This window comes from Hemicordylus capensis, chromosome 4, assembly GCF_027244095.1.
Source record: "Hemicordylus capensis ecotype Gifberg chromosome 4, rHemCap1.1.pri, whole genome shotgun sequence".
Lineage (NCBI taxonomy): Eukaryota > Metazoa > Chordata > Lepidosauria > Squamata > Cordylidae > Hemicordylus > Hemicordylus capensis.
The window spans coordinates 130,591,787-130,735,965 of record NC_069660.1 but is presented as its reverse complement, the minus strand read 5'-3'; the positions used below and the strand labels follow the sequence as shown (position 1 = coordinate 130,735,965).

Sequence of the window (144,179 nt, the reverse complement as noted above, 5' to 3'; positions counted from 1 at the left end):
CTGTTTTAATGCTGGTAGTGTCATCATCATGGGAAGTGTTGAGAGTCTGATGTTGCATTCCTGTTTGCTATGACTGTTGTGAGGCAGCTGGGTGAGGTTTTAGGCAGTTAAGTCTGGTGGCTATGTCAGCATCTCTAACCTGAATGCTTGAATCACATTATGGCCTGTCTCATCCCCTTTGTTTGACTCAGAGGAACGTAACAATAACTGTTATTAAGCCTTTTATTGCAGAAGCACCTAAGCCCCAAATCCTTTTGCACTAGATATTTTACAAATAAAAACCAATTAGACAGTCCCTGCCCTGCAGAACTTCCACAGCGATATTTTATTTCTGTTACAAGCATGGACTTTCCTGGCATTCCAATTGTCTGAGAATTCCTAATGATTAGTCTATAGTTTAGAGCCTGGCCAGCTCCAGAAGAATTCACAGGGTCTTCATCAATTCACCCTCCATAGCTGCCCTCCTACTTGACTGAGTCCCAAGGGAGTTGCTCTGCTGCCAACACACAAAGGCTATGGGCGGGAGGTGATCTTAGGGATCAGCAACAGTGGGTCCTTCTGAGGGCCCCAGGTTCTTGGCACGTGCCCAAGTATGCTGACTCCTAACACTAGTTCTGGTGTCAGAACTTTTCTCTGTTCTCCTTCTTTTGAGGTCCCTTGGGCCCCCTGTACACTGCCCCTGGGTGACCTCACCAAACCCCATAACCAGAGGCGTAACTAGGGAAAACGGCGCCCGGGGCAAGCACTGAAATTGCGCCCCCCCGCACCCCCCCCCGCCTACATCTGACTGACACACATGTTTCAGAAAACTTTATCCTCTTTATTTATTATTGATTTGGTGTCCTGTGTCTCCCCCCTCCCTGCTGTGCAGACCAAAAAAGCAGAAAGACTGCTATGCAGCATGTATTGTTGCTGCTACTAGAACATAAGAACAGCCCTGCTGCAACTGGTATTTAGGGGCATCTGGCCTCCGAGGCTGGAGGTGGCCCACAGCCACCAGACTAGTAGCCATTGATAGACCTGCTCTCCATGAATTTACCAGTTTAATAGGCTCTTGAGTTGCAATACTGGGAAAGATCCTTTAGCAGGTAGCAGCACTTGGAAAGCAGCTGCCAGTCAGAGCAGATAATAGTGGGTTAGACAGAGCAATGGCTTGACTCAGGAGAAGGCAGCAGCTTCCAAATTTACAGCCATAGGAATCTGTTCCAACACAGATGGTTCTCCTAGATTTCAGCAGCATCACAGTAGCTGAAGTTTAACGTTGTGTATAGCTTTCATTTAGCGATTCTTGCTAAATGAAAGCTATGCACAACATTAAATCACAGCTACTTGGCTGGGCAAATCACCTAGCACCTAGTGCTTAAAAGCTGTAACTTCTGTTAGATTGCTTTGAATTGTTAGCCATGTTGGATAAAGGCAGGATATAAAGTATTTCAACTATGATAATCACTTATTAGGTAAATGACCCAGCCACTCAGCAAGGGGCAACTCTGAGGGAAGTACTGATGTTCTAGCTCACAGATCACAGTTAAAGCAACATTGTTTATGAAGTCTTTGGCAATAGTGGATTGGTGTCCCAGAGAGAATAAGCAGCCCAAGGGACAACCCTCATAAGGAAGAGTTTCCTACATGAAGCAAATTCTCTTCTGGAATATGTGTGAGGGTTGTTAAACCTCACAAAATTTCAGTTTAGTTTAATTTACTTGTTTTTAACTGTTCAGTTTTAAACTATGCATGTTTTACTTTGGTTGTGAACTACTTTGACACACGAGTTACAGGCAATATAGAAATACAATTCTCTGGCCAGCAACCATAAATAAACTGAACTGAACTACAATCAGTAAATTACTTCTGCAGACAGAAAGAAGTTTTCCTCAGACATGCATGGTTGATTTGAAAATATTCAGTTGCAGGTATCTGACTAGCACTCTAAAACAGATATGAAAGTTTTCTTAAAGCCACTATTCCTTTTACAAACTACATACAGATAATCATTACCTGATATTATAAAGGGGCTGTGTCTGATGTACTACAATGTTGCACTTTGGACTGCTGTAGTAGAAGTGTCTAACTATGCAGCTTTTATAAACTGCAAGAAGATAAATGAATTGGTATTCACATACTATTACAAAGTAGTATTCAGTCATCAAATATAATTCAGAATATGCAATACATGTTGGCTAGAATGCCATGCAAAAACAAGAAAAAATAATTAAGATAATAAGCAAATCTGATACTGGGTTCAGAACTACAGTTTGTTAGTTTTAGGAAGGCTGTCTTTTAATAATGATATTCCACAACCCACGAGTGGAAGGCAACATAGCTCTTATAAGTAGCAATACACCAGTCATGTGTTCTGATTTTCATAAAATAGATTTGACAGTGCAAAATCTGAAGACTGAGATTCCTTGCAGTCACACATTTTTAATCAGACACACATATTGCCCAAGTTTTAAAAAGCTTATTTACCAGCAAACACAAGACAAAAAAGATTCATACAGTAGCTCAGATATAAAAGATCCTTATTTCTGTTCATTTGGCTAAAAGTTCTTCTACACAATATTAACAACACTGCATGGCACAAAACATCTATGAGCTAATGCCATCAAGGCAAGCTACAGTTTTTCAACTGCTATGTTGATAACCAGGTTTATCATTATAGTGTTTCCTAGTAGCTACAGTCAATAGCCACAGAATAGCTCAAACTGGCAAGTGGATTTCTCTCCCTCCCCAGAATAGTTTTTCAAGACATGTCACAGCACACAGCCTGAACAAATGCATACATTAATTCTTGCTTCATTTGACACACACTGTTTGGAAACAATTCCCCCATTGTTTAAATAACAGCACTGGACTTCAACTAGAGCTAAAAACAAGTGTAATATTATTAAAAAGCTTCCTACTGGTACTTGATGGTATACAGGGTGATAGAACAGCAGTACTTTCTTTGGGGCCAAATCAATGCAGACAGCAAGGGCCTGGGCACACAAAAAATGTGTAGTTTCCAATTTCTGCTTCCTACCTACAAAAAAAGCTGACATGCATTTAGGGTATTTCAAGCTATTCTCTTTTCCAGACATAAAACAACATAGCTACAGCAAGCACACATCTCCTTACAATGCTAGGCATTTGGGGCAAATCGGTTACAGAAACATTAACACTAGAGCCAAATGTATGCAGTAACCTTTCAATGAGAAGCAGTTGGCAGCAGTATACTGTATAAAAACTGATTCAAGAAATGAAATGGCGCCCCCCCCCGGCCCCCACATACCTGTGAGGGCACGGCGGTGCCCCCCAGGTGGCAGATCGCCGGCGGTGGCGGCGATTCGGCGGTGGGTCGCCCGCCGAGTGCGGCGGGCGTGCGGTGGCAATTTTGGCAGTGGTGGGCGGCGGGTCGCCCGCGGCCTGCCAAGTACAGTGATGGCTGGTGGCTGGCGTGGCAGCGATGGACCCGGCTGTAGCGTGGCCCAAGCGGCGCCAAGGAGTGCAGGCAGAGCGACGCCGAGCCTGCCTCCTGGCCCGGCGCCGCTTCCCAACTGCGCAGGTATGTCGCAGGAAGGTGGAAGCATACCAGCAGGGATTCAAACCAGCAACCTCTGGCTTGCTAGTCAAGTCCAGGGGCGGAGCGACTATTGGGCCAACGGGTTCAAAGAACCCGAGCTGCGCCCAATCAGGGGCCACGCCTGGCAAACACAGCGCCAACCCCAGACTAGCTCTATTCAGGAGCCAGACCACACACCCCACATCTGACATCAGATGCGGGGGCAGGGCGGGCGGGCGGGGCTGCCGCCGCCGCACACAGGCCACTGGTGGTCAGGCTCCTCTCCTGGTCAAGTCAATCCCTGCTGCGCCTCCTCTCGAGCAGCATGAGATAATGTAGCCCTCCATGGACTACAGCTGTTCTTCACTCTTGATAATCAAGAAAGCCCCTGGGTCATCTGCACAATGGGGGAGGGGTCTACACCAGGTGCTTCCTGTAGAGCGGTGACCTCAGGAAATAATGCATAGTGTTTCTGGGTAGGAGGCAATGGGTCTACAGGAGGCCGGATTTGCCATTCTGCCAGCATAAGGTACCTGAACATTCTGGTCCAAATCTGATGGTTGTGGCACGTCTGCTGGAGAGAAGTCATAATAGCCCGCTTAGCTGGAGTGGGAATGACTTGCAAGCTTTGGAGGTCACTAATAGCGCAGGAAGAGCGGGCAGTAAGACCTAAGCTGCTAGAGCAGGCAAAAGAGGAGGCCTTCTAAGAAGGATCCCCCAAGTGAATCCTCACATGGACCAGGTCCATACTGGAGGAGCAGAAGGAGAGACTGGAAAATGCCAAAAAGGAAACTACAATGAAAATGAAAGGAAACGCTAGCTGAATCAGCCAAATTTAAAAATGAAAAATACTATTTGAAAAATGTTGCTGAAAAGTAAACTAGCTAAAAACTAGCAAGTAATTAGTGAGGAGAAAAATTCTCAGCTTGCAAGCCTTGAGCAGACAGGGCCAGAACTGGGGATGGGTGCCCTCTGGTGAGAGGAACAAGGATACAATTATTTCTGGCCCATCTCGAGTATGCTCAGTGGCTGATCCCATCACTGATGAGTCCAGCACAGGGGGGAAACACCAAAATCACCCCTCCTCCCATTACATGAGCAGAACTGATTAGGAGCATTATCACACCTCCCATCATTTCACAAGCAGAAGCATTCTCATGCAGCTTTCACTCTGGATGCTACCCCATACATCCAAGACTGGCAATCATACCTATGATTATTAATAATAATAATAATAATAATAATAATAATAATGAGGTGCCATCATGAGAAACAGAAACCAAATCAAACAAGGGCCACAACTTTAACTATATAGTAGTTATAAAGTTGTGGCCCTTGTTTGACCCAACCCCAACCGCCTTGGGGTTGTTTTTAATGAAAGGCAGTATATGAATTCAACAATAAAATAAAATAACAATAACAATAACAATAATAATAACAACAATAATAATAATAACAGCACGTGCCGCCTTTGTAAAGAAGCAGATGAAACAGTGGACCACCTAATCAGCTGTTGTAAAAAGATCGCACAGACTGACTACAAACAAAGGCATGACAAGGTAGCAGGGATGATACACTGGAACATCTGCAAAAAATACAAGCTACCTGTAGCCAAAAACTGGTGGGACCATACAATTGAAAAAGTTGTCGAAAACGAAGATGTGAAAATACTATGGGACTTCCAACTACAAACAGACAAACATCTGCCACACAATACACCAGATATAACTGTAGTCGAGAAGAAAGAAAAACAAGTTAAAATAATTGACATAGCAATACCAGGGGATAGCAGAACAGAAGAAAAAGAAATGAAAAAAAATCACAAAATACAAAGATCTACAAATTGAAATTGAAAGGCTGTGGCAGAAAAAGACCAAAATAATCCTAGTGGTAATTGGCGCCCTGGGTGCAATCCCAAAAGACCTTGAAGAGCACCTCAACACCATAGGGGCCACAGAAATCACCATCAGCCAATTACAAAAAGCAGCTTTACTAGGAACAGCCTATATTTTGCGACGATATCTATAATAACCAACAATATTGATGATAAAATTCTGGCATCCCAGGTCCTTGGGAAGGACTCGATGTCTGGATAAAACAAACCAGTCAATAACACCTGTCTGACTGTGTAAACAAGAAATAATAATAATAATAATAATAATAATAATAATAATAATAATAATATATAATAACTACACAATAATCTGCAACAACGAAACTCCAGAAGAAGTCAAATACGTGCCTGTCTTACCCAATCTCTGAATGATCATCTCCGGACCTTAGAAACCACCTCCCCAACAATTATCCTTCTGTCTCCTCATCACCATATATACTCAGTATGTTCAAGGATGCCTGCCTATGTCACCACTGCCAAGCCAGATAGTTCTGAAAGGTTGTTCCAGGGAAATCTTCATCCCCCTAGTATCTCAGGATGCTCAATTGCTCCTCCTTTCTGTTGCTTCTTTCCCCACACTATCCTGCCAGCTGTGAGCAAAGTGGTCAAGTCCCTAGTTAAATAACATCATACCCAGCATCAATGTTAGTTCCTTCTGTATCGAAGCATCATGAGTGAGCCTTCTGTATCAAAAGCTAGGCTAGACAGGGCTGGAGCTGTAATTGGGCTCACGGGTTAAATAACCTGTGCCTCCTGCCTCCAGGGCTGTCTGACTCACTTTTGGGACCATCCCTGCTCCCCTCCATTGCAGTGAAGTTGGGAAAATATCACTTAACCAGTGTCAAATTTAGCTGCCACCAGTATCCAGAATGCAGTGCAGGATGGAGGCACCCGATCCAGCATCCTGCAAGGAGACTGCCCTGCCACCCACTGCTCAGTTGGTCTCCGTTGGTCTCTATGCGGGATGCCAGGTTGGGTGCCTTCATTCTGCACAGCATTCTGGATACAACCAGTGGCTAAGTTTGCCTCCGGTTAAGTGATATTTTCCCACCCTCACCACCTCCTATGGGACAGCACTTACTGGCTGCTAGTGCTGCTGAGAGAGGGAACACACCATCGCTGCCAGCAGTGGGAGCTGCTGGATCTTGGGAGTGGGTGGGCGCTAGGCAGGGCAAGTGAAAGGCGGGGCCAGAAGTAGGAAGAGGCAGAGCCAATTGTGGGTGGCATTGGAGCCAGTTGTGGGTCCTGCTGGAGGCAGAGCCAGGACTAGGCAAGTGCATATGTAATAACTAGCAAAGCTAACTAATTTTTGCTTTCTCCCCTTCCTCCACCTGGAAAAAAAACACACATTGTGGCTGGTCATGTTGGGAGTTGTACTCCAAAAACATCTGGGGATCCAAGTTTGAGAACCACTGCCATACGATATCTGGGGACCTGGGTCACTTTAATGCAGGCAATTAAATCAAATAACTTCTCTCTTTTTTGGAGGTTGGTTGGGGATTATTCCTCTTTCTCTCCATCTGTTCAGGACAATTATATATCCCCAAAAGCTTGGGAAGAACATTTTGGATGTCTTTTTAGTGACGAGTCAGCAACAAATAATTTTGCTCTGTTAGAGGGGGAGATTCCAAGTTGGTCACTGGTTGGTCTCAGAGGTGATGGATTTAATTAAACAACTTAAGCGAGGAAAAGTGCCAGGTCCAGATGCTGTTTCCCTAGAAATTATTAAGAATAACGCAGAGTGGTGGGCCCCTATCTTAGCATCCTTATTTACTGCTATTGACACTACCGCGATAATTCCCCGTGATTGGGGCCTTGCCATCATTATTCCCATCTTTAAAAAAGGAAATAAAGCCAACCCTGTAAATCATCATCCCATAAGCCTTCTAAGTGTTGTTAGCAAGAGATATGCTAGACACCTCTATTGGAAATTAAAAGATTGGCTGGAGGGAGAGGGTGAATTGGCTGATGAGCAGGCTGGTTTCAGGGAGGGTCATTCTATGATTGACCATTGTTATATTTTGCAACATTTTATCAAGAAATACACCTCTCAGAGACCAGCTTTGCTATATGCGGCCCTTATCAATCTTAAGGCCGCTTTTGATTCTATTTCTTGAGGGAAGGTCTGGACCAAACTTTACAATTCATTGACAGATCGGCAGCTTCTTTTTCTTGTTCAACCTATATACCGACACTTCGCTTAGAGTCTGCCTTAGCCCTCAAGGCTCTCTGTCAGCCTCTGTTCCAGTCCTGAAGGGTGTGAAACAAGAGTATATGTTAGCTCCCTTGCTTTTCAATTTTTACATAAATGGGATTGTTACTAGATTGGATAACCCAAAGTATCATCCTCCAGAATTGGTAAACAAGCATATTCCCATCCTTTTATATGCTGACAATGCGGTTTTATTATCAAGGTTACCAATAGGGCTTAAGAGGGCTTTAATTTTTTTTAATGTTTATTTTTATTATTATTATTATTATTATTTTGCAGAGTTCTGCTTGGAGGATAAGTTAGAAATCAACTATGGCAAAACTAAGGTAATGGTCTTTGCTAAAAGACCTAAGAATTTTACTTGGTGCATTAATGATAACATCATCAAACAGGTATCTGTATTTAAATATTTAGGAGTTGGTATGTGTGCTAGGGGTACAGGAAATCACACAGGGACATGGTTACTTGTAACGCATATAAGAGCGCTGCTGCCCTTTTGAAATTCTATTTCACCAGGGGAGGCCAATTTATTCCAGCCTCAATTAAGTTATTTAAGGCCAAATCTTTGGCCCAGATTCTCTATGGAGCCCAATTAGGTCTTCATCCTAATATCACTACTTTAGAGAGAATACAGTCAGAATTCCTGAGGACTATTTTCCAGGTACCATGCTGTGTTTCTAATGTGGCTTTAGGCTTAGAGGCCAGCTTGATGAGTGTTTTTGCTAAATTTTGGCTAGCTATGCTAACTTATTGGCTTAAGTCTTGCACTCCTGACATGATACTTGTTGATGACTTTCATTCCTCTCGGAAAAGTGCAATTCAATCCAAGCTCTCTTTACTAGGATCTTTGTCCATGCGGCTTCAATCTATGGTGCTGGAGATGGCCAAGTCAATACTTAACAGTGTATACTTGACATTGAGTGTCAAGTGGACTTCGCTACAGCCCCCTTATTGCCCTTAAATGAGCATGTTAGATACCTTGTAACCCTTGCAGCCTCTCTCTTCCACTTGCAGCTCCCTCACGACTGTAAAGTGTTTTCTTTGGCATGATTCAACACCTTGCCTTCTGCTCTAGTTGAGGGTAGATATAAAAAACTTGCATGACATCTACACCTCTGTCTTTGTGATGCTAATCAGGTAGAAATGTTAGAGCATGTGATTCTTTGTTGTGAACTATATAATAATGTCAGGTTGGCCTTTCTTACACCTTTGTTGAGCATGCCAGGCAAGTCTGCTCCTTACCAAATGGTTGAATTTCTGTTATCTGGTTTTAGTCCTCATATTACTCATCAGGTTGCTAAATTCTTTGCAGCAGCATTAAAAATAAGACAGGCCACAGTCAAAATATCTGCTAATTGCTAACTCCAAATAAGAATTACTGTTTGTAAGTTTGTTTTTATCTTTCCTTTTTAAATCCTTAAAAAAAATTCATATACTGTACTGCAATGTATTAGTTAATGTTTTATGCTGGTTTAAGACAGCAATAAAAGATTTGATCTGATATCTGGGGACCCAGATTTGAGAACCACTGTCATAAGCAAAAAGAAGCCTGTAAACACTAGATTTGTTAGCGTAATGTATGATATGAGGAACAAAATGAAAACCATAAGCCACATGTGACATTCTTCTCTGAATGAGAACATTGTAGGAGGCTGAGCCACATCCATCAGTTCCTTAGAAACCACCAAGGAAAAACCTTTAAGCCATGCCATTAACATGTTACCATTTGCTATGGGGTCAGCAAGCAGCACAAGGAAAATGATAACCAGAGCAGCCAACTTTTAATTTAAAACAGTCAAGATATTGTTGGAGAATATTGGACTAGGGAGACCCAAGTTCAAATCCCCATTCAACTATGAAATTCACTGGGTGACAGAGGGACAGTCATTTTTCTTTCAGACTAGCCTACCTCACAGGGCTTTTGTGAGGATAAAGATTTTTTAAAAAAATGCACATCAGGGCTCCTTGGATGTAGAGTGGGATAGAAATGTAATAAGTAAATATCTCATCAACAGGCTCTGCTTGCCTGATTACGTACATATTATGACCAAAAAAAACACCCCACCCCGGAAATGCAGGTTTATCCAATATGCGCACCATCTCCTCTAATCAACTGTTAAAGGAACAAAAGCAGACACAACACCCCAAGGGAAAGGGGGGAGCACAAGCCTCCTCCTCACTCCTCTTCTTATTCTGCACTTGTGAGCACCACTCCGTGCCTGCCTTGGGCACCTGCTTCTCACCAGCCACTCAGCTCCAGCCCGCCCAATGGTGCAGCTAGATTTTTGCAGTGTTTCTGGACCCCAATATACGAGCTTTATTTAAAAAAGGAAGAAGCAGCTATGTTGTTTGTAGCAGGAACATAGCTAGGGAGGAATAGCCCACCATTTGACAACAAACAAAAAGCTGATTATTGTTTAAGAGGCTCTTTAATATTAAAACTGGGGAGCGAGTTCTTATGCCAATGTTGTCCATCAAGGGCTCAGAGCCTGGAGCCCACCATAGCCACATAAACTGCAGGTCATGGAGCGGTAGAGTCTTGAGAGACAGAGAGGACACATATGTGTTGCCCTCAACTTATGGCTAGGTAAGTGACATGGTGGCTGCAGGTGGAGATCTTTAGGGGGCACTGCCCCCACTTTGCCCCCACTGAGGAGCCCCCCTAGCCACCAGGATAAGGAGCACACCACCCTGGGGGAGGGGGCTGCCCATCCGAACATGAGCCTCCTATGCTCTCGCTATGCTACTGAGGCTAGAAATCAAATTGGTCCAATAACGGTATACATAAATAATTAACCTTCTTCCCTCTGGTCTTCCATTGTCCCACCTCAGTCCCCAGTGGGCCTCTGCTGCTGAAATTATTCCCCTCTCACATGGCTCTGACCATGTACTGCCCCTCCTTAAACCCCTAAAAGCACAGCCTCCTCACCCAGACCATTAATGTTGTTTCCTGTTCCTTCCTGGCTCCCTCCTTCCAGGCAGCAAAGCACAAGAGGAAGCAAGGTGGCTAAGCCTCTGTCAGGGCAAAGATCCTCATTGCTGCTGCTGCTGCTGCTGCTCTCACTAAAGAATACAGTGCTAAAGGCAACACCACAGCTTCATATTCCAAAAAGTAACTCCAAGATGAATGGCTGCCATCCCTGTTGCTGCCCTAATGAGCAGCTGATTGATCCTTAGTGACTATCCCAAAGTCTTTGATAGAACCATAATTTCAAGCCCATGATTGAGCCCAAATAAAAAGATATATGTGCTGTAACATAACGTGTGAAATGTCGAGGAACCCGCACAGAGAGCCCCACAGCATGTCAGTGCACTCCTCTTACCTGTGTATGGCTCTCTGTTCTAGGCACAAAAGGACAGTACTGCATCATGTTCCTTTTCATTTGTGTGGTATTTAAATTACTTGTATTGACTTTAAAAGCATAATCACTCTCTCATTTCCACTCATCTGGCTACTCTTCTTTCTCTCCATGTCTCTCAGTGTCCTCATCATTTCTCTAGTACAGATTTGTTCCATAAACCCAAACTTAGATCCCTAATTCTCCAACTGTGTCCTTTCCCCCTCAAGGCTTCAGACAGTAGGACAGGAGGCTATTGTGGGTAACTTGGAATACAGAAAGAATACACTCTCATCAGGAATGGTGGGTGCCCCCACACACAGATTCAGAGAGTGGCATAACTCGTACAAATAATTACCAGACCCAGAACTGTCAGCAGCCCTGTTGCCCTTTGCTGCTCCTTGTCACGAGGAGTCTTTACTTCCTTACATCTGCCTGTTCCTTTCATTGTTGTAACTGAACTCCTGTTAATAACTCTTGGCAGTTTTAAAAGAATAGTTACATACCACTTTTCAACCAAAAAGTTATCAAAGCTGTCTACGCATTTTCTTCTGCATGATCCCCACTGCACATCTGAGGTCATCTGAGGTCATCTGAGGAGGTCCGTCTCCAGTTACCACCGGTTCGTCTGGTGGCGACTCAGAGGCAGGCCTTCTCTGTAGCTGCTCCTGGACTGTGGAATGCACTCTCGGCAGAAATCCATAATTTGAGTTACTGTCTTTCAGGAGAGCCCTTAAAACCTATCTGTTTGGCCTGGCCTTCCAGGGTTTTTAAATTACTGTAAGTAATTACTGTAAATTACTGTTTTAAATTGTTTTAAATGATTGCCCTGGTTTTCCAGGGGTTTTTTTTAGCTGTTTAAATGTTTTGAGCTATTTTTATAGTTTTAATTTCAATTGTTAACTGGTTTTAATTGTTTTTATCCTGTTGTAAACCACCCTGAGCCCTTTTGGAAGGGCGATATATAAAATGAATACGTACATACATACATAATACATACATAGTGGGTGGGGATAAGATGGTTCCCTGTCTCAAAAGACCTTCGTTTGGGGCGGTATACAAATGTTAAATCAATCAATCAATAGAAACACACCAGCAACAGCTATTGGAGGGATGCTGTGATGGTGTTAGATAGGCACCCTTGCTCTTCCCCAGCTTACTATAAAGAGAAACGCCACCCTAGAAGATGCCTCTGCCTAGTTAGCAGACACACTCAGACTGAGCTCCCTTTTCTACTCTGCTCTTCTTTCCTCATGTGTGAGTCAGAGAGAAAGGCCTGGGTCTTTTATTTTGTTTTATGTATACTACTGAGGCAATGTTTCTGGCCTGATTAGGGGACAATAAGGCTGTTTCTGTACTTGGACCTGAAGCGAGACAGATGTCTCCGATTAATCCAGAAGCAGAAATGTGTGTGTGTAAGTGCATGAGAGTGGACTAAGCCGTACTGAAATAAATAAGGGATGGCTACCTTAAGTCCCATTCATCTGAGTGGAACTTAGTCATGACCAGGGGTTTAGCAAGATTGGAGAGGGCCCTGGGACAAAAAGTGAAGTTGGGCCCCTGCTTTCCCACTTCCCCACTTTCATCTTGAGACAGGTAGGAGGGAGGGCGCTGTGGGGCCCCTCTTCCTCGGGGGCCAGGGACATTTGTCTTGTCTCCCCCCACTTTGTTCAAATATAGATGTTCCACTGGTTATGGCAAACGTAGTCTGGATCCTACCCAGTGAATGTAAGTGTGTATAGCTGAGGTGAAAGTAGAGAAAGGGTGTCAACCAGTGTCTGATTACGAAAAAGAAAGCAAGACGTAGGCAGCTCTGAAGTTGTGCCAGCTTAGATCATTCTGAATGCTAGAGGAGAGAATACTCTCTTAGCGCAACACTTGTCCTGCAAATGCGATAAGTTATGCACGCAGAGACCAAGTATGAAATAGAGAAACTGAACTCCGTGCAGCTTTTATGAAACAATAAGGTAGCTGCTTTCGGTGTTGTTGTTTTTCTTAGATAGTGTCTCCCAGAAACTTCATCTCCTTGTATAATGGTTCAGGAACAATATCACCATCCCTCAGAATGTTTTGGTTTTGGTTTTTAAGGATAAAATCCTAGATCCAGTGCAAGATCTTGGTGGGAGCAGATAGGTCAGGATTGATTGAGTCAGGATAGACTTCTGTTGACTAGGGGCATCCCTCTATATTCTATTGTACAATGATAAGCACACTTGGAAGTCTGCTCCACTGAAATCAGTAGGATTCTACATGAACGTCCACAACACAGCTGCCATAAGGAAAACTGTCTCTATATGGCAAGCTGTTTGTATGCAGCAGCTCATTATGTGGATTGTGTGATTTTCCTGTATGCTTCTTCAGCTGCACGTCTGTTTTCAGCAATAGAAAGACTAATGCCAAACTAGTTGCCCAAGTGCAACTTGTGTACTAAACCCTGTGGAAGGAGCTCTCATGATATATACATAATCAACCACATTGGTAGATCAGATGAAATCATATGAACACAAATGGGTAGAACTTGTTTATTAGTTCTTGGTGGCATTCTTTCAGCCTAGAACAAAGTTTCCTATAGCACGCATAGTAGAGAAAAGGTAGAGGGATATACTTTCCAACCCAGAAACTTGACTAAAATATCTGTGGTTTGTTTTTTTCAAAAGATTTTGTGATGTTTTTATTAGTAATATAAGTAAAAACAGAAAAGGTTACATCTCTGAGATCATACATGATTACAAACAAGAACATATCCATCTTAAAATTCTCCTCTATATGCAAGATACAAATAGTAATTGTGTGTGTGTGTGTGTGTGTGTGTGTAATTATAGAGTAAGAAATGTTAACATGGGCCTCAGTCTAACCATCATAAAATTTCAGGCATCTAAACCAATTAAGCATCCAGCAATTAAACAATATGAAGAGGGGGGAGAGCCAAAACGAACCAAAAAAAAAATCTATGAATGAATATTATAATTGAATGAATATTATAATTGATTCAGGCACAGAGCAAAACATCCACAGTGTTCCGCAGTAAGGGTCCCATCCCATACCCACAAGCTCAGAGAAAATATTAATAAACATATTATTATTATTAATATAATAGCAATAAAAATTTGTAATTAGTCAAAGAAAAGTTCAAACCCAACAAAAAATAAAACCTTCATAAATAAGTTCACTGAAATCCATGAGATCAATAACTATAATTTCCCTACATAAATTTCATCCTTCTTTTAATTCAAAACCTGTATAAAAATTATCCAGAAGCTTTCTTGAAATAAGGTCCCCAAAGTGAAACTTGACTAAAATATCTGGATGGAAATACACAGACAAAGAAGGCTTGAGAAACTTCTAGAAGAGCTAGAAAACACTGCAGAGTTTGGTGGTGTTCAGGGGTGTAGCTGGTGGTGGTCTCCTGTGTGCTTGGAACATGACACTGTGCCCCCAGGAACCTCTGCCTGCTTCATCTCCTTCCCCATTCATCATCATTCTCCTACTCCTCTCACCACTGCTGCCCCCATGACGGAGAGATGCCAAGCATCTCATCCCCTTTCTCATGGCTCTAGGTGCCTGCCGGGAGTTCCCAACAGGCTCTTGGAGCCACAAGTGAGGAGATGGGACATGGCACAGGATGGGACATGCATGATGCATGGTGTCCCCTGCTCGCCCTGAATCAGCCGGGACCATAATGGGGGTGGCAGCAGCAAGAGGAGGAAGCAGGCAGCCTGGCAAGGCAAGGCAGCGGGTGGCACGGACAGCCTAGTGCCAGCCCATACAGACAGGCAGTGAGGGCCGGTGATGGTGACACATGCCACCATGGACCTGCTATGCCCCTGGTGGTGATGGTGCAATTCCAACCCAGCTAACCCCAAGACATATAAGGGACAGAATAAGAGGAACTGATCTTCTGAAGATGGATTGGAAAATACTTTTAATTAAAAACACCTACCCTAGAACATTAACAGTTGCAGTTTTTGCTGAGTTGATTAAAAAATGTACTGGTAATGTGAAAAGTGTTCATTTTTGACTCAGCTTACTGATTTGAATCATCAGTACCCAGAGATACCTGCCTAGTGACCAGTCTAGTAATAATAGAAAGCCTGAGCCAGGAAAGAACGTAACTTTTTCCTATACCCGGGCAACGCTCCCTAACCATATGACCATCCCTCCTACCTGATAACAACAGTAATTATCTGTGTGCTTATCACTGAGAGACAAATAGCCTAAGTAGCAAAATAATTTCACCTTCACATATTAAAACACTAAATAAAATTTGATATAAATACCACTTGCACTTTGGTGTTAGGATCTGCTGGACCACAGACCCAATGAGAGGTAGAGGGATATCCTTCTACCCAGATATCTGTCAGGCTCTCATTATTGCCTTCCACTTTACACTGAGCCAAGGGGTTGAGGTGGCCTCAGAGTTTCTCGCCGGGGGAGCTTTTCAGGCATATGGGTAGCACTTGTTACATTCACTAGGGATGTGCACGAACCTGTTTGGAGGCCCTTTTACAGGCTTGAACACCGGTGGTGGGGGTGTTTTGAACTTTGATGCCGGTGGGGGTGCTGCTTTAAGGGTGGAGGAGGGTGCACTTACTCCTCCCACTGCTTTTCCCCTGCCGGCACTCATTGCTGGTAAAAACCTTCAGGGTGGCAGCGTACCTCCTTGCTGCCCCTTCCCCCTCCTCAGCCAGAAGTGGTCAGTACCAGGTGTGTGTGCATCTGTTATGTGTGCGCCCACATGCATGCGACGGGTGCATGTGCACCCGGTATTTCTGGCCAAGGAGGAGGAAGGGGCAGCAGGGAGGTACGCTGCCGTCCCGAAGGTTTTTACCAGCAATGAGCGTCAGTGGGGGGAAGCAGCAGGAGGAGTGAGTGCACCCTCCCCCGCCAGCATCTAACTGCCCCACCGTGATTCTGTGCACATCTCTAACATTCACCAGCCCCATCCCAGCCTAGCTACTCCCACTGCTCAGCAGAGCCCCAGGACTCCTTCCACTCCAAACCTCCTTCAGAACCAGCCCCTCATGAGTGGCCAGTCCTTCCTTATATAGCCCCTGACAGGTGGAGCAAGTCTCATGAGATCCCATCACAAGATCTCGCGAGGGCTGCTCCCGATCCTGCGAGGCCTCATAATCTTTTGACAGTGCGACCATACCTCCCTGCTCGGGCCGGTGACAGTGCTTCCATGTGAGCATTTTGGTGTCTATTTCCTCCCCCACCCGATCGGGACAGCCTTGCAAGCCACAGATGAGGGAAGCCCTGCCCTGGAGCTCAATGTACTTCCCTATGGTGATCAGCTCTGCCTCAGGGATTTCCCAAAATATCCTATCTAAAAAGGAGGAGTAGCAGAATACTGTGGTGGGATGGAGACCATTGGAACTCAAAATCTCCTGAGGGATAGCCAAAGGCTGACCTCTAGATGCACCCTACCTGTGGGGGCTCCAATAGCATGGAACCCAAGACTCCTTGGAAGGACTCCTAGCCCATCAATAAACCCTCCATCACCCCAAAGACATCAGAAGTAGCAGCAATAATTGGCCGAAGCCAAAGTTCAGGTACCTGTTGGGCAGCCCAAGACCACCCACCCCTTCCATCTGGCCTAAAGGAGGAGCAAGCATGCTCCATACATGCTGTGGATCTGGGCCCTGAGCAGATATAGGAATAGGCAGGGTCACTTTAAGGACTTTCAGTCCCTGGCTGCTGGAAGAACACCTCCATGAGGAAACTCCTCACTTAGGTTTGTGGATCAAGCTCCAAGCACCTCCGGTTCCCCTGTTAGCCTTAGCCTCAGGACTGAATCCCACGATTGTGCCAGCCAGTTGTGACCATCTTCAACTCTCGGGGGTGGGATAAATGGATACAGGGTTGTCATGAAGAAAACTCTTCAGTATCTTACTGGTGACTAAGCTGTATCTTACAGATAACTTCTTGCTGTGGCTTGTTGGTAATGCATTTTAATTATCACCTTGGCAGAGGCAACTGACAAGCATGGCAGGGTGAACTGTAGTGATACTTGTTCCTTCGTATCTCATGTGTTGCAAAATGCAGTACATAGCATTGCATGCCATGGTCTCCATCTACTTCAAAGATATGGGTGTAACTGCTAACTCATGAAATAGAAAACAGAAGGCAAATCACAGTATCTACCTAGTATTTATAGGTGACTTACCATACGTAGTCGCAGCAGAGCAAAACCCCATACATATACAAACAAGATATCTGTGACATAACTTTGAGATGGCATGGAAATGCAATGGATGTGAAAAGTAATATGCAGAAGTATAAGATTAGACAGCTGAAATATATCTCAGGAGTTCATCCAATTTAGTCCTTTGCAGAGAGGATAGACTAGGTGCCCCAACCATACCTTAGCCACCTCTTATATATACTTATTCACTCTACGCATTCCCTTTAGACATTGTTCCACTGCCCCACCTAACCAAAGAACAACTGTTTCAATATACTTAATATATCTCAAACAGATGCCAGCTCATTATATTCATTATAATACCTACCCAGTGCTGGAAATGTATATCGAAATGTTCTCTATTACTCATGTTCATTTGATTAGCCTCTCACAGCTCCACAGGCTTCTCAGTTCTCTGCTGTTCATTTCCACATACTCATCTTTTCACGTCTCACAGGGCTGGTTCACATAATCAAAATGATCTCCAGTAAATGTGAAATCCCATGTTTGTTTGGTGCACACACTTCCAATTTCCAGTCATGTGAACCCAGAAATTTTCAGTGTTGTCTGGTTGGCAATGTGCCAACCTGGCATTTAACTGACATTGACAAGGGAGTTCAAATCCTAGATTAATGACGTAAGTTAAATGCCAAGTTGGTGCATTGCCAACTGGACTTCACTGAAAATTTCCAGTTTGCATGACTGGAAATTGGGATCACACGTGTTGTGTGAATTTAGGATTTAATGTTTAATGGACATTGTTCTGATCATGTGAACCAGCCCACAATATCCACACACGCATCTTAGTTTGTGGTTGCTTGCTCTGATCAGTTCAGGTGTCATGCTTGCACCTGGCAAACATTTTGCATAATATGTTTCTGCTTTCTGGCTATAGTTCCCCCACTACCACCACCATTTCTAAATGTGAGTGCTTTAAGCAGGTAGTTTTCAAGGCAGATGTGAGAAGGTTAGATTAAAGTGTGGGCCAATTCACGTGGGCAAACCTTTGGAATTAGCAATGTGGATTGTACAGCACCAGTTAGACATTTTTAAACATGCAAAGAGATGTGGAAAGCAGAAGGGGACTGATGTCAGAGGAAGTGGAATGATGTTTCTTGATGTCATAAAGTAAAGTTGTGCACCTGCATATTCACACAGCTTTGTTGTAGTTCCTCTTTCCTCTTTTCCGTAGAGAAAAGGGATATTTCTTCCAGGAGAAAAATCATGAAAAATCATGCATACAACAAAAATAGCAGATCACTTTCTCTTTTCTCTCAGATTCCTGATGATAGCTCTACACTCAGGCAGGAAGGGAGGCTTATAAATCTGTAACATTATGCAGAGAGATGTTTACAGGTATTTTACCAATCCTATAGAACTGTGGACTCATAATAATTATTTGGAAGGGAGCAGGTCATCAACGGTGTATTCATAAGATCATACTTTTTAACTCTAGTTTAATTTATCTCCACCTGGAGGTTCCATATTTGCAATTGTTAAGGCTGATTAGAAAATACTTTTTATATGTACCTGTACTGACAGGGACAGGTTTACCCACCGGAAGACCATTGTATTGCGTGTAGTGGAAAGTTCTAGTGTCCATCTCAAAAGTTCATCCATGAGTCAATTTTAGCAAACTCTGCTTCTTATCAGAGGCTGCAGCTTCTTATCAGAGTTGCCATGAAAACAAGCAATGAATTGCATTTCAATGAGGCTATTCACACGATTGCAGAAAATCGGGCTAGCCTCCGCTAGCCTGATTTTCTGCAATCATGAGAACCACTGGACTTGGCTGTGAACCTGGTGGTTCTTGAGCGGGTAACCCGCTCAAGTAGCCCGCCCTTAAAACCGGGTTTTTTTATTGTGAGTTTCTGTGCCGCAGCTACTCATGAGGAGACCCCTGGAGGGAAGGCAAAAAGCCACCTCCCGGCTCTGGGGGTCTTGCCAGCACGCCCTGCGTGCTTGTGCAGGGCATGCTGGAGCTTCCGGGTGCCGATCGGCCCCCGTTCCCACCAGCCCCCACCGGCTCCATCACGGAGCTGGCAATTGTGTGGGCGGCCAACCTGGCCACCCAGGGCTCCTGCCCTGCTCGTGTGCGGGGAGAGCGGGCTTAGCCTGCTCTCCCTGCTCAGTCTCCAAAACCGGGTCTCACTGATCATGAGACCCGTAAGCTTTTTGCTCATTATGAACATGTAAGCCAAGAAAATGGTATATGTAACTTGCTTTGTTTATAGTTATGTTTAAAGAGACAGCCTTCTTAGAATGCTAGCTGGATATCACTGTGGACCAGTGCCCAAGTGCCACAGACCCACGCCAGAGCACATCCCCTACTACAATGGGATCCTTGGTAGTTTTAGATTATAGGGATGTAAGGAGACTTATCTCTCTTTGTCTTTCTTTGATTAAAACACCATCTATTTCATCTTCCACCTGTGTGTGTTTCTCCATCTTGGCACCAGGACAGGATCATGCCCTTGGCACAACAGTGCCATCACTGAAAGCTTGGCAATCTGGACTAAATAATTTGAGCATGTCTCCAGAGCTAACAGCATCCCTAAAAAGAAAACTGTCTGTGTAATGGCTTTGATCTTGCTCCATTATAATAAGTGGGAATGTTGTTATTCATTTCTACCAGAGTAAAAATTATATACCATTGCCAGAAGCATTATATACCAATCCCAGAAGCCTCTGAGCCAAAATGGGCAGGTTCGTTGCATCTGTCTTCATGGCAGAGGATATTGACCATATACCTGCTCCGGAACTGAGCATCTCAGACTGAAGAACTGGGCTAATTTGAGGTGATAAGAGAGGATATGCTGAACAAAAACTGAAAATTAAAAATTAAAAACTAAAAATTAACAAATTTCCAGGGCCAGATGGCATCCACCCAAGAGTTCTGAAGGAACTCAAATGTGAAATTGCTGTTCTCCTAGCAAAATATGTAATTTGTCCCTACAATCAGGCTCTGTACCAGAGGACTGGACAGTAGCTAATGTACTGTAACTCCAGGGGGGAGCCGGGAAATTACAGGCCAATTAGCTTAACCTCTGTGCTGGGTAAATTGATGGAAAACATACTTAAGGACAAAATTTGTTAAACATATAGAAGAAAAGGCCTTGCTGAAGGAGAACCAGCATGGTTTCTGCAAGGACAAGTCTTGCCTCACTAACCTTTAGGAGTTCTTTGAGAATGTCAACAGGCATACGGATAAAGGTGATCCAGTTGACTTAGTGTACTTGGACTTCCAAAACACTTTTGACAAAGTTCCCCTCCAAAGGCTCTTAAGTAAACTTAGCAGTCATGAGATAAGGGGACAGGTTCGTGTGTGTATTGGTAACTAGCTGAAGGACAGGAAACAGAGGGTAGGAATAAATGGATGGTTTTCACAATGGTGGGATGTAAGAAGTGGGGATCCCTCAGGGAGCTGTACTGGGACCAGTGCTCTTTAACTTGTTCATAAATGATCTAGAAGTTGGGGTAAGCAGCAAAGTGGCCAAATTTGCAGATGACACTAAACTATTTAGGGTAGTGAAATCCAAAACAGATTGTGAGGAGCTCCAAAACGATCTCTCCAAACTGGGTGAGTGGGCAACAAAATGGCAAATGTGGTTCAATGTAAACAAGTGTAAAGTGATGCACACTGGGGCAAAAAAAATCCCAACTGTGTGTGTGTGTGTGTGTGTGTGTGTAATTTATTTATTGAATTTCTATACCACCTAATATAGAAACCTCTAGGTGGTGTACAGATTAAAACATAAAATAAAAAACATTTAAAATTCATAAAAGCAGATAAAAATAACAATAGATAAAAACACATTAAATTTAAAATTTAAATTTCAGTTAAAAGCCTGGGAAAACAGGTACGTCTTCAGGGTCCTCCTAAAAACAAACAGAGAAGGATATGCTCTTATTTCAGCAGGGAGTGCATTCCAAAGCCCTGGCGCAGCCACAGAGAAGACCTGGTGCTGAGTTGCCACCAAACGGGTTGGCGGCAACTGTAACTGGACCTCTCCAGATGATCTTAATAGGTGACAGGGTTCATGACAGAGAAGGCGCTCTCTTAGGTACCCTGGACCTACGCCGCTAAGTTTTATACACTGATGGGGTTTGAGTGTCTGTGACTGAACAGGAGAGAGATCTTGGGGTCGTGGTGGACAGCTCACTGAAAGTGTTGACTCAGTGTGCAGCAGCTGTGGAAAAGGCTAATTCCATGCTAGAAATCATTAGGAAGAGGACTGAAAATAAAAATGCTAATATTATAATGCATAGATAGATAGATAGTGTGCAGCCACATCTGGCATACTGCGTACAGCTGTGGTCACCGTATCTTAAGAAGGATATAGGAGAACTGAAAAAGGTGCAGAAGAGGGCAACCAAGATGACCAGGGGCCTGGAGCACCTTCCTTATGAGGCTAGCTACAGCATCTGGGGCTCTTTACCTTGGAAAAGATGTGAGAAATTGTTCTCCCTCTCTCACAACACTAGAACCAGAGGTGACCCCATGAAACTGAAGGCTGGGAAATTTTGGACAAACAAAAGGAAGTACTATTTCACATAGTGCATAATTTATCTAATTTATCTGCCATGGAATGTGGTGATGGCCACTAGCTTGGATGGCTTTCAAAGGGGCTTAGACAAATCCAGTCAGGACAGGTCTATCAATGGCTACTAGTCTGGTGGCTATAGGCCAACTCCAGCCTCATAGGCAAGATGCCTCTAAATCCCAGTTGCAGGGGAGCAACAGCAAGAGAGAGGTAATGCCCTCACCTCTTGCCTGTGGGCTTCTCAGAGGCATCTGGTGGGCCACTATGTGAAATGGTTCTGGACTAGATAGGCCTTTGGCTTGGTCCAGCAGGGCTGTTGTTGTGTTCTTATGAGTAGGCTTAGTCCTTACCCAGGAACAGTTATTTTATTTAATAACTTGCCATGAACAAGGATAAAGAACTATAACAAAAATGTATAAATGGGGAAAGCCATAAGGGAAATATGTTGGTTCAACACAGTGACACAAGAGACACATAAGTATTTAAGAGCTGGTTTGCATGCTTATTCAGCCTGCAGATATTCTTCTCACGATTTAGGAATGAAGGCAGAACATGCAGTGTATATCATGTTACAACTGGATACACAACATGTGAAGGCTCATACACATGGAGGACCTATCTGCTTAACCATTCCCTCCTTTTTAATGTCCTCTGAACGGAGCACCCACAGTACACTTTGCATTTATGTTTGCAGTGGAAAAGGCACATGTATGTTCCTCCACCACAGGAAGTTAATTATTGGCCCAAGTAAACATGTGAATTGGCCCTATTGCTTGAAATACATGGAGCTGTGCTTACACAGTGGAAAAGCAGAAGAAGGCAGTAGTATCACTGACATGTAAACATCTGTGATTCACAAATTGCTGTTTCATTAGAAAAAGCCTTAAAGCTAATCATTGAGCCAGAAGGATATGCTGGATTTACAGTATAATCTTCTGAGAGCATGAGATCACCACTAGGCAACTTCCTATCAATGGGAAGATCCAGGTCATGACTGGTGAGGTGTTACTCTTTTTCACAATCACTGCCTTACTAATATCGTCAAATTTCTAATATTCATTCATGCATTAATCTTGTGAAACCGGAAACTGCCTATTAGATCCATTGTACAAGTGTGGGAACGGAGGCACAAAAGCGATTCGGTGCCATTGCTAAAGGCATACATAGAAGAAAACGATGATGCAGCATGATTAGAAAGTGGTGAGTATTCATTTCCTAGGCCAGCATCTTGACCATCGGGATCCTTGCTGTTCTTCACATGGCAAAAAAGTTGAGAGCTGTTTGGAACATGATGATAAACAGGAAGTCTGCAATTGACTTGTACTTCTTGTTCCTTGCACTTCCCCATCACAGTTGAAGAGGAAACCCTACAAAGAGAAGCACAATATGTTATTCCCTGCATCAAAGGCTAACACATCTCCCCTTTGGGGAAGATATAAAAATGCTCCTTTGGATGTGACTGAGAAGCGCCAGTAACATGAGAGGAGCCAATTATATTTTCTGTTTTCCCCATGCATCATCATGACCAAACTATCCCTCAAGAGTTTATCATTCACTAAAGGAACACTAAGGTGCTTCTTTATTAAAGATAAGGGGTAGCCAGAATTCAGAGTTTCAGATTTTTTGCAGTGGATGGGCTATGACAAAACTCCTTCAATAGTTCAAATTGGGCTAGCCCGTCTTCACTCTAGTTTTGAAAGATCAGCAGTGCTGAAGTCTTGATAAATGGTGAAACCTTTCCAAATCCTGTCCCCCATGGGTCATTTCACACACTATCCTCACACACTGTGTTCACCCAAGGCTATTTGTGATCCTCCCCCTGCCAGCACCATCCTCCATGGACTACAATCCATTGGTGATTGTATGAACTGGTTTTCATTCACATGGTAGAGCAGCGTCGCCTTTAGAACAACTATTTCTAGACTGCATAAGAAAACCTCCTAGCACATGCTTCTTAAGAAACAGCAACATTAAGAAGAAAGTTGATTCTTCAGACAATACCTTTGAGCCATGCCTCTCGGAAAATGTGGATGCTTCACAACTATCATGATATTTGTTTACTTATCTGCTAAATTTGAATACCGCCTTTCACTCAAAAAGGATTTCAAGGCAGCTTACAATAAAATGAATTAGAACAAACAGTTGAAAATTATCCAAATAAACCAAAACAACCACGACCAAAGAGCAGAAGTCAGAAAACCAGCAAAAATGGAACTAGCAGATACTTTGAAGCTTAATGGAACTAACACTGAAATGAAATGTCTTAAGCTGCTTGTGGAACACCAATAGGGGAAGGGTCACTTCTTGGAGAGGGCAATCCGGCCTTTGAATATGATGGAGCCTGAAACAGGGCCTCCTCTCAACTGCTCTTTCACTGTGGGTACATTTATAGTGGTAAAACAATGCTGAGCCCTGACACCAGCCTCTGCAACCAGTCTTACCCCTTCTGAACAAAAGCATTATGCTTTGTGGTGCCGACAGATTCAACTTCACTATATCTCCCTGCATTGGGAGATATATTTGGGATTTCATTTTTTTTCCTTTTTGAGCACATAAGCTTGAGAGAGACCATGTAAACTCAGAAGCTCACAACCTTTCAAACAGCTATTATTCTCAACAAATCATTTCACATATCCTGTGTCACAAAGTCTAGGCTCCCATTTATTAGTTGCATGATATGTTGACAAGTTCACTCCTTTGATGACTGCAGGACTTCTTAAGAAATTATCTACTTAGGTGACTGAAACATTTGCATTGCAAATGAACGTGATCATCAGTACTTAAGCAGGGCTGGGCTGAATGTTCTACAGCAATCATTTTCAGCATGAAAAAGAAGCTTTTGCAAAAGACACGTAACCTTTTGTTGTTGCTGTTTTATAGCCTCTGTCAGCTGCACCTTTGCTGTTATTTATTTATTTGCTTGCTTGCTTGGAAAAATTACCCCTTTTCTCTTCTTTTGTTTGAAAAATAGTCCTAAGAATATTGTCATGCTGCTCATCAGATCTGGCTACATCATTGCACCACTGGTAGTCAACAAAGCTAATTTAGAATGAAGGTATTGCCTTCTCTTTGCAGTGTTTGTCCCTACTGAAAAAACAAATCACAAAAATGAATCCTCTAAAAATAACTGAAAAGGTGGAACACATTTTACTTACAGGGGGAATGCCTGTGAAATGTGCCCCATTTTGGTTTGGTCCTGTACTTGAACTGGACTTCAGACTATCTCGGTTTGTGGCATTTGCTCTTCTTCTTTTAATTTCTGCCTTAATTATGGCTTTGTAGATCTCAAAAGTGTACATACAGTTCTGGCCACAGAGAGTCAGCCAAATTAAAAGGCGCCACTGTGCCTGCCACCCCCAAGTCCAAGCATGCCAGATCAAAAGTGCATCTGGTGTTTCCTTATGTTTCTGCTGCAACAGCAACAAACTGTTTTGTTTTGTTTTAAATTAAGGCTAAAAGTTTTATTTGGTTCCATGTATAGATTAATCAACTACAGTTTTCATTGATTAATCGCTAGAGGACAATTTAATTTAGCGATGGCAAATTTTAATTGTTTATCATTCTAAAATATTTTTATTCTGTTGTAATACTAGGGGATGAAAATGGAATGAGTAAAGATGCTCTTTTCCTTCTCATAGGAAGTACTAGTATTAGTTTATGAAACTGTAAGTTGTCCTACATCCTTCAGGATCAAATTGGAGTGCACCTGTTTGCATAACATTTGTTGGCACAGCAGCTCAAGTTTTTCAGAGAGTTCTTCTGCTTCCAAGTATCCGTGAACTATTATTATTATTATTATATTATTATTATTTTATACATTTATATTCCGCTCTTCCTCCAAGGAGCCCAGAGTACTAGATAGAGTACAAGATAGAGTACCAAGAGCCCAGAGTACTCTTCTCAACAACCCTGTGAACCCAGGTTAGGCTGAGAGAGAAGTGACTGGCCCAGAGTCACCCAGCTAGTTTCATGGCTGAATGGGGATTTGAACTCGGGTCTCCCCGGCCCTAGTCCAGCACTCTAACCACTACACCACGCTGGCTCTCCTCTGATATGTGAATTTCCAGGTCGACAGGATCAATTTTATTGTTCTTTGCTGCTTTCAGATTCGGAGTCTGCAGTTACATCTAAAGTTGTTAGATACTGCACTGCTGCCATTAATATTCGTCGGTGGTTGATTAATAAGGAAATTTTACTGATTTAATTTATAATATCCATATTATTGATACTGATATATTGTATTTTAACTAATCTTTTAAACATTATTTGTTAACTTTCTTTTCTTTTTCCCCCCTTTTCCCTTTCTTTCTTTTTTATATACTTTTCTGGTCAGTGGCCGTAACAGTAAAGATTCTGATTCTGCTTCCAAGTTGTTGTTGTTAACTGGGCAAAGCAGCACCTTTTTAACATGGTGATTCTATTTAGCCGGGGGGAGAGTAACCTATCCACCCTCAGCACAGCATTCCTCCAGTGGCTGTTGCTGGTGTCTATTAGGGATGTGCGAACAGGTTTGATGTTTAAGAAGTTCGACATTGAACCTTAAGTTCGAAGGTTCAAGATTGAACTGAACCGAACCATCCCCTGTTCGGTCCAACCCTGGACCAAACACACACACCCTGAATGTTTGGGGGGTTCACGAACGTTTGCAAAGGTGTATTTTTTTAATAGAAAAAATATCTTTTTTAATTATCCCTCTCAGGGGAGTTCCTAGAGGTGGTGTTGGGGGGGGCCTATGGAGGTTCCCCCTCCCCCCACCAACTTTCTTTTTGGCCTTCTCCCCTTGGCGTGGCAGCCATTTTGGAGGCTGCGCACCTGAGCAATCGGCCTCTGTGAGGCCTGGGCCATGCAGAGGCCAATTGCTCAGGCACACTCCCTCCAAAATGGCCACCGCACTGAGGGGAGAAGGCCAAAAACAGGCCGAAGAGTTGGCCGAATCAGCCAGAGGGGACCATAAAGTGAGCTGGTGGTGGGAGGGGAAACCTCCGTGGACCCCCTCCGCCACCTCCAGGAACTCCCCTGAGGGGCAGCAAGGTGAAAAACACTTCTTTTTTTTACAAAAAAAGTTTGCAAACTCCCCCCCCCCCCGAACGAACTGAACCAGGGTGGTGTTTGAGGGGGTGTTGGACCAAACTGGTCTGGTCGGGTTCTAGTCCAGTCCAGACTCAAACCGAACTGGGCCAGCCAGTTCCATGCACATCCCTAGTGTTTAGACTGTGAGCCCTTTGGGGACAGGGATCTATCTTATTTATTTATTATTTCTCTATGTAAACCACTTTGGAAACTTTTGTTGAAAAGTAGTATATAAATATTTTTCATTGTTACTGTTGTTTTATTTTGAAGCTGGTGGAATTACTCAAATGCTTGGAAAAATCCTTTCCCTTCCACAGCCAACTCTACTAAGCAGGCAATGATCCACCCACACTGAGCCCAGAATGACTAGCACCGCAGCCAGCAAGCATAAACAACTTTCAGATTGACAGAGATATCACCTAAGAATATCCCCAGAAGGGCAGACAGAAACAAGGACTTTCCCAAAGCATGTCCCTCCAGTGACCCTAGGGCAGTCTTGGGTAGTGATTTTCTGCCATGTCCATGTTTCAGGCATCCTTGTTGCTGTGATTTCAGCTCAATAATCTTAGCTCAGTAATTTTAGTACAGTAATATTAGCTCAGGGCTATAGCTTGGCAGGTATAGACACAAGTTTTGCATTGCAATTTGCTATGCATTTTGCACCCATGCCTTGAAAAGCACTGCAGAAGCACACAGTAAAAGGGAATCTGTCCCACCCAACACAGAACACACATTTCAAACACAGTCCAAAAATGGCCAAAAAAGAACCACTGTCCCAGAATCTACTGCCAGCCACAGTGCTTGTGCTGCAGTAACATCATTGGCACAAGTTGCTCTCTCACACACAATTATGACTCCTTACTTCCTAGCATTGCAACAGCTGCCACAGCAGCATCCTTAGCAGCAAGCATAGCCATAAACTCAACTAGATCAACTTCAGCCACATTTTTTTTGCCTGAGTACACTTGCAATGCAGATTGCAGAGCCGATCAGAGCAGCATGTGAAACACAAGTTAGTCTCAAGGCCAGACATGGAGCTCATCACAGCAATCACCAAGAAATATCTCTCTCTCTCTCTCTCTCTCTCTCTCTCTCTCTCTCTCTCTCTCTCTCTCTCACACACACACACACACACACACACACACACACACAGAGCTGCCATTGTCCATTTCTTACCACAACACTATCTTATAAACAAAACAAACCACAACTCAAGGAAGGCAGCACCCAGATCCAGCAAAACCAGATGGTTATAGCTCAATAGCACAGCATATTATACTCAGTGCTGAGAAAAGAAAACCACAAAATCAAACCTCCTTTCTTCCTCTCCTGATGTACCCTCTTCAAGAGAGGCATAAGGGCTCTCTCTGCCTCCTTTGAATACATTTTGAAATTCCCTCCTTTTATCTTCCCTCTCCCTCCCAATGGGATACAGTTGCCCATGACAACACTTGATTTGTATGACAACAAGCCAACCAAGAAGCTGAGAGATCACAAGCCAATCAAAAGCCAGTGCCAGGAAACCAATCATCAAGGGAAAAACAGGCCTCCAAAATAGCGCCCAAAATGCTGAAACATTTCAATCAAAACAGGGTTGTTTTGTTCCAAACTTGAAACAGGCCCTTTATTTAGAAGGTATTTTGTTTCAAGCTTGAAACACTTGAACCAGCCTGTTTCAAGTCGAAACATTTTGCACATCCCTAGAAGATACAAAAGTGGGCCATCATGGTTTTCAAAAGATACAAAACAAAAGGACATGATGCCAAATTTATTGAAGTGGTCAAGAATCACTTTGATGGCCTTAGGGTGTGGTTGATTGGTCCATGGAAACCTTTTACTTTCTCTCAAGAACTATGCTAGTCAAAGGGGAGATTTAGCTTCCTTAAGTGCAGGAACACTGAGGTGTGGTTTCCTGCTTCCCAGGCTACAACATAATATCCCTTCCTATGTGACCATCTCACTGTACCTCAAAAGGAGGCTCACCCTCAAAGTACAAACAGGGCACAGACAGAAGATAAATTCTGAACAGAGTGGGACTACTTAGTAGCAGGTCTATGTTTGCCTCAACGAATGTCACTCATGAAATTAGCCAATAAGAGGAGAAGGTGCAACGTGATGTCACATGTATACAGAGCATGACTTTCCCCTTTCATACTACCATTCTTAAGAATCACCACAAATATGGTGCACACACAAAACACAAACATGCACATGCAAGATGGCACTAAGTTCAGTTTTGCTTCAGTTTGAATGGGAAAAGTTTAATGAGCTTTACCAAGCTTTTCAAACATTGCTTGGATAACTAATGAATCCGTTCAAGTTGAGCCTGGGCCAGTTCGCCCACCCCTAGTCTCTGAGATCTGGCATCAGCTTTCTATACCAAATTATATCCATTTATCAGATATAGAAGATAAAGAAATAAAATGTTAGGTTTTGTCACAATATTCCAAGTTCAAAGTTATAAAATAAACAAAACAAAACTGGAGTTCTTTTTACAATTAACTTAGTTATTCATGAAAAATCACAGTGATTGTTAGAAATTGGTTATAAAATTGACACATAAAATCAAGGTATGGTCAACTTCTAGCAAGTTTTATTATTTAGAACATTATTATTTAGAATATTTATGTACTTTCTCAAAGTGGTTTACATAAAAAATCAAAATGGCGTTCTGTTCCAAAGAGACTCACAATCTTTTTATTTTAAAAAACAGAAGCAAACAGCCACTGAAAAAGTCACTATGCTGGGATAAATAGGGGCAATTTCTATAGCCCTGCTAAATACAAAAGAACTACCATGCCTCTTTGCCCAATTAGAAGGGGGAAATATATTTAGCTTCCTCTTTGCCCAGTTATATTCAACCGCCAACTTAAAATTATTTGCTTGAATGCTTTACAAACATGGCTTTTCTTCTTGTAGCCACACCTCAAGGCCCAGATAGAGATGTTTAGAGAAGATATAAATCACTCTTAATGAGTCTCATTCAGATATCATCTGTGAATTTTGCTCTGAGCATACTGCTGCATTGTGATATGATGTTATATAAAAGGAGAGCTGTTCATATGGGAGCTCAATGTCTCATAGTGACCACTGGGCTTTTATAGGGTCATGGATAAAAGTGCTGGACTCCTCCTCTCTTTGTTCTTCCAATGTTAGTCTCCATTTTGTCTCTCCAGGTATGGCTGTTTGTTTTGGTCTCTCTCTTCAGCCATGATCTACAGCTGAAATTAAGCCACAGGCTTTTCCACATTTGTTTGTAACCTTTTCTTTAAATAAATCCTTGTATTTCTTCAATACTAAAGAACTGTCTCAGGACTTCTTGCTTTGCTGCTTTCTCGCCAAACTGTTTGCTTTGCTATTTGGGGAATGAACTGCCATTCTTCTCCTACAGTTCGTTCATAGTCTTTGCTATTCTTATTTGGAAAGAGAAGAAATGAGGAAATACATTATCTTGATCTCAGTCAATTACTTCTTGATGACCACCAGTGATGCTGAGAGCAAAGCTGACATAATTAAACTAACTTAAATGTGTCATTGAGAGGAAGTTAAGGATTTGGAATACAGTAGAACCTCATTGATCCAAATGGACACCAAGAACATTCAGCAAAGAGGACAACTGGCACTTTACATAGGGCTATGCTGACATAGGTTTAGCATACATTTTGAAACTCTAGCAAATTGAAGTTCAGGGACAGGGCATGTTTCTCAGTTGGAGTCACAGTAGCTGAATGTGGTCAGTAGGGTATTTTGATATAGCTACTGAGGCAATTGTTAGCTCTGTTGACTTGTAAGGGACATGACTGGGCTGTGGCCATACCTGTGACCACCATGCAAGTTTTATGGCCTCACCTGCATCTACAGCTAAAGACCAATTTGAGAATCACTACCGCATTGTATAAAGTACAGAATAACCTTTTCAGACCTGGGGCCAACTTTTGACCATAGCCTACAACATGGGATCCAGTTTTTAAAAACCATATCTGTCCATTCCCGCTTCCTTATCTTGTTGTTGTCTTTCTCCTTCTCTCTATCTCTTTTACTGACTTCTTCTTCTTCTTCTTTTTTTTAAAGTTAGTAATTTCCCCACCATTTTCATAAGCTAGCAGCAGGTCAGGATTCCTCTACCTATAACTATTCTTGTGCTGAGAATGGCCGGTACAGTTTTTCAAACCCTTGTACTACTATGGCACAAGGTGCCACATCACATAAAGTGTCCCTTTCTGCCCAAACAGGAGAGTTCAACTAGAAGCCATCCCCAGCACAGCCTCCCTCCAGTGGCTGTTGCTGGTGTCTATCTTATATTTCTTTTTTAGATTGTGAGCCCTTTGGGAGACAGGGAGCCATTTTATTATTTATTTATTTACTTACTTACTTAATATCTATGTAAACCGCTTTGGGGACTTTTGTTGAAAAACAGTATAAAAATATTCATCGTTGCCGAAGCAAAAGAAGTCCTGAAGTTAAAAGACTGCCCATCTTTTCAATAGGTGCTAGTTGTACTCAGACATTAGAAGTCCATCCTTTATTCAGCTCAAAGACTCCTAAAGCACAAGCACAGAGAACTACTCCATGCACGACAACTGAGGGGTTATGCAAGGTTTCGCAGACTCAGTTTCCTCTCCTGTCCTGTAAAAGGAGAAGAATAGACATGTCTGTGTGTCACAGAGGTATTGAGAACACCTTGTTAATGTTTGTGAAATGGGGTACAGAGGGCAATGCACAGTCACAGGATGATTATTATCATTATTATTATTATTTTGGTTTTGACAGTTGCTGTGGAGACATGATGACACTGAAATCACCACTGTGGGTAAACTTGGTCAATTAGCACTGCAAGGGTTTTTAAAAAACATATATATAATCCCTTTAACAAGCAGGTGTGCACAGATATTCAGTGGGAGGTGCTAATGGATTGCTATTTCCTTCTTTAGTCTGGTGGTTTGATTTTTATTGTCTTCTCTCAAGTGCTTTCATTCATTATCTCTGAAAGGTCAGCCCATGTTAAGCATTCTTGTAAATAAACAAGTTGTTCTAGTAAGAACTAATCTGCCTACTTTCACTATCCCTACATCTGGACTAAATTTGGTCTAAATTGGTTAGGCAATTCACAAGTTAGCCCACTTGCCCCTCAAACGTTCATGCGTCTGCCATCTTGAATTGGGGTGGATGACATCATCACAAACTATGCATTTGCGGTGTCCCTGTGTGTCCCTACAACTGTATCAAATTTGGTTCCAATTGGTTAGACAGTCCACAAATTAGCCCACTTGTGCCTCAAATGTTCACATGCCTGCCATCTTGAACCACGGTGGATGACATCACAAACTATGTAATTGAGCCATCCCTATGAGTCCCTACAGCTGTAGAAAATTTGATCCAGATTGGTTAGGCAGTTAACAAGTTAGCTCACTTGCCCTTCAAACATTGATGCATCCACCATCTTGAATTAGGGTGTTTGACATCATCACAAACTATGCCACTGAGGTATCCCTACAACTGTACCTGATTTGGTTCATATTGGTCCAGGCATTGTGAAGTTGATGGGTTGGGACACACACACACACACACACGTGCATGGACACACGGACAGACACACACACACACGGAATGCCAGGTGATCTCATAAGCCTACTGGGAAGTAGGCTAAAAATGGACCCTAGCCATGCTTGAAGCCACTTACCTTGCAGCCCAATCTATAAATGTTTAACTGTTTACTCAGAAGTAAACCCTATTATGTTCAGTGCCCCTTTGTCCAAAGTAAGAGTATACAGTGGTCCCTCGACTTATGAAGTTAATCCGTTCCGAACGCACGTTCGTAGGTCGAAATTTTCGTAAGTCGAAAAGCGCACCCACAGAGGTCTGGAAACATTCGTAAGTTGAGGAAACCGCATCTAAAAATTCGTAAGTCGAGGAAGCCGCATCTAAACCGGCAACGACTTCCGGTCATTTTTGTCGTTCGTAAGTCGAAAACTTCGGATGTCGAGTAGTTCGTAAGTCGAGGGACCACTGTATTCTGTTGCAGTCTTAGCCACCTTTTCTCTGTATTCCATTGCCCCCACATTTTTCCTTCCTCCTCGCTGATATTTCCTTCTCCTACAGGAAAAGAGCTGAGGGATTTTCCAATAACATCCAGTCTGCCTTCATGTTCTCTGCCTGCCCAAGGAGTGATATACAAAAGGTTACATTAACGTGCCTTTCTTGTTTCCCATGTCAATATTTCAGAAGTATATATATATTGGCAGATACTATATTCATATTTAAAATAGTATTTTTTTCTTTCTCTTCCCCCGCTCATATTAACAACATTCACATCTCTAAAACCAGTGAGCATAAAGTTGTTTTTAGCATCAGGATGGAATGGTAACATGCCAATAATATTATGGGTCTCTGTTTATTTTATTGTTTGATTTCTATACCGCTTTTCATTAAAATAATCTCAAAACAGTTTACAGTATAATTAAAACAATGCACAATTAAAATACAAAAGTGCAGATATTAAATATAAATATATCATTATTTATAAAGTTTAAAAACCTATATAAAACAGTAATACACAAAGCAGCAGCAGTGACAAACAATACTTTCATTTAAAAGCCTAGGTGAAGAGCCACGGCTTTACATGTTTCCCATGTTGTTTAGCAGGATTTGTTTAGAGATGTTGATTAGAGTTCTAAAAGTTGTGATAGTGAGGCAATATAAACAGTAGGGATGTGCAAATTGATTCGGGTACAAATCGATTTGTACCTGAACCTAGCTGATTCGTGTGATTCAGAGACTAAACAAATCACCCCTGAGGTCCATTGGCTAGATTCGAGTATAAATTGAATCACGCCTTATTCGATTCGAATTTCGGATGCCTCCTAATAATTCCCCAAGATTCCCAGCTTTCAATTTTTAAAAAAAGCTAATCTCTAGCCCTTGTAGAAGTGAAGTTATGGAGCAAAATGTGTAATCACTATTTTTCAATTGTTTGGATTCTTTGGTGTATAATACCTTTCCCTCAATGAATCCCTATGAGGATTCATTACACACTTTTGTTTCTTCTATTCTTTTTGACAGTGCCAACTGTCAACTGCCATGTGCCAACTACACCCCACTCCCACCCGCAAGGCAGTAGGGTACTATTCCATTTATGTTCTAGGATTGTTTTCAAGTGTTTAGGCTCTTTGGTGTCTAATAACCTTTCCTCATAATGAAGAGTCTAAAAATTCCTAAAATATAAACTGAGTACCCAGTTGCTTGTGGGTTGGGGGGTAGTTGGAACATGGGATGCCACTAATTCCCCACCCCCACCTGCAAAGCAGTGCAGTCAAAATTTCAGGTCTCGAAATGGAAAATGGAAAATTTTCATTTTGGGTATAATGGAACATAGGAAGCTGCCATATCCTGAGTCAGACCATTGGTCTATCTAGCTCAGTATTGTCTTCACAGACTGGCAGCAGCTTCTCCACGGTTGCAGGCAGGACTCTCTCTGAGCCCTATCTTGGAGAAGCCAGAGAGGGAACTTGAAACCTTCTGCTTTTCCCAGAGTGGCTCCATCCCCTGAGGGGAATATCTTACAGTGTTCACACTTCTCGTCTCCCCTTCAAATGCAACCAGGGCTGACCCTGCTTAGCTAAGGGGACAAGTCATGCTTGCTACCATGAGACAAGTATCACTTCACGTTGTGGGGAAAGGGGTGGCCCATGGTGTGGGGTTGGTGGTAGTGCCCAAGGGGGGCAAGGAAGCTACCAGAATTTTTTCAAAGGATTTGGGCAGAGGGCTGATTTTTGGTGATTTGTTGAAGTTTACGGGTCTTTAAGGTTTTTCCCCATAAGGTGTAATGCAGGTTTCAGCAGCCCCATAACTGCACTTGGGGACCGCTGGGGTGGCCCAGAGCGAGTGGCAGTGTAGTGAACAGAGGATGCCAGCCACCACCATGGGTTGCTAACCCGTAGGGTACAGGGTTCTGTTATCTCTGGGGTGTTCTGAGTGTAGATTATCTGGTAGCAAATGAGAGTGGATTCATGGCTTGTATTGAAAATCTCATTTCATATGGTTGCATTAGGGGTGGCCTGTGGGACTTAGGCCCCCACTAAATGGTCCAAAGCCCCGAATCTCATCAGCCACTTCCTTCTTGAAGGGTGTGTGTGGACAATTCACCTCTGCTTTCTGCCTTCATAAAAGGTGCTGTGCTGGGGACAAAACAGACACTTTAATCGCCAGATTAGCACTTGTCTCCTTTAGCTTCCCAATGGGGAGAAGTCAGATATAATTATTCTTCGGGAGGCATGATTGAGTTTAAATATCAAAAGTGGGGGCTGTGGGCCCTGGATATATTGAGTACCTAGAAATTCCTCTATATGGTTCCCTTTTTAATGTGTTATATAGGGCACCTCTCTGTGGGGATCTTATTTGTTTTTTGGTTGTTTTTTTAAGGCAAGTTCTTATATGGTGTTAATTAGAGATGTGAGCAAAATGAATTTTTCAATTCATTTTGAATTTGAATTGAATTCCAAATATTCATTTCAAATTTGAATCAAATTCAGATCTGGTCTGAAAATTTGATTTAAATTTGAATTGAATTCAGAATCAATTTGACCCTGTTTTGGCTCCTTTTTAACCAATCAGGGGTTTTAAAAAGTGCCAAATGGGTCTTGAATTGAATTTGGATCTAATTTTGAAAATTTGATTGGAATTTGAATCAAATTGCCCTTTTAAGTGGTGATTTGATTTGAATTCAAATCACTCGAATCACTCAGATTTGAGTTGAATCGATCTGAATTCAAATCAATTTGCACATCCTTGGTGTTAATCAGACTTGCCTCAGTGAAGTTATGCCAATGAACATCAAATTAAGAGCTATCATCGGCATACACGTCCTTTATATTTTACATTGCTACCCATTCATATAGCATACTAAGATGGTTCTCACAACCATTTTTGGTGGGCAGGGAGGGCGCAGGCACTAGGCCTGCAGCCTTCGCATACACACGACCCCGGACAGGCGCACCCTTTAACCCAGGTAAAAAACTCGGGCTAGCAGAGAAGGCAGCTCCAAGACCGGCCTCGATCCTAGTGCTGCACATGATCAGCCCTACCCAGGTAGGGCTGCCCTAACTTGTGTAGTGCTGCTTGTGTGCACAGCCTCACAGTGCATGATAATTCACTGTTTCTTGTCAAGGCATAATAATTAGCTTTTGGAAACAAATTGCAGCTTGCAATTTTGTAGCAGTCTACATAAACATTAATTGTTGTGGTTTGGGCCATGGATTAATTATAAACAAAGGACACTAGCATTTCAATTATCAGACAAGTCACACCTTAACAAGAGTCTGACCCAGATCTACTGTTGATATGTGACTAAATAGCATCCACCCCAGAGCAAAACAAAGCACCAAAGATATGAACAACATGCACTTGCAGTTTTTAAACTGCTTTCTGGGAAGCCCTGGAGCCACCTTCACACAAAATCCGCCCTGCATCCAATAAGCATAGGGTGGGGAGGAGTGGGACAGTTCCCATCTGCCATGCCTGACACTGATGCATCCACTGGCCACACACCTGGCAGTCATGCATTCAGCTTTAATATCCTGATCCAGACTGAGCCAAGGCCTCTGCTTGGGCACGGATCTGGGAGGGACACAGACTTGGACTGCTACAATGGGAAAGGGTGCAGGGCCTCAGATAGTTCCAAACAGATGAGCAAGGAGTACAACAGTTTGATGTTGCTCCAGCAGATGTTTAGAGCTGACCACCAGTTTTTATATCTGCTGTCCAGGTAGAGTGTATCAGCCCTGCCCCTCCCTTTGGAAAACTCTGTTGTTTAAAGGCACCTCATAAGCACTGACTCAAGCAGTGCTGGGATGTGCTGTTAAATGGACTGTGACCCCCCTTTTTCCCCCAATTTAAGTAAACTGGTGGGTTTTTTGGAGAGCTTAATTAACACTCTTCTAAAGACCCATGCCAGTGCCATTTCTGAATAGCTGCATGCACCCACTCACACCACCAAATTATGTTTTTTTAAAAGAATTTATACCCTGCTTTTCTTATCTGCACCAAAGTGACTTTCAGGCACAAATACAGGTGAAACTCGGAAAATTAGAATATCGTGCAAAAGTCCATTAATTTCAGTAATGCAAATTAAAAGGTGAAACTGATATATGAGACAGACGCATTACATGCAAAGCGAGATAAGTCAAGCCTTAATTTGTTATAATTGTGATGATCATGGCGTACAGCTCATGAAAACCCCAAATCCACAATCCCAGAAAATTAGAATATTACATGGAACCAAGAAGACAAGGATTGTAGAATAGAACAATATCGGACCTCTGAAAAGTATAAGCATGCATATGTATTCAGTACTTTTGTTGGGCCCCTTTTGCAGCAATTACTGCCTCAATGCGGCGTGGCATGGATGCTATCAGCTTGTGGCACTGATGAGGTATTATGGAAGACCAGGATGCTTCATTAGCGGCCTTCAGCTCTTCTGCATTGTTTGGTCTCATGTCTCTCATCCTTCTCTCGGCAATGCCCCATAGATTCTCTATAGGGTCAGGTCAGGCGAGTTTGCTGGCCAGTCAAGCACAGTACACTGTATACTTTTATCACAATTATAACAAATTAAGGCTTGACATCTCGCTTTGCATGTAATGCGTCTGTCTCATATATCAGTTTCACCTTTTAATTTGCATTACTGAAATTAATGAACTTTTGCACAATATTCTAATTTTCTGAGTTTCACCTGTATAGATAATACATACAAACACTCACAAACCAAATTGGAAACCAAATTGTTTGAAACCAAATTGTTTGAAACCATTTGCCAAAGAAATTATGCTGCTCAAGGAAATGTTCAAAGTATTATTTTGATATTTGGAGGAGCCAACATGGCAACAGAGTAACAGCTCCGTTAGAGAGCTCCTGTGGGTTTTATCCCTGCAGAATATACTTATTGGGGAGCTGTGATGAATACAATTGGTTATATGATTGTCTCACATAACATGATCCATCTACTGACTTCTTTCCAAGTGATATTGGGCTGCCCAGAGACTGACCACCTCCCAATAACTCTAAGCTTAAAGCTGTCTGCAGTTTATGTACATCTTGATAGTTACCATCAAATTGATCTGGAAGAGGAAAGTGCTAATGTGCGGGTTAAATGGATGGCAGAAGTGAGCAAAGTAGTTACCCAGCTAATTCACTCAGATAGGTTAATTCACTCAGATAGGCAAATCAAGGTAAATATAATGAGTGGCAATGATAATAAGCTAGAAAACTTTAATAGTCTTACTAATGAACTGCAGGGCTCCTGATAAAGAAGTGAGGACTAGGCAATCAAGGGGTCCAAGGTCGAAATCATGGTTTGACCAGGAGTGCATACAGGCCAAAAAAGACCTCATCAGCTTCTACAGGCATAAAGAAACTGCAGATGCCACAAATGTACAAGCCCTGTTTAAAAAAATGCCAATATAAACTATTACTTTTAGATTAAAAAAGGAAAGCAACTAAGGAAAGCTGGCAGCAACTGATAGAGGCTATAAAATCCAGAGATTCTCGCACATTCTGGTGTGACACAAAGATCAGGCAGCAAATTGGAATGCCATATATCTGTGGCTGTATGGGAAGTTCACTTCCATTCATTATACGCGCAACAAAGTGACTCAATGGACCATATGTCCTTAGAGTCAGAGCCATGCATGCAGACACCATCAAACTGGTCACCAGTATCTATTAGGGAGATGAAGCAATTAATTGGACAGCTGAAAAGGAACAAGGCCCTTGGCCATGATTTCATTCCTGCTGAGGCATTCCAATCCAATATTGACTGGTGGGCACCAGTATTGGCAGCACTCTTCACATATATTGATAAATCCACCCATATCCCAGAAGACTAGGGTATGGCAATTATTGTCCCAATCTATAAAAAAGGGCAAAGGAAAGATCCTGCCAACTACCGCCCGATCAGTCTTTTGAATGTGGTCAGCAAGCTTTATGCAAAGCATCTATTTGTGAAGTTCTATGATTGGATAGAAGATAATAATATTCTAGCTGAAGAACAAGCAGGATTTAGGCCAGGAAGATCTACAATAGATCAAGCAATGATTTTGCAGCATCTAGTGGAGAAATATGCACATGGTTTTAAGACCCCACTTCATGTAGCCTTTGTGGATCTAAAGTCTGCTTTTGACTCCATCCCTAGAGAGAGGTTATGGAAGAAACTATTGTTAACTAATATTGATAAATGACTCTTATTGCTGATACTATATAATAATACCAAATTGAGAGTTAGTTGAGGCATTTAGGGCCAATTGACTGATTAAATTCCTACAATGCGAGGAGTCAAACAAGGGTGTGTGCTTGCCCCATTATTATTTAATTACTGTCTCAATTCAGTAGTACAACATCTTGATAAAAAAGAGTTCCACCCGCCTAAATTAGCACATAGGCATGTCTCACTTCTTCTGTATGCCGATGATATAGTTATTCTTTCACGGTCTGTGGTAGGGCTAAGAAGAGCCCTAAAATCTTTTGTGCTATTCTATGAGGAGGAAAAGCTGCTGATAAATTATCAAAAGATGAAAATAATGACCTTTGCCAGGAGAGTTAAAGACAATAGCTGGTACATCAATGGCAACAAAATAGACCAGGTACATTGTTTTAACTATCTAGGAATAACCTTCCATTCTTCAGGCCGGAGAGATACACACCTAGATTGTGTTTCACAAGTAGCACAGAGGAGTGCCTTGGCCATTATATCCTACTATCATACCTAAGGAGGGGGATATGTCCCTGCAGTTTTGAAATTATTTGAGGCGAAAGTAGTGGCGCAGCTACTATATGGTGCACAGTTGGGCTCTTACTTCAACCTTGCCCGGATAGAGACAAGTACAATCTAAGTTTCTAAAATCAATAATGCAAGCCCCTAAATGCGTCTCTAATACAGCATTACGATTGGAATTGGGAGTCATGCGAGTGGAAACTTGAATGTGGATTACTACCCTTAACTATTGGCTGAAGGTGGTATTCTCACCAATGGGTCTGGCCCCACTGATGCTTGAAGATAGTTTCCAATCACAGTGGAAGTCAGTTAAAGAAAAGCTCGCCTTTTATGGCTTTTTCCTTGAAGTGCTGCAAACCATGGGTTACGAACAAGCAAAAAAGGCTGTAAAGCAAAGAATATTGGATATGGAATGGCAACAGGAGATAAGCAAGGCCCCAAAATGACTTAAATCATGGAGACATGCTTTTAGCACCAAGCCAGCTGATTACTGTCAAGCCCTAATAACTTCCAGATGTCGTAGAGCATTTGCGCGGGCCCACTTTGACGTGCTGCCCTCAGCAGTGTTATATGGTAGATATGGTGGGATTCCTTATTCTGAACGTTACTGTCCATGTAGTACACAGGCCATAGAGGATGTGGGTTATGTTTTATTATACTGTAATTTTTATAGAGATTCACATGAATCATTAATTTTACCCTTGATTAAGGACTTACCAGGCAGAGGAGATGAAGCATATATTTTATTTCTCTTATCAGATGATCAAGCCCACGTGGTTAGGTTTTGTGTACTATCAATGAATATACAATGGCATCTAATCAGTAATCTACTGGAGTAATCTACTAAACTACTGTATATTCATAAAGCTATGGTTGCTATATTATTGTATGGACCTGATTTTGTGCTTCCCTCCACCAACTTCTTGCTTCTGTACTGGTCAAAGACTGTAATAAAGTTTATCTATCTATCTATCTGTCTTGATATTCCTAGCATAATCTTCCTACTGTGCATCAAGTGCTAAATCCCCTAATTTACTGGAAAAGTAAAACATATTTTTAATAATTTGATGTTTCTCTATTTGATAAGAACAGGTCATTATTTTAATTTTAGTTTTACTCATGTACTGTATGTGTTTTGCCTGAGAAGGCCACTTTTATTTCTCCTAATGTTTTTAGAGCTTAGACTGAATGACAATGTCCAGTCAGTTCCTTTAGGTATGGGCTATAAAAGACTAAAGAGCCTAGAATGTCACCTTCCAGTTCTGTCGCTCATAACTTAGCAGGTATAATCCAAACAGGGAAATTAGTTTACTCTTTTCCAGTCATTGTGTAACACAGTGCCTAAAAACAACAACATGCACTTCAGAAATGCTAACAACAATAAACAATAATGCTGTTTCCTCCTTCTGCCACAAGTGAGAGTCAAAACTGCCAGGAAAGGTTTAATGTCCAGTTCAGGGGATGAGAAATGTTTGAGCGACTTGCTTGTATAAGTTGTCAACTCCAACATGAGGCATATATCAATTGTGGAACAAAGATGTTTTGTTTCTCAGGACAGTATGATAAAATACCAAGAAACCTGAGCTCTTGCACCTAATTTTGAAGGTTCTCTGGAGGAGTTGACAGTGGCAATGAGAAATGTGGAAACAGGAGTGTGACATCCCATATTGTAATGGTGCGATATAGAAAGCCAGTTGTCACAAAGGAAAAGTACATAATTGAACATAAAAGCTGAAGCCACACTTTGCTCTCATACACAACTAAAAGCCCTACAGACATATATTATTTAGATGTCAACAATATTCATAATAATCTTAGATGAAATACGAACCTCTCCAGCTTGGATTATTATGAATCAAGCACCATTCCCTCTACAAGTTATTTTCTGTTTCAGAATGGACAGACAACATACAGCCAGCATGCAAAAAGCTGAATCACCAGTTCCTGGAGGTCAGTGGTGAGCTCATCTTCCAAGGGTGCGGGTTGTGGGAGAGATGCTGGCATTGGCCATGTCATCCAAACCCACCAAAGTTGGCATATTCTGCCCTACATGCAGCTCCAAACCTGACCTCTATAACCAATAGGTGTGTCGTCTGAACCCACCCTATATCAAATGAGATACTGCACATGCGCAGTCACTACACAATATGACTACCCTGCTGATTGAAGCTCTTGTTGATCTCTGTGAAACTGCATGAGCAGCAAAGCTAACTGCTTTGTAGGTCTATGTGAAGAAGTGTTTTGACACTGATCTCTCTGTCTTGATGAAACTCTCATTAATTGCTGACAACTATGTGACCATATTATCCAATGAAGCAGCCTTTTGTTTGTTGAGTATCTTCTCTGTTTAGATCAATCAGGTCTGTTGATTTTTGCTTTCAGACATTGAGGTGGTTGTTTTCCCCGACCCAGATCTGAAACTCATTCTTGTGGGATCTACAGTTTCCAGGGGCAACAGAATATAGACAATGTGTGCAGCACCATTACCTAGTAGAGATTATAAATGCGTCTCTAAGGGAAGGTAGGGTGCCTCCTTGTCTTAAGGAGGCAATTATTAGACCGCTTCTGAAGAAGCCTACCTTGGATCCCTCAGAGTTGAGCAACTACAAGCCTGTCTTCTGTGGCTGGGCTAGGTAATTGAGAGGGTGGTGGCCTCCCAGCTCCAGACAGTCTTGGAGGAAACTGATTATCTTGACCCATTTCAAACTGGCTTTAGGGCTGGCTATGGGGTGGAGACTGCCTTGGTTGGCCTGATGGATGATCTCCAACTGGGAATGGACAGAGGAAGTGTGATTCTGTTGCTCCTTTTGGACCTCTTGGCGGCTTTCGATACTATCGACCATAGTATCCTTCTGGAACGTCTGAGGGGGTTGGGGGTGGGAGGCACTGCTCTGCAGTGGTTCCGCTCCTACCTCTCAGGCAGGTTCCAGATGGTGTCCCTTGGAGACTGCTTTTCTTCAGAATCTGAACTTTTGTATGGTGTCCCTCAGGGTTCTGTATTGTCTCCGATGCTGTTTAACATCTACATGAAACCGCTGGGAGAGATCATCAGGAGATTTGGTGCAGGGTGCTATCAGTATGCTGATGACACCCAAATCTATTTCTCCATGTCAGCATCATCAGGAGAAGGCATAACCTCCCTAAATGCCTGCCTGGAGTTGGTGATGGGCTGGATGAAGGATAACAAACTGAAACTGAATCCAGATAAGACAGAGGTACTCATTGTGTGGGGTCGAAATTCAAAGAGACAATTTTGATCTGGGGTGCTTCTGGATCCAAGCCTCTCCCTGGTGTCCCAGGTTGAAGCAGTGGCTTCGGCTGATATGCCAGCTGCGTCCATTTCTTGAGATGAATGACCTCAAAACAGTGGTACATCTGCTGGTAACCTCCAGACTGGATTACTGCAATTCACTCTATGTGGGGCTGCCCTTGTATGTAGTCCAGAAACTATAGTTGGTCCAGAATGTGGCAGCCAGGTTGGTCTCTGGGTCATCTCAGAGAGACCATATTACTTCCACATTGAAGGAGCTACACTGGCTGCCCATACAGGGATTCTGCTTGGAAGACATCTGACGCCCGTTGCCCACATCCTCCGGAGCTTTGGGAGAGGCACTTTCGAAAGTTGTACTGGGAGGAAGGGACTTTGCCAGGCCCCTTTACATTCAATGAGGAGCCATTACCTGACTGGCCGCCCATTACCACAGCAGAAGTTTCTGACCTAATACACCAACTGAAGCCGGGCAAGGCCCCCAGAGCTGACCTGGTCCCACCGGACTTGGTTTTGTCCAATGTGGACTCGTGGGTGCCGATGCTTGCTTCGTTGTTTACTGCCATTGATAGATTAGGGTGCATACCAAAAGACTGGGGCTTGTCCATCATTGTACCTGTCTATAAGAAGGGATGCAGAAGTGAGCCAGGCAATTATAGGCCGATCTGAGTACAGTTAGCAAACGTTACGCCAAACACCTTTATTGAAAGTTGAGGGACTTGATGGAGCAGGACAAAATTCTTGCAGAAGAGCAAGCGAGGTTCAGAGAAGGGAGGTCTACTGTTGACCATTGTTTTGTTCTGCATCATCTAGCACAGAAATATGTTCAATCCTTGCATGTTGCCTTTGTAGACCTTAGGTTTGCCTTTGACTCAATCCCACGGGATAGGCTCTGGGATAAACGGAGAGCCTCCTCCATTGACTGGCGACTCTTAGCTCTAATTAGAGCCTTACCACAGGGAGGATTAACCAGAGCTATTCCAATTGGAAAGGGGGTCCGACAAGGATGTATGCTGGCGCCCTTGCTGTTTAATTTTTTAAGAGCATAAGAACATAAAAACAGCCCTGCTGGATCAGGCCCAAGGCCCATCTAGTCCAGCATCCTGTTTCACACAGTGGCCCACCAGATGCCACTGGAAGCCACAGGCAGGAGTTGAGGGCATGCCCTCTCTCCTGCCATTACTCCCCTGCAACTGGTACTCAGGGGCATCCTGCCTTTCAGGGGCGTAACAAGGCTGGAGTGGGCCCAGAGACAAAATTTTAAAATGAGCCCCTCGCTGATACACACACACACACACACACTTCACAATATATAGTCATGTGACTTGCCTCATGTGACTTACCTCTGGGGGGGGGCCTCGAGGCATGGGGGCCCCCAGGCAGCCGCCTCCCCTTGCCTAATAGTAGTTATGCCCCTGCTGCCTTTCAGGCTGGAGGTGGCCCACAGCCCTCCGACAGGTAGCCATTGATGGAACTCTCCTCCATAAAGTCATCCAAACCCCTTTTAAAGCTGTCACCACAACTTGTGGCAGAGAGTTCCACAAGCAGATCACGCATTGTGTGAAAAAGTACTTCCGTTTGTTGGTCCTAGACCTCCTGGCAATCAATTTCATGGAGTGACCCCTGGTCCTAGTGTTGTGTGAGAGGGAAAAGAATCTCTCTCTCTCCACTTTCTCCACGCCATGCATGATTTTATAGACCTCTATCATGTCTCCCCACAGTCGTCTTTTTTCTAAACTAAAAAGCCCCAGGTGTTGTAGTCTTGCCTCATAAGAAAGGTGCTCTAGGCCCCTGATCATCTTGGTTGCCCTCTTCTGTACCTTCTCCAGTTCAACAATGTCCTTTTTAAGATGTGGTGACCAGAATTGTACACAGTACTCCAAGTGTGGTCGCACCATAGTTTTGTATAAGGGCATTATAATGTTAGCTGTTTTATTTTCAATCCCCTTTCTAATGATCCCTAGCATGGAATTGGCCTTTTTCACAGCTGCTGCACATTGAGTCGACACTTTCAATGAGCTGTTCACCACAACCCCAAGATCCCTCTCCTGGTCCGTCACCGACAGCTCAGATACCATCAGCATATACTTGAAGTTGGGGTTTTTCGTCCCAACGTGCATCACTTTACACTTGCTAACATTGAGCTGCATTTGCCATTTTGTCACCCACTCCCCCAGTTTGGAGACATCCTTTTGGAGCTGCTCACAATCCGTTTAGGATTTCACTACCCGGAAGAGTTTGGTATCATCTGCAAATTTGGACACCTCGCTGCTGACTCCTGCTTCTAGATCATTTATGAATAAATTAAAAAGCACCGGTCCCAGTACAGATCCCTGGGGGACCCCACTTCTTACTTCCCTCCATTGTGAAAACTCTCCATTTATACCTACCCTCTGTTTCCCGTCTTTCAACCAGTTAGCAATCCACACATGTACTTGTCCCCTTATCTCATGACTGCTAAGATTGCTCAGGAGTCTTTGATGAGGAACTTTGTCAAAAGCTTTTTGAAAGTCCAGGTAGACTATGTCAACTGAATCACCTTGATCCACACACTTGTTGACACTCTCAAAGAAGTCCAAAGGTTGGTGAGGCAAGATTTACCTTTGCAGAAGCCATGTTGGCTCACTCCCAGCAGGGCCTGTTCTTCTAGGTGCTTTACAATTTTATCCTTTAGGGTGCTTTCTATCAATTTGCCTGGAATGGACGTTAGGCTAACAGGCCTGTAATTTTCCGGATTGCCCCTGGATCCCTTTTTGAAAATCGGTGTTACATTTGCTACTCTCCAGTCCTCTGGTACAGAGCCCGATTGCAGGGATAAGTTACATATTTTAGCAAGGAGGTTGGCAATTTGACATTTGAGTTCTTTGAGGACTCTTGGATGGATGCCATCCGGCCCTGGTGATTTGTTAGCTTTCAGTTTTTCCAGACAGTTTAGAACATCATCTCTTGTCACTTCTATCTGACTCAGCTCTCTAGCCACCATCCCTAAAAAGCCTGGTTCAGGAACAGGTATATACTCAGTATCCTCTGCCGTGAAGACAGACACAAAGAACTCATTCAGCTTCTCTGCAACCTCCATATCCTCCTTGATAATCCCTTTCATTCCCTCATTGTCTAATGGTTCAACCACCTCCCTGGCAGGTTTCCTGCTTCTGATGTATTTAAAGAAGTTTTTGTTATTCCCCTTGATAATTTTGGCTAAATGTTTGTCAATGATATGGTGACCCATCTTGATAGCAGTGATTTCCATCCTCCCAAGCTAGCTGGAAGAAGTATCCCAGTGCTGCTGTATGTGGATGATGCGGCCATTCTGGCTAGAACCCTGGTTGGTCGAAGGAGGGCTTTGGGGGCATTGGCTGTTTATTGTAAGAGATAATGGCTGAGTATTAATTATCAGAAAACAAAGGTGCTCTCCTTTGCTAGGAGACCTAAGAGAGGGGTATGGAAGATCGCTGGACAAAGGATAGAGCAGGTCCAAAATTTTGTATACTTGGGAGTAGCTGTTTACTCATCGGGATCAAGACGGACCCATGCCTCTCATGTGGCCCAGACTGACCAAAACAGTGCCCAAGCTATTTTGCAGTTCTATAGAACCAAGGGAGGGTATTTTATCCCTGCGGCCTTAACACTTTTTCAAGTGAAATCATTGGCACAGTTACTATATGGTGCCCAACTGGGTCCTTACCCAGACCTGTCCCCGCTAGAAGTGGTGCAGTCTAAATTATTGAGAGCAATATTTCAGACACCCAAGTGCACCTCTAATGCGAGGCTCAAATTGGAGGCAGGTCTCATTAGAGTTGAGGCCAGGTGCTGGCAAATGGCACTGTTTTATTGGCTGAGAGTTTTTTCCTCGGACACAGGGCTGAGCCGCTTAGTATTAGAAAATTCCTATCAGTCAAACTGGAAGTGTGCTCTGAACCAAAAGACGACTGCCTTGGGCCTAGATCTGTCTGCCTTGCTTACACAAAGTTTAGAGACAGCTAGGAAGCTCATTAAACAAAGAACTGAGGATATTGAGAGACAAACGGATATAGCAAGGGCACCTGACTTTCAGAACCAGGAATCAGTCAGATATAGTTTGGCCGCAGCATCCTATCTCACTATCTTGGAGGTGCCCCCACTTAGAAGAGTTTTTACCCTGGCAAGATGCAATGCCCTGCCTTCAGCCCTCTTAGAGAGCAGATATAGAGGGACTCCCTATGAGGAGAGGCTCTGCCCATCTGGGGAGGGTCAAGTGGAAATGGTCACCCATGTGCTATTGGAATGTTTGTTCTATAGAGACCTGCATTGGGATCTCATTTACCCTTTGATGGCTAAATGCCCAGGTCTTGATTCTCCTCAGAGGATTGGCAGGCTGTTGGAAGGAAGTAATTTCAGCACCACCAGGCAGGTAGCTAAATTTTGTAGCGCAGCCCTCCGTTTGCATAAGAGCTTAATAACGGGAAGATAGGTGATGGATTTAAGGCCAGAGCAACTTTTGTAGTTACAATGTGGCTAATTGCAGGTGGGCATGCAGGTATTGGGATCACCTGTATATCATCAGTAAATCTAACAACAACATTTTCCCAAGCTCCTGAATTGTTTAACCCCTCTCAGATTCTGGAGTCCCACCGCCCACTGAGATCATCAGGAGAGGTCTGTCTGTATTTGCCACCGGCTCATCTGGTGACAACTCAGGGACGGGCTTTCTCTGCTGCTGCCCCGAGGCTTTGGAATGCGCTTCCTAGTGAAATAAGAGCCTCCCCATCTCTGTCAGCTTTTAAAAAGTATTTAAGACGCATCTGTTCACCCGGGCTTTTAATTAATATTGTTTTAGTGGTTTTAATGCTGTTTTAAAATATTGTTTTAAAAAAAAATTAAATTGTGTTGTTTTAAACTTTTTTTTAAACTAATGTTTTACTTTTTGTTTTTATTTTGTTGTAAACCGCCCAAAGACATAAGTTTTGGGCAGTATAAAAATATGTTAAACAAACAAACAAACATTATGATCTAGGAGATAATTCCCAGAAACTGATGAAGTTTTCTTCTCCAGTGCTCACCAAGAAAACTCATAAATACTAAGCCAGTTCTGAATCTGAAATACTAAACTAGTTCTGAATCAAGCCAATAAGAGTTCATCTATCATTCATTTGCTGTGAGCAGGGGCCTGGACCCTGCCAACTGTATGATTCTATGATTATACCAGTTTCACTTGTTGTGCTTCCTCCAATTAATTTTGGGAACTGAGTTTTATGAGGCTACTGAGCATTCTCTCTTAGTGATTGCTAGCCTCCCACACATAGAACAACAGTTCCCAGGGTTCCCTGGAAAGAGAGACTGTTTGTTGATCCAGTTTTAAGTGCCTAGTGCAGATACATCCTAAGATGCACACCATTCAGTAATTTAATATGAGGCACTCGATTCCTTAAGTCCGATTATCCTATCAATGCTATGAGAACAGTGATTGTTCTTTGGGCTGTGCACCACACTTTCTCCTTGTCTGAAATAAGGAGAAACAGAGGAGTGCAGCACAATGTTGGGGCTGGGTGAGCTCTTGAATTATCATGAAGAAATGAGGAAGGAAGGAGTTTCTATAGACCAGCAGCACAATCCTCCCAGTTTTACATTCAGTCCTGGAACCAACATTTTGCTCCCATCACTGTCAGCAGGTTCTGATATCCCCGTGATGCCTAGGAACAGCGCTAGCACAGGTTGTGATGGTGGATTACACAAATGCATGGAGGATAACCATTGGCTGTTACCTAGGATAGCAAAACAGAGCCTCCATATCTAGAGGCAGTAGAGCTTTGAATATTAGATACAGGAGCAAACTTCAGGGAAGGGCTATTGTCATCATGCTATGCCTGTGTGCTTTATGTGGCATATATCAGTGGTGTCTCGACTCCAGGCAGCCCTGGATGAATCTGATGACTTAGATATTTTCCACTCTGGCTTGCAGCCTGGATACGGGACAGAAACTGCCTTGGTCACCCTGGTGGATGATCTATGCTGGGAAATAGACAGAGGGAATGTGACTCTGTTGATTCTCCTAGACCTCTCAGCGGCCTTTGATACCACTGACTATGGTATCCTTCTGGGTCATCTCTCTGGGTTGGGAGATATTAAAATTAAAATTGTAATTTTAAATATGGTTTTAGTGTGGTCTTTTAACTTGTTTAACTTTATTAATCTTTTATTTTACATTGAATCTATTTTATTAATGTTGTGAGCTGCTTCAAGGAGTAGTGTACTGGAGGGGTGGGATACAAATATTTTAAATAAAATAATAATTATAATAATATCTGGCCATTGCTAGAAATAGAATCCTGGACTAGACTGAATGTGCTTGGAGGCTAGGCACTTGCAAGTGTTTTGTCTCCCCACAAATGAACCTCCTAAGGAGCTGACAGTTGCAAGTTGCTGTCATGGGCGAGCTGTAGAGTGAAGATTGTGCATTTCAACACATCCTGTTTTGCATTGCTTCACTGTAATCATCACTCTGCAATTGTTTATAAGAGTAGACCTTACAGTCCTCCAAGGATAATGACACTGTTTTGAGTCAGCAAAGGAACTCTGGGCTTCCCTCAAGTAACCTAACCAGATGACAAGAGTTCAGAGAGGTGACTTTATCAGAATACTGCACTGTGTTCCAATCCCATACTCCATCACCTTCTTCCAAAGACTTGGAAGCATCCTACAAGTCAGAAAATAAGGATACTCATTTTAAAAATATTAACTTGTCTGAAGAAGGATGAATAGAAAAAAGTAGTTTTAAGTAGAACTAATGGGGCCTACTTTCTGCTGCTTTTAACATAGAAAGGCTGTTCTTACAACCAGCCTCACCTAGCCTGGAGCAGCCCAGCCAGGGTTAGGCTGGTCATTAAAAGCAGCAGGATCCTCATGGATCCCTCTGCTCCCCACACGCCTAACCCTCTTAAGGAACCCGGCCATTAGCCAAGGCTAAGGGTGTGCTTGCACCCTTACCCCAGCTACTGGGTATTGTGTGTCTCCGCAGGCTGAGTTCAGCCTGAGGAGACACAGAGAGTCAAGCCTCACGATCCGTGAGGTCTGGTTTTGGAGAGTGAGCAGGGAGAGTGGGCCAAGCCCGCTCTCCCTGCACACAAGCAGGCCGGGAGCCCTGGGCGGCCAGATCGGCCGCCCACACAATTGCTGGCACCGTGACGGAGCTGGCGGGGGCTGGGGGGAGGGGGGGCCTATTGGCCCCCGGAAGCTCCAGCATGCCCTGTGTGAGTGCGCAGGGCATGCTGGTGAGACCCCTGGAACCGGGAGGCAGCTTTTTGCCTCCCCTCTGGGGGTCTCCTCATGAGTAGCCGTGCCGCGGAGCCGTGCTGCGGCTACTCACACTAAAAAAACCTGGGTTTCCGGAGCGCTAGCTCCGCAAACCCACTTTCTGATGGGGAGGTGACTTTCTGATGGGGAGGTGACTCCCCACTTTCTGATGGGGAGGTGACTCCCCAATGCAACACATGTGTTGCATGTTGCACTGTGGGATATCTGGAGGCCAGAACATGTTCTAGCCTTGGATCCTTCTGCCCGGCTCCGTGCCTCATGGAGCTGCATGGAGCAGGGCTGCCCATGTGGGCATGCCTCCCCCCTGCAGCCTCCCAGCCCACCCCTGCAGCCTCCCAGCCTCCCCCCTGCAGCCTCCCAGCCCACCCCTGGCGATCGTGAGAATCACCCCAGTGACACTTATACAGCACCTCCACACACCCATCTTCTATGAATTTGGTTTATATCCAATTGTCAGTATATACATTTCAAAGGGATGTTGCTGTACTTTAAGTGGCTGCCCTCCTGCACCAATGTCGTAGATCATGCAAAACAAAAAACCCACCAAAAAACCTCTGTCAGAGTCCCCTAACCCCTTCTCATGTACTGTGAATGTGATTTGGATCGGACTGTAAATGGAGAAGTTATTATTAATTAATTATTATTATTAAAACTTTTATACCGCCCTTCCAAAAGGCTCAGGGCGGTTTACATTAAAACACCATTAAAATCAGTTAAAAATTAAAACAAAAATAATAAAGCATAAAAACAATAATTAACAATTAAAAACATCGTAAAACAACAATTAAATCATCAGAAGAATTTAAAAACAAGTTTTAAAAAGCTGAGAAAGCCTGGTTGAAGAGATGTGTTTTCAGGTGTTTTTTGAAAATTGCCAGAGATGGAGAGGATTGTATCTCAGGAGGGAGCACATTCCACAAACTCGGGGCAGCAGCCGAGAAGGCCCGTCTCTATGTAGCCACCAAACGAGTTGGGGGCAACTGGAGACGAACCTCCTCAAATGACCTCAATGGGCGGTGGGGCTCATAGTGAAGAAGACGCTCTCTTAAATACCCAGGGCCTAAGCCGTTTAGGGCTTTATAAGTTATAACTAGCACTTTGTATTTTGCCCGGAAAACTATTGGCAGCCAGTGAAGCTTCATCAGCAGGGAAGTAATGTGGTCTCTCCGAGATGACCCAGAGACCAACCTGGCTGCCACATTCTGAAACAACTGAAGTTTCCAGACTACGTACAAAGGCAGCCCCACGTAGAGCGCATTACAGAAGTCCAGTCTGGAGGTTACCAACAAATGTACCACTGTTTTGAGATCATTGATCTCGAGAAACGGGCGCAGCTGGAGCTGATAAAAATCACCCCTGGCCACCGCCTCAACCTAAGAAACCAAGGAGAGGTGTTGATCCAGAAGTACTCCCAGACTGCGAACCTGTTCCTTTTGGGGAAGTGTGACCCCGTCTAGAACAGGCAGATCAAAATCGTCTCCAGAGTTCCGACTCCGCACAATAAGTACCTCCGTCTTATCTGGATTCAGCTTCAGTTTATTCTCCCTCATCCAGCCCATTACTGCTTCCAGGCAGGCATTTAGGGAGGATATGCCAACTCCTGAAGAAGTTGACATGGAGAAGTAGATCTGGGTGTCATCAGCATACTGGTAACACCCAGCTCCAAATCCCCTGATGATCTCTCCCAGCGGTTTCATGTAGATGTTAAAACGCATTGAAGAAAGTATGGAGCCTTGAGGGACACCATACTTAAGCTCAGATTTTGAAGAGCAAAAGTCTCCAATCAACACCATCTGGAATCTGCCCGAGAGGTAGGAGCGGAACCACTGTAAAACAGTGCCTCCCACCCCCAACACCCTCAGACATTCCAGAAGGATACTATGGTCGATAGTATCGAAAGCCGCCGAGAGTTCCAAGAGGACCAACAGAGTCACACATCCTCTGTCCATTGCCAATTGGAGATCATCCATCAGGCCAACCAAGGCAGTCTCCATCCCATAGCCCGCTCGAAAGCCAGTTTGAAATGGGTCCAGATAATCATGGGTCCAGATAATATTAGTGGGAGAGACAAAGACACACTGACACTTGGACATGCACACATCCATGGTGATCTCTTGGGCCTTCTTCCTTCAGAAAGCAGGCTAAAAATGGAAAAATCAACTACATTAAACATTCATCATTGATAACAGATGCCAAGCAGCTACCAGCAAAGAAGTATTGATGATGTGAGCTCAGGCAATGGGAGAAGAATGTTTCAATTCTATTTTTAAAAAAACTTTATTTAAACGAATTGTTGCCCATGTAAGCTACTATTAACCTTGTAGTGATGAGGTTCATTTTTTAAAATTGCTTTACATGGGCATGCATATTAACTGAACCTATAATCAATCCCATTTTTAATGTTGTATTAATTTCATGCCAGTTTTATTGCTGAGACCTCCGTTCAGCCACTGACTTATGTTTTTCACTTCCAGCTTGGAATGTAAACTACCACAAAGCCAACATGCAACTAACCACTTTGACAAAACCATTCAATGCTTAGGATTAGGGTTCAAACATGAATGTCTGAGCCAACCTTGTATATATTATACTTATTGCCCCAAATCATGGTGAGTACATCCCTACTCTAACCATAAAATTTAGAAGGTCTTATTGCCATCTTCTTAAGAGCCTCCAGTCCACCCCCTATGGGGTAGGGGTGGGGGGCTGGCAACATGGGACTCCTAAGAGAAACTCTAAATCAAGTTGCCAGTTTTAATTTAGATGAAAAGAATGTTTGATTTTGGAAATATTTTTGGCCAAATGACTAAATAGGCATCTGGAGACTCTGTAGTATCAATAACACTAACCAGCTAAGCCAACAATGGAATAATTGCTCTGCATTAGTATTTGACTCTCTTACATAGCCTAAGAAATAAACATCAGCTACCAATTATCTGCCTTTTGCTGGCATTTGTTTCATGACCATGTTACCTAGAATCAGACTAATTGCTTCCAACATTGGCAAGACAGGAAGAGCGAGATATGGTTCTGCTTTGAAAAATTCATCTTTAGAGAACATTAAATTTGATTGGTTTCAGTTTAGATTAGGCCAGGCTGTTTTCAGAAGAATGACAGGATGAGGAAAATTACTCAAAGTAGTCCCACCTAAATTAAAAGGACAGATTAGGAAATGCCTAATCTGTCCTTTTAATTTCAGTGGGACTACTTTGAGTAATTTTCCTCATCCTGTCAGCCAATGTTATCCAGAGGAATTTCTAAGAAAAAGCAAAGCAGGTGATAGGAGGAAAACAAGGTAGTGTTGGATAAATAATGCAAAAGAAAAAGAGATGGGAGCAGGGCCGGACTGGGGGCACTGAGAGGGCGGTGGAATGTATGTGAGGAGGGTGCCAAGTTCTGAGCAGAATAGGAAATTAATGGTGGGAGTTGGGGTGCAGGGGCGCCGCGTGGGTAGGACGTACCGGGAATATGCCCTGTTGCCCTGTGGGCCAGTCCGAGCCTGAGAGCCTCTCTGTCTCTGTCCTGGAATTTTGGCAACATAAAGTTAATACAGAAGTATGCCGCTAAATGTTATTTAGCTACCTACAGGATTTGTCATCCCCAGAGCTTTTTTCCCAATTTCTTTCAAATATATATGTATATATACTCGGACTAGGGATAACCTTGTTTTGTGGCTTGTATAGCAGGTGCTTTCCTTAACTTTTTCTTGTGTGGAAGAAAGGCCTGGTACTGGACTCTCCCCAGGGCAAATCTCATGCTGGCCAGGGTTGTATCTTATATTGGCCTGGATTTGGACAATTTTTACCTCAGCTACTCTAATCTATCCCTGCTGGCTAAATAAGTAATAATCTGCAGTACTGTTTGTGCATACATTCATGATTAAGCAGACAAAATACTCAAGTAGTCCTTGCTCCTTATTTTCACCCTTTTATTTATTTAACATTTTATATCCCACTCTTCCTCCAAGGAGCCCAGAGTGGTGCACTACATACTTGAGTTTCTCCTCACAACAACCCTGTGAAGTAAGTTAGGCTGAGAGAGAAGTGACTGGCCCAGAGTCACCCAGCAAGTCTCATGGCTGAATGGGGATTTGAACTCAGGTCTCCCCGGTTCTAGTCCAGCACTCTAACCACTACACCATGCTGACTATCTTAAAAATAGTCCCTACCTATGCCTGTAAATTTGACTCAATTAAGTCAAAATAATCATACTGAAAATTAAATTGAACATTATACTGCATTAAGGATTTAAAATGTACTGCATTTTTGCCCTGGATTCTACAGGCACTGCATGTTTTGCACTCAATACATTGCCATCACCTAAGGCCTTCACATTTGCTGTCAACTCCAGAACAATTTAAAACATAATGGAAGTCCTATAAAAAGGCAGTACTTATAGACTAGGTTTATTTCATGCTCTAGAAAACCAGAAGCTCTCTGACATTTCATAGTAGAGCAGCATCAGTGCTGACTATTCTCAAAGTTCACTTTTCTTCCCTCTCAGTGACACCAGAGCACTGTTCCCTCTAACAGGGATTCCAAGATGCTGTTCACTACAACTCCCAGCATTCTCAGCTGCAGTTGCATTTGGCTGGGGATTCTGGGAGCTGTAGTCAACAACATCTGAGAATCTCTGTTAGAGGTTTGCTTACTTTTGGAAATGATTCTTTCCCCCCTCACTCTTCCCCACTCAGTCAGTCACAGCCACCAGCAGAATCACAGACACAGAGTGATTTTATGCCTGATATCTCCCCATTTCACACACCCCATTGCCCCATATATGCATGCAGCCCCCAGCATTTTTGCTTACTTTCTGGAATTCTTTCTTCCCTCTTCTTCACTCAGTCACAGCCACCAGCAGAATCACACACAGAGAGTGATTTTATGCCTGATATCTCCCCATTTCTGAGTGAGTCACTTCTCTCTCAGCCTAACCTACTTCACAGGGTTGTTGTGTGGAGAAACTTAAGTACGTAGTACACCGCTCTGGGCTCCTTGGAGGAAGAGCAGGATATAAAATGTAAAATAAATAAATAAAATTTCACATCCCCCAAGAATTTCAGAAAGTAAGCAAAAAAAAAAAAAAAACACCTTTCTAATGTTTTGATTAGTAAGGAGAGGGACCAGGTTCCCAATCCCAGCACTTGGGAGACATGACTGGAGGCTGAAATCATTTATTTCTGCAGTTAATAATAGCAGCGATTTGGAGGCGCCATGTTCAAATTAAGCAACTACTTTGACTTGACTCAGAGGAGGGCAGCAAGGAGAATGAATGAAAGGAAGCCCGCTGCCCTGACTCACTCAATGGACTCTCTGAGCAGCACAGCAGCAACCTGCCTGGATGCAGAGATCCCCTGCCCTCTGCAAGAGAGAGAGTCAGGTGCTGGTGAAACGGAGGAAGGAGGGGGCCGGGGCTCAGGCAGGCTGGCGGAGGCGCTGCTCACATTCTCCGAATCAGGGTGCACGCACACACAGTCACACACACAGGCTGCTGCGCTCTGCAAGAGAGGAAGGCGCTGCGTGCTGGCTCGGCTGCTGGTACAACGGAGGCAGGAGGGGGCTGGGGGCACTCAGGCAGGCTGCTGGAGGTGCCGCTCGCACTCTCAGAAAGCAGCAGGGCGCACGCACACACAGGCTGCGCCCTGCAAGAGAGGAAGGCGCTGCGCGCTGGTACAACCGAACGGAAGCAAAAGGGGGCCGAGGCTCAGGCAGGCTGAAGGTGGTGGCGCCGGCGCCGCTCACACTCTTGGAAGGCAGGGCGCACCAGGCAAGATTCCCTGGTGGCTGGCTGCGCCCTGCAAGAGAAGAAGGCGCAGCTGGGAGCTGCCAGGACAACGGAGGCAGGGAGGGGGCTGGGGCTGAGGGAGGAGGCGCCGCTCACACTCTCTCAGAGAAAGCAGCAGGGCGCGCGCGCACACACACAGGCAAGATTTCCTGGTGTCTGCGCCCTGCAAGAGAGAGGCAAGCGCTGTGGAGACGGGAGGGCGCGCATACTCAGAGGGCCTCAGGGCGCATCGGGCAAATGCCTTCCTGCCGGGCAGGCCAGTCCGAGCCTGGATGGGAGTAATCGGTAAAGGTGGCCCTCATTATTTGCTGGGGTTGCGTTCTTGCCTATAGTCATGAATACAGAAACCGTGAATGATAGTTTGAGTCAATGGGAATTGGGGGTTAGGTTCCTAAGCCAAAAGAAAATAAGGGGAAAAAGCAAGGTGGGTAGAAATAAGAGAAAAAAAGGACAGTGCCTTATTCTCCAGGTCTCCAGCAATGAACCCGCAAAATGGTCAAATATTTGCCAATAATATATATATTTTTAAAAGCCACAAAATGGCTCTCTGCTGGAAAATGAGAGCCAGCAATGACAACGGAAGTCATTTCTGGGTCATTTCTGCCCACTCAAACCCACAAATAGATGGATTTCGCCTATTTTTCTACCCATGGATAATGAAACTAGGTCTCCAAGACCCAGTCAAGGATACACAAAACCATGGATACGGTCTCTGCGGATAATGTGGGCCACCTCTAGTAGTGTGCCACTTTGGATAGAAAAAGGTATAACAATTTCATAAAATATTTTAATTAAAAATAAACAAAAAGTGCTGCATATGTTATGTCTATGCCAATATGAGATGTGGTACCTAAAATGGCTAAACAGATGCATTTGCAGTTTCAGGATACCTGAATTTGAATAAATGCTTTACTGCAGCTGAATTCCTGCGATTCATTACAACAGACATTCCCAAATGATGACTCTCAGTCAGGGGCGTTCCTAGGTCCAAAAGCAGCCCAGATCTGAAGAGCTTTGGAGGCCCCCCCCACGTGCACCTGCCCCCGCCATGAGGCCCCTCTTAATTTTTTTAAAATAGCTACCTGCTGTTGCAACACCGCTGCTCCTGTCTCCAGGGAGGGGGCTCCAAATGATTGGGGGTCTCCCCAGAGCCCCGCTGCTGTGCTGCTGCCTGCGCCCATCCTGCTACTTCCCCGTGCCCGCTGCTGCCCCGTGCTGATATTTGCCATCTTCACCACTGGGAGTGGGGGGTGGGGGTGAGTGGCAAGCGGAACAGGCCTCCCCTCCCCCGCATGGTGGTGGCCTGTCCCTGGGTGCCCCTGCACAGTGTGAATATGGAACATTGCATGCCAGTGAAGTTCTTTAGGAAGACCGTCTCTCGCAAAAACTGCAGCCATGAACTGGGTCGCCTTGTTTGTAGTAATGTTGTCAGCAAATGAAACTTCTGGCCACCTGGAATAGTAATCCACCATCGCTATAACAAATCTTTGTATTAGAGGTTTGTTATCAAAAGGTCCCATTATTTCCAGAGCAAGTTTTTCCTAGGGGCCATTGGGATACTCTACTGGAGTCAAGGGGGTGGTAAAAGTCTTCTGCAATTTGTCAGATACAGCACAAGCCATACAGTGCCTGATTACATGTGTTTGTCCATATCTGGCCACCAGAAACTTTCTCTGATTTGCCTTTTAGACAAGCACATGCCCAGGTGACCTTCATGGGCAATTTTGATCACTTTTGCTTGTAGGGAGGTTGGCACCACCAAACGATCAGCCCTCAGCACCAACTCATTGAGAAGGGACAACTCACTCGTTACGTGCATGTCTGGTTGACGCTGTTCTGGTACCCTATTTTTGCATGGCCATCCATTAGATATGCAAGATTTAAGTTCAAGTTCAGTAAGTTCAGTAAGCACTTGATCAGCACTGAGGGCCGCTTTCCATTCAGAAGACGTGGTCACTCCATGAGTGGATGAAGCTATTTGCACAATTATTCCTCCTCCTATGATCTCCTCTTGGCCTGGAAGTGGAACAGGAGATAAACAATCTGCAGTTGCATTCCAAGAACTGCTCAAATGTGTGTTGATCACTTTTTGTATTGTTTTAAAAGTGCCTCTAGTAGTGTGGGGGTGGCTTTTGGGCTGTTCACAGCCATACTCTATTTGGCAACAACATTTCACACCTGAAATTTTTCACGGGAAGGCAAACAATTTTCAAGAAGATAAGTGACATTTCCCAGGGAGTTTCTGGATGTCCGTGCTCTGAAGATGGGGGAAAATGGTTTTGTGGTTGGTACTTAGGAAATCTGACCTCTGCTGAAAACCAGAGGAACAGGTTTCCCATGAACTTAATTCAGAAGCCAGGTGTGTCCAAAATGTGATGAGTTCATGTGCACCCATTTTAGAGGGTGCACCACTAAAAGAATGTACATACGTATGCACCCATATTCTACATATTCTCATAGAATTTGAACACACATCCTTTGTCATAGGCAACAGATGCCTCAGAATGCAGTGAATCTGTATTTAAACCACTTCTACCACAGTTTAGCATGTCTGTCAGTCTGCACCCTCACCAGGTGTTTGTGGGTCTTCCAGAACAAAGCTCCAAATGAATGTGAAAGAGTGGGGTGGTGGTAGATGGAAGGCATGTGAACATAAAAGACGGCTGTAGAGCAGGAGTATGAGAAAACTGTGAGAATCAATGTGTTAGGAGAAAATTTAGATTATGCTTCTAGACTGGGACACAAGAAAGAGCCACCCTCATTCCTAAAGAGGTCCTTGGTTGCTGCTGAATCCCAGTCTATTGCATTCGCTTGCAGAATATTTTCCTATGCTGGGGCATAAAGATTGACCTTGGAAAGGCTGTGTGTCCCAAGGGCAGTGTACCAGGATGACAAAACAGGGGGTGGGGGGAACAATTCCGGCCACTGCACTTGCATGAACAAATGAGAGGGAGTGAAGGGGAAAACCTTTCCCCTTCTCACGCTGCTACTGTCACCTCCACTGTTCATCCCGCTGCTAATTCAGAGAACTTAGTAAATTGAAGGGGGGAGCTTCTTGGGGAGAGGGTAAATATTGGCAGGCGGAGTGCTTGTGTGATGGAAGGGGGCTGGAAAATTTTCCAAGCCTCAGATTGGCTCGGAAAATGATCTGATTTTTTTTTTCCCTGGGAAAAGTTTGGATCTTTTCTGAGTCAGATTGAGGTGAACAAAAAAGAACTCGCCCATCCTTAAATAATACAGTCACTTACCAGATTGCCTATGGCAAATAAGAATCACGACCAGATGAGTCACTACTCTCCTCCTAACCTAAAAGAGTGACTGGGTTTTTAAGGCTAGAAGGCTGTGGGTCAGGTTGTTTCACTCTATTTCTGTGAACAAAAAGAAAGAGCTTCTGCTTCCGGAACAAGACTTCTCTTGAACAGGGCTGAGTTTTGGAAACTGCAGACTGTGATTCACTCTTCCTTCCAGCTCAAAACTATTGCTCCAAGATGAGACATTTTCATGAAGAGAGCCAGCGTGGAGTAGTGGTTAGAGTACTGGACTAGGACCGGGGAGACCTGAGTTCAAATCCCCATTCAGCCATGATACTTGCTGGGTGACTCTGGGCCAGTCACTTCTCTCTCAGCCTAACCTACTTCACAGGGTTGTTATAAGGAGAAACTTAAGTATGTAGTACACCGCTCTGGGCTCCTTGGAGGAAGATATAAATGTAAAATTAACAACAACAACAACAACAACACCTGTCTGACTGTGTAAACAACAACAACAACAATAAATGAACAGCTTCTGACCACTTTGTGTCCCAGGGAGGGAGCAGGCAGGAACAAGCAGGCCAGCAGCTGCCTGTGCTCCTGTCAGGCATTCAAAATAGGACATATGGTTGCGTCTGGTGGCTGTCTTTCTCATTCTATCCTGCTGACAGGAAGGGAGACACAGAGGATTGAGCATCCTGCTATGTGCTCTGCAAAAGGAAAATGAGCAAATTACACTGCAGCATCAATGTTTACAAGCATTTTGCTCATGAATCTGCTCATGAATCAAAGAGATGGCAACCTTGGACTTAATCCTGAGTGGTGCCCAGAACCTGTTGTGATATGTCAGAGTTGCAGAACCATTGAGTAGCAGTGAACATAGTATGGGGATACAGTTGACATAGTATACTTGGACTTCCAAAAAGCTTTTGACAAGGTTCCCACCAAAGGCTCTTTAGTAAACTTAACAGTCATTGGATAAGGGGACAGGTTCATTTGTGGATTGGTAACTGGTTGAAGGAGAGGAAAGAGAGGGTAGGTATAAATGGAGAGTTTTCAAAATGGAGGGAAGTAAGAAGTGGGGTCCCCCAGGGATCTGTACTGGGACCGGTGCTCTTCAACTTGTTCATAAATGATCTAGAAGTTGGAGTAAGCAACAAAGTGGCCAAATTTGCAGCTGACACGAAACTATTTAGGGTAGTGAAATCCACAACAGATTGTGAGGATCTCCAAAAAGATCTCTCCAAACTGGGAGAGTGGGTGACAAAATGGCAAATGTGGTTCAGTGTAAGCAAGAGTAAAGTGATGCATATTGTGGCAAAAAAAACCCCACATATATGCTGATGGGATCTGAGCTGTCGATAACAGACCAGGAGAGAGATCTTGGGGTCATGGTGGACAGCTCATTGAAAGTGTCGTCTCAGTGTGTGGCAGCTGTGAAAAAGGCCAATTCCTTGCTAGGAATCATTAGGAAGGGGATTGAAAATAAAAATGCTAATATTATAGTGCCCTTAAACAAATCCATGGTGCGTCCACATCTGGAGTACTGCGTACAGCTTTGATCACCATAGCTTAAGAAGGATATTGTAGAACTGGGAAAGGTGCAGAAGAGGGCAACCAAGATGGTCATGGGGCTGGAGCAGCTTCCTTATGAGGCTAGGCTACAGCATCTGGGGCTCTTTACATGGGAAAAGAGGTTACTAAGGGGAGACATGATCAAGGTGTATAAAATTACACATGGAATGGAGAGAGTGGACAGAGAGAAATCTTTCTCCTTCTCTCACAACACTAGAACCAGGGGTCATCCTATGTAACTGAAGGTCAGGAAATTTAGGACTGACAAGAGGAAGTACTTTTTCACACAGAGCATAATCTATGGAATTCTTTGCCATGGGACGTGGTGATGGCCACCAGTTTGGATAGCTTTCAAAGGGGCTTAAGACAGATTCATGGTGGACAGGTATATCAATGGCTACTAGTCTGGTGGCTGTGGGCCACCTCCAGCCTCAGCGGCACAATGCTTCTCAATACCAGTTGCAGGGAAGCAACAGCAGGAGAGAGGGCATGCACGCACCTCTTGCCTGTGGGCTCCCCAGAGGCATCTGGTGGGCCACTGTGTGAAACAGGTGGTTGGACTAGATAGGCCTCAGGCCTGATCCAGCAGGGCTGATCTTATGTTTAATTTTGCTATTCAGTTGTCTGTTCCCTGGCCCTGACCTGGGACCTTAAAATAATACTGGCTTATAGTAATTGAATTGTACTGTTAAAAAAAATAACAGGTGCCCAAAATCTGTTTATAAATTTATGTTTGAGATATTTGTTGCCCAACATATTTCCTGTATTTAATCTTCCTGAGATCTAAAAGGTGGAATGGGGTGGGGGTATTCCATTCACTATTCTCCAAGCTTAGTTCATGCATGTACACATATATGATACATCACTTGACTTCTCTACACTTGATTACTATGCACTTGATGTCTGACTGATAAATATGAACACAGTTCTCATGGATTAAAAGTTGAACATGCGTGTGTCAAGCAGCCCTGAGTCTTCCGTTTCTGCAGAAGCACACCGCAAGAGTTTTGCAAATAGCTTTTATCCTTGCTTTAGGAAAGATTTGTGGTGATCTGGTATTGTTTGTTTATTTAGCTTCCCAGCCTTATCCCAAGGGCAGGTTACAATAACAGCTGATCCAATTTTATTCTTCAAACAATCTTCTGACGGAAAAAGGGAAATGATCAGGGAAATCATGATTTGCTTGGAGCAATCTAGGATGTTTCATAGGCAAGTACAGATTTTTATATGGAGCCCAGTGACAAAAGCAGTTTACCTGGTTTCTACAATTCACATAATGTTATACCAATTTGCTACAAGACTAATTATAAGTGTAGAAAAGTTTGTCTGGTATCTAAATAGTTTTTCCTATACCTGTCTGTTCTTGTCCATTTTTACCATTACCTGCATGATAATAGTTCTCTTGCCATTTTCAAAATGTTGAAACAACCATTTAAAATCAGTGGAGGAGAAAAAAGGGTTGGATTTCAGTGGATATAGATTTTTACACTGAACTAGAAATCATGTAATTTATTGTACTCCCAGATTGTACCTATTTGTTTATTTTACAAAAGACAATAGATTTGACTTGACAAAAAACCTGATATGCTCTATTGGAATGCAAAGTGGCACAGGTGATTTCCCCCCTCTCTCAGTTTATATTTTCACAAGGACCCTATGAGATAGGTTAGACAGAGAGACGGTGACTTGCCCAAGGTCACTACAGCTGAGTGGGGATTTGAAGTTGGCAATCTCTGGTCCTACTCCAAGGTTAACAACTACAAAACATTATTTCCTAATTAGGTTGTCAGCATTGAGGTGTATGCCATAATATTACTGTGTTTGCTGAAACCCACATATCCTACACAGCTTTGTATCTATGCCTTGAGGCTACATTAGGGAAATTACACAGAACCAAATTTGCAAGCATGAACAACAATCCAGAGGCACTCTATCCCTGGGACCTTGGGGCCCTGGTCCGTGGCCTCCAAGGTCCGGGGGGCCCCTCCAAATGGCCGGGGGGCTCCTACAGCCCCCCCCCCCCACGCCTGCCCACCGTGCCGTGGCTAATCTATGTGCCATTTAAAAAAAACACCAAAGCTGCCACGTGGCTAAGGGGTGGTTGCAGTGGGGAAGCTGAGTAGTCGACCTCCTCCCCACCCCTGGTGTTGGTGATGTGGGGAGCAACTGCTGGGCACATCCTCTCTGCCCAGCAGCTGCTGTGACCTGTGAGGCACGCCTCGCAGTTCACAGCAGTTGCTGGGCAGAGAGGACGTGCCCAGAGGTTGCTCCTCCACAATCACCACCAGTGGGGGGAGGAGGAGGTCAACTACTTGGCTCCCCTCCCGCCCCACGGCCACCCCTCAGCCATGCAACGGCTTTGTTTTTTAAAAAATGGCATGTAGGTTAGCCACAGCAAGAGGGCCCCCAAAAGTAGGTTTGGGGGGCCTTGCAGCAGGGGGGCATCTGATGGGGGGGGCTCGCAGAAAGGCTGGTCCGGGCACCGAAATAATCTAGGTGCACCCCTGACAACATCTGGACCATAGTCCAGACAGTGGTAGGGCATGTTACAGTACCCCAGAGGAGCAAACAGACTCAACGGCTTTTGCAAAATGAGAAAAAGTGCATTCTGTAGAAAACAGAGGCATAATGTGAAAAATATATCTGGCAACCTTTATAATATAGGGAGCAAAGGCAGCTCCCAGGGAGAGAGGGGGAGAAGACAAAGGCTCTGATAGCCTAGAAGCTGGCAGGCAATGGAATGTAAAAATATAGTAGGAAGAAGAAGAGGGGGAAAGTGAGCAAAAGAAAGGAAGTTGCAGGAGAGGGCATGCCCCTTTCAACTCCTGCCAGTGGCTTCCAGCGGCATCTGGTGGACCACTGTGTGATACAGGATGCTGGACCAGATGGTCCTTGGGCCTGATCTGGCAGGGCTGTTCTTATGTTCTTAAGGAAGAGTAAAGAATTGTTCTACCTGTCCTTTAGTCTGCTGCTTTGTTAGTGAAACCAAGGGTGTGGATCTCATCGGGGAGATGTACAGGGGTCTGACCATAAAAGTGCTGCAAATGCTCTAAGCAGTAGGCAAAGAGGGGCAGCAGAGTGCCAGACTGGCATCACGTGTCAAGGGGCTAAGGCACTCTGCATGCCAACAGTGAGTCAGGGGGAGCACTGGTGTTCCAAGGCAGTCAGATTCAGAGGCTGGCTCATAGCAAGCCCACAGGAAATGCTCCAGCCTCAGCAGTTCTGTTCCAAATTTTAGTGATTTGGTTTTAAGGACCAAGGAAGTCCAAGGCAGGTCTCCCTGCAAGATGCCCACATGAGGAATTACCCACCCAAGGACAATGATTTCAGCTCAGGGCTCAGCAGTCCAGTAATTTGTCTTAAGAGGCAAGCAGGGATTTGTGTGCAAAGGCAGCCACTCAGCCAGGCAATGTTCAGAGCAGACCATGCCACTATAATCCCACGTAAGAAATCACTCTCACTCTGCTAAGAGCTGAGACTATTTATGGATTTCTTCTTTTTCTATGGTCTCCAACCAGAGGCTGCAAAGGTAGGGAACATTGGAACACAGGAAGCTGCCATATACTGAGTCAGACCATAGGTCCATCTTGCTCAGAATTGTCTACACAAACTGGCAGTGGCTTCTCCAAGGCTGCAGGCAAGAATCTCTCTCAGCCCTATCTTGGAGATGCCAGGGAGGGAACTTGGAACCTAGATGCTCTTCCCAGAGTGGCTCGATCCCCTAAGGGGAATATCTTACAGTGCTCACACATCAAGTCTCCCATTCATATGCAACCCCCTGCTTAGCTAATGGGATAAGTCATGCTTGCTACTACAAGACCAGCTCTCCTCTCATTCAAGTTCAAGGATCAGTTAGAAATGCATGGGCCAAGAGGTTGCTATTCAGATGGACTACATAAATAAAATGGCACTAGTACAACCAATCAAATAAATTGTCTTGGAACATAGGAAGCTGCCATATACTTAGTCAGCTCAGTATTGTCTACACAGACTGGCAGTGGGTTCTCCAAGGTTGCAGGCAGGAATCAGCCCTATCTTGGAGAAGCCAGGGAGGGAACTTGGAACCTTCTGCTCTTCCCAGAACACCTCCATCCCCTGAGGGAAATATCTTACAATGCTCACATTTCTAGTCTCCCATTCATATGCAACCAGGGCAGACCCTGCTTAGCAAAGGGGACAAGTCATGCTTGCTACCACAAGACCAGCTTTCCTCCCCTGTGGTGAACTTGCCTTGACAGGATATGATTGTCAGGGTTTCTCTTTTGCCTAAACCCCCTGCTTGCTCCATTAAGAACTCAAGGATCCAGGGTGCTTTGCATCTCTAGGCCATTTGCACTGGTACAGGCTGCATGACTGGAATTCTGGTCCAAATGGAGGCTTTCTTCCCTCTTGGCATAACATGCCTTGTCTCTAATAGTCTCCCTCAGGTTCAGAGAGGTAGGTTGTCTGGTAACAATACATCAAAATATATTTGTCAACCACACTCATAGTACATATGAGCCCCTTGCCTATCTTCAGACTTGAAACTGTTGACTAGAACATAGGCGGAACTGGGGGGGCAGGCAGGGTACGTGCCCTAAGCGCCACTGAGGAGGGGGTGCCACGCCAGTTCCTGCCACCCCCACCCCACTGCCTACCTGCCCAGCCCCAGGGCCCTTCAGCCACTTGCCTCCAGCTCTGGCCTAGGATCGGCAATGAGGCCTAGGATGAGAGTGGCCTGCAAACTGCAGAGCTTTCTCTCCCTGCCTCTCAGCTGATCGGCGGGTGGGCGGGGCTTCCAGAGAGGCCTCCAAGTAGGCCTCCCTGAAGCCTGAACTCGGCAGGCCAAGCAAGCCAGGAAGGAGGAGGCAGGCAGAGTTCTGCAGCAGACCCTCTGCCCAGACCAGCCAGCAGAGCTTTTGCCAGGTAGGCTGTGAATTCCTTTTTGTGGTTGCACACACCCCCCACCATATAGGGATCTGCTTGCCATAGGGCTTTGATATGGGGGGGGAGACTGAGAAGTCTCTAAATATTTAATTTAAAACAGACTAAAAAATTTGCTGGCTTTAAAAACAAAAACTATCTAAAAAGGCCTATAAGTGGCTTGTTTCATGTCAGAAAATTACAAAAACTTCTGGAACAAGTATATTTTATTTATTTATTTATTTTCATTCATTCATTCATTCATAAATGCACTTATGTTCAAGTTGTTTTGCAACCCAGAAGATCTGAGTGAGAACTGTGAAGCATGTGTTGTGCTTTTATTTTATTTTATTTTTCTTGTGTGTGAACTGCTCTCCAATAACTTGCAGGGACTTCAGGCTGCATCTGGCCAACATGTGAATGCAGCACCTCCATTCCAGAGGAGAAGTGTGTTAAAGGGCTTTAAAAGCCTCATGTGAAAAACCTCCCGGAATCAAACTTTACTGAATTTGTTCAGAATTCTGAAAAAACAAACATAGGCTCACTCTGCATGGTTGAAAGTCTCCTTTGCTAATCTGCAGTGAGGGAGCCATTTTAATAATTAGCATTGCTACACTGTGTTCTAGGCATTAAAAGTAGCACAAATATGTAGTACTCGATGTATATCACTATATACTGTGAAGTGTGTGTGCGTGTGTGTGTGTGTGTGTGTATTCAGTGAAATGTATTTCCAGGCAGCATACTTATTTTGAAATATCAGACGTAAATCCTTGGGGGCCTGGGGTGTGTGGAGGCCCTGGACTTTGAGGGGCTGGGGGCCCATTTTAAAATCTCATCTTGGCCCATTCCAACCTTGCTATGCCCCTGGTGGTCACTACACATGGGTTTCTGCACAACACCTGCACAGAAGAAACTTCCATGTAGAAAATGTGTCTCTTGTAAATTGACCCTGAATTTTCCATCCATGACTGGGATATCTGAGAGTTAGGGTCAATAATAATAGAACAGCACACTGCTTGTGAGAGGAAGGGGCAAATTACAATGATTTCTTAGTCTGTCAGGGGCTGGTTTTGGCCCTGGCAGAACTTGGCTGTCTGCTCCTGTTGCAAATTCCTCTGTCTAGTGTGGCAAACTAATGTATCCTCCTCCCTCTTGGTGTCAAAGTAAGCACTAGTGTGTTGAATGAACGTATACCCCATCATGAGCCAACAGTCATCATAAGACAAAGGCTGGCAGGAATCATTCACTGGTTTATAGACCCACCACCACCACCTTCTTCTTCCCCTATTTTGCTAGTGGCTATTTGGGCAGGTGATCCTCTAGGACAAAGTCATGTTTTTTAAAAAGAATGAGATGAGACAGAGAAAATGACACTTGGACTCCTCGCATAACTCCTGACTGTTGTTCTAAGTCTCTTACAGAGATGGCTCATGTTTTCAGCTTTTGATCAACAACCATGTCTAGATGGCACAGTGTTCCTTTTAACAAGGATTTCCAGATATTGTTGACTACAAGTCCCATCATTCCTGTTTGGACAGGGGCACAATTTCAGTGCTTGCCCTAGGTGCTATTTTCCCTAGTTATGCCTCTGGACTAGAAGCACCTTCTCTTATTCAAGAGTACTAATTTATGTCTTAACAATGCAACTGTTCATATCTCTCTATCAGGCCTGCAAACCTGAGGCTCTCAAGCCAAACAGAGTCCACCAGCCATCTCTTTGGAGCTTGCTTGGTGCTCAGTAACCTCCCAAGCAGGCAGCTACACCAGGAGGTTATTGAGCCCATGATAAGCTGCCAGGTGACTGGCAGGCTGTGTTCAGCTTAGTGGGTCCAAGCATAACACATTTGCTCTATATCAAGACAACCGGTACAGGTCAATACCTCATTCTTCAAACTTTACTGTGAATCTCCTCCCCTCCAGACAAAAGCAGTGTTCCTGCAGGTGTGATATTGTCAATATTTTCCATCTTAATTTAGATGCATCTGCTTTCACATCCTGAGAAGGATCTATGGCTAAAAGGGGCAGGGGGCAAAATAAAAACCTATCCATGGTTTAAGTGAATGACAGATATGAGACAGCTGTGTTGAAATATTTCTTTGCTCTATTAGTATGTAAGCTTGAGAGTGATGCATAACCTTTCCTTAGGCTGGATGGAAAAATGCTAATCACTACATATTTTAAAAAGAGCATAGTCAGTTGCAAATGCAATAAAGTACCTGTCACTTTCATTCAGGTAGCTGGCATCTTGTTCTGAAACATTTCAGATCTATTTACTACATTGGCATGCTGGTAATTATGGTTTATGGGATATAGCACATAGGAACTTAGAAGCTTAAAATCTAGAGTAATCTACAGTTACCTCACAATTTATATCCAATTATAGCAGAATGAGCGTTGACATGCTGTGCTATAAAGATTTTATTGACATGAGGCTGGGAGGATTGAGGCTTAAAATCTAGAGTAATCTACAGTTACCTCACAATTTATATCCAATTATAGCAGAATGAGCGTTGACATGCTGTGCTATAAATATTTTATTGACACGAGGCTGGGAGGATTGAGGAATAGTGGTGTGCACGGAACCGCAGAGCTGCGCTCTGGCACTGTGGTGGGGGGTTCCATTAAGGGCAGGGGAGAGTTTACTTACCCCTCCCGCACTTTCCCAACTCCGGCGCTGTATTTACTGTAGAAATCAGGCGGCAGGATACCTCCCTGCCGCCCCTTTCCCTGCTTGGCTGCAGGGAAGACCGGGGGGGGGCAGACTTTTGCAGAGCTGCCTAGGAGCAGCAGAGCAGGCTTTTGCGGGGCAGGCAGAAGAAGCAGCGTGTGGTGTGTGCACATGGGGTGGGTTTGTGTGTGGGCGCGCAGAGAGAGCTTCTTCCTCCTTGCAAGGGCTCTCCGAAGTGCTTTGGCCGCCTCCCCTCCTCCAGCCCCCGATCCCGCCGCCAAGGCATTGCGACCACTCCTTCTCCTCCTGCGCGCCTTCTCCCAACAGGAGATCTCTCACTGAACTCCGTGTGAGTGCCGAGAGATCTGTCGGGAGAAGGTGCGCAGGAGGAGAAGGAGTGGTCGCAATGCCTTGGCGGCGGGATCGGGGGCCGGAGGAGGGGAGGCAGCCAAAGCACTTCGGAGAGCCCTTGCAAGGAGGAAGAAGCTCTCTCTGCGCGCCCACACACAAACCCACCCCACGCGCGCACACCGTGCGCTGCTTCTTCTGCCTGCCCCGCAAAAGCCTGCTCTGCTGCTCCTAGGCAGCTCTGCAAAAGTCTGCCCCCCACCGTCTTCCCTGCAGCCAAGCAGGGAAAGGGGCGGCAGGGAGGTATCCTGCCGCCCGATTTCTACAGTAAATACGGCGCCGGAGTTGGGAAAGTGCGGGAGGGGTAAGTAAACTCTCCCCTGCCCTTAATGGAACCCCCCACCCCAATCCTTCCGAACCGAACCGCCCCGTGTCCGGACCGGTCCGGAAGCCTGTAGAATGGCCTCCGGATCGGTCCGGGCACATCACTATTGAGGAACCCACAAGTGGGGGAAGCCAGGTTAAGGTGAAGAATGTCTATCGAAACATGGCTATGAAGCTTTCTGCAGCAACAGTGTTCAAATTAAGTAGCAGCAGACAAAGCCTTTTGGTTTTACTAATTGAGTTCCAAGGAGAAACAGATGCAGTGAAATAAGTAGGGTCAAGTTGATCTGTATTCAGCTGTATTTTAGAACTTTATATGCATACAGCAGACGCATTTTTAGTGGCAAAATCAATGAAGGCATATGACACATCCATCTTGACCTTGAAATTCTTCAACGTGCAGAAGGAATCATAAAGGTAAACTGTGAGGGAATCAGAAGTGGGTGGAGGAGTGCAGGATAGATTGGGTGGAGTGCAAAAGGTGGGGAGGGATAGAAGATCAAATTAGGTCAGCTATGTAGGAAGACTGGCAGCACACAAATTTCAAAGCAAGGCATAGCTTGGTGTGTGTGTGTGTGTGTGTGTGTGTGTGTGTGTGTGTGTGTGTTTGGCAACAGCTTTAATAGTCACCTGCTAATTGGGCAAAGAGGTGCCTTTCCAAATGGTGCCTTTCAGATTTAGCAGGGGAAGAGCAACTGTCCTTATTCAACCCAGCATAGCGTCCCTCCTAGTGGCTGTTCGTATGTCTCCTTTGTGTCTTTTTAAAAACTGTGAGCTCCTTTGGGACAGGGAACTGTTTTTTTTTTAAATGCTTTTAAATGCTTACTTTTTTGTTGAAAAGTGGTATACAAATATTCTAAAGAATATATTTGTAAATGGTTGCAAAAACACATCATTTTCCTCTCCTTACAATGAAACTGGATCCATCAACAGGCTGCCCCTGAAACTTCTTATTGTTTGGGGAAGTGATGAGGATGAAATACCACTAAGACTCTACATCCATGAAATTTCACATCTTTGTCTCCATTCACTGAATATTATTGCATGCTGCCCTATATGGATGGGGACCAACCTTTTTTCCACCCAGTCTCTTCACATTGGATCCCGTACCAGATCACTCCATCCAGGGACGGACTGGGGGCACTGAGAGGGCAGTGAAATGTATGAGGAAGGGTGCCGGGTTTTGAGCAGAATCGGTGGGAATATTTTTCAGTTTCATTTAAGAATTATTTTTTTCTGTTAACTTTTGATATCTGACTTCTATGTTTTCTGTTACTTATTTTGATGGATTGATTAAGTACCATCAAGTCGGTGTCAACTCTTAGCAACCACGTAGATAGATTCTCTCCAGCATGATTTGTCTTCAACTTGGCCTTTAAGGTCCCTCAGTGGTGCATTCATTGCTGTTGTAAATCAAGTCCATCCACCTTCCTGCTGGTCATCCTCTTCTTCTCTTTCCTTCAACTTTCCCCAGCATTATGAACTTCTCAAAGGAGCTGGGTGAAAATTCGAGTGAAAATTCTGGATTGATTTGTTCTATGATCCCTTTGTTTGTTTTCCTGGCAGTCCATGGTATCCTCAAAAGCCTTCTCCAGCACCAAAGTTCAAAAGTGACAATACTCTCTTTATCTTGCTTCTTTAAAGTCCAGCTTTTGCATCCATAGAGTGTCACGGGAAAAACCATTGTCCGAACTATTCTAATCTTCCAGTTTATCTAATGAAAACCTCGAGGCCTTTTTAATAGACAAGTCACGGCATCTAAATATCATTTCCAAGGCTTTCATTGCGACCCTACCAAGTGCTCATCTGCGGTATATTTCTTTACTGCTGGATCCTTTACTGTTGATGGCCGATCCTAGAAGGCAGAAGCTAGCCACCACTTCAGTGTCTTCATTATAGATTCTGAGGCTGGTGGCCTGTTGTCATTAGTTTAGTCTTCTAAACTAATTTAGTCGTAGTCCCATTTTTTCACTGTGCTCTTTGACTTTCATTACTAGAGCTTGCAGATCATCTGCATTCTCAGCTATCAGAGTGGTGACACCAGCGAAGCGATGTTTCTTCCTCCAACTTTAAAACTACACTCATCTTCTTCCAATCCAGCTTCTCTCAGTATATGTTCAACATATAAGTTGAATAAATAAGGAGTAAGAAGCAAGGAGTAACTTATAGGTTGCTATAAATATTTCAAATAAAGTATCCCTTATAACTAACACAATTCTATACTAATAAAATAGTTTGGATATACAGTATGTGTTAGGAAATTAATAAAATACTTCAATACTGAGTTTTTATTTATTGATAATTATAAATACAAGCTTTAAAATTACATACATTAAAATAGCATAAAAATGTAAAGATAAAGTGAAGTGACTACACTGTAAAAGACATCTTATCTCAGAATTTCTTTTACACAGTTTATTGGTTACACAGTCATTATCAACTTTAAACAAAATTTCTCACTCACATTGCGTTAGAAAAAAAGCCTCGAGGTTTTCATTAGATAAACTGGAACGCAGCCTTATTTTTAAAAGCTTCAGTTTAGAAAATGCTCTTTCACAGCTTACTTGTCCCCTTAGCTAAGCAGGGTCTGCCCTGGTTGCATATGAATGGGAGACTAGAAATGTGAGTACTGTAAGATATTCGCCTCAGGGGATAGAGCCACTCTGGGAAGAGCAGACGGTTTCAAGTTCCCTTCCTGGCTTCTCCAAGATAGGGCTGAGAGAGATTCCTGCCTGCAACCTTGGAGACACCGCTGCCAGTCCGTGAAGACAATACTGAGCTAGATAGACCAATGGTCTGACTCAGTATATGGCAGCTTCCTATGTTTCTAAGGTCAGTGACAGGGTTCCACCCATTGGGCACTACCACCCCACCCCAAAATTTTGCCCCTGGGCCCTTCCCCCCCAAATCGATTCAGATTCAGATTCAGGTTAAATCCAAATCCAAACCGAATCAAGGGTGATTCGGGTGGCCCATATTCAGGCACAAAACAGAACAGGGGTGATTCGGTTCGGGTCCCGAACCGAATCACCGAAAATCCGAATTGCACACCCCTAGTTTAGATGTCACTACCAGTCTCAGCATTTTGGAACCTGGACAGGAAGTGGACACTCATGTGGGGATTCGGGGTGGGGGTGGGGAGGTGTGTGTTTCCAAAGGCTGGAGATCTTCATGTGAACCTCAGATGTCACCATTGCGTATGAATCAGTTCTGTGCATTGTGGCTACTGACCAGTGCCAGTTATTCTCTTTCTGTCTCTCTTTGTGCCCTACAACTGCTGCAGGGGAGGACCAGATCGTCCACATGCCAAGGCTGTACAAGGGGAGCCCACAGCATGACCAGGAGCAGTGCCTAGTGAAATTCTAGCTGAATCTCTCTGGGGTTGCCAGCCTACTTATTCCAGACAAGCCCCTATAGTTTTGCAAGCTCCAAGATTGACAGTCATGTAGCAGGTGCAACCGGACCAACATCTAATGCTCTGCTGTCCGTTATGCAGCTTACAGGGACACAAGAGCCCTGGTCACATGGTATGGTTGGCAGCTTCACACACCTTTCCCAGATGCTGCTCCATCTCTGATGCTGGCACAATAAAAGCTTTCACTTAGCTACCAGTTGTTACTTTGTTACCAGGGAATAGCAGATGGGGGAGGGAGAGATTCTTAATGGTTTCTTACTTCAGTTAGCTTCAGGTTAGGACCCTGAAGGAGCATAGACCTCTCTCTCACCTGGGCTCAGGGTCTGCAACCACACCACTGATCCCTGTGGTAAAAGGAGGAGGGGCCTCTTCAGGGCTCACAAGCAGCTGCTTACCTGCTAACTGCCATGGTGAATGAGATAGGAAGGAAGGAAGGAAGGAAGGAAGGAAGGATAAGGGCCGCTGGATGGCCAAGCACTGGCAGTCATGCAAATGAGCATGGAGTGTGTGTGGCTAGATGGGATGGCTGAAGCAGAGGGCAAGCAATATGATGGGAGGACCAGATGATTGGCTGCTGCAGTGGTCCTTCTGGTTGGCTAAGACACTGCCACCTCTTCAGTATGTCTGCTTGTGAAGACTCCTCTAGCTCTTTCCATAGTGAGGGGGGGAGGGAATCACGTCTATTGCTGACACCTGTGACCATTTCTCTTTTCTGCAGCTTGGTATTGCGGAAGTTTGCATGTTGCACATACCTGCCCCCTGCCATGGGAGCTCTATTTTCTCTCTGTCTGTGGTGTGTGGTTATTAGCAGTGTGTGTATGTGTGTGAGAAGTATCAGGGGGTCCAAAACACACTTCTCTCCTGTTGAGGCCTTGTCCGCTTACTGTTTCCAGCCTCTGACTGACTGGGTCACAGCAGCTCAGGCACCAGGAGGCACTGTACCAGTCTTCCCTCAGGAAGATTGTGATTGTTGGAACCATGGGGGCCTCTCCTTGTTGCTATCTATGTGTGGGTTAGCTCCTCCTGTGCCTGGTCCATGTGTGGTGCATTAGGCCAGCATAACTGGGACGCTGGACTCACTAGAGTACAGGATTGCCCGGTGAACTGCCATTAGACTATTGGGTGGGGGCAGGGAATACAGGTATGTGTCTGGTGCCTGCGTTTCCCCCCACAGTGAGGCTAATTTGGTATTTGTATCCTGACATGAGCCAATGGGTTCGGAGGTGCAAAAAGAGACGTAAGTTTTGGGACGGTATAAAAATATGAAGGGGGGGGGGAAGTAGGGAACTGGTACTTGACCCACAGAGTCCCCAGACAGAGCACACACACCCCAGCACCTGGCAACACTATGCCATTTTATTAAAACCTCTTTCCCCCCAAAGCACAACTCCCCTACCTCCACCCCACATAGGAGCTTTATGTGACACACTGCCACCCACTAGAGGAGTTCCCCGTGTTCTTTGTGGAATCTTGGCTGGGCTGCTTATATGCTATGCTAAAGGGATAGGCAATGACATAAGGCCAGTGCGGTGGTGTGGCACCTATCCTCTGGGTTATTCTAGACATCATTCTGTCCCCAAGCAGAACATCAACCTATGTTGTCATACTAAACAAACGTACGTATGCAGAGGTGCACTTAGGTAATTTTGGCGCTTGGACCTAAAGTCCTTTGGAGCCCCCCACCGGTGGAGAGCCCCCCCCTCCTGCTGCAAGTTAAGCATCTTCCCCCTTATACACACACACTCACACACCCCATGACAAACACAATATTTTTAACATGTGGGGTATATTTATGCAAATATGCAGTAGCAGAAAAGTTTCAACATGCAACTTAACATATTCCCATCCCACATATTTCTTTCCCTATTCCCCCTTCTGTCTCTAAAGCACCCAGCAGAGGTTATATTTACACTTGGCCACCCAGTGCAGCGCAGGCCAGCAGCAACCATACTACCTGGGACAGTCTAAAGAGGATTTGGAGGCCCCCAGGGGGTGTGGAGGCCCTGGACTTTGGCCTCGAGTGTGTGTGTGTGTGTGTGTGTGTGTGTGTGTGTGTGTGTGTGAACTCAAGAAGCCATTCTTTCACAAGCAGCTCTCTCCAATGGCCTGAGCAATTGAGGAGGTTCAGCTGGCCCCACCTCCATGCCACACAAACCAATTATATCCTAAAGAAAAGGAACTCTTATAGCATTCACATGAAGGTTGGGAGTTGCACATAAACACATTGGCATCATGGCTTGTGGTCTTTTGGGATTTCCCTGGCTAAAGAGCTCAGCTCTGAAGTGGGTCAGTGTAAACTTCATAAAGCAAATACCGTTGAGTAAGCTCATTGCTTCAGGGGACATGAGCCTGGGACACCCTATATCTAATGCTTTACTGCACAACTAAAACTGTATGAAGTAGTACCTCAGAGAAGAACATCTAAAGGTTCTTTTCCTTTTTGTGGCCTACACATATCTCATGCTAACTTGGTACCCCTGCAAACTTGGCAAAGGAGCATCTTTTAACATGGTGATTCTCTTTATTTAGCAGGGGGAGAGTAACTGGCCCTATCCACCCCCAGCACAGTATCTCCAGTGATTGTTGCTGGTGTCTCCTCTTGTGTTTCTTTTAGATTGTGAGCCCTTTGGGGACAGTGATCCATCTTATTTATTTATTATTTCTCTGCATAAACTGCCCTGAGCCATTTCTGGAAGGGTGGCATAGAAACCGAATGAATGAATGAATGAATATCTGCCAAATTAATGAGTGGAAGTTTTTCACAAGCCGTGGATGTGTGTGGTATGGCTCTCAGGGAGCAGGTGGGCCAAACAGGTGCACCCGAGACCCAAAACACAGCCCAGATGAGATGGACACATTCTTACCCTTTTTTACTTTCCCAGAGTGATGATGCCACCCAAACCACCACCACCCCGCAGTCTTCCTCACAGCTTCCCATTAGGACTGAAGAGATCAACTACAGAGTCCTGGCAGGCAAACACCTCAGAGAGATAAGGTCCTCGGGCCTCCTAGGATACTACCATGAAAAAAGGTCTTTGGCACACATTCCCTGGTGTGGTGGTTGTAGTCTGAACACACACATTCTTTGCCCTGAACTCAGTAGATGTGTGTTCTGAGCTGATGTAGGACGATGCCCTGATTCAGCTGCCAGAGCGGCAGAGGATAAAAATTGCCATTTTGTGTGAGCAGTTGCTGATGCAACATTTGATTTGGCTTCCAACTTGCGGCTCCCTGTCTTGGACTTTACAGCCTTCTCAGCCAACAGAACCCTTGAAGCAGAGGCAGCTGTGGCTGCTGCCACCGCCCTCTATATATGGGAATAGGACACTATCCCTTTAAGAGCTGGTTAGTTTTGTCTTCACTCCTCTCTTCCCATCCCCTTAATTGGGGAACCTTTGCATTGGTAAATGGCTGTTGGCCAATTCCTTGTGTCTGCAACTGTTTGTATATAGTTGGTCTAAGTCTTTGCTCTGCTGCTGCCTGGGCAACTCTCCACCATGTCAAGTGAGGCCCACTTATTACATAACTGCAACAGGACATTTCATTCCAGCTCTCAGTTATTAATCCTAGCACAGGCCGGGGTAATAAGCATTTTACATTCTTATCTTATGTGATATCCAGTGAAGGCAATGTTCTAGAATTCTGATTTGATTCTACTTTACTGTCTTTCATACTTGAATGGAATATATGTTCCCTCTGACTGTAATTTTAATTCCAAGGGTAATTCCACCTAGTAATTTAAGAGGGCTAACTGGCTGTGCGGGCTTCCTTTCTGCATGAAGGACAGCCCACACAGCCCAACACAACTAGAGAGAGGGAGGAGCTCCCTCCCTCAACTCTGGTTGAAGGGAACGCAGCCTGCGGTTCTGAATCTGAATGCAACACAGGGTGCGTTGAACCTTGTGCTGGGGCACCAAAACTCACCACAACCCAAATGGGAGTTCCAGAGAGAAAACCTTGAGTCATTCACACGTTGTGAAATGGGAGTTGCACACATTCAGACATAACAGTATGACAACCTCTGGCCCCTTAAGCTTTGGTTCTGCATTATGTGAGCATGTGGCCGAAGTCTATAAGGGCTGTGAGATGGTTTCCAGTCATGAGATGACTAGGAGTACATTCAACTGCTGAATAAAGTACAGCTTTCTGCAATGACACTGACCAAAGACCATTGTCACTGCCAATGCAGAGCAGTGTGCCACAGTGTCATCCGGTGGCATTGATCTGCAACTGAAGACACACAGCTCAACTGAGTGAGGAGTGCTTGGGGAAAGAAGCTGCTGGGAGGTAAAGTGTAGCGAGGGGACTTCTGCACTCCTAACTCATGAGCTCCAGGGGTGTAGCTATAATTGGATGGATTCAAATGACCCAGGGGCCCCAGCTTTTGAGGGACCCCCCCATCTCCACTCCTCCCTATTATCTCACTCACATGGGTTCCTTCTCCCATAGCGACACCCCAATGTGCTTTATTTGCTTTTAAAACTAGGCCTCCCCTCTCTACATTCCAATTATCAACTCCACTTAAACACTTGAAACTGCAACTGGGCTGTCTAGTTTGGCCCTCTGGGTTGCAATTTAGTTCACTGGCTCAGAAAGTAGGAGATCCTCATCAGGGTGAATGAGGGCAGCAGAAAAACCACTACCAAAAACATGTGCCAAGGAGTGGAATAACTTGTCAAGGCAAGCAGGCATTGCAAGGCTCATGTACAAAGAGGGGAAGACTTGAGGAAGTTGGATAAAGATGCTTTTATTTCGATTCGTCATCTCCAATTTTGACTTGTACAAACGTGAACATTTCTATTCAGCAGCATAGAGTGTCAGGGAGCAATACAGACAGCGGGTGATTTTCCAGTGCATCTGTCCATTTGTGGATTCCAGTTGTGCTGAAGTTGGTCTCGTGGCTCCCTTATATTATCTTGAACTCTAGACATGATTTCTATTTCCACACGATCACTACAACACAAACATATAATTATGTTATCAAGGAATTGTTTCATTTTCCTTATTAATACTATTAGATTAGGGGATTAATTAAAAAAAATAACCTTGGTATCTCCTCTTTCTAAAACCTTTTATGCATTATATTTTACCTTCAATCCACTTTTTCCCCTTACCGAATGATAAAGCTAATACTCTAATCTAGAGGTCATTTACATTTATTGTATGAGCTGAAACCTAAACTCTACCTGGCATACATAATAATGCTAAATATTTCCAGTGAAGATCAATGAGTGATACAGAAGTTTCATCTATATGAGATATTACTTATTTAGCCCAGTTAATTTAAATCTGATATTGTACTTCAATTGCTCAAAAAAGCAAGATGTGAATTTGCTTGTCATGAACATGAGAAGATAATTATCTATTGGCATTAAGGTACACACCAATTCAAGCACACACTAATTTAAAAACACATTTAGTAGGAGGCCATGTTTAGTGTCATTTTGGTGTGTGTTATTTCCGCCTTGATTAAAAGGGCAGCCACAGTATGGTGGTGGGGGTGGAGATAAGGACCATTGTATAGAGGGAGGGAGCATTTAATCCTTTCCCCTAACACTGCAGTTAGGAGCAGAGGGGCAATAAACAAGCTGCTGCATTAACCGGGTGAATAATCAGCCTGCGCACCTGGGGTTATCACAGCAGCACAGGGAGTGACTGAGGCGGGAGGAGAGCAGGAACAAGCTCCACCTGTGGCTTGTTTACAGCCCCTCCCCTCCCCCCCCCCCGCTCTGCCTATAGAGGCTGCTCCTGACTGCAGTCCCAACAAAAGTTCCTTCTGGAGGGAAACTTCCATTTTTAGCCTATTTTTCTTAAGGAAAGTAAGCTTATGAGATGGTATTCACCTGGCATTCTGTGTGTGTCCCCATGTGTGCCCACCCCCCACTCTATCAACTTCATGATGCCCATCAGCTTCACAATATGAACTAAACTGGGTACAGTAAGTTGTCAGGACACATAGGGACACCTCAATGGCCTAGTTTGTGATGATGTCATCCTGCCCAATTCAAGATGGCAGACACAAACATTTGAGACTTGTGAACCGCCTAACCGATTTGAACCAAGTTTGCTATAGTTGTAGTGAGTGACACACAGGGACACCTCAACGGCATAGTTTGTGATGATGTCACCCACCCCAAGATGGTGGACGTGTGGACATTTAAGGCTGAAGTGGGCTAACTTGTGAGGACGGTAATTATCAATCAAGATTATAGTGAAAGGAAAGTAGGCAGATTAGTTCTTACCAGAACAACTTGTCTGGACTTAAATTTGGTCCAGAGCGGCAAACTATATCTGCCACATCATAATTAGTCATACAGTACAAGTGCCCATGCAACATTTTAGGAGTAAGCATTATACACTGAGAGTTATCCTCAAAATAATAGAAAGCTTATATTTACCATTCAACACTTATTGCTGTTGTATGAAGAAGCATCTTTACCCTAAAAGGACAATACAACATTAATCAGTCCTTTGCAATATATCCCTTTCCCCCCATCAGCTCGAGGGCTCCTCAGAGTTCTCAGATGACTTATTCATCACAACTTCATGATCACAGGGACCCAAACTGTAATGCTCCAAAAATGTTGTTTGATGTATATAACTATTAAGAACTGCCTTGCTGGTCCACACAAATGTGCCTCCATTCCAGCATTTCTGTTCTTAACAGAAGGTAGCCAGATGCTTTGAGGAAGCACCCAGCAGGGCCTGAAAGGCATGCCATGTTGCTGGCCCTCATTATCTGGCTCAGGCACACTGTTTCTGAACCTACCACTCCTAATAGCCATGGACAGATCTATCCTCTGAACTTGTATAATCATTTTAAAAGCCACTTATTATTTGTTACATTTACATCCCACCTTCCATCATGGAACTTGAGGTGGCATATCTGAGTTCTCAGACAGTCTCCCACCCAGGCACTGACCAGACCTAGACCTGCTGAACTTCAGCAAGGTAGCTGTAATATGTCTTCAAACCACGCTCTATCGTTTGTTAGTAGCCATCTCCACATCTTGTGGCAGTCAGTTCCACAAATTAATTACATGGAAAGTTTTCAGTCATCTCATGTCAACTTCCAACCAGGCTAGCATGAATCACATGCATGCCAATGCCATGTGCTAAACACAGTGCAGTCGTCTTTTGGCATCCCACTGCAAGCACAGTTTTTTTGCGTGATTCAATCACGCAATCAGTGCCAAAAGCAGATACATGCAGAGTTCAGCACACAGTGACTGCCTTTCTCACAACTGGCTCCACCTGTCGCTTTGGGCTGGGAATCGGAGCAGAAAAAGAGAGTGGCAGCATTAAGGAGACTAAAAGATCAAACCCGAAGCAAAAAGGAGGCTGGGAGTCATGTGAAAACTAAAGTATGTAGCCGTGGGATGAAGGGATTGCACAAGTCAGCCAGTAGTCAACCCTTATTTTACCTCTTCACACCACTAGCAGGAAAAATAGGCTACCTACCATGATATGTGAAACACAGTTGGGATCTCTAAGCGAAGATAACTAAGGTAAATTTGAGTTTACAGTACTTAGGAACATAGGAAGCTCCCTTGTACTGAGTCAGACCATCAGTCCATCTTGTTCAGTACTGTCTGCACGGACTGGCAGCAGCTTCTCCAAGGTTGCAGGCAGAAGTCTTTCCCAGACCTACCTGGAGATGCCAGGGATTGAACCTGGGACCTTTTCCGTACAACGCAGATACTCTACCCCCGAGCAATGATGCCATCCCCAAAAGGTGGCATACATGGGTCTCCCATCCAGGCCCTGACCACACCAAACCTGCTTAGCTTCCGCACAGTGGCTGGCTTGTGTGCTCTTACGCCATGCTCTGGGACGTTGATCATCTAAGCTTGTAGGTATCTCCTCAGCAAGTCTTAAGCAGATTATTATATGCTTCAGCAGACAACCATGTCATTTCTCCATGCCTCATATATACTGGCAATACACTTGAGCCAAAGCTCTGGAACCATCTTCAAGAAGGGAGTCCCTTGGTGTCCTGCTCACTTCCCAGTGGTCACCCAGTGGGCAAAAGTAGTGGGAGGAAAGTGGTGTCAATGCCAGTACAAGTTGCTGGGGCTGAAGGACTGCCCTCCCCTGTCCCTTGCCTCTGAAATTGGCCTTCCAAGACAACTAGCTGTGGACCAGGGCTTGAAAGGGCAATTCACATCATACATGAGGTATGATACCAGGTAACAAAATGATAAATCTCTTGGTAGTCAAAATAAAGAGAACATACCTGGTAACAAGAATTACTGTTTCCTTTATATCCTGAACTAGCCTAAAAAAACACACAAAGTGGGAAAACAAAACACTTTGAAGTAGGTTTTGAAAATTTAGGGAAATTGCAGAAATCTTTTAATCATTAGAACATTTTGGCAATTCTAAAATTGTGGAAGAGCTTTTAGCACTCATCATAGTAGAGTGTAAAGCAGATTATAAAGTAAACAAGTCTAGGGCACCAAATAAGGAAGGAAGTTTAGAAGTCCAGGACACAATCTAATTAGAGATTACCCTGCAGAAACCACACTGAAATAAAATGAGATAAATAATGAATGAACAAACTGCTGCGTAATTTTTTATGGGCACTTTCCGATATGCTGACGATAGGTGTATTATTGAATTAGAAGGGGAAAGTTCAAGGAAAGAGCCCCTATCTGGTTGTTGTGAGTGCTTTGTTGTGAAGATGACTGGCCTTGGGAAGAAACCAGAAACCAATCACTACATAGAATTGCTGCTGTTTCCAAAATTAGTTTAGCCTAATTCAGACGTTATGATGTACAAGTGTACAAATGTATGGGTGTACAGACATTTGTTTGTGTGAATGACTGTACCTGCATTATTGTAAAAGTGAACCTGGATACAGGTCCTTCAAATGCATGCTAAAGATAGGAAGTGTACTTCTGTACCTGCGTTCAACATATCATATTAATAACTGTACAGATGCATACACTTGTTGTACGAGTGTTGGACATAATGTGAATGGGCCTTTTGCCTTCTCTTTTCCAGGTGGGTCAGACTAACCAAAGTTACCTATGACTTTGCAGATAATCTGAGATACGAATCCAACACACCAGGTCAGATCCATACAGGCTTAAACAGTGTCCACATTTTGTATTTATGGAATTCCCCTTTTGGGGATATATTATCTTTGAAGATATATATGATTGTCTCCCACATGAGGGGTGATATTGTGAGAGAGAAGAATCCTTTTGATCTTGAACTTCTATTTATGGACTTCTCCATCTAGATTATCCAGCAGGTAGTGGATTGTGTCCTAAATTCTCAGGGCCAAATTTCATACAGGCATTTCCTGATCATGTCTTCCAGTTAAATTGCCTGAAAATGTGTGTGCCATCTATTTGGAAAGGATCAGCTCAAGCAAAGATCCCGTACCTGATTATTGTATGTGTTTTGTTGTGAAGAAGATGATTGGCCCTGTGAACAAGCAAAAATTCAATTACTATATAGAAATATTGGCTAACATGCCCACAGACTAACAAGGGCAGAGCAAGAGCATCCTGATCATGTCTTCCAGTTAAATTGCCTGAAACTGTGTGTCATCTATTTGGAAAGGATCAGCTCAAGCAAAGATATCCTACCTGGTTATTGTATGTGTTTTGTTGTGAAGAAGATGATTGGCCCTGTGAAGAAGCAAAAATTCAATTACTATATAGAAATATTGGCTAACATGCCCACAGCCAACATTTCTGTGGGAGGGGGAGGTAACCCGTGCTTTAAAAACTGTTAGTCTACACAGACCCCAAAGCTAGGAGTTCCTTTGGAATAAGTCTTTAAGTGAAGTGAAATAGAAGACTTACCTGATGGCAGGGATTGCTGTCATATGTAGTACCCTGTTAAAATAAAGTGTTCTTATTGTTATTGTTGGGAAGGAGGAGACTGCTGGAACAGTTAGAAGATAAAAAATAAACTTCTAGATCACTGATTATGAGTCTGAGAGCAGCCCATATAACCGAAATATTGCTCTGACCCACATGTGCACAATCACTGGGACATTGCTACCCCAGTTCCAATTCCTGTTCATAGCATTTACAGCACTTTAGCCTTTTGGGCTATCGTCTCAAAATATCTAACCACATAATAGAAATTGTCTTTCTAAACTATGTTCAGATATTGTGGTTGCATAGATGGCAATTTTGCTCCAACCTCCCTGATGTAGAGAGGATTGCCGGCGTTTTAGAACTGATTGTTCCTGCTCCTTTGGTGTTGTGGGACCCCAAGAGAGGAGGTTGTGGTGCAATTGCACAATATACTTCCACTCACCCCTTCCCTAGGGGTGCTCATGTCTCCAGTGCATCCAATGGGCTGAAGAAGGGGAACTGTGGTGTGTTGAATCTTTGTAATGAATACAACATAGAGATAGGATATCTCTCTTCCTGAGAATTACTCCTGGGAAGGATGAGAGATTCCTCATCTCAGTGATCCGATCCATTCAGTATATATGAACAACATGGAGTTCACGATACACATTGATTGACTGATGCCATGTATACTGAGAAAACACTGCCCATTCTTAAGAAAAGAGATTAAGATAATAACACCTCTTCCACACCATGGGCAAACATGTATTCCCAAACATTGTGTAGTTTCTCAAGCAAAACAACAACAAACTCAAAACCTGAAAATATGTTGGTCTTAACTGCTACACTCTTGGTCTCTGTTAATTCTTGCAGAGTTTGCGATCAGAAGCAGCAAGCAATCTCAAGCAGATTAAACTGTTCCATTACAAGACAGCATACATTGATACAATTTTCTAGATATAGATAAATAAAAAAAGAGCATACCTGTCCACAGGGACTGCTGCCACTCGAATAAGATCCACCCTGCTTTAAAAACAAGAAATAAAAATGTATTGTCAGACTCTATACAGATCTAAAATCCATTGTTTCCTAATAAATGCATGGCTAACCTATTGCACAAGCATCATGTCTTGAATTTTGCCAGTCTAGGAGGACCAGGAGAGGGTAGATCCCTTCCCCCAGTCTTGTATGCCATCGTGCTATTAATCTTTGTAACAAAGAGACTCACTGAAAACAAGAATTCATATACTTGCAATAAACCCCTGCTAATTTGGCAAAAAGGCACCTTTTAACATGGTGATTCTCTTTATTTGGCAGGGGGAGAGTAACTGGCCCTATCCACCCCAGCACAGTATCTCCAGTGACTGTTGCTGGTGTCTATCTTATGCTTCTTTTTAGATTGTGAGCTCTTTGGGAACAGGGAGCCATCTTAGTTATTTATTATTTCTCTGTGTAAATCAGCCTGAACCATTTTTGGAAGGGCAGTATAGAAATCTAATCTAATCTAATCTAATCTAATCTAATCTAATCTAACCTAAATTTTCTCTCAAGGGTATTATCCACACACCACACTTACAGGCTTAAAACAGATCTGTGGGCTCAGCCAGCCAGCCAGAGGACCTCCAAGTGAGGAAGACCCAGGGAAGGGGGTGTGTGACTTGCTATGTTGGCTTTTGAGAGAGACACATGACTAACTGCCAGTGAATGGGAGGTACACACGGGTGGTCACCTGGGATGGGCATGCAACCCTTGCTGCATGTGGCCTTGGCCCCTGCCCCTTCCCCATTCTGTCTTCAGCAGACCAATAGTGCAACCAGAAAGGGGTAAAGGAGAAGGATGCTGGCTACCCACTCCAGCAAGAGACCTCCCACCACCTGAAAAGGTGAATGGAAAAGCCAGCCCCCATGCCAGAGGGCCAATGGAGATCTGTGTCATAAGAACACAGACAGTAGAGGGCTGCTGTGGGGCCATGAGGCAATAACCCCCACCACCGTGATCTGAAGGAGATAAGGCGTGTCACCAACTACTGCCCTGTGTTTGACCTGAATACGTGGAAGGTCAAGAAATCTGAATGGTCTGCCAGTGTCATTCATGGATCCTGTGCATGTCCAGAGCCAATTGAGGAGAAACTAACCCTGTCTTTCCAGAGAATTGTAGGAATTATAGTTCTGTGAGAAGAATTAAGGATCTCTAATATGGAATTTTCAATACCCTCACCAAACTATAGTTCCCAGGATGTTTGGGGGGAAATCATGACAGTTGAAGTGGTATCTAAGATGTAGCACAGCAGATATGCCCAGATATTCAGAGGTGTCCCCTACAGTCCAGAATCAGTTCTGGACCAGATATGATCACTGCTTCTATATATGTCCTTGAGTAGTTTGAATAATCTTCAAATTAGTTCCTTCCTCTTTTGATCCCTCCTTCCACCCATCTTTTTTCTAATTCATCACAGGTTTATAACATTTCCCCCAACAAATCTCATACTACCTTTGAAGCAAAGGCTTGGAAGCCTTAAAACCTATGCAGTTCGGCAGCTAGGTGCAGTGACTCAGAAGAAAGTGTCAATATTTTTTAAAGCATTTATCCCACCCTTCCTTCAAGGAACTCAAGGCAGTTTGCCTTCCTCTCCCTGCCCCACATATACTTTTATCCTCACAACATTGCTGTGAGAAACATTAGGTGGAGACTTAAGCTCTGCTCATGTTATGTTCACCATAGATGCAGTCTGTGTACAGTGTGTGCACATAATGATCTTGCACATGTATACAAATGTTCAACAGTCTAACAGCAGTACACTTCCTATCTGTACTATGCATTTGATGGAGTCTGTACCCAGGTTCACTTTTAAAATGAACACATGAACAGTCCTTCACACACAAAAATTTGTACAGTCAGAAACCTGTACACAGGTCCAGTGCAATGGCCCACATGATGTGCAAGGCAACGCCCGCATTCTTGATTGGCCGGCACTGTTGTGCGCATGGATGCATGCTGTTTTAAGCAACTGCATTTTTGTAGAACACTGCCAGGCTGGTTTCCATGTGCGCAAGTGCACTGGCTGGTTGGGAACACCTGAGTTGTCTTGCACATCATGGGGGTCGGTGTCTGTGCAGGACTATAGAGACTGGCCTAAAGTCACTCAGTGAGCTTCCTGGTTGGTTGAGTGAGGATTTGAGCCAGATTCTCTCTGGTCCAGGTCTAATTGTCTACTCTACTATACTACATTGGCTCTTCTTCTATGAATGTAAATGCATGCACATATAACTGAAGTGAAAGCATATCTACCTGTGTGCCAGAGGAGCCGCTGCTTTGCGAGCTTGAAGACTGACCCTGTTAAAATAAAACGAACAAAGAGAGCACTTAGTAAGCTCCAAAGCTGAGTGGGGACTTGGACCTGGGTGGGATACCGGAGGTGTCTCGCAAGAATGAGCAAGTGAAGCAAATCTTGCAGGATCTGAGTGAGGATTTAAGCCAGGGTCTCTCTGGTCCAGGTCTAATTGTTTACTATTCCACACTGGCTCTTCTTCTATGAAAGTAAATGCATGCACATATAACTGAAGTGAAAGCATATCTACCTGTGTGCCAGAGGAGCTGCTGCTTTGAGAGCTTGAAGACTGTTAAAATAAAATGTTAAAATAAAATGAACAAAGAGGGCACTTAGTAAGCTCCAAGGCTGAGTGGGGACTTAAATCTGGGTGGCTGTCTTGCAAGACTGAGCAAGTGGAGCAAATCTCGAAGTCTCACGAGACTTCGATCCGAGATCTCGTCTGGAGCCAAGATCCTGCGAGATTTGCTCCACTTGTCATGGACTATTTAAAGGCCAACTTGCCGATGAAGAGGGGCCAGACTCCAAGGAGAGCTCACCCTGGCAGAAGCTCCATGATTCAGCCTAAGGCCTCAGGGGGCATCCTTCCCCCACAGATGTTGTACAGTGAACAAGCCCTCATGGGGCTTGGATAGGAGTGCCTTCCCCCACAGCTGCTCTGAGGCTACACTGAGCCACACTAGACCTTGCTGACCACCCCAGAAAGACTATCCAAGGAGGAGCATGTCACATATCTGTATCGATGTATGTCAAGTATCTACCTGTGAGCCAGAGTAACTGCCGCTGCTCTGTGAGCCTGAAGACTGTGAACTTGAAGACTGGCCCTGTAAAGAACAGAGATATCAGGCTTAATCATCGGAAAATCACTGACATTTCACACAAACCATGCTATAAATGGAAAATAGAAAATTCCATACAAGAAAAAGCAATGGTACTTAATGGTACTTTAAAGTGTTTAATTTTGGATGGTTTGTTCCCTAAACATTTACACGAATAAGTGATAATGAACTACACATACATTCATGGGAGTTCCTCAAAGACATAGGAAATTTCTTCTTACTGAAGAGTCTTTGTTGAATGATAAGCAACAAGGAACACCTTCAGACTCCAAGCAGACTGACCTAAGGCCTCTAGGCCTGGAAAAACCCCTGATGTCATTATCATAAACCTCTTGGGCCCAGAGAACTCCAAGCTTTCTGCCCCCCAATGGCATGAATCAACGTACTCTCCATGCCATTATGAAGAACACAGTGTACACCAGACTACATAGCCTAAGGAGAGAAAGTCAGACCTGAAATGGGGCCCCGTGTCCATCCCTCTGCTGCGAAGCAGTTAGGATGGTGGTTTCCTATTAGTGCTCACCCTTTTGTTTTATAATGTGTAGTATGACTTCTCCCACGTCCCGACATCACTACGCTGGGTTCTCTCCCACCCCAGCTCCACATCATTTGCTACTGTTCACAGGGGCAGAGAAATGGACAGTGCAATAACATCAGCTGCAGCATGTGTTATGGAAGAGGAGGGAGATAACTTGACATGGGGCTGCCATTTTTGCTGGCAGGTGCACATTTCTTGCCATATTGTTCCATCCTTATATCAGAATCAGTCTTGACAGATGTTTATTCAGCCTGTTTTTAAGGACTTCCTGTGATGGAACACAGCCTTCCGGGTGACTAGTTCAATTAGCCTTTTCTCATCATTGGAAAAATCCTTCTCAGTATTTAAGCTCTATTCTGTCCCTGCTCTGACTGAAGCTCATTCTCATCCCATTGCTCAAGGGCCCGAAAACAATGAACAATTGGCTGCCAATTGGTCCAGTTGACTTCCCTCACATACCAATTCCTTTGAGGCACCATGTTTTCCTCATCTTGAAACACTGCAATTTGAGAGCTATTACATGGCCAGCCTTCATTAACCACCCACACACAATGCATAACTATGCAAGGGCCAATGAGAACAGCACTCCAAATGGTTACTAAGAGGCACACTATGTAAACAAAAAACCACTTTTAAAATAGTGACATGAAGATGCTTACCTGATTACAAGTTTGGATGTTATAAGAAGATGAACTCTGTAAGGGCAAAGCAGCAGCAATTACTAAGCTGTTGAGAAACAGGTTATTTGATACATCCTGTACTGAGACGGTGTGTGTGTGTGTGTGTGTGTGTGTGTGTGTGTAGGGATGGGATGGATTTGAGGGTCATCATGCAATTAGAAGGCAGTATGGCCTTGTAAACAAACCATTAAACTTGAACTTCAAGTTTGGATGTTTCAATCAAAACCTGCTCCGCTTGAGAGAACGTCACTTAGCACAGAATGTGGTGTACCGATTTTAAAATGATTTTTAAAAAACCTCTATCCCAGCCCCAGTTTAATTGTTTTTAAATTGATAGTTACCTCTCTAAACAGGCACAAAAGCACTAGTCAAAACAAGAATTGATGTTTTTGCAGTGTAGGAGCAAAGGGTTAGGAAAGGATTATAAAGAGAGGAAGAAATTGCCTTTTTGAACCACAGCTATTTGCTTCTTGGTGATTTTCTTGTGCTTATTTGAAACATGAAATTTATTTTCCATACATTTACGGCCACATGAAACTGAGCAGAGCTCATTTATCCAGGTGGAGGCTGTCCACTGACTAACAGAGAGCTCCCTCTTGTTATCCACAAAATAGCATGCAGTAACAGTTTAGCCCTTCCCCATAATTTCACATAGTTACAGTTTGGTAGGCACCAATCAGTAGACTTTGATTGAACAAAATCTCTCTTTGATTTTTAGGTATAGAAATAGGAACACAAGGACTGGTAGGTATACTTCTTTAATGGAAGAAAAGACATGCTCTTGTGTGGTCTGCCCTTATTTACAAAGAAAAGCAAGGGGGGGGGAGGCATGCCCTTATTTACCAGGCAGTCCCAAGATAAATCCATCCTGATGGAGAAGGCTCACTCACCTTATCACAAGCTGGGTTTCCTTGTCCACTCTGTAAAGAAACCAGGCAACCAGTCATTTACTTTTCGATGGGTTTGTGTCAATGTAATGTTCCTTTTCCCAAATATTCCCCAATCCTCCAAATCAATATGTTGGTTAGTAGATATAGAGGCTGTTCACATAACCAAAAACTAGGTAGGACAGTTTTGTCTGGGTAGGACTACCCAGATTTGGGAGTTGTGTGTGCTCTCAATTTAGCCTCTGGTGTCCAGCTCAGGGGTAATCACCCCTTCATCCTGGGACTCCTCTGTGTCAGACTTGGTGTACATGACAGCCCCTGGATCTTACTCTCTGGTTACATGTTGATCAGAGACCTCGTGTGATGTTCACAGCACCACCTGCTGGCCAGTGCTTGCATTCCGAGAAGAACCAGCAGTCGCCACAAAACTAATATTCAAAAGCGAACAGGTTCTGCTTGGCCAGTAGATGGCGCTATGTTAACTGCATGAAGTCAATGACCAGTGTGTAGCCAGAGAGTACAATTGTGATAGGAAGGTGTGCAAAAGCCTATGAGAGCATGTGTATAGTCAGTAAGAAGATGCTTTGGACTTGCACATAAACTTTCAACATTGTGCAATTAATCACCATTTGGAAGGACCCTAGGCTGCAAGCATCTCTCACTGGTGCCAGCTTGAAACATTCAATCACCCTTAGTTTGCCTAGGAACTCCTGAAGACACCTCTCTCTTCTTTGCCTAGTAACAAAATTGCTGAAACATTTCACAGATACTTTTAGCCGGCAGTTAAGACCTCTGCCCAATAAACACACACAAGCAAAAGCAAATAAATCAAACACATCCTGTTCTGATCTTTACCCTGAAGCAAAACACTATGGAAACATAAAATAAAGGGATTATTTAAGGAATTTTAAAAGTAAGGTGTTTTTTTAAATTCAATCCCAAATTTTCTATTTAAGCTCAAAAGTACATTTGGGTGAACTGGGTTATTCAGTGGAATGGATAGGAAATGGTTAACTGTGCTTAGTGCTATATTGTGGCTGAGGATTATGGGAGCTGTGGTTCAACCACAGCTGGAGTGCCAAAGGTTACCTACCCCTGGCTGAGTGAATGGCTGTAGATGGAACGGAAGATGACTAGCAGGCAAACTGCTCTTTTTGTATGTGATGTTTGCTGATCGGTGTCAGAGAACTCCAGCAGCCAGCCATAGTTACAACAGAGCACCCTTGGACAAATGTCCCTTGGCTACAGAGAGAGTGAGGGCTGGGCAGCAGGCTGAGCAACAACTTGCTCTTTGCTCTTGCCCTCCCACCTCCTTGACTCATTAGCATGCTGTTTGCTCCCCATTCCACGACTCAGTTTGGCTTCTGGCCAACAAGTCCTCCGCAGGAGGAGAAGAGGAGAGGGGATGAGTGTCAGGCAGCTTCCCTCCTTCCTCCTCACTGGCTGACTGCGTACTCAGGCTCAGTCCACCCCTCTGCCTAACTGACAGCTTCAGCATCCAGGGAAATGCTGTTTCAGAGCATTAGTCAGCATTTTCTGGCTTCCCAGTCTCTCAGGCTGAGGGAGAAGTGGGCCAAGTCTAAGCATCTAGCCAGCCAATCATAAAAAGAAGAGGAAGGAGGGAGGGGTGAGACCAGGTGAAGGATGTGCTATGGAGTCCTGGCCATGAGGAAATCCTGGCCAGGAGGAATCCTTACCAGCAATACTGTCAAAATTGTTGAGGGGTGGTGGTTACAATTCTTGGGTGCTACATATTAAAGACACTGGAGGTTGGCGCAAGTAGAGAAAGATGGGGGCCATCTTCATTTGTCCCAGGGCCCCTCAAACCTTGCTATGCCATTGCAGCCATTTAAGAACTTTGAAGAAGCTTGTGCTGAGTTTACACACAGAACCAATGCTTAGGAAGCATTTGATGGGGCTAAGCCTTGCAGCCAGTGGGGCAGAGCAAAGCAGCCCCTAACTGAATCCAGAGACTTCGTTAAAGGCAAAGAGAAGTTAGGACACAAACAAACCATAATACAGCAAAACAAACCAACATTGGGTGATCATCTATGGTACTAATCTAGGTTTGTGTCATAAACCATCGTTAAAAACAACTGTGGCTCCATGTTGCATCTGAACCTGCTGCTGTGTAACTGAATAATAGCTACCTGGATGGTTATACGAACATCTTGTGATGAGCCGCTTTGGGGTCTTGAACCCTATTGAGAAAGAATGGGTTTTTTTTTCCATTTGCTTTTCTATAAAATTATACACAAATTACTTAAAAGCAGAACAATTTAGATTACAATAGAATATTAAAGCTGAACAAAACCATCTAAAACCTTAACAGCAAAATAATTTTGAGTCAATTCCAGATCATGCTGCAGTGGCTCTATATAATTTCTCTGTGAATGGGCTTTCTGTTGAATCTTGCAATTGTTTTGTATAAAGAAACACTGGACCGGGTCTCACGATCAGTGAGACCTGGTTTGGGGCGGTGAGCGGGGAGAGCGGGCTAAGCCGAGCGGAGAGGGAGCCCTGCGTGGCCGGATTGGCCGCCCACACGATTGCCGGCTCCGTGACGGAGCCGGTGGGGGCTGGGGGGAGCGGGGGCCAATCAGCCCCTGCAAGCTCCAGCATGCTCTGTGCGAGCCCGGTGGTTCTCACGACTGAAGAAAATTGGGCTATCAGAGGCTAGCCCGATTTCCTTCGATCGTGAGAATAGCCCCACTGTTTGTACCTGCCATGAAAGGGGGACGGTTAAATCAGACAAAGGAACATATGATATTCCACATAACATAGGAAAGCAATAGGGACCTGTTGTCTCTGTGTGGGAAGTACCATTTGTTATTCATATTAATGAATATGTTACCATCTGTACTGAAGGAGGCTGAAGTGAAGTAGACTGAATGACAAATGACTAGAAGTTCATTCCATTCACTACTGTAATATCTAATTGGAAAATTCATGTGGGATGGGCAGGTCTTTTGATAAATACTCATGTCAACACCACTAGGAAATGCAGAACCAAGGGTTCATTGGTGTGATCATGGACTGAACTAGGCGTGGTTTGGTCCATGATTGAACCAAACCAGGCCCAGTTCAGGTGAACCGGTTTGGCATGATAAGAGGGACAGACTGGGGCAGTGAGCAAATAAGTAAGCTGCTTATTTGGACAGTGTGGCTGCCAGCATCACCATTCAGCCTCCCGGCAGCCCCAAGCACCACACCTCCCCTTTTACTGATTACAGAAATGAGGTTAAAGGAGCACTCGCTCCCTTAACCTCATTTAACAAGGTGACTAAGGTGGGTTTGCCATTGTGTAGCCACCAGGACTGGGCCGGATCTCAGCAGTTCACATGAGTATGCAAAACCGGGCTGGGCTCCCTTAGCCCGGTTTTGCACGCTCATGTGAATAGCCTCATTGTTACTTATTAGCATTTTTTTTCTTTATAGGATATACATTTTGAAAGAAAGAAAACTTACCTGGATTTGGATTTTGCTGCTGGAAGAACTCTGCAGAACAAAAAAAAATAGTCATATAGACAAAAGCACAGCATGCAGCAGGGCAGTCCTAAGCATGTTTGCTCAGATGTTAGTCCCATTTTGTTTAAGGGCAAAGGAACCTACTTCTCAGGCTAAGTCCAACCACTCCTGTGATGGTCCCTACAGGAGAGGAATCCTTATTGGCACAAATTAGCATGGCTTCCATTTACTCCAAGAAAGTTTTATTTAAGCAAGGTCACAAGGAGACTGGATATTTTGAACTTCTATGGGGTGAGAATCTCTCTTCACTGTACCCTCAGGCTGCCTTCATGTTGAGGGAGTGAAGAAAGGTAAACATGAGGGTTGTCAATTCATAATAGAGGACTCCCATAGTACTTCTACTCAACAGGAGCATTCAATGGTTACACATGCCTGTGTGGAGAACCTAATATATGGAATGAATGAATGAATGAATGAATGAATGATTCTTACCTGGGAATGGATTATTCCACCAAATTTGGAATTGGAAATTTTCTGAAATGAAATTAGAAACCATTCAATTTGGCTAAGAAACCATTTAATACAGCTATAGGGATGCCAGTAAGCTGTATGAACAGACATGGATTATATTATTTAAAATACATTTATATGTTGCTTTTAAGCAAAAACAGTTTTCAGAACAGTTAATATAGAAAAAGGCTATTTTTAATTCGATTTTAAACTGAATAAACTAAGTCTTTGTCTTATGCAATGAAGGTAGCGTTACAAATTCTGTTGTTCCAAATGTGTGTGCTGGTGAGGAACTCAGCCCACAGCCCATTTCATCCAAGATCTTACCATCTTCCCAATCCATTCAGTGTTACCAGCAGATAAGAGAATGCTTCTTTGTTCTGCTTGCAATAAAAATATAGTTCCACTCCAAGATTTTTGGAGGGAGAGGGGGGAGAAGCATAGGATTTGCCTGACTTGTTTCAATGAGTCAGGTTAAGACTATTAAAAGAAGTATTGTGCTTACCGATGACAGAGGATCACGCTATTGGGAAAATAAATAAAAAATACAATTGTTTAATTGGTTTGTAAAAAGGACTCCTTAAAGACTTAAGAATATTGATGAAAAGCAAAACAAACAGAAAATGTAGCCTCAGTGCAAGATCCCAGATCCTTTCTAATGACGTACAGAGCTAAGCAAGCTTCTAACATATGGTGCGTGTCATATGGCCAAAGATGATAACAAACAGGGGTGTATATGGAACCACTCCAGGCAGTTTGGTTTGAGTTTGAATTGAACTCAAACACAACTTGCGCAACTTGTGGCATGCCTTGTATGTTTTCCAGTGAATTTTTGTGCAAGAGTGCAGTTCCGAAAATCTCCATGACTTCATGCAGTTAAGCAAGCACCTTAAATGATCAAAACTTTGTTTGTTGTGCAAGCACCAAACATTAGCCTAAACGTCAGCCAGTGTGACTTACTTTTGAGTAAATTAACATGTATAGAATTACAGTTAGTCATATCCAGTTTTATCTGAACAAGAGCTGAAACTGTATAGAAAAAAAAATTCTTACCACAGGTGGATAGGGTTTGCTATCTGGGTAGGTTACCACCTAGAGTAAGAAAATTATATTAATAAGATTTTTCAGTGAAATGGCGGTGCGTCCCCATTCTGCCATCTTTTTGGAAACTAAGTCCCAAAGGTTTTAAAAGACTTAGAAAGAGGAAATGAGTTCTGGCATTATAAAGTTTCTTCTATATTAATTTCCAATTAGTAAGAAAAGAAATAGAGCCTGAATGTTCATGAAACACTCTCACCTCCACTTTTCCTATCCCAATTTCTTGGGATACACAATTTCTTGGGACCACAACTTTATAACAATATCTGCCAATTGGGCGGGGGGGAATAGAGCATAGAAAAAACAATATTTTCTAAAAAGGAATCTTTTGTGCTCAAAGGCATTGTCTCCCATAAACTGGTAATTTTGATGGCTTTCAGAAAAAGGTATTCTCCTTGATTTTCTAAAGGAACTTTCCACTAACTTCTGCTAATCGTTCACCAACTACATGATTAACAAGTAGCCAGCTAAACTAAGAAGTTGTATGCATTTTCTAATGTCAAAACAAGCACTGAAGTTACTGGGTCAAATAGAAGGATAAATGGTTAAATCTAATCTGTGGTGCTTCCAAAAGACAGTATTCCCTCCGCCCCGCAAGTGTGGGTAATGCTGTCTTTTCTTTTACTAGCACTAAAGCTAATGATATCAAGGGCTATCAACATATAAAATGGAAAAAACCTAGGTACCAAGATGTTTATAATGGCAGAGAATTCAAAGTGATATCACACAAGGGATGAACTTGTGATACACCTTGATGTGATATGCATACCAACCAATGCATACCCATATCTAGCACAATGTCACAGCAAAAGATGTGTAACATTGTGGCTGCTGAGGCAAAAATAGCAGTTTACCAACAGCTTATCAACCATTTATGCTAACAGTTTGAATGCTGGTTAACAGCAGTTACCCCACAACAGGCACATTTGCCAAGGTAATGTCATCTGGGTGGCTTGGTGACACCTGTGCAGTCATGTGAAAAGGTCCCTAGTGAATTGTCATTACTTCATTAATTTTAATGGCAGCATACATCAAATTACAATTTGATCCAACACTGATAATGTATGGAAGAAAAAATATATACCTTTACTTTGGAACCAGTATTGGTGGAAACTGACTGTGAAAGACAGAACAGCAAAATATTTGTTGGTTACAATTCCTTGAAATAAAATACATGTATAGCTTAGTGCAGTAAATGAGAATTTATCACCAAACTTGCATGAAACACTTAAAAAAGCAGATTGTGCTGTGATGTCCTTTTACTAAGGTCTCCAAGGTCAACAGAAAAAAAATATGAACATAAAAATCTATTTGTCCTCAATACCAAGTCTTAACACTGAGGCACTGAAGCCTCTGTAGGCTCTCATGCCACTTCTGGTACAGCACATGACAGGAATCTCTTGTTTTCCTTTGAACAAATACTTTAGGTTCATGTGATTCTAAAGGAAAGCCCGAAAATGCGAGAGGAGAGTATCCGAGGAAGCGGGAGAAAGGCTGGTCACAATTCCACTGATTTCACAGGATGGAGTTATAGATGATCTGTCTCCAACACTGTAGTTATGATTTGATTGTGTATGCCATTATGTCAAGCTCATTATCCTGATCAACATGTTAAACAGTTAGCATTCACTACAGAAAGCATTTCCTTTGAAATCTCAGAGACAGGTTGAACCAATTTGGGGAGGGCTGAATGAGGATATTTTGAACTCATGTTCAGTCTCATGCCGATTCTTTCACACATCAACTCTTTCACAAGACCAGTTAAGTCAGGGAAAAAACTAAGACAACATGCAGACTAAGGAAGCCCTCACTTAGCTAATGCAAAGCATACACTCCAGTTGAGGGGTCCTTTTTTTACAATCACCCTTTTCCCTGAAGCCAACTGTGACACCTGGAAATATATCCTTGAGGGCTGTATGACCCTCAAGGACATTTTTTGGGAGTCAAAGTCAGCTTTAGAGGGAAAGGGAAACAGACGATGATTGTCCCTCCCCCAGAGCATTTATGCAATGATACTGCACCAGCACTTCATTAATTTAGATGTTGATCATTAAGTTGCACTTGTACAAAAAAAAGTCTAATGCAGAAGGCACTCTCACCTGGCCATATGAAGACTGACTGCCAATGTCAGATCCACTCTGTAAACAAATCAACACTCATGTATTAGTATATTCTTCTGAATTGTTTCATACAATCTACACTGGGGGGGGGAAGTATGTCCTTCAGTAACTCTATGCTTCGTGCAAGAAAGGTGGACCCGGGACTATACATTAGGGCAACCTTTACAGTTCAAGATAATTTGATAGTAATGTTAAAATTCAGTATAAATCTTGCGCATTCTGACATCTGGAAGCTGCTTCTGTTGGAGTGGGAAGAAATGGGGACACCAATAATCCCCACTTTTCGTACAAAGTTTATATAATCAAAAACAATGTATACGGGTGCAGAGAATCTTGCACTTTCTCATTCAGTATTGGATACCCACCTAGATACAAATGTCTATAGTATCTTCTTCCCAGGAATATTTATAATATGTGAACTTAATTAAAAATGTTACATTCCAAACCTATTATAGCCAATCAAGTCTTGTTGGTGCTGTTACTTTTTCCAGTTTTTTTGAGATACAATTTCTTGCTGCTATTAGCAAGTAAATGATCATTTCTACATCTTCATTCAGTACTTCCTCCCTTATATAGCAAAAAAAGTTAATCAGTTCAAAAGGAAGATGATTAATCAACTACAATTAGTTTAATAGGCTGACAACCCTGATTCTTACACTTCTAATTACTGTTTATGCCCTGCCCTGAAAATGCTTGTCTGAAGAAAAATGGTTAAACCCAATAAAACAATTTTATACTATATTTAAAATCCGATGCTGAAGAAAAACAACAGAAGATGGTGATCTCCACCTTGCCCTGCTAGTGGGCTTCCATGAAGCATCTGCCCATGACTGTCTGTGTAGGTGGGCCCAGAATGGCAGACCATCTGTTCTATAGAAATTACTGGCCTTTAGTTCTGGCAAATAAAGGCCAGCTATTTTGGATATTTCATAGCATATCAAGTCTTCAGTGTGACAATTTGGCTCCCTCCATTCCTTTCCTAGACAGAGCACTATTGCTTTGTTCTATTGCTCATACCTGCTGTCATGATCTTGCTACAATTCATGGTTAAAACATTGCATTGTTGAGTAGCACAGACAGATCAAAACAGAAGAGGCAAAATACTACTTACATCTCCGCAACCATATTGGTTGTACACGCCTGCGACACCACCCTGCAGGCAAACCAGAGAACAGTTATCTACATTTTTTTCACTAGGCGAAAGACACATCAGTGCATACATAATGCGTGTGTGTGTGTGTGTGTGTGTATATGATAATCATTATTGAAATCAGGAAGTGTTGAAAGGGGATACTTCCTCTCCATACATTTTGTATGATTACATACCTGGAAGAAACCAGTCACTTCTCACATTGGCAAAAACAGTGGTCTTAAATCACCCTGTGAACATTTACAGGGTGATATAATCTCTCTAGGTTACTCATAACATAGATTCATCACATTCTCCGTGCAACTTGACAAAAGGAGTTGCATAACATTTACACTGAGACAAAGTTCTGAATCAAGGCCACTAAGTGTACATACCCCAGCGCAGCCACTGCTACTTCCTTGTTTAACTACTATAACCTGGAAGGAAACAAATGATTTATTATTTAACATATTTATTTAACATATTTTTATACAGCTCAAAACTCTTGTCTCTGAGTTTTGATACCAGTCATTTTAGATTAGGTCATCTTAGTCAACTTCTGGTGAGTGGTACAAGCAGCAGAGCAGAACGCATCTATTTCTGATGGATTCTAATCTGATAGGAATCTGCCCAGAGACAAAACTGCCCAGAGACGAAAGTTTGGGCGGTATATAAATGTGAAAAATAAATAAATAAATAGGAGGAATTTTTTTTTTAATTTCTGTCTGGAATTTTGACTAGAATGGGTGTAATAAAACTAGAACTAATATCTCAATGGCTAGAGTAAATCGAGACCTGGAACCCCCAAGGCTAGAATACATTGGCATTGCAGATGGATACAAGATAGAGATGGTCCTCAGGCATGGATGCTTCTTGACTGCTTTCCTGCTCAGATGTCCCCCATTCTCTTTTTATTCAGCACCAGCTGTAGTTAGCATCACATCTGCACTGATCTGAATGCTAATCATAATTTGGTTGAAAGCTGAAGGTGAAACCAACTTCTAACCATGCTTTCAAATTCTGGATTAAGTAAAACTATAGTTAGCATTCAACTCAATGCAAATGTAGGTAACGCTTGCAAAAGTGGGTGCTGAAAAGGGAAGAGAGGAGGGACATTCAGGCAGGAGAGGGATGAGAAGCACCCAAGGCAAAGAGGGAAGGAAGAGATGGAGGAGAGGCACTCACAGAGGCGTAACGATAGGGGGGGCAGGGGGGGCACGTGCCCCAGGCGCCACTCTTTCTGGTCATGTGGGGGGCGCCAAAAAGTCCCAGCCCCCCCCGCCAATCCCCCCCCCAAATTTTTTTAAATAAAAATTTATTTAGCGGCAGTCAGGAGCGCGTGGTGGCGCCCCCCCATGAGTGGTCCCTGCTGCGGCTGCGTGCGCCCCCCCCCATTGCTTTGCTCAGAGTCAGCTGGCTTGGTGGGTGGTGGCGGCCTGCCGGCAGGCGCCGCACCACACACCTATTTCGTATTGCTTTGCTAGTAATAATGCTGTTTGCTTGCCTTCGGGAATCGGGATCGGCTGGCTTGCTTCGGCAGGCCCTCTAGTGGCTTGCTAGGGGGCGGGCACACATGCAATCTTAAGCTGGCCAAGGCTGAGTCGCGCCGCTGCGCATGCGTGCGTCCTCCTCCCAGCGTCCCCAGCACCTTCTGGACTGCACGTGGCGTTGTCGGAGGCAGAGCCACAGCGAGAGCGTGGAGAACAACAGACCTCGCATCAAGTGTTTGGTGGTCGTCATCGACAAGGAGGTGTGTGTGTGTGTTCTCTGCTCTTCTTGAAAATTTTATTTCAAAAAAACTAGTGCAAGAGCCGGCACTGGCTGGCAGCAGCTGCTGACCCCAAAGTTGTCTGGGGCGCAGGCGGGGGGCAGGCAGCAGCGGGGCTGGTGGGAGGAGGAGCATTGGGAAGGGGAAAGCAGCCGCTGCAGCCCTGCTGCACTCCGGGCAGGATTTCAATGCATGCTGTGGTTGTTTTTTTTGTGTCCCCCGGTCCTTCTAATGCGCTCCTGCGCTGTGTGTGTGGTGGGTGATCACTATGCCGCTGCTGCCACCCCTTCCTTCCCCCCCCCCCAGCGGTTTCCCTTCTCCTTTCTTGCCTCCTGTGCAGGCCAGTCTGCCCGCCCGGGGAGGCAGCGCAGCTTGTGAGCCACGGCGAAGCTGCCCTTGAGGCAGCGGAGGAAATGGAGGATGAGGCTGCTCAGGCTCGAGCGGGCTCAAGGGGAGGGCAGGGGGGAAGGACACGAGCGGAGAGGATGTGTCATGGAAAGGAACAGAGGAGCAAGCGATTCGGAAAACTGGGAACTCTTGTATTTGGGGGCTGCTGATTTCCTGACCTGTGGGCTGTTCTTTATGAAAGCTGACGTGTTTTTAGTGAGCTGGGGTAGGCAGTGGTTTTTCTCCAGCCTTGACTTAAAGAATTCAAAAAGGGAAGCCTTTTTGCTTTGATTAGTCAGCCTAGATGCAGGTTTTGCAATCTTGAAAGTGAACTGGCAGGGGGTGGGGAGGAGGGTGGCGGAGGAACTAGAGCGGCTCTCTGCAGTCTGCACAAGCGAAACGTCCCCACCGCCCGAGCACAATTCAAACTTGGAAGAGGCAGGCTCCCCCTCCCGCTTGACGTCTGGCGCTGCGCTGCCTGCTCCTCTCTGTAGTGCAATACAGCAAACTCCAGAGTTCGCAAAGAACTCTGCTTGCGAAAGATGATCTTGCACGGGGGCGGGGACACACAGAGCGGCACAAGCCTGAGAAATGTTGCAAGTTGCTTGCGACGCGAACGGCGGGATGGCCTGCATCGATGGACACAAACAGGGACGTTGCTAGGGGAGAAGTGGCCCTGTTGTTCAGCAGAGGTGTGGCCCAGCGGGGATGAAACCTGTGAGCGGCGGATACAGCAACAAGACTCCCCTTCCACAGCCGCGTGCAGTGTGGGAGTGAATGGCTCGTGCCCACCACGCCCAAGGAGGGCCGCTCGTTTGACAAGCTACCTTCAGGGCACATTTCGGAGTAAGCTCACTTTTCAGGCCCCGCTTGCTAGCAGGGATGATGCTGGTCTAATCGGGGGCTCGTGACTTGGGGAGGGGAAGGTTAAGTCGCCCAATTCTTGCTATGTTCCCTGTGAGAATCTAGAGCGGGTTAGATGGATTCACATCCCTCCCCTGGGCTGCCTCCAGCTTGACGACATTCCGACACCGAAAGCACTTTTTGGTAGCAAAGAGGGTGCAGTCCGTATATGGCTTTCCATATAAAAGTTTTGCTACCATTGAAATCCTCCTCACACATGAGTTCAATGACTAGCATTCAAGTTCCCCACTCCTCCTTTCAGTTCTCTGTTTGTAAAATAGTAATAATATCTGCCTAGGTAGATTGTAAGGATGGAAAGGTTTTCAAGTCACTTCACATACTTTAAAATTCTGTAAGTAGGAACCTGTGTAGGGCACAGTGTGGATGTAGGGCTGAACTATGGATGCTTGGATTTTAAAAAAATTTGTTTAGTTCAGGGGCTTGTGGTAGTCAGTATATATCACCTTTGAATCCCACTGACTTTGGGAAAACGTTGGAAAACATTGACTTTGGAAAAAGAAACCCTACAAATACAAATTGGCGCTAAGAATTAAAATTTCATGCTGGGAGAACTTGGTTTGCAAGAATAAGTGTAGGTGCCTTTGGCTCGTTTTGGCAACCTAAGGGCATAGTTGGTGAAGGCCTGCTGTTCTGAAACAAAGTAAATGAAGCAATTGCCTGAATACCCCCAAGAAGCTATCAAACCAAATACATTGAGGATTTGATGGAATAAAGAAAAATGAATTTTAAAAAAATCCCCCAAAGTGTGGAATTTCTAAATCTGTGGTGGACTCCTTCACTGTTTTCCGTTTACATGTCTGCCTATGGTGCTGAAGAAACTTGCTAGGTGCACATTATGAGCCCTTCACTCAGTTTATAGAAACATCAATAGTTATATTTCCTGTACCGATAAGAGAATTGAAAACTTTGGGTCTGTGGTGCAGATCTTATGCTGGGAAAACAAACAAGCTCCTTTTACTTTGCAGAATGCAATAACTTCTGCATCCATTCCATTTTTTTCTGTGTAGAGGTACATTTAGCTTTACAAACATAGGAAGCTGCCATATACTGAGTCAGATTATTGGTCTGTTAGCTCATTATTGTCTTCATAGACTGGCAGCAGCTTCTCCAAGGTGGCAGGCAGGAATCTCTCTCAGCACTATCTTGGAGATGCTGCCCGGGAGGGAACTTGGAACCTTCTGCTCTTCCCAGAGTGGCTCCATCCCCTGAGGGGAATATCTTTACAGTGCTCACACTTCTAGTCTCCCATTCATATGCAACCAGGGCAGACCCTGCTTAGCTATGGGGACAAGTCATGCTTGCTACCACAAGACCAGCTCTCCTCTCCATATCTACAGCAGCATGGGAGTTGTTTTCTCAAAAACAACATGTGTGTCAGTCAGATGTATGTTGGGGGGGCGGCGTGGGGGGCGCAATTTCAGTGCTTGCCCCGGGCGCCGTTTTCCCTAGTTACGCCTCTGGGCACTCATCCGGCACTCATCCCTGAGAGATACTGCTGGTCATTCAGGGTAGATTGGCTCTGCACCAGCTCTCTGAAAGAAGATTTTCTTGTGAATAACTGTTCCATATTACCAGCTAAAAGAAGGAATGTGAAACTAAAGACCATTACATACCTTGAGTGGTAAGCCCACTATAGATCAGTGATTGCTCCATTTTGGAGAGATGCATGCACTAAGCCGAGGAGCTACTAGTCCTTATTTCCAGGAGAAGCTGGCTGTACAGAATGCTGATTGGCTGACCCTTGTGCCAATCATGCAGTCGCCTTCATCTCACCTCCCCATCCAGCTGTGCAAAGAGCTACTCTTTGTGGAAATCATGAAGTCACTCCCCCGCCTTATTCAGAACAATGTTTCAAGTTTGTTTAAGGCCGGGCATTGTGTGTGTGTGTGTGTGTGTGTGTGTGTGTGTGTGTGATGAACAAATGTTTCAGTGGATAAATATGTCAGCCACCTGAGAGTTGTGAGAGGTGAAAGTCTATTTAAGCCTTGTGTGTGGAAATCTGCATTAAAAACCTTAATTGGTTAAATAGTATTTCCCTATCTCACTAGAACTCTGGGCACTGTAATTCTGAGAGAAGGGCTAGGGATTTCTCACAAAATTCTCAGGGCTGAATTATACATGCCATGCAAACGTGTAAGAAAACCTCAGTATCTACTTCTTAGGACAAGTAGCTTTGGGAAGTGGTGATTTGCAGTGAAGAGAGGAGGCGAGGGTGTATGGTGCTTAACCTTTCCATCTCTCTCTGTTTCCATCTCCCAGCAAAACAGGCCTCAAAATGTCATGCAAATCACCCCAATCAATTTGGGGTGATTCATCAAGGCAGCTGGCCAAGCCGACAGCTTTCAGTTCGAAGGCTCTGCAATTCAATCTGACCTTCAATCGAATCATAGATTTTGATTTGTGCACACCCCTAGTAATGAGTGGTGTGATCCTAAACAAGCCTTGAGAAGGAAAATTAACTTCAAGTGCCACAAGGAGAGCAATATTTACCTTGGACTGGCTGCCACTACTTTGAGGCTGAGAAGATCCTTGTGCAATCTGAAAATAAATCAAGAATTTAACTATATTAGGATATGGCAAGGAATACATTTAAGGATGGAAAAAATAAAAAGAATACTGCTCTGAAACTCTTATTCCTTGAGAGGCACACTGAACCAAAGCCAGTAACTTCTGTAAAGTATACCAATAGTGTCAAGGATGCAATAAGGCATGAGATCCCACCTAACAACCAGTCAATTGCTTCTCCTCCTAATTCTGATTCACACTCTAAATCAGTGTGGTGCAGTGGTTAGAGTGTTGGACTAGGACCAGGGAGTCGTGAGTTCAAAGCCCCATTCAGCCATGAAACTCACTGGGTGACTCTGGGCCAGTTGCATATCTCTCAGCCTAACCTACCTCACAGGGCTGTTGTGAGGGCAAACATAACCATGTACACTGCTCTGGGCTCCTTGGAGGAAAAGCAGGCTATACATTTAAAAATAAATAAATACGGCTGATTTCCACAGAAGGGAAAAGCCAGAGTTTTGCCACAACAGTTCTACTACCGAAAAGAAAAGCTACTTTTTAGCCTAAACAGAGACTGGCCTCTTTGATAGTGGGAGCAATTGCAGTGGAAACATCTTTCAAAGTCCCAGCTGTTGCATGTGTAGTGCTATCTCATGCTCCTTCTTTGGATATTAGCATGATTTATGAAACTAACACACAAGACTAGGCCTGAAAGTGACCAGTAGCTTAGTTTCAGTATTATAGTACAGAATCACTGATAATAATCCAGAGATCCAGGTTTGAATGGGTTAGAGAGGGCTAGAGAGGGCTTCCTCACAATAAACAAAAAACAAAAAACAAGCAAACAGAACCACATGATCATCTAGGAACGACTGGAGACAAAGACTTTTGAGACTCTTCGAGGCTAATATCAAGCTGCCTTGGGAACACTACTAGGCAGTATAAAAATCTTATATTTTAAAAATCCCAACAAAAAGTGAATGCAGACATAATAGGGCAGTTCATATGAACATGAACTAGAGCCCAAGCTTGTGTTTTTCCTCCTCCCCTTCTTCGGAGCATGCAGGAAGAAAATTAGAAGCTTCCTATCCTGCTCAGTGGCAACTCATGATTTATCATTGCCTTTGAATTATTCAAACTGTGGTTGGCTCAAATTTGTCTTCAAACAAGGATCAAACTGTGGTATGGGATCCCGGTTTGTTAGTAAACCATGGTTTGACATGTTTGGCCACAATGACAAATGGTAGCTTTTATTAGCCAGAAGTAGAAGCCTCTAATCTCTTCTCCTCAAGCATAGAAGAAAGGGGGGAAAGGGGGGCAGAGGAATTACTTCACTTCTGTAATTTCTGCATTGTTAACATTGTAGGGAAATTTGGTTTGAGAAGCACAAACCCAATCTTATTCTGAACATGAGAAACAACTAGTTGTGTAGCTGGATTGTGACCCAGATTTTTAGCAGAAGAGACAGCTTAAAAACATGCCCAGCTTCAGAACCAACCTCCCACAAATGATTTGTAAAGCACACCTCTAAAGTATTTCTCAAGAACAGGAAATAGAAGTGAAGACATTTAACAAAGTGTTCCTATATTATTTGGGTAAGAATAGAAAAACATTTACAGAATGTACAGGAGACCCTCATTATCTGCCGTTTCGCGGATCAAGGTCTCATGTATCAACGAATGCTTCTTAGAAACCCAGTTTCTTTATCCACTGCATGAAATTTAGGCAATTTTCGGCTATCTGTAGTTCTTGAGTGGCTGGGAATGACTTCCAATGTCATTTCTGGTTGCCATTTTGAAGTGCATAGCCATTTTGTAGCTCTTTTGTTTGTTTGTTTGTTTGTTTTCAAAAAAACAGATTTTTTAAAAAGAGGATTTGGGGGATGTGGGCGGCATTCTAAAAGACCTAGAGAACAAGGTACTATGCTTTTCTACCCTTATTTCTGCTACCTTCCTGCTTTTTTAGTGTTTAAGGTCAAGGAACCTAATCCCCCTATTCCGATAGACTCAAGCTCTCATTATTTGCAGTTCTGCAAATAGGCGGGAACCGAACCCCCGCAAATAACGAGGGCCACATGTATCAGAAAAAGAAACTAAAAAACCTGGATAATTTAACACAAAGGAATGACCCTGATGGGACAAAAATACTGAGCAAAAGCTTTTTTCAAGTATATTTCTGTGCAGCAATAAGAAAAAGAGAAGGTACACAGGCATTTTCTTATCATGTCTTCATACAGAACAATTGTAGTTAAGAAAAACAATGCTCACCTTGATGCAAGCACCACTGTTTGATTGGGATGCTCCCTGCCAAAAAATAAAACCCACCAAAGGTTGTTTTGTTATTGTTGTTGTTAAAAAAAGAAAACTCTGAAAACACCTTACTGATTTGAGAAGAAACCTGAGTGTCGTGTTTAAGAAAAGGCTAGAAGAGTCTATAAACCTTCATGATTTGATTTTAATTTTTATTAAATCTGGCAGCAGTATCTCTTTGGGCCTCTTTTGATGCGTGGAAGCCACTATCGTACATGCCCTTCTGATGCTGCTAATGGTAGAAGACCTGGGCCATCTGGATGGAGCCCACAGGATGATTTCTTTATGTGTCAGAGTCAGCCTCCTATATTATCATGAAAGCAGCCACATCATAAGGACCTCCCTCATAGCCCAGATCTACCAACATCATAGGTATGGTGCAGAAGGGACACACACTTAAGTAGCTCCCATGTAGCCATAATGGGACCTTGTGTCTCTTCTTCATAAATTTCTAGTACTAACCTGGTCAAATCTGTACACTGGAACACTGACTGATGTCCAGACTAATGCTGCACATGTTCTATTGGGGTGGTGCCATTCTTGCCTATTCTCCTGTTCCCTTTGCAGCCCATTGTACCTCCTGAAAATATGTCCTCAGGGACATAATTTTCGGATGCACAGTGGACTGTAGAGGGAAAGATAGATTGGTGAAAATCATTTCTCCTTTGTAGCACACATGCAGCATCAATCTAAAACCAGTCACCCTTCTGCTCCTGTTACTTCAGCCAAACCACATTATAGCCCTCTACTATAAAGACCTGCCACCTAATGGCACAGTGGGAAAATTACTTCACTAGCAAGCCAGAGCTTACCAGTTCGAATCCCTTCTGGTATGTTTCCCAGAGTAGGGAGAACACCTTATCGGGCAGCAGCAATATAGGAAGATGCTGAAAGGCATCATCTCATACTGCGCAGGAGATGGCAAAGGTAAGCCCCTCCTGTATTCTACCAAAAACAACCACAGGGCTCTGTGGTCTCCAGGAGTCAACACCGACTCGGCGACACACTTTACTTTACTATAAAGACAGTTAAATTCACTTGGTCATGGCAGGCTGGGATGATTTCCTTTGCAAAGAGAGTTTTATGGTGACAGAAATATATCTGAGATGACTGGTGCATCTTAAGGGGTACAGCAGTAAGAACATTTTTACGAATTCATTTTAAGTTGTATTTTGCCTACATTTGTTTATAATGGGGTATAAAACCAACATCCACTAGAATTTACATTTGATTTTTCTTCCTGATTATATTCCTAATTAAAACCATTCACATATGAGACAAATTGTGGAAGGGAGGTTCAATGGTGCTTTTAAAGCATGACATATGAAAATGATCCAAGAATACCAAATATTGATGATAAATTCTGTTCTGTTCTGGTATCAGTAGGCTCAAACTCAAGCTCTCTCAGGCTGGTCAGCTGAGGCAAATAACTATTGTCTCCAGAAAACCAAGCATGGATGCTACTGGAAAGTGAAAGAAAGTTAGCTCCACCCCCCACCCGAGTTTTCACTTCTAATGTTTTAATTTTCCACACTTATTTACATTTCAAATTTCAATAAGAGTGCAAAGCCAAACTTGTGAAAAATGTTATGGGCTAGCAACTTTTATGGACTTCTTTTGTTGCAAGGTGAGCTTTCTTAAGCTGAATCAAAAAGGGGTTTCAAATATTTGTTGACTCTCCAACATTGTTCTGAAGGGAATGTTCCCCTAATAATTGTTTTAGAGGCAATGCAGATGCATGACATTGTGTTTTATGAAATGTTTAATGAACCTATATATTGCACTTGGTACAATTAAAAACAAGAGCTCATCAACAGTCAGCTAAGGACGGAGGAAGTGTCCTTACAGGAAGAAGCATGTAACGTTAAGAAAAAGGTTAGAAAAACTTCTCACATTGGCAAAAACAGTGGTCTTAATTCACCCTGAGAACATTTACAAGGTGATATAATCTCTCTAGGTTACTCATAACATAGATTCATCACATTCTCGGTGCAACGTGATGACAAAAAGTGTTGCATTACATTTACACTGGGACAAAATTCTTAATCAAGACCACAAAGTATACGTACCCCAGTGCAGCCACTGCTACTTCCTTCTTTAACTACTATAACCTGGAAGGAAACAAATGATTTATTATTTAACATATTTATTTAACATATTTTTATACAGCTCAAAACTCATGTCTCTGAGTTTTGATACCAGTCTTTTCTCCATAAATCCATTTTAAAGATAGAAGCAGAGAAGAGAAATGGTAGTCTGCTATGTAAAGTTGGTAAAGTTGTGCCGTTGATTTGGTGTCGACTCCTGGTGACCACAGAGCCATGTGGTTTTGTTTAGTACAATACAGGAGGGGTTTACCATTGCCCTCTCCTGCACAGTATGAGATGATGCCTTTTAGCATCTTCCTATATCACTGCTGTCCGATATAGGTTTTTCCCATTGTTTAGGAAACATACCAGCAGGGATTCAAACTAGCAACCTCTTGCTCGCTGGGCAAGTTACTTCCCCACTGCACCATTAGTTGGCTTCAGAAATTCTAAGCATCAGCTTTAGAGGCATGGCGCAGACATAATGCCAAAAAGTGGTTTTGTGCTATGTAAATGAGCATAAGGGAGCTGTGGGCTTACACTTTCCCCTCCTCTTCTCTTCTGCACAAGGGGGACAGAGTGAGCACTCCTGTTTCCACTTTAAAACAAACTGCAGCTCCCTGTGCTAGTTTATTAATTAACTATAGTTAGTTAACTGATCATTAGAACAACCAGGATCCTGGTTTGCTATTCTGGCTTTGTCTAACTCTGTTTTGTTAACAAAGGACAAATCTAGTTCATACATAATAGGAAACTGTGGTTTGTTCTTAAATTGAAAATAGAATTATCTTTCTTTCATGTGTGAGAGAAGCGCAAGAGGGGAAGGGGGAGCCTATGGCTCCCATAGACTCGTTAATGTAGCACTAAGCCATAGCATTGCATCTGAATTGGGTCACTGTTTCATGGTGGATAATTTAGTTCATTATGTTCATAAACCAGCAGAATACACACACATATATACACACACTACAATCCTACAGTGAAAGTTACAGAACCATCATGAATGATCAATAACATAATCAGTGATCATTAAGGAAACAATGTTCTGCCATTTAGATTAGGTCATTTTAGTCAACTTCTGGTGAGTGGTACAAGCAGCAGAGCAGAATGCATCTATTTCTGATGGATTCTGATCTGATAGGAGGAAAAAAATAAAAATAAAAAATCAGACCAGTCTGGAATTTTGTCTAAAATGAGTGTAATAAAACTAGAACCAATATCTCAATGGCTGGAGTAAATTGGGGCCTGGGATCCCCAGGGCTAGAATAAATGGGCATTGCAGATTAGGCTTGTGCATTTCGATTTGGGCACAAATCAGTTTGTGCCAGGAAATGGCAATTTCAGATGATTTGTCTAAAAATCGAAACCAGAATTAGACCACCGATAATTTTCGTTTACAAACTGAAATGACCTACACTCAGATCCGAATTTTGTTTACTTCGGAAAATGCTTTGGAGCTCCATTTCAGCGTTGCATTGAAAACTGTCCTTTTGGTCTCTCCACACTCCAGCAGCAACTGACTGAGTGTTTGTCAGAAGAAATAGCATAGCAGAAGATAAGATATGCAAAAAGCGACACAACTTTTCTGAAGACATTTGCTTGGGCAATGGCATGAATGATATTTAGTTAATAGAAATGTGCTGTATTGTGATGCAATTGTGTGCTGAGAATGAAATGATTAAGCTGAGAGAAGCCAATCCATTGTCAACTCTGTCTGGGCCACTGGGAGCACCTGGAGACTTCTTACAGCTTTGCTAGCAAAGGTCCTCTCCTCCCGCCCCCGCCCCCACTTTTCTCCCTCTTTATTATTTTGTGTGTAATGATTAAGAGTCCACATGCCCTGTCCTCTTTGCATTTAAAATATTTAAGCCCTTGCAGAAAACAAAACAAAAAGCCAGCAAGGACACCACTCTGCAAGTCTCTTTCAAGGTATATGAGAGGCACAAGTTATTATGCTTGGTTAAAGCAAAAAGCATACACTTGCTGGGTTATTATTAAGACACTGGGACGTATATAAGCCCCACAACTGTGCATTCTCTTTAATGAACCTGGAAGAGCACACTGCCCTGAAGGGTTTCGTTCATTAAAGATGTAAGCTGTAGGAACATTGTCTCATTAATTATCTGGTTTTAACTACACTGTAACCCTTTGAATCCATAGATATGTGGGGGGGAGTATGTACACATATACTCTTTAGAAAAAGGAGTGGGTCGTTGTGAAGTTTTTAAAGGCACAGGAGTCTCAGAGGAGGGGGTCAAATCCTAAAGGGATGAGAATGTGGTGGGAAAGGAAGAGATAAAGCTGGGGGATGGGGTCATAAAGCTTGTGAAACCTCATTATTACTACTTGTAAACTGAAGTGGAATATGGGGAGGGGAGGGTTTGGGAGATAACATGATACAGGAAGATATCCGAATTGACAGATTTTTAAATTTCAGATTTGCATTAGAAAAAAACCTAGTTGGAGCTTAGACCCAGCTGCCTTTATTGAATTGATGGCTCTATTTCCCGTTTCCAGAACAAGAGAACTGAGTTTGCACCAGCAACATATATGCTGGTGTAGGGCACCATTTCCTCCTTTCTGCTGCATGTGTGGGTGAAGAGAGAGCTCCATTCATTGCCTGTTCCATCATCCTTTGCCCCTATCCTCCACCATTGACTCCACTTTCCCAGGGGAGCTGCCATTCTCCAGGATTTCTGCCCTTGCTTAGCCTTGCTGACCAGCCTGCTGTTTCTCCTGTGTGTTGGGAGGAAGTGCCCCAAGGGGTGCCTGCCACAACCCAGACTCACATGGAATTGGCCTAAAGGCTGATTTTTAAATATGTGTCTTTGGGGCAGATTTGGGGCAGAAAGAGTCTGCTGGGGCAAAACAGTGGGAGGAAGTACCCCAAGGGGTGCTTGCCACCACCCAGATTTCAAAGGAATTGATCAAAGGGTTGATTTTTTATTATTTGGGGAAGTTTGAGTGTCTTTAAGCTTTCCCCCCCATAGGGAATAATGGTGGTTTCAGCAGCCCCATAACTGAACTTGGGGGGCACTGGTGTGGTGCTGAGCGAGTGGTGGTGTAGTGCACAGAGGGTGCCAACCACACACACACACGGATTGCTAACCCATTGGGGTACTGGGCTTTGTTGTTTCTGAGGTGTTGAGTTTAGATTCTCTGGTAGCAAATGATATTTTAAATGAAAAACCATGAATCCACTCTCATATGCTACCGGAGAATCTACACTCAGAACACCTCTAGAACAACAAAATCCTGTACTTCATGGGTTGGCAACCCATGTGGGTGGTTGGCATCCTAAGTGCACTACACCACCACTTGCTCTGGGCCACCCCCAGTGCCCCCAAGTGGAGTTATGGGACTGCTGAAACCTCCATTATACCCTATGAGGAAAATCTGAAATACGTGTAACTTCATTAATTCTTTAACAATCAGCCCTTTGCCAAATTCCTCTGAAAAAATTGTGGTCGCTTCCTTGCACCAACTGGGCACTACCACCAACCACACTCCACTCTGGGCCACCCCTTTCCCCACCCCCCACGTGAAGCTATACTTTTCCTGAAACCTCCATTGTACCCTATAGGGAAAATCTGAAAGAAATGCAAACTTCAAAAATTCACCAAAAATCAGCTGTTTGCCCAATTCCTTTGAGATTTTTGTGGTGGTTTCCACTCATTGGGCACTACAGCCCCCACCCACTTTTTTGGCCATGTGACCCATTTTTAATCTGAATTAATTGGGATTGGGATTCGGATTAATTCGGATACAAAACAAAACTGGGGTGATCCGGAAGGCTTAATTTTGGACAAAATCCAAAATGGATCCAAAATCTGTCCAAATTGAAATGGAAAAAATACAAAACGTGCAATCCTATTGCAGATAGATACAAGATAGAGATGGTCCTCAGGCATGGATGCTTCTTGACTGCTCAGATGTCCCCCATTCTCTTTTTATTCAGCACCAGCTGTAGTTAGCGTCACATCTGCACTGATCTGAATGCTAATCATAATTTGGTTGAAAGCTGAAGGTGAAACCAACTTCTAACCATGCTTTCAAATTCTGGATTAAGTAAAACTATAGTTAGCATTCAACTCAATGCAAATGTAGGTAACGCTTGCAAAAGTGGGTGCTGAAAAGGGAAGAGAGGAGGGACATTCAGGCAGGAGAGGGATGAGAAGCACACAAGGCAAAGAGGGAAGGAAGAGATGGAGGAGAGGCACTCATCCCTGAGAGACACTGCTGGTCATTCAGGGTAGATTGGCTCTGCACCAGCTCTCTGAAAGAAGATTTTCCTGTGAATAACTGTTCCATATTACCAGCTAAAAGACCCAGGTAGACCAGTCCTCTGAAGCAGGCTAACATGCTAAGTCTGGAGTGGAGGGTTGGTCCACCTATCAATCCCAATTGATAGACCAGCTCTCCCTGGGGAAAAGTGCCAGTTTGAGGCCTGTTTTTTCAGCAAAACAGGCCTCAAAATGTCATGCAAATCACCCCAATCAATTTGGGTGATTTGAGGGTGATTCATCAAGGCAGCTGGCCAAGCCGGCAGCTTTCAACAAATCAGTTCAAAGGCACTGCAATTCAATCAGAACTTGAATCGAATCATAGATTTTGATTTGTGCACACCCCTAGTAATGAGTGGTGTGATCCTAAACAAGCCTTGAGAAGGAAAATTAACTTCAAGTGCCACAAGGAGAGCAATATTTACCTTGGACTGGCTGCCAGTACTTTGAGACTGAGAAGATCCTTGTGCAGTCTGAAAATAAATCAAGAATTTAATTATATTAGGATATGGCAAGGAATACATTTAAGGATGGAAAAAATAAAAAGAATACTGCTCTGAAACTCTTATTCCTTGAGAGGCACACTGGACCAAAGCCAGTAACTTCTGTAAAGTATACCAATAGTGTCAAGGATGCAATAAGGCACGAGATCCCACCTAACAATCAGTCAATTGCTTCTCCTCCTAATTCTGATTCAGAATGGACCAGGGAGTCGTGAGTTCAAAGCCCCATTCAGCCATGAAACTCACTGGGTGACTCTGGGCCAGCTGCATATCTCTCAGCCTAACCTACCTCACAGGGCTGTTGTGAGGACAAACATAACCATGTACACCGCTCTGGGCTCCTTGGTTTGAGAAGCACAAACCCAATCTTATTCTGAACATGAGAAACAACTAGTTGTATAGCTGGATTGTGCTATAGAACTAGTTGTATAGCCAGATTTTTAACTGAAGAGACAGGTTAATAACATGTCCAGTTTCAGAACCAACCTCCCACAAGTGATTTGTAAAGCACACCTCTAAAGTATTTCTCAAGAACAAGAAATAGAAGTGAAAACATTTAACAAAGTGTTCCTATATTATTTGGGTAAGAATAGAAAAACATTTACAGAATGTACAGGAGACCCTCATTATCTGCCGTTTCGCGGATCAAGGTCTCATGTATCAACGAATGCTTCTTAGAAACCCAGTTTCTTTATCAACTGCATGAAATTTAGGCAATTTTCACCTATTCCGATGTCATTTCCAGTTGCCATTTTTAAATGCAGAACCATATTGTAGCTCTTTTGTTTGTTTGTTTGTTTCAAAAAACCAGATTTTTTAAAAAGAGGATTTGGGGGATGTGGGCGGCATTCCTAGAGACCTGGAAAATAAGGTACAATGTTGTTCTACTCTTATTTCTGCTACCTTACTGCTTTTTTAGTGTTTAAGCTCAAGGAACCTAATCACCCTATCCCGATAGACTCAAGCACTCATTATTTGCAGTTCTGCAAATAGGCGGGAACCGAACCCCCGCAAATAACGAGGGCCACGTGTATAAGAAAAAAAAACTAAAAAACCTGGATAATTTAACACAAAGGAATGATCCTGAGGGGACAAAAATACTGAGCAAAAGCTTTTTTTCCAAAGTATATTTCTGTGCAGCAATAAGAAAAAGAGAAGGTACACAGGCATTTTCTTATCATGTCTTCATACAGAACAATTGTAGTTAAGAAAAACAATGCTCACCTTGATGCAAGCACCACTGTTTGATTGGGATGCTCCCTGCCAAAAAATAAAACCCACCAAAGGTTGTTTTGTTATTGTTGTTGTTAAAAAAAGAAAACTCTGAAAACACCTTACTGATTTGAGAAGAAACCTGAGTGTCGTGTTTAAGAAAAGGCTAGAAGAGTCTATAAACCTTCATGATTTGATTTTAATTTTTATTAAATCTGGCAGCAGTATCTCGTTGGGCCTCTTTTGATGTGTGGAAGCCACTATCGTACATGCCCTTCCGATGCTGCTAATGGTAGAAGACCTTGGCCATCTGGAAGGAGCCCACAGGATGATTTCTTTTTGTGTCAGAGTCAGCCTCCTATATTATCATGAAAGGAGCCTCATCATAAGGACCTCCCTCATAGCCCAGATCTACCAACATCATAGGTATGGTGCAGAAGGGACACACACTTAAGTAGCTCCCATGTAGCCATAATGGGACCTTGTGTCTCTTCTTCATAAATTTCTAGTACTAACCTGGTCAAATCTGTACACTGGAACACTGACTGATGTCCAGACTAATGCTGCGCACGTGCTATTGGGGTGGTGCCATTCTTGCCTATTCTCCTATTCCCTATACAGCCTATTCTCCTATTCCCTTTGCAGCCCATTGTACCTCCTGAAAATATGTCCTCAGGGATATAATTTTCAGATGCACAGTGGACTGTAGAGGGAAAGGGAGATTGGTGAAAATCATTTCTCCTTTGTAGCACACATGCAGCATCAATCTAAAACCAGTCACCCTTCTGCTCCTGTTACTTCAGCCAAACCACATTATAGCCCTCTACTATAAAGACCTGCCACCTAAAGGCACAGTGGGAAAATGACTTGACTAGCAAACCAGAGGTTACCAGTTCGAATCCCTTCTGGTATGTTTCCCAGACTAGGGGGAACACCTATATCAGGCAGCAGCAATATAGGAAGATGCTGAAAGGCATCATCTCATACTGCGCAGGAGATGGCAAAGGTAAGCCCCTCCTGTATTCTACCAAAAACAACCACAGGGCTCTGTGGTCTCCAGGAGTCAACACCGACTCGGCGACACACTTTACTTTACTATAAAGACAGTTAAATTCACTTGGTCATGGCAGGCTGGGATGATTTCCTTTGCAAAGAGAGTTTTATGGTGACAGAAATATATCTGAGATGACTGGTGCATCTTAAGGGGTACAGCAGTAAGAACATTTTTACGAATTCATTTTAAGTTGTATTTTGCCTACATTTGTTTATAATGGGGTGTAAAACCAACATCCACTAGAATTTACATTTGATTTTTCTTCCTGATTATATTCCTGATTAAAACCATTCACATATGAGACAAATTGTGGAAGGGAGGTTCAATGGTGCTTTTAAAGCATGACATATGAAAATGATCCAAGAATACCAAATATTGATTATAAATTCTGTTCTGTTCTGGTATCAGTAGGCTCAAACTCAAGCTCTCTCAGGCTGGTCAGCTGAGGCAAATAACTATTGTCTCCAGAAAACCAAGCATGGATGCTACTGGAAAGTGAAAGAAAGTTAGCCCCACCCCCAACCCGAGTTTTCACTTCTAATGTTTTAATTTTCCACACTTATTTACATTTCAAATTTCAATAAGAGTGCAAAGCCAAACTTGTGAAAAATGTTATGGGCTAGCAACTTTTATGGACTTCTTTTGTTGCAAGGTGAGCTTTCTTAAGCTGAATCAAAAAAGGGTTTCAAATATTTGTTGACTCTCTAACATTTTTCTGGAGGGAACGTAGCCCTAATAATTGTTTTAGAGGCACTGCAGATGCATGGCGTGTTTTATGAAATGTTTAATGAACATATATATTTCACTTGGTACAATTTAAAAACAGGAGCTCATCAACAGTCAGCTAAGGACACTTCGAGGAAGTGTTGAATAAATGTACTCACCTCACCACACTTGACGTTCACAGTTACAACTGACTGTAATGAGAATAAAAAGGAGTTACTGCTTTTTGAAAGGAATTGCATGCCTAATAATCTGTTACCGGGCCAGGATATTTGGTGATTCCATTAGGTTTGATCTACTTGTTATATTTTTTGCATGATTCTTGTTGTTATCTTTTTATTACTTCAGCCTATGAAACAGTCAAGGAACATCGGAACATCATATCGAGTCAGACCAGTGGTCCATCAACACAGTATTGACTACACAGGGTAGCAGTGGTTTCTCCAAGGTTGCAGGCAGGAGTCTCTCTCAGCCTTATCTGGGAGATGCCAGGGAGGGAATTTGGAACCTTCTGCATGCAAGCAGGCAAGTGCTCTTCCCAGGGCAGCCCCATCCCCTAAGATGAATATCTTAAAGTGCTCACACATGTCTCCCATTCAAATGCAAACCAGGGCAGACCCTGCTTAGCAAGGGGGCAATTCATGCTTGGTACCACAAGACCAGCTCTCCCTAGATCAGCTGATGAGTCACTATATATCACCAGCCACTTGCCAGCCCAGATGATTACCCACCAACAGGATCCCAACCAATAGACAATAGTGCCATTACTTGTGGACTACCGACAATCAGAGCAGGAGCAGACATCACAGAATGCCTGCAGATATCTGTTTATGAGATTTATGTCCTACTCCTTAATACACACAAACACTGACTCTCATTCACTCACTCACTCTACTGCTGTTATATTTAGCAGTTCTTATCTCATTGAAGCCACAGGCACATATGGCTAGGAATATACACAATGTAATAACTGCCTCCTTTGACATGGTAAGCATACATATATTTGCACACACACATGCACTCCATGTTTGGATGTGGATAATTCACCATGGAGATGCTGTTTTGCGTAGCATCTCCACAGCAACTATATTAGTCATTACTTGAGAGCTAAAGCAGATATCACTTAAACTGGGTGTGTGAGTTCACCTTTTAATTCTAAGGCCCTCATCCTACACCCCCAATGACTAGAATTTGCAAGTGCTTTACAGAATCTTAGGATTTTGGAGTTGTAAAAGATCAGAGCAGCTCCCCCATGAGGCAAGGTGAGGCAAAAGCCTCAGGTGGCACTTGTGCCATGGTGTGTGTGTGTGAGAGTGTGTGTGTGTGTGAATGTGGGCATTCCACTCTGCCCTAGCCCTCCACGGGCATTGCCTCATCTGTCTGCCTGCTGCAGCTGCTAACCCAGCTCCTTGCCACCATGTCACCCTGAATCACTTTATTTCATCTTGCAACAACAGACTTGTGTGCTGCACGGTGCTCTGTTTTGGCATCCAGAATGGACAGGGAGTCCCTTCCATTTGAAGCCTTTAGAGAAAGAGAGCCCACCACTGTGGAAGGTAGAACTTTCCACTGTTGAACTGCTCTTACAGATAGGAAATTCCTCTTGTAAGTTAATAACTGTTGTTATATCATCATCATCATTAGCATTACCTTAGCAGTACGGCTACCATATGCCTGTCAACATGCCCCTGTTTTCCCATTCAGGTGAATGGGAAAATAGGCACATGTTGGCAGGTATATTACCATTTCCATGCTTCCTCTGCTTTTCCAAATATGCACTGGAAAAGCAATGTAGGGCAGGCATAGGACTTGGTTACTTTCTGCACCGGCACTGGAGACTCCATGGGAAATTTGGCACTGGTTTCAGAGAAAATCATATCATGTAACCCTCCTGCTTTCTCTCTCCATTGCTCACTGGGGTGCTATGAGAAGCAACCATTCAGAAGAGGCAACCCATGATGCTCAATCAATACAAGAATAGGCCCTAGAGGACTATTAACATGCTCATCTGAGAGGCAGTACAATAGTCAATTTAAAAAATTGAATTCCCATTTTTTATTTCTATATAAAAATATAGTTTGTAATCAGTTTTTTCATAGATACCTACCTTCCTCTTACTTCTTGCTGTGGCATTTTCTCTGTTGGAGTCATGGGTTGCCTCAGAATCTTCAGGGGTCTCAGATCTATAGTCTAACTCAGAATCAGCAAGGAGGGTATTGAAATCAGTGTATCTGTGGTTGTCATTAGATACATCAGACTCAGCAGTAATCTCAGAAACAACAGATGTTATAGAATCTCTGGCAATCTCTGAGCTGTTGGTTGTCATAGAATCATTGACAATTTTGGAATCATTCATCTCTGAGCTGTTGGTTGTTGAGGAATTATTGACAATTTTGGAATCATTCATCTCTGAGCTGTTGGTTGTCGAGGAATCATTGAAAATTTTGGAATCATTCATTGCATCTGAACCTCTAGGTGAGAGGGTTTTGCTATGAACACCAACCCAATAGACATCATAATCTTGAACAAAAGTTGCCCTGGGGGGAAAATAGAGATATTATAACTACCTGTGACGGAGAGGTATTCTTACAAATTGATGACACTACACATCTAACTAAGACTTGCTTTCATGATAATTTGTGCTACACTTTTCCATACCAAGTGGGAAATGATCTTAGCAAATGATCTTAAATAGGGAACCACTGACTTTTAATTGCTATTATGAGGTTCAAGTTAGCCTTCTGTCTGTGACATGGAATCACTATGCTTGCTCCTTGCATCCTTACAAATAGCAAAATCATTTGTGCATTTAGTGTGACCTTTCAAATGCATTAATTTGGATCTATTTAGCCCATTTATTAACTCCTAAATACTGATTTTACTTAAGAAAAATGACTCCAGTTCTGGTCACTGGTTTCATAGCTTGCCCTTCAATCAGCATTGCTGAATTCAGTCGCTGAATTGTAAATTAAGACCCCAAACTTGTAAGTTTTGATCATTTCTTTCAAGGTGTTTCTTTCTGTGCAAAGAGCTAAAGCTGGTTAATCAACATTGCATAACAACAGAACATTCACAACTTACATCAGCCGAATCTTCTTAGTACCTTGAGGAGCAATCCAATAAGTTGTAATTCGGTGTTTTACATTGGAACTTCTGTGACTTACTGCTGAATTCTGAGATGAGAAAATAAATGGAATTGAGGATTAGGGAAATGCAACAGCACTTGTTCATTAATATTAAGCAACACTCTCCTCTTACTATAGATTCTAGGAGTAGGGGTATGCACAGCACTGGTTTGGGGGGTCACTTTAAGGTTTTCAAACCGGTTCAAATGTGGGGTTTCCAAACCGGTTCGGTGTTCTAGGAATAGAACACCAAACTGGTTTGTGCACATCCCTAGCTAGGAGATCACTAATACATACTACAGCTGAAATGAAAATTCAGTGTTAATAATTAATTACAATGAATTCATGTTCAGACTTTGAAATCTGTTTTTGAAATTTGATCTCAAAGTCGGACATTTGGATTTCAGTACTGAAATATGAAATGAATTTTGAGATTTTAAATATGTATTCAGGAGGATTTTCCCTGAATGCCTAATAGGGATGTGCATGGAACATTTCAGCACCTCATTAGAGAGGCACCGAAACGATTTGGGTTGCTTCAGCTGAAATGTTTTGGCATGGGGTGCGCAGTAGCTTTAAGGAGCAAGTACACAGGTCCTTACCTGCTCCCCTGCCGCTCCACCACCGTTCCGGTCGTGGCGCTGTGCTACTCAAAAGGCCACATATGGCTGCGTCCCTGTTCCCAGCAGCCTGCATGCAGCGTCGGCACACACGTGGCATTCACACATTCGTGGGCACCATTTGCTTGGTCAGCAACACTATGTTGCTTTAATGCTTTAATGTAGTGTGTGTGTGTGTGTGTTCCATTTTTCCATAGGAAAACACTCATGGTGCCTTACAATGAAATAATGTAAAACTAATCAAAGTTGACAAAACAACAAACAAAACAAAACATCATTATTGCAAGTCATCCATAAGATACTCTCAAATAATGACAGTGACATGTTGGATATGGTCAGGCATTCAGTAACCACCAAAATTACTGAATGTCAGTCAATCAATAATGGGTCTAAATATCAAATATTCACTGAATAGTCACATATTCAGAGAATATCCACTATTAGAATTCAGGCAGGAAAATTTTGAGGAGCAAATTCATTTCAGTTTTATATAAGTTTTGGATTCTTTTCCGAAGCAAATGTTATACTTGCAACAATTTGACGGCATCTGGTGCACTGACTGAAAATTTATGGAGCATTATAGAATTTATTTGTGAAAAAGGTGAAAGACCAATGTATCACCACTACTTTTTTCAGAACAGGAATACATCCTCTTGGTAGTGTTGCATTCCCTTTGTAAAACAATTAAAAATGTACTTTCTGGTAAATACAATGGAAACAAATGAACAAATGGATATGGTAGAACAAATAACAACATGGTAGCATTGAACAAGGCAAAGTAACTTCTCTGAATGAATGGACACATACTGAAATATTGGCACATGCAAATCCTTGTGAGTTTGGATCTATGATGCGAAATGAACCAAGAGGAACATTCCCATTGACTTCTCGGGCCTGTACCATAAATGCTTTAAATCCAGATGGTGATGTTCCTTCTAGATTCACTAGATAGGAGGAAAGACAGGTTTTTATTACCAACAATGTTATAATGCAGTTGATCTAAATTACAGATCAGAACTTTTGCTTCTAATTGCTTTAGTCTTCCATTTTTATAAAACTGCAAGGGCACAGGGAGAAGAGAGTGAACCCAGTTGGCTTCCCCACTCGCAGAGCCACAGTGGTAGCACATGCACTCATGTGCATGCACACCTCCTACTCATTCTCCCCCACATTCCACTCTCCCCTCCAGCTGGCTACCCACCATCACCACTGCTGCCAGCCGTCTCCACCTCCTGCTGCCCGGGTGCCAGGCCCAATCTCCTTCCATTGGTCCAATGACAGCATGTGCACACTCTCCTTCAAGCAGCCAGGAGCCCAGTTGATGGAAGGAGGATGGGCCTGGAAGCTGGGTGAGCAGCCGAAGGAGGTGGCCAGCAGCAGCAAGAGCCCCAGCCAAGGAGAGAGGGAAGCTTAGTGGCTCCTCCCAGATGCTTGGCAGCTGCCAGATACAGGGTGTGAGGGGTTCTTTGAACCCTATTATAGCTCCACCCCTGCAAAATTGGCTTATCTCCGTTAGGAACTTTACTGTCAACATCCTTCCCAGCGATACAGCCTACAAACTTATTTTTTTAAAGAAATTTGTAGATTCTTAGGAAGTTGAATCCCTGAGGTCAAGGATCATTCATCCCTGGGATCCCATGGAATTAATGAATATAATTTTTTTTAAAAAAAAGTTGAATAAATAAATAAGTATGCACAGGTTGTGATCCAGAGGCATGAAATATATTTTGCTACAAACTGACCTCAGAGATGGTCAGGCTCTAGGGCTAGGCTCTTTAGATGCTACTACCCAGCATAGTTAGGGATTAGTTAGGGAGCACATGGACACAGTCATAGCCTGGGCAATACATGCAAAAGAGGCTGTTCTGACAATCAGCCAAAACCGAGCCAAGAAAGCCAAGCCCGGTCCCGTCTGACCATCAGAACTGCCAGGAGCTGCATGGCAAACCCGCCTCTGGAGCCCATGAAGTTAAAATGAAGTTAAAGGAGCAAGCACTCCCTTAACCCAGTTGTTTTTTTTTATTGTTTGCCAGCCCCAGCTGCTTGCACTCACATGGTGCATTATGGGAGTTCCAGGGGCCTCCCAGCCCCAGAACCTCCCTGCTGCTGGCAATAGCCACCAGTTATCTGGGTGGGCGATCCATCTGCCCAGCAAAGCGATGGAGATCATCGGGGTGGGTGTGTGTGTAAGCTTTTTGAGGCTTCCTTCCCCTGCCCTTTCAAGCCCTTTTTCACGGATTCTGAGAAAGGGCTCATAATGGTTAAGGTGTATGTATACTATTCCGATCTCGTAAAACTTGAAATAATGTTTCTTCTTTTGTTTATGATCAAAATGATTGGGAAACTTTAAAATGCAGGTGAGTTAAATTTTTGATAGAGCCACTAGCTCTGTTATAAAACATAACAACATAAACGTGTTTCAAGGATCCATCAATCGGGTTCTCTAGCCACCATTAGGCCATTTCTGACCAGTTGGCCTCCTGTATATCATCAGTAGGTTTATGTAAGTTACCTTGTATTTCATTTCCTGGATCATATTTATCAAATGATACCGAGATGACATAAGGTGGGGTAGACGTCTGTGGTGCACTTCCATGATCTGGTAACATGGAGTCACAAGCAATTGAAACATCACTATATGGAAATCCAAGGACCATGGGCATTAAAGCCGCGCAAAAAATAACCATGGAGGAGATATATTTCTCCATCTGAGGAAAGAGAAAAAGAGACGACAGTGGAATTATTCTTGACAAGAATCAAGATAGCTATGCAGTGTTATTAAATATTATGTTTTTCCTTAATAGGCTTGCAGCACTTTTTAATAAGTAGTATGCTTTACAAATCTTACCTGTTCAAAGTGGACATTGCTTGTCCATTTAGTCTGTAAAGACACTCACTAATCTGTGTTACAGTGTTACAGAGAGTTCCCTATCTTGTCCAAGACCCCCAGAAATTCGCTGATGGAGCTGAGATTTGAATTCTGTCCTCTAAAATCCACATGCTCTTTAGGTTTCCACTGGGCCCCCAAAATGTGTTGCTCCAAGGTTCAGCAGATGGTGTGTCTGGGGAAATCTAAGTGGGCTGCTCTATAGACCCCATTTACAATTTTTGACTGTCATCTGTGCTAAGCAGGAGCAGAAAGTATCCTTTCAAAGCACCACTGAAAATGCCTAGGTGAAGGACAGAAGCAGAGGCAGATTTCTGGGTACAGAGATCTGGAAATTCAGAAAGAAGAGATGACATGAAACAGGGAGTGGAGCTAAGCCTGGTACCAGCCAAATATTAGAAAGGCTTGAAAGAAATTCCGGATAGAAGGTTCCTAACCTGAATATTTCTCCCAAATGGCCAAAAATGGCCACAACTCCAGTACCACTCCATTTGCATTTTTATTTCCATTTTATGTCTCTGAATGTTTTAAATTTTTAAATTGCTGTTTAATAGTTTGTTTTATTTTGTTTTTCTTGTGTTTGTTTTTGTGAATCACCTAGAGCCTTTGGAGTCAAGCAGTATATAAATGAAATATATAAATGAGATGAACAGGGAAGTAGAAGGAAAATATACCTTACCAAAACAATGCCCAAGCAACAAGAACTTTGGTCTAAGCTTTTCCCATTATTATTCTTGGCACTAAAATGCTCCATCAAGAATCTTACACACATTTGCATGGGTGAAAGCTTCATGCAATATAATGGAACATATTTCTGAGTAAAGATGCCCAGGAATATATACTGTTAGTCTCTTGAACTCTATCCTGTGCGATAAAGTCAGCTACACAGTTTACACATTATATACCAGCATCTAGCATATCTGGTACAAGTTATGCACATCACCATGACCATTAAAAAACAAACAAACATGCTTTAATCAACTCTATACACCAGCTACTATCAAAATCCTTAATCCAGGATTTTCCACATACACACCCCACCTACACAGAATTGTGAGCTATTCTAGGGGCACTGAACCATATTCTTAAATGTTGGAGGTGGGGCTAAGATGGCGATCAGGTAGCAGCACCCTTCTTAAGCTCCACACACTTACTGGACATAACCCCCCTCAGGGCACCCCTTTCCCCTAAATCATCGTGTCATCTGGCAGGGGCAACAAAGCAGGGACAACAGAGGAGGCCCCTATAATGAGGATGGTGCTCAGCCTCAGGCCGGGAGGAGAGGAAATCAGAAACAGCTGAAGCTGGACTCATTTTTCCCAGCAGGAGGACAAAGGTGAGTAAGGTGAGTAAAGGTGAGCAGGACAAAGTGAGTAATTCCTTCATCAGTAAGAAAAGACTTATAATCCTGTCCACTGCTGAATTGGGGAGCCCTCTCTCCCCCAATAAGGACTGTGCCAAAGGGGAGCCACCACAAAGCCAAATTACTCCTAAATCATCCAAGCAGCCAGCACAGAGCCAGGCCTTGGGACGGAGAAAGCGGGGCCCTAAATCTCCCAGGCACACCATACATCTCCCCCAGGAACTCCGAACCCAATATTTAGGAGACACCTGTCTCTTGTCTGCAGAATCCCTCATCAATGATATCTTGGCTAAAGTAGAAAATCTCAGGGTTGCCCTTGAACCATTTATTTCCCAAAGTTCACAAGCAAAGCGTCTTCCCCCATGAGAACAACAAGGGGTTAAAAGTACAGCCCATAGTAACTCTCAGCCAGCACCCCTCTCTGTGATGCCATATCAACCGGAAACTGACAATTACTCTGATATTTTCCGTAGAGTTCTGCAGACTCATCAAATTCTCATTGAATTCCCTCAAAAGGATTCCCAAATATGGTCAAGGAAAAAAATCTATACTGGCCTCACTGTCGGAGATTCTAAAGCGCCAAATTGCAAGCATAGAGCTGGTAGACTTTCACTTCCTGCCAAGCAGATCAGACTGCAAATGACTATTTTTATCCATTAAAACAGCATTTGTGCCATCCCAGCTCATACTTGCAGCTCATCTTCCAAGGCAGCTCATCTTGCAGCTCATCGTCTAATTTACAATTTTATTGCATCTTCCGGGACCCTGGAGTTAGATCACTTATCACTGGGAGGCTAATTACCATCAACAAACCTGCCAACTCCATTTGCAATAAATCATCCCCATCCAGCCATACAAACTCCTCACAAGCTAACCTACTGATGGTTAATTCAATATCAGAGAGCTCCCAGTTAAAATCTGTGCTGGATTATTTTGCTGATCTGCAAAATCAATTAATAAAAGTTAAAGCCCACATAAGGCCACTAATTAACCTACTTTCAAGGCCTGAGAACTCAGGCTCGGAGGCCTCAGAGATCTCTGATAGTGAGAGTGATGTGGATGTTCAGCAGGTGGTCCCAATCTCACTCCCTAGACAGCCGAAAAGGAGACTTTCAGTGCACCTAGAGGACTTTTTCCACAGAAGAAAGTGGAAATTAGTTACCAGGGCCCTCTACTGCCACAGTCTGAAGTACCGGTGGGGTAGCACTGCCTAGCCCAGCTTTGAAACCTAGGTCTTAGCTGGGGTTAAGGGCTCAAGCAAGCTGTTAACTTGGGCTTTGGGATCATGTGCTCACTCACAGGGACAAGCGTATAGATTTCCTGTCCCCTGGGGGAATCCCACAATGCACTGTGCATGTCATGTGGTGCACTGTGGGCTATCCAGAGGCCAGAATGCATTGTCCTGGCCTCTGGAGCTCCACACTGTGCCACACAGCGTGGATTGTCTGGGAGCACATTCCGCACTCTCAGTAACAGTCAGGCACTCATCTGGGGGGAAGCTGAGTTGCACCAGCCTCCCTCCCAGCCTGCCACCCCACCCACCCAGTCTTGTGAATGGCCCCTATATAATAGCTTCCCAAAAGGTATGCTTGGAACTATAATTTGTGGAGAGTAATTTAACCATTTTTTCATAGAACCATAGCCCCATTCACAGAACTATAAATCTCACAGTCCCTGGAGACCAGGGATTAGTAGTAAACCAGGAGCTTTTCCAGACTGCCAACTTAAAGCTGTGGCTTTAACTTAGCATGAGATAGGACAAGAATATATCAACCGCCTTTATGTGCTTATAAGCCTATATAAGCAAAAATTGAAGTAAATCTGGGCCATTCACATTGCTGCTGCTGCCACTTCCACTGCTATCTCCTTCTCCACATCCTCCTCCTCCACCACCACAGGATATTCTGTCATTTCCAATAGGCTTTTCAAGGGTTCCCCACTCTCTCTCTCTTTTTAATGCTACTCTGGTGGTAGAGTGCCATGCCACTCTACCACCAGAGCAGCAAAATAAAATTACAAGCAGAAAAACCCTTGGAAAGCCTATTAGAAATGCTCGAATATCCCACCAAAGAGTTGTTTTTTTTTTAAGTGCTACTTTTTAATGACACAGATATGACACCTTAAGAGCCAAGAGTCAAGAAAAAGGTGAATACTGTTGGGGCTGTATGAACGGCACCTTGCTGCTGCCATTCTGAAGTCATCATCAATTTCTCCTTGGTATGAACGTGCCCCAAACCTAAGCACTGGGAAATTGGCCTACATTATCTGGGAAAGCCCCGGTTTAAGATTATGTCCTCACATACCTTATGATTATCATCACATACCTTATGATTAAGGTATGTCCTTAATCTCTTGGTGCTTGAGTGTGGCAAGCAGTTCTAAATGCTATGACAAGGTTGAGAATCATTTGATATAAGGAGACTGTTGTCGTATACTATGTTGAGAGCAACCTACACACCAAGTCTAGATACAGGGAGGAAACGTGAAAGGGCATGCCCATCTCTCTTTCCTAAGGAGAAGGAAAGGCCCCACAGACAGATTCTAGGAACCTGGATTTCTGTAAGGGCTGATACTCAGAAGTCAGATCTGAGAAGGCATTATGAGAATTTTATGAGCAGGGAAAGACCAGCCCAGAAGGTATGCAAAAAGAAGCAGAATGATATAGAGTGATATAAGAGACAGCAAGATATAATAGCTAAAGACATATTCCTTTTTAAGAAATGATTTTGTTATGTACAGCTGACTCCCTGATCTTGATTCTGATGATAGGTTTGGGCATATAGGTCCATTGATGTCTGTGGAACTTACATGCTTAGGACTGCACGCCCAGTCATTGAAAAATAGTTCAGATATTCAATAGCTCCAGAAAACTGAAACTCCAGCAAAGCTATACTGAAAACAAACAAGTTGTTCTAGTAAGAACTAATCAGCCTACTTTCCTTTCACTGTCTCTACAACTGGCTAAATTTGGCTCAACAAGGTCCACAAGTTAGATTTCTTGCACCTCAAATGTTCATGCATCCGCCATCTTGGACCGGGGTGGATGACATCATTACAAACTGAGGTGTGCCTGTGTGTCACTCACTACAACTGTACCTAATTTGGTTTCAGCATAGAAAGATGCTGAAAGGCATCATATCATACTGCGCGGGAGGAGGCAACGGCAAACCCCTTCTGTATTCTACCAAAGAAAACCACAGGGCTCTGTGGGCACCAGGAGTTGGAATCAGCTTGATGGCACACTTTACCTTTACAGAGAAGTAGCAATGAGAGCAAAAGCCTGGACCAAGCTGTTTACTTCACACAGAGGGCAAATTTAAAAGAGTTGTTTTAGAAAAGGCTTGGGTGAGAGACATACAGAGATAGGGATTCATGTCGAGCCCACCACAGTCTACACAATGCGCTACTACCAGCAAATCTGGGGCTCGCAATACTCACCTCTTCTTTGAGGTGAGCTTTATGAGGACTTTGGAAATTAGTTAACTGAAGCATGCATGTGACCTTCCTTTTAGATTATAACATGTAAAAATTACTGTTGATCCTTTAAAAAAATAAATTATTATTTTTAAGCACCCTGGTTGGAATTCATCCATGAGATTAGTGATTGTTTAAAATGCAAATTGTTGAAAAGATTATCATATCCATGTTGTTATCCTATCCCTACTCTTTACTCAAACTCTCGTACTAAGTCTAAACAAAGTGAAATAAGAAGTGTAACAAATACACCTGTCTCTGGCTAAGAAGATGCTGCTGGGAAGTTTTCTCTACCTGGCTTGAAGTACTTGTAATTCCATCCTCCGATGAGCCATCCTGTGGCAAAGAAAGAAACTGGCACTCCCAGTTTGAACCATGCAGTGCATGACACCCTCTAATGAAAAGCCTCTTTGGTTAAGCTGAAATGCTCCTGTGAGACTCTGATATTAGGTGAACTTGTAACTGTTTGATTTGATTTGCCTCATATAGCCATGCACTCACTCCTCTTCTGATTGTAGTACATCCAAATGTCAGTGGTGGCATCAGAAAAAAAAATGAGGGGCAGGCACAGAAGTGCAAAGTGCTTTTCTGTTTGTTTGGTCTCACATGTTAGATTTCTGAAACAGAAATTGAAATGCGGTGGGGGAAACTATTTTTCTGAGGGAGCGCTTGTCTCTTATTATTTTTATTATTTCAATTTCCTCTTGCCCGTCCTCTGGAGTTGTCCTTGCTAAATGTACTTTCAAAAACAAGAGTCAACACAACTTTTTCTCCTGCACTGGTTTACTTCTGTTTTTGCACTGCAAATGACAGCAATATACATCAGAATTTCTAATATTGATTTAGTCCTCAAATGTAACTCTCTCCCTATGCTTCAGGTAGGCTGTCTGCCTTTTTTATTTTTAAAGCACCACATGTACACTTATTCGATTATATATATATATATATATATATATATAGATATAGATATAGATATAGATATATATATATAGATATATATATATAGATATATATATATATATATATACCAAGAGCACAGCCACTTTAAAAAAAATATTACATAATTGTTCCAGGGATGGGAAAACATTTTGTGACATCACAGGGGCAAGCTTATATGGCAAACTGGTAGAACCTGCTTTAACCGAGTTCATACCTAGACAGAAAATTGTATGTCTGAAAATAACATGATGACTACACTTTCAGAGCAATTCACATCAAATTATTTACATTGTACACTCCCTTGGGTATTCTAATTTAAAAAGAAGGAATCCATGGTATTCAAACTAATTGCTCTCTAAAACCTGGCAAAAACAAATGCTTCTTGAGATATTCAGTAGGTTTATGAGCTCCAGAGAAAGCACAGGTTGTGTTTGGCATTTTCCCTGCTAAAGGCATAAGAAACAAAAACAGCAGTCCTGATCCTTCCAGCTTTTGAGGTTGGGCAATGTTGAACACTGGGGAAAAGAAGACGGGTTGAGATGCCCGCAAGCAACATGGAGATTGTGCTGAGCAAAAATAGTAAAGCACAATAAGCACGTTGCCCTATTCCAAACAAGGTATGCGCAGAAGGACACTTAAATCCCTCTTGCATATAATCAGACAATACAAGCCCTAACTGTATTTGAGCAATGGTCCCACAAGTCCCCTCTGGATGGCACAACATTCTGCACTTGTTTAATAGGTGGGTGCAGGTGATGGCAATGTTGTGATTTGATAGCTACTCCAAAGCTACTCTGAAGCATGTATTTCCACACCGAATGTTGAAAATGCAGAGAATATATAGCCGCCAATGATATACTAAATATAATTTTCAAATATCGAAACCAGGGGTTCTCAAACTTGAGCACTCAGATATTATTGGACTACAGCTCCCATCATCCACAATGATTTAAAACTGAAAAGTTTCTCTAGACATGGTGGGTGTGGAGATGGAGACTTATGTCACTCGTTGTTACACAGGTATTCTTGGCGTACCTTGATGATTCTCATAACTAGGGAAAGAACTGCAGTTTCCCACATATTTTAAATCTATTTATATTATTAAGATGTGTTCTCTGGCTGACACTCAACATGGCTCATATCAAATAATAAAGCAGTCTAGACAGTTCAGACAGCCAACCTTGAAACAAACTGCTATTCCATTCCAAACACCTGCTTAAAAAGCCACAAGGTTGTTCACACGAGCAGCCCTACCCAGGCATGTGCAGTCCTATTTTACCCTTCTACCTGGATAAAAGCCCTTTCCCCAGTTTTTTACCCAGGTAAAAGGATGCGAGCATACCCTTTTCCCTGGGTTACCAGTCGTGTGTCTAATCAGGCTGCAGGTAGCCCAAATAGACACAGAGCCGGGTGCCTAGAGCACCTGGCTTGCAAGGGAATCCCCCGATTCACTGCACTCTTCATGCAGTGCATTGAGGGATATCTGGAAGCCAGGCTGCATTCACCCAGCCTCCAGAATGCTGCGCTGCCAGTGATCCACACATCCCACAAAAGAAAGATCATCTGGGGAGAAGGTAGATTCAACCCTGCCTACCTTCCCCACCCCATGTAAAGGTTGTGAGAACGACCTTCATGCCTCTCCTGCACTCCTGAAAGTGAGCAACAAAGTAGGCAGGTAGACCTCTAGAAGGAGAGCTTTCCACAGCTCCTGTTTCATGTTCCCATACATTAGATATTTAATGGACAGCATAGGCAGATTCATATATTTAAAAGAATTGTGCTTCGAGAGCTTAGAAAATGCAGTGCCCTAGCAACACAAGTGCAATGCTGATGAAAGCCATCCATACTAGCTTTCCCAAGGATTTTACTTTAGATGCAGATCACAAGGATTTTACTTTCAGTCCCTCTCCTCTAAACCTAGGAGCAGACAACTCTGTGTCTATCTTCTGGCAACTCATCCAACTCAACCCTTGCTTTGGTCTCAAGTGGTTAATGAGCTTACTTTGATGCACCACATGATTGTTCATCATTGAGGTGAGTCAACGCTCCACATTTTCTGATCTGAACTATCTCAGCAAAGCTGTCAATAGGATTTGCCACACTAGACTTGGTACAAAACCTCTACTCAGGACCACTTCCTATCTCCTCCCGCCCCAAGACATCAATATTTCCAGGTTGGCCCTGCAAGAGCTGTGATGCTCCCACTGACAATGCATACCCCTAATATGTGGCAGTCACAGCAATCCAGCCCTTCATTGGACTAGGAAAACAATGTTGTATTAAAAAAGAAATAAATTCAAATGCAAATATCACAGATTCACAAAAGAAAGCTAATCACTTGCACTTTTCAGATACATGGAGGCAACTCCTGCTTACTGTCATGAACTATTACATATACACGCGAGACATGAAGACCTTAGTATTTCCCTTCTGTTCCCCAACTATTCATTTCAATGCCCATTTCCTGCAGCTAATAGAATACTTGTACTGAGACCTTCACCACATTGTACTTGGTTTCTTCATGCCACAATGCACATACTATTTCTTTGTTATCGGTTTAATCTTCCTCTGCTACCAGTGTGCAATGCTCCTAAAGAGTCAGTTAGATCCACAGCATCCTGACTAAATGCCTAAATTCATAACAAAGAAGTATTTAAAAGTGTGCTCCACTGTGTCAGCTTTAACTCCCAAATGTTCCTTTCTATATAAACAACACCTATAATATGCCAGTTTGGGTCCACATATTAGGGCTCAACATTAAAACCACTCTTCAGAACCAAATTTTAAAACTTCTAGACAAACTGGTGGCCATTAAATGCAATCCAGTGCCTATGAAAATGAATGGTTGGCATAAAACTATTCTTTTTAGAATGCCAGCAGCCTACCTTAATGTCTGATCCCTGGTTTTGATCAGCCTTAATACCTCTGTAGCCAGTGTGCTACAGCCTTGTAGTGCAGTACTCTGAGGGAAATGTGATCAACAGCAATATAATACAGGGTGGCTCATCCAGTCACAAGGAGCAGGATGGAAAGCAACCAATCGGTGAGACTTGGATCTCCACCTCAGAAATTAGCACATGCCACATGGAATTATCTATGGTAGTCATTCTCCTCCTGAACTTTAAGCTGCCTTTCTTCCTTTTGTGGCTTGCAAACCTTTATATGTGGTATGAATTGAATTGCATTTACTGTTTAAAGTCTTAATACTTTACCAAATCAAACTTCAGCTTCATTATCTTGTTCTCAGCCTTGTAAGCCTCTTCCTAAACCCGACTAACCGGGCAAAGAGGCACTTTTTTAAAGTGGTGGCTATCTTGTATTTGGCACAGGGGGAGCAACTATCCATATTCAACACAGCACAGAATCCCTCCCATTTGGTGGGAGGGCATGAGGAGGCATATGCCCCCCTGGATTAAGTAAATTCCCATTGAATTCAATGGGGCATACCCCCAGAGCGGAATATTGGATTATTGGTTTAGCTCCCCCCCCCCGGTGGGAAAAGGTTCCCGGGACACCCATGCCAGTGGCTGTTGTCTTGTGTTTCTTTTTAGACTGACAGCCCCTTTGAGACAGGATATCAAGTCTCGTTCCTTTTTCTCTGTAAATTGCTTTGAGAACTTTTTTGTTGAAAAGCAGTGAGGGTCACATGCTCCTCAGGGACATATTTTCAGAAGGCACATTTCAGAAGCAAGGGGAGATTGGCAAAAATACCCCTCCCCAATAGCTTCACCACAATGTTGTTCTAGATGTCAGCCACTCCAAACAAGAACTCTAAATACAGTGGAAATGGTTAATAGGGCAAACTAGCCACAGAAAACAGTTGTGTGGAAACTGACCCTTTTTACAGCAATGATTTGTGTTCCTGTGTCTTCCAAGAACTTATGAAGAATGTATTTCCAAATTCAGGATGTGCATTTTACTGTGATTTTTTTAAAAAAACCAACAAATTTAATGTTTTGTTTAAGGCTCTGCCAGAACAATTAAAGAAATCTCCATATTAAAATAAAATACCCACCACACAAAAAAACACATGAATAAAAGTGATAAACATATTTTTTTAAAAAATTCATGTTCGTGTACCCATAGCTGCATGTGAAACCATATATGCAAAGAGTATGTGCAGTACCTTCCTAGATCCATGAGCTTTCCCAGACAGAGACTTTACCCTGGATTTTCTGCAAGGCTTTACCGTGGGTTCAAAATTGCCCCAAAACACCGATGCAAAAAGTGGATTTTAAAACTCTGGATAGAAATCAAACTACTCTCTAATGTAGGATGAAATACCAAACCCAAATTGTGTGTGAAGTGCTCCCTGATAGCTCGCAGGGACTTGGGGGTAAATTTGGTCGATATGTGAATGCATACCTCCATTCCAGAGGAAATGCTAACTAAGCGCAGGATGTGAAAAACTTCCAGGAGATGGAGTTGTGCAATATAAAACATTGGTCAGAAAATTAACAAAGCAGATTGTATGAGAAGAGAAGTGGGGTGGGGGTAGGACTCAAGGACATAGCTAAGGGAGAGGGGGGCTATGTTCACCTCTCTCCCCGACAGCCCCTCGTAGTGAGGGAGATAATGAAGAAAATAGGGAGGGGTGGAGCTGGGGGGGGGCAGAAGCTGGGGGCCCTGGGTTCTTTGAACCCATCCGCTCAATTATAGCTACACCCCTGGTGGGACTGGATTTACTCACCACATTATATCCTTGACCTAAGCAGCTGACTGGTTCCATCTTCAGTTATTGGCTTGGCCTTTATGCACACAACTCCAGCTGCAGTGTGTGAGTGCATGTTTTTTGGTTCAAGGCAGAAGTGTTTTTAGATAGCAATGCTGGAGTCACTATTAGATTTTCCTTTACAAATAAAAGCTTCACTTTGTTCCCCAAAATATACCTAGTGATTAACCTTTACAAAAGAAAGATTCTTAGGAGAATGAGCGTGGTTCAAAGTGGTTTGTTTCTGGAAGTATTTCTATTATTTATTTATTTATTTATTTATTTATTTATTTATTTATTTCATAGCCCGCTCTTCCTCCAAGGAGCCCAGAGCAGTGGACTACATACTTAAGTTTCTCCTCACAACAACCCTGTGAAGTAGGTTAGGCTGAGAGAGAAGTGACTGGCCCAGAGTTACCCAGCTAGTATCATGGCAGAGCTTGTGCCTTCAATCAAACATACAAAAAAACATTGAAGATCTGCTAACTGGGAGGTGCTGAGATTCCCTCTTCTAGGAAATGTTGTGACAGCTTTTCTTGTTGCAATGTGGCTATAATGTTGCAATATGGCAACACAGAGGCACAAGTATTTCCTCTTCATATTACTTCTGTGAGTTCCAAAGATGTATCATCCATAGTAGGGATGGTTTAGTAGCATCCACAGAAGAGAATTCTTGCTGACAGCAGTTTGTATGCTGTAAGAGCATCCAGTCAAGAAATCAAGAAGTCAAGAAATATGCTGCAGACAAGCACTTGATAGGGTAGCAATGAAGGCCTTGGAAAGGATATTTAGATGCCGTGAGGTGTCATATACCTACAAAGGTTAGAATCAGGCGCGTAACAACGATCGGGCAAGGGGAGACAGTTGTCTGGGGGCCCCACTGCCTGGAGGGCCCCCCCAGAGGCACCTCACGTGACTCCCCATTGCCCCCTGCCCAGCCCCAAGGCCCCTCAGCCACCTGCCCTGTTCACTGGTCTCTCCAGCTTGTTCTCCAGGCCGGCAATCCAGGCAGCAGACAAGCTGCAAAGAGCTCCTTTTCTCCCGCCTCCCAGCTGATCGGCGGGTGGGCGGGGCTTCCACAGAGGCCTCCGTGTAGGCCTCTGTGAAGCCTGAACTCCAGTAGGGCCCAAGCCAGCCAGGAAGGAGGAGGCAGCCAGAGTGGCCACCACTGGTCCCTGCAGCAGAAGACCCCCTGCTGCCCTGCCGAATCCAGCATTTGCCAGGTAGAGTGTGGACTCCTTTTTGTGGTTACCTTCCCCCCACCCCCCGGATATATAGGCATCTGCTTGCCATAGGGCTTTGATATGGGGGCGGGGAGGGACTGAGAAGTCTCTGAATATTTATTTTTAAACAGCTTGGAAAATTTGCTGGCTTTAAAAAAACTGTCTAAAAAGTCCTATAAGTGGCTTGTTTCATGGCAGAAAATTACAAAAACTTCTGGAAGAAACAGTATTATATTTATTTTATTCATTCATTCATTCATTTATAAATGCACTTATGTTCAAGTTGTTTTGCAACCCAGAAGGTCTGAGTGAGAACTGTGAAGCATGTCTTGTGCTTTTATTTTATTTTATTTTTCTTGTGTGTGAACTGCTCCCCAATAACTTGCAGGGACTTCAGGGTCAATCTGGCCAACATGTGAATGCAGCACCTCTATTCCAGAGGAGATGTGTGTTAAAGGGCTTTAAAAGCCTCCTGTGAAAAACCTCCTGGAATCGAACTTGACTGAATTTGTTCAGAATTCTGAGAAAACAAACATAGGCTCACCCTGCATGGTTGAAAGTCTCCTTTGCTAATCTGCAGCAAGGGGTCCATTTTAATCATTCATCTTTCTAGTGTGTTCTAGGCATTAAAAGTAAAACAAATGTATAGTACTCAATGTATATCACTATATATTGTGACGTGTGCGTGTGTGTATTCAGTGAAATGTATTTCCAGGCAGCATACTTATTTTGGAATATCAGACTTAAATCCTTGGGGGCCTGGGGTGTGCGGAGGCCCTGGACTTTGGGGGGGGGGCATTTTAAAATCTTGTCTCTGGGCCCATTCCAACCTTGCTACGCCACTGGTTAGAATCATTCGGACTATGGTTTTTCTTGTGACACTCTATAGATGCGAAAGCTGGACTTTGAAGAAGCAAGATAGAAAAAGCATTGACACTTTTGAACTTTGGTGCTGGAGAAGACTTTTGAGGATATCACAGACAGCCAGGAAAACAAACAAATGGATCATAGAACAGATGAATCCAAAATTGTCACTTGAGGCACAAATGACCAGGCTCAAAATATCATACTTCGGGCACATTATGTGAAGATCCAGCTCCCTTGATAAGTCCATAATGCTGGGGAAAGTTGGAGGAAAGAAAAGAAGAGGATGACCAGCAGCAAGATGGATGGACTCAATTACAACAGCAATGAATGCACCACTGAGAGACCTTGAAGGCCAAGTTGAAGACAGATCATCCTGGAGAGAATCTATCTATGTGGTCGCTAAGAGTCGACACCGACTTGACGGCACTTAATCAATCAGTCATTCAATCAATCAAAGAACAGCTAATATCCACACTGATCAAAGTGTTTACTAAAGACATGAGAATGATGTATCCTGTGACTTATTTCTGTTCACTATGAGTGCAACTTAATTATATGGTGGGAGATCTCCACAGGGTATCTTCTGCAGAAGAGGGCAGTTCTCCCACATTTTGTTTTAAAAGTTAAATGCAGCCATAGATGGCTGCTCCCCAAAGCTGCTATATCTGCCCTGTGGAAGAAAACATATATCTATATTTTATCTTTGGGGACATATAGCCATTTTAAGAGGATTTAAATGAGGGAAATGTTGCATGGCAAGGCTTATTCCCCCTTCCCCACCCTACCATTGTGATCCAATTAAACACTCTCACAGCTACTTTTAAATTTTAAAGTCACCCAAGAAGCACATATATTGGAACATGGCTGGCCTTCTAGATCCAAAATGTATTTCATCTTTTTCCACACACTTCATGCAAATCACTAATTTTTCTAATAAATAATACACATTCCAGGCACGGTACAGATGTCTGTTGCAAAAATTAACTTGCCAATCTAGCATTCATATTAGAAGCAATGACTTTGTGTAACTGAATTGTATAATTTCAGATGTGGCACGCAAGTGATTGGTCATCCCCTAGAGGTGAGACGGTTCATTTCATCACATCCTGTTTAGCATTGGCTCCACTTGATCACCCTTCTGTTGGGAGAGCTCCAGTTTCCCAAGACTACATGCTCTCTCCCCAATTTTTATTCTCTGGTTCTTCTGCACGAATTTTAAATTTCAGTCTTGTGGGAAAAAAATTATTCCCGATGGATGTCGAGCAAAGTCATGTATCTGTCAATAATATTTGTATGGAAGCAAGCACGTTTTCGATAGTCTAAAGATTCTGTGCAGGACAGCCGGAGCAATTAAAAGCTCAAAAAGTCAAGCTGAGTAAAGCAAAGGGATATAACAAGCTATTGCATAAGGAGGAGAGGCAGGCAAGGAAATAAACTGTCAGCATCATCGTAGCAACCATCTTAGACAAGAGATCAAGTACAGATTCAGTAAACTACCCAAGAAGCTCTTTAATAAAGAAATCAAGAGCAAGACTATCAAAGCTAGCTAGCTGAATGAAATGGCAATAAAGGTTCTGGCTTTGACCTGTTGAAACTCAGTTTGTCCATCCTTGACAGTCATGTTGCTGGGGGACAACCTGCTTTGTAAAGCCATTTCTTCACTTTTCAAGACATTCATATCATAGAATTGTAGGGTTTGGGAAGGAACCTTGGAGGTCTTCAATCCCCTGCTCAGTGCAGGAAATGCTATAGTGTCCCAGAGAGACGGCTGTCCAGCCTCTGTTTGGAATAGCCCACACTGCATAAGGCAGACTGTTCCACTGTCAAACAGCTCTTGCAGCTGGGACATTCCTCCTGATCCTGCTTCCTATCTCATCCTGCCCTCAGAAGAAACAGAGAACAGGCCTACTCCTCCTTCTGTGTGACCATCCTTGAGACCTTTAAAGGTGGTTACTGCCCCATAAGGTGGTAAATGGACTACTGAATTTATTGGGGAAGATTTAATTTCAATAATGGACTCCTGAAGAGTTGGACTTAGCTTAAGTAATTTTGGCTGAATCTTTTGCTGCCATTGCTGAGAATGTACTAGTCTTAATTTAAATGACACTGGGTCAGATTCCTTTTGGTAAAAGTTGTTTTAGTATCTATTACTTTGGTATTCCTATTTTAATTGATCAGCTTTTGTAGCTGTACTTCTGAATATACTTGTGAATTATCAGAAAAGTCAGCTTCGGGTATCAGTTCCTTTTTATTAATGAATGCATTCTGAAGATGCTTTAGTCTATTTACTGTTACCTGTTCTTTGGCCAGAAAAAGGCTGAAAATTATTCAGATAACTCCTATTCTCCATGCTTAATTTCATTCGTTAAGTTTCCTGTTTGCAAAGATCTATCAATTGACCAGTGGTGTAGTCACAAATTCAGACAGGGGCATAATTATAATAAGGCAAGGGGAGACAGTTGTCTGGGGGCCCACTGCCTTGGGGGGCCCCCAGAGGCAAGTCACATGACTGACTCCCCCAGCTGTGCACCCGCCCGGGCTTCCTTCAGTTGTATTCATTCTCCGAAATTGATGTGAGTGTTAAGACCTGGAGCTACCAGAACAGCATGTCTTTCTCTAATACCATTAAATGACTTGCATCATCCACAATTTAAAAAACCTTTTAAAAAATTAGGATGATGCTCTGTTGTGGCGCGCACACACACACACACACACACACACACACACACACAAATTTTACTCTGCTTTTTGTTACCACTATTCAGCCTCATTTAAGATCTCTTTACTTCATGAGCTGAGCTTCAGTGAGGGGTGGCCATTTTAAAATCTTGTCTCTGGGCCCACTCCAACCTTGCTACGCCCCTGACAGGCACTCTCCATAATAACCCCATAGCCACACCCACCCAATGGCCACACACCCCACTTAAACAGATGCAATAATTTTGAGGGTTCTGTTAAGAAGTCAAGGATTATAGTTGCCTCTACTTTCCTAATCCTACTGAGCTTGAATCTCATGTTGTTATTCACCCAGAAGAGCAGTCTGGATTGTCAACCCCAAAGGGTGGAGGATAGAAGAAAGGAAGAATGGTAATAAACTGAATTGTAGTCCAGTATTCAGTTATGTAACAAACTGAACTGGAATAGCAAAAGCAGGATGTTATTTCCGTTTAGCATCCCTGCTGAGACCCTGGAGGGGGAAAAGTACCAGGAGGACTGCATCCCTGACCATCCCTGCAGCACTCCACCATGCTTGAAACCCTTTTTGGCTGAACTTGTTCCTGGTTCTGAGGTTGCCTCTTTCCTGGATGAACTAGTGGCATTCTTTTCACACTAGGAAAGGCCTTGGTAGCACTAAATGTTTTATAGAGACTGTATAGAATTAAAGAGAAAACTTTATAAACAGCATAAACAATACATAGCTTCTGGTGCTAAGGAATTACCTTATACCTGTGTGCATTGCAGGAAAGCTTTAAGGGTCTCTTAAACAAGAAAAAAACAGGGGAGAAAGAAATAGTTGGAAGACTTTGATTATGGCCACAATGAATAAGAATTTAAAGATGGCTATCATATCCCCCCTTAGTTTTCTCTTCTTTGGGCTAAGTATTCCCAACTCCTTCAACCATTTCTCATTTGACTTGGTGCCCAGATCCCTCACCATCTTTGTTACTCTCCTCTGAATCCATTCCTGCTCATCAATGTCTTTCTTAAAATCCAGTGTCCAGAACTGACACAGTCACTGATATTCTGATTAAGAAAGCATCCTCACAAAGTATTTCAAGTGAGGTGTGATCAGCGATCAGAACAGATTGGAATTATTACTTCTCATTGTCTGGATGCTATACCTTTGGTAATACAGCCCAAGGCTGCATTGGGTTTGTTTATTTGTTTAGATCACACTGCTTCTACTTCCTTGTTCTTGCCACACAGCAGACTAGAGAACTACTCCAGAATGCATTTTTCACCTTCTGCCTGTGTAGACTAGATGGCCAGTTGGAAAATGGAGAAAAATGGAGCTGTTGGAACTGGGACTAGATGTGAGCAGCTAATGTACTGAAGCTTCACATTAGTTCAGAAGCCCATCTAATTTCACGCCCTAAAGACAATTAGAGATCAGCTATAAAATCAAAAGATGCAAGATAGAATGTATTGAAAGAAAGGGAAACCGAATGCATTTTGGAACTATGCTCTTCATTGTGAAGAACAGTTCCTGCTATATACAGGTTTCCTGTGAAACATACTGTCTCTCTACTCATAAAAGCTGAAAATAAAATAAGATAAAATGTAAAGGTTGTGACAAAATATATAATAAACTTGTAGAAGTCCATGTTTTCTATGTTCCTAGAAACGGACTTGGAATCAACATTGTGAGCTACACGTGACATCATCATAACTGAGATAATTACCTTCCACTTTTGAATATGTATGCCTCATCCCAAAAGTAGAGTGAGTGTCCTCCTCCTCCCTGACAGAAGTGATTGCTGCACAAGTTGAAATCTCAGAGGCACAATGACGTATTCACCAGCCCTGCAAGATGAGAATAGCTGGGGTGTAGCTGCCTTTCCAAAACCTATTATCTTGCCATCAGTTGTCATCCTGTGCTGCAATCATTTAGGTGATACCAGCTAATTGTTTCCATGGGAATGACACAGGGCAAATGTGTTCTGGGTTGAGGTGGTTTTCTTTTTTCATCTGTTGTCTCCAAATTCAAATTCCTCCAAAAGAATGCTGCAATTAAACAAGGGCAGGGACTGAGTATTTGAGAAAGGGTGTGGAAGTTAGGGGATTGGGTGCAGCAGCAGGGCAATGTCATGGGGGGAAGGGTGGGGCTCATCAAAGGCATCGGCCTATGATCATGTTTCTTCCCATAGTTGATTAAGATTTACCAAAATCTGGTGCCTGAATTGATGATGGAATTTGGGCTTTAACAAACCACCCATCTGAGTATGAACATCCATCCATACATGGCTGTTCAGCTGTGAGGAAGATAGTCAGACTACATTGTGTATCTCCAAGGGCTTCTGAGACTGATTGATTAGTTAATGTCTCTTGTCAAATCAAATCTCTTTAACTCGGTCAGCGACCAGCATGAGATTAAAACAAATGTAGAAGAGAAGACAATCAAACTTCTACTACAAACAATAAAACCAAATAATTTTTTTAAAGTCATCCTACTAAAAATACATAATTAAGAATAAAAGGAGGCAGCAGTATTTCATACTTATGAGACTATTACGTACAAATCAAAACTCAAACAGTTGCCTTCCCGACTCCAGAATCTGAGAGGGGTTAAACAATTCAGGAGCTTGGGAAAATTTTGTTGTTAAATTTACTGATGATATACAGGTGATCCCAATACCTGCATGCCCACCTGCAGTTAGCCACATTGTAGCTACAAAAGTTGCTCTGGCCTTAAATCCATCACCTTTTTTCCCATTATTAAGCTCTTATGCAAATGGAGGGCTGCGCTACAAAATTTAGCTACCTGTCTGGTGGTGCTGGAAATGTCTCTTGTCAGTCTTCTGTGCCCTAAAGCATGTGACAGACTTAAGCACTTAATTGGGGGGAGTAAGGGCACCATCTTTTCTACAAGAGTATTAGTTGTGTTATCTTTCTTTTCCATGAGAGATGCTGGGTAATGATATGTGGTAGGGATGTCCATAGAACCGGCGGAGAGTGGTTCAAAAGCAGGGGACATACCTTCTAAGGGCAGGGGGAGGTGCCCTTACCTCTCCCACTACATCCCCCCTGCCAGCACTCCATTTAGAAAGTATCCATCGGGGTGGCAGCGTACCTCCCTGCTGTCCCAGTGTTCTCCTTGGCCAGAAGTAACAGGAAGTACCCAGTGTACATGCGCATGCTGGGTGCATGTGCACTGTGTTTGGGCGTGTGCGCAAGTGAGTGCAACATGCGCACCAATGCACCCAACTTCCTTTTACTTCCAGCCGAGGAGGACACTGGGGTGGCAGGGAGGCATGCTGCTGCCCCAACCGAGACTAATAGTAATAGTTTTTATTCTACTTTCTGAAGGAAAGAAGGTTTATCAGATCACTGTGTCTGTATATTAATCCATATGTGTGTATCCCCCTAATAATGTTTGTGTTTACAGTCTGATACAAACCAAACTTATAGCAAATAAGAGTGGATCCTGTCAGTAATATTTTTATTTTATATTCATTCATTCATTCATTCATTCATTCGATTTTTATACCGCCTTTCTGAAAAGGCTTAGGGCGGTTTACAATTAAAAACAGAAAGCATTAAAACCAACAGCAATTAAAACAGAGATATAAATATTAACACCAAATAAAAAACTTCTTAAAAAACAATTAAACTAGCATAACAATTAAAACCCTGAAAATCAGGTTGGCATTAAAACAATTAAAACTAATTAAAAACCCTGAAAGGCCAGGCCAAACAGATAGGTTTTTAGGGCTCTCTTAAAGGAATTTAGTAAGGAATTAAGTAATTCCTTAAGTCAGTAAGGAATTAAGATTACGAATTTCTGCTGGGAGTGCATTCCACAGCCCAGGAGCAGCCACAGAGAAGGCCCGCCTCTGAGTCACCACCAAACGAACCGGTAGTAACTGGAGACGGACCTCCTCAGATGACCTTAACGTGCGGTGGGGATCATGTAAGAGAAGGCTCTCTCTAAGATATCTCGGACCCAAGCCGTTTAGGGCTTTGAAGGTAATATCCAGCACTTTGTATTTTGCCCGGAAACATATTGGCAGCCATTGTAATTGTTTCAAGACAGGCATGATATGGCCTCTCCGGGTTGCCCCAGAGACCAATCTGGCTGCCACCTTCTGAACTAACTGAAGGTTCCAGATTACATTCAAAGACAGCCCCACGTAGAACGCATTGCAATAGTCAAGCCAGGAGGTTACCAGCTAATGCAACACCTAGGAGGTTACCAGCTAACCCATGAAGTTACATGGTAACCCAGGAGGTTACCAGCTAATGCAACATGTTTTGAGGTCATCCTCTTCAAGGAATGGGTGCAGCTGTCGAGTCAGCCGAAGCTGATAGAAAGCACTCCTGGCCATGGCCTAGACCTGAGATACCAGGGTGAGGCCTGGGTCCAGGAATACTCCCAAGCTGCGCACCTGCTCCTTCTGGGGGAGTGTAACCCCATCCAGCACAGGAGGATCTAACTCACCCCTCAGATTCTGAGCCCCCACAATAAGCACCTCCGTCTTGCTTGGATTCAGCTTCAATTTGTTATCCCTCATCCAGCCCATTACTGCCTGTAGGCAGGCATTTAGAGAATGAGTGCCATTTCCTGAAGATGAAAAGAAGAAGTAGATTTGGGTGTCATCAGCATACTGATAACACCCAGCACCAAACCTCCTGATGACCTCACCCAGCGGTTTCATGTAGATGTTAAAAAGCATTGGTGACAGAATGGAGCCCTGAGGGACTCTATACAACAGCTCCTGTTTTGAGGAGCAACTGTCACCAAGCTCAACCATCTGGAATCTACCTGAGAGATAGGAACAGAACCACTGCAAAGCAGTGCCCCTATCCCCATCTCCCCCAGGTGATCCAGAAGGATACCATGGTCAATGGTATCGAGCGCCGTCGAGAGATCCAGAAGAACCAGCAGAGTCACATTCCCTCTGTCGATTCTCCGGTAAAGGTCATCTATCAGGCCGACCAAGGCTGTCTCAACCCCATAGCCAGCTCTAAAGCCAGTTTGAAATGGGTCTAGATAATCCGTTTCCTCCAAGACTGCCTGGAGCTGGTCGGCCACCACCCTCTCAATCACCTTGCCCAACCAATGGAGACTGGAGATTGGCCTGTAACTGTCCATCGCTAAGGGGTCCAGGGAAGCCTTCTTTAAGAGCGGTCTAACCATTGCCTCCTTCAGACAGGGGGGCACCCTACCCTCCCTCAGCGATGCATTTATGATGTTAACTAGGTCACCCCCAACAATCTCCCTGCTAGATAGAAGCAGCCAAGTCGGGCAAGGATCCAGAGAACAGGTGGTAGGCCGCACCGCCCCAAGCAGCTTGTCCACATCCTCAGGAGTCACAGATTGAAACTGATCTAATCTAATACTGCAAGAGGGATCACTGGACACCTCCTCCATAGACCTTGCAGAAATAGTGGAGTCCAAGTCAGCCCGAATACAGGAGATCTTATTTGCAAAGAACTCATTAAAGGCATCACAGCAGAGCAACTCCAGGGATTGACTGAAAGTAGAAGGAGTAGAAACCAAACTCCTCACAACCCGGGATAGCTCCGCCGATCGTGAACCTGCAGCCGCAATGCGCGCAGACCAGAATCTCTTTTCCGCTGCGTGCACTGCCACCGCATAAGCCTTCAAATGGGTCACATGCTGAATCCTGTCAGATTCGAACCAAGTTCTCCTCCACTTGTACTCTAGTTACCTACCCAACTGCTTCAGCTCCAACCCCATAGCTCCTCAGTATACCAAGGGGCCATTTTTGCAGCAGGTCGGAAGGGAGGCTTAGGAGCAATCATGTCTACTGCCCTGTTGAGTTCCCTGTTCCAGGTTCCCACCAGGGCATCGACAGAATCACCGGCCGCACCAACGTCAAAATCCTCCAAGGCCTTTTGAAATCCCACTGGGGCCAACAGCCTTTTTGAATGGACCATCCTAATAGGTCCACCACCCCTGCAGGGGTGGATTGTAGCTGTGAGACCAACCTTAACCAGGTAGTGGTCCATCCATGACAATGGGGAAACCACTGGATCCCCCACCCACGGAACACCTCCCTGATCCTAACAAAAGACCAAATCGAGTGCATGTCTGGCAACATTAGTTGGTTCAGAAACTAATTGGGATAGGCCCATAGTTGTCATGGCCGAGATGAACTCCTGAGCCGCACCAGACAAGCCAGCCCCAAAGTGGATATTGAAGTCCCCCAGCACTAAAAGTCTAGGAGACTCCAACACCAACTCCACGGCCAGCTCCATCAGCTCAGTTAGGGAGTCAGTTGGGCAGCGGGGTGGACGGTACACCAACAGAATCCCCAATCTATCCCTAGTTCCCAGCCTCAAAAATATGCACTCAATAGAAGTCAGCTGTCTCACAGGGGCCCTGGTAAGGGAAATGGTATTCTTATGGACCACAGCCACTCCACCCCCCCGCCCACTTCCCCTGGCTTGTTCCATGACAGAGTAACCTGGTGGGAGAAGCTGAGCCCACACTGGACCACTCGCCTCCCCCAACCAGGTCTCCGTTATACATGCCAGGTCAGCTCCCTCATCAACGATCAAATCGTGGATAATTTCGGTCTTATTCTGAACTGACCTGGCATTGCAAAGGAGCAAGGCCAGATTCTGTGGGTTGTTGGAGCTGCTTCCCAAGGCCGAAGAGTTGACAGAACAGTTGGAAGTGGAAACAGTTACTAAATTACTGATTTCCCTTCCCCTGCAACGGCCAGCTGCTCTGCCAGTGCCGATTCTTCTACTCCCCACCACTACAGTAATAGCTGCCCCCGAACTGCCAGGCACACCCCCAGCACCATCCCACTGAAGAGAGCCCAAACACATGTCTACAAAAGGCCTGGCCCAACCCAACCCTCCAGCCCTCAGTCCCACTCCCAAAGGCCCAGACCCAAAGGCCCGCCCCAAAGGCCAGCCCTCTTTGGCGGCTGGCTACAGGCGGCCTGACGGCCACACCGACAGCTACGCCTTTGGCGAGCCTCCTTGTTTTTAAGCTTCCAAGCCCCAGAAGCCACACCTCTCACGAGCAGCTCCCAGGACAGGCAGCAGGTAGAACGACTCAGCAGTCTGGGAGGCTGGCAACTAGCCAGCAGGAACTTGGCAGCTGACAAGCAGGCTGCACTCCGTCTGTGCTGGAATGTCCACAGGAGGCAGAGGGGCTAGATGGTGAGTCCCAGCAAGGCAGATGGAATGGCCCTGCTCCCCCGTTACCTTCCCCCTGCTCCCCTTTTTACCTTTGATCTGCTATCTTGAAACAAGATGGTTTCCACTCAGAGCATAAGCATCACCCCATTAGAATACATGTTTACAATGTGATACAAACCATAGGAACATAAGAAGCTGCCATATACTGAGTCAGACCATTGGTCTGTCTAGCTCAGTATTGTCTTCACAGACTGGCAGCAGCTTCTCCAGGGTTGCAGACACGAATCTCTCTCAGCCCTATCTTGGAGATGCCACGGAGTGAACATGGAACCTTCTGCTCTTACCAGAGTGGCTCCATCCCCTAAGGGGGATATCTTACAGTGCTCACACATCAAGTCTCCCTTTCATATGCAACCATGGCGGAGCCTGCTTAGCTAAGGGGACAAGTCATGCTTGCTAACACAAGACCAGCTCTCCTCAATTCACATTTATTTTTTGGTTCACATTTATTGTGAATCAAAATCCACAA

The 144,179-nt window shown here is 43.6% G+C and overlaps 1 protein-coding gene across 1 annotated transcript; it reads right to left on the bottom strand.

The window, feature by feature from the left end:
* Nucleotides 1-77,245: 77,245 nt before the first annotated feature.
* On the bottom strand, nt 77,246-129,918 carry LOC128324242 (dentin sialophosphoprotein-like). Its single transcript, XM_053248534.1, has 32 exons — nt 129,895-129,918; nt 120,859-121,054; nt 119,154-119,290; nt 117,683-117,774; nt 116,709-117,138; nt 114,763-114,795; nt 112,837-112,872; nt 111,535-111,582; nt 106,809-106,850; nt 104,698-104,733; nt 102,416-102,463; nt 97,242-97,283; nt 96,829-96,870; nt 95,697-95,735; nt 94,682-94,714; nt 93,553-93,591; nt 93,005-93,022; nt 92,482-92,523; nt 91,990-92,019; nt 90,672-90,722; nt 88,525-88,554; nt 87,614-87,649; nt 86,339-86,401; nt 85,828-85,866; nt 85,538-85,582; nt 83,234-83,275; nt 82,250-82,282; nt 82,031-82,072; nt 81,825-81,866; nt 80,668-80,709; nt 78,830-78,871; nt 77,246-77,384 (listed from the first exon to the last, which is right to left on the bottom strand). Exons 2-31 carry the CDS (start codon nt 121,052-121,054, stop codon nt 78,833-78,835), a joined length of 1,887 nt encoding a protein of 628 aa, XP_053104509.1. The 5' UTR covers nt 129,895-129,918; the 3' UTR covers nt 77,246-77,384; nt 78,830-78,832.
* Nucleotides 129,919-144,179: the final 14,261 nt, after the last annotated feature.

Excerpts from the sequence above, each read along its gene's own strand:
- LOC128324242 (XM_053248534.1), bottom strand. The coding sequence starts at position 121,054 with ATGGAGAAATATATCTCCTCCATGGTTATTTTTTGCGCGGCTTTAATG. Across the intron at positions 88,555-90,671 it reads ATGTTCGTATAACCATCCAG|AGTGGACAAGGAAACCCAGC; the intron begins GTAGCTATTATT and ends GTTTCTTTACAG. Across the intron at positions 83,276-85,537 it reads GCGGCTCCTCTGGCACACAG|CAGGGTGGATCTTATTCGAG; the intron begins GTAGATATGCTT and ends TTGTTTTTAAAG.